Source organism: Phoenix dactylifera, chromosome 4 (assembly GCF_051530095.1).
Source record: "Phoenix dactylifera cultivar Ajwa chromosome 4, Ajwa_hap1_PhDact_Kaust_v1.1, whole genome shotgun sequence".
NCBI lineage: Eukaryota > Viridiplantae > Streptophyta > Magnoliopsida > Arecales > Arecaceae > Phoenix > Phoenix dactylifera.
In genome coordinates this window covers 16,690,303-16,834,481 of record NC_143193.1, presented here as the reverse complement: position 1 = coordinate 16,834,481, position 144,179 = coordinate 16,690,303, and the positions used below count along the sequence as shown (strand labels likewise).

The window sequence follows — 144,179 nt, the reverse complement described above, 5'->3', positions numbered from 1 at the left end:
AATTAGATTGGGCTTGATCCAAATCAATTAGAAGACCTTATTTGATGAGGATTATGAGTCCAAATAATCAGAATTGGATAAGGAGAAGAATCCCTAAATTTTAGGAACCCATCCTTATCTTCTTGGAGAAGAATGATATCTTGATTTATTCCCAATATTTTCCATGCCTTTCCTCCTTATTTTTGGCCAAAAATTGGCATGAGAAGAGAGGAGACGTGGGGCTATATTTCCTATAAAAATGGCACCTTAAATCTTCCTAGAAAGATTTAGATGAATTTCCTAATTTGTAGGGAATGCATGGTGCATGAAATAGGGTGGTCTGCGACTGAACTTTGGATGCATGAACTCCTATCTTTTAGATATCCAAAATGCATAAAATTTGGATATGTTTATCTCCTCTTAGCTGTCAAACCACTAGAATTTTTTGGGGATTTTATCGGCTAAATTAGGTGTGAGGTGTGGGGTGGTCTTTTGGTTATAAATGACCCCCATGCCTTGGGTACAAATATATAATATTTAGATGTTTCAAAAAATTCTTAAAAAAATTCTCTGAGGGCCTCCATCCCTTCTTCTCCTTCTTCCTCACGTCCATCCTCCATATCCTTGAAGAACAATCAAAGGTTGAGTGTTTAGAAGGAGACAGCTTCAGCCATTGCAACATTCCTACGCGAGCGAGCACTCCCGCAGAAGACGATCTACCTAGGGCTTTGTTGCCCAGATAGACAACCCAAGAGGGGGGGTGAATTGGGTTTTAAAATAATTTAGCTATTTAAAACGTTTGTGGATGACTAATTAATGCTTTAGCGTGATGATTGATTCGTTTATATGTGCTGTGAATGAAATGAGAGAAATAGAGAGAGACAATCAATCACAAACACAATGTTTTATAGTGGTTCGGAGCTAACCCTTGCTCCTACGTCTACTCCCCAAGTCTCACTTGGGAATTCACTATAATCCCTTGGATTACAGCCGGTTGTTTTACAAGCTCACAACCAAACTTGTTGTTTTACGAGCTCACAACGAACTCGGTCGGTTTTCCCTGGCTCACCGACTAGAACCACCCCGATTGTTTTCCCGGGATCACAATCGAACCCTTACACACGTTGGTTTTACACTCGGCTCACCAACCAACCTCTATACCCTTGATTCAATCCCCCGATTGAACCAAGCAAAGACAAGATGTAAATAAAAGGGACAAACAGAAAACAAAGCTTCTCAAAAGCAGATAAATAACAATATAAACTGAAGAGAGGTTAGAAGCCCTCAAACACGTTTGAGTTGGAGTTGAGTAGGGCTTCTTGAGCTTCGGGTCTCCTCTTGAATGTCTGGTCGACTTGAATGCAGGAGGAGGCTTCTTTAAATGCTGGGAAGAGGAAGTTGGATGGAGTTAATGCCGCTCTTCCCTCTTTTCGTTGAAAACTAACTTGCAGAGAATGAAAGCTTGATCTCTTTGAATGGAATGGTGCTTCTCTGCCTTGCTACAGTCCTCTGTGGCTATTTAAACCATCCCCCACGGAAACTAGCCATTAGACACCTTTTTCTGCCTGTTCTGCACACTCTGCACAACCTGACAATATGTCCGTTGGGGGGTCGGAGTCGACTCGCGCGATCAGGAGTCGACTCGGCTGTAGCGGGAGTCGACTCATGCTTTTCTGGAGTCGACTCGGCAACTGTTCCGGATTTGAATTAAAGTGGCCTCTTCGACTGGGAGTCGACTCGTCTTGACCCAGAGTCGACTCGCCAACTTCTGGAGCTGACTTGACATTTTCGGAGTCGGCTCATCTCATGAAATCCACGGAGCCAATTTTCAACTTGGCCCACTCGAGTTGACTCGATAATCCTGGGAGTCGACTCGGCGCTCAGAGCCCGAACTCCCGATCTTCTGTCTTTTGGCTCGTCCAGTCTTGGAGTCGACTCGAACTTCTCTGGAGTCGACTCGGCTCTCAGTTTTCGAAATATGGCCTTCTGCCTTTTTGGTGTCGCGCTGTCTCGGAGTCGACTCGTGTATTGCGGGAGTCGACTCGAATCTCAGAGTCCGAAAACTCCTCTCTGACTTTTTCTTTGTGTACCACTGAGAGTCGACTCTCGCTTTCTTTGGAGTCGACCTGCCAACCATCGGAGTCGACTCGCGTTCCACAGGAGTCGACTCGAATCTCAGGGTCGAAATAACGCTCTCTGACTTTTCTGTCTGTAGCTTCTTGGAGTCGACTCATATTACTCCGGAGTCGACTCGGTAAGCATCGGAGTCGACTCGCGCACTTCAGGAGTCGACTCGCTGACAGGTTTTAAGTTGATGCTTTCTGTTCGTCTGTCTGTTCTCAGTCGGAGTCGACTCGTACTGGTCTGGAGTCGACTCGAGCCCGTGCCAGTGATTCTGATACGCTTGGAGTCGACTCGTAATATCCTGGAGTCGACTCGAGTCTCAGACTTTGGTTCAAACTGACTTCATACCTTATCCAAAATATCTTGAACCAAGTCTAGAAACACTTAGACACGATTTTCACTGAAACACTTAATTGAATTCATTAGTAAACATAAGATATACTCAAATGCTTTGAGCTCATCAAAATCAAATAGGGGTTTTAATCAATCACTCCACAATCTCCCCCTTTTTGATGATGACAAAACTTTGAGTATATGTAAAGTGAATTGCTCAATAAACAAGGAGATAAAATCCATAAATGAATTCAAATGTCTGGTAATTTAATATATCCAAGCTTGAAAGGTGTGAAGCAATAAATTTTGGAGTTAAAGCTCCCCCTTTCATTTGGAATTATATAAGCCTTTATATCATGCAATCAATTGTTTGGCTTATATGTATTTAATGAATTAGTTTTCTTAAAAATTCAAATTCTCCCCCTCAACATATACATTCTACTTATGATTTGTTTCTCTGAATTTTCTTTTAATGTATTGAATTTTTTGACTTTAAATTTTTGGTTTTTAGAGGAAAAATCTGTCAATTTGTTCTTGAGTTGGATTCAACTAATCTCCGAATATCCCTTGAATAGATTCTGGAGATTACTCCATTAGGAGCCCCAACAGAGAGATAATGAGCCTCGAGGTACCAAATCCACTAAGAACAAATTATGTTTTAATTTTCATTTTGATTCCTTTTATGTTGATTCCATTTACATATCTATTAAATATTTCTCCCTCTTTTTGTCATCGTATCAAAAAGGAGGTAATCAGAACACACAATCAATCATAGATCAAATGGCACAGAATTGCAGAAAATATGGCTACTCATTGTATTGATTTGTATGTAAATACATTTGAGAATACAATAAGTAAAGCAAAACAATACATGTCAACACAAAAACAGCTAAGGTCTCCTCGAGGATGTATCTCCTCCTCTCGAGGATGTGTCTCCTCCTCTCGAGGATGTGGCTCCTCGAGGCATGCGCTCAGCGAGTGCTTGGACCGCATTGGTGACGTGCTCTAGCTGTCGGATGATGGCCGAGGTGGCCCTGCTATGCATCGTGTCGAGCTCGGTCACCGACTTCTGAAGTGCGTCCAGCTTGTCGATGAGCACATTCGACAAGCGCTCGGCCCCCTGAGTAGTGGTGCTCATGTCCTTCCGGATGTCATCGCGCATCTTCCGAGTGATACCCGTGACCTCACTCATGCTGGAGAACTGAGCCTGGATCAAGCTCCGGACATTGTAGATCTCTTCCCGTACATGGGCCGTCATGTCAGTCACGGCAGTCAAGGAAGGGACCAACTCGGAAGATGTGGGTGCAGGAGTGGGAGCAGGCACTGAACCTCGGAGCTCCCGAAGTAGATCATCCCGCAGGTCTCTGACAATCTCCTGCCGCAACTCCAGGAGCTGCTCAGGAGCGATCCGGACCTCCATGGGTGGTGGAGCTGAGGAGGAGGGTCCGGCTGAGGTGGTAGGAGCAGAAGTGGAGGGAAAGTCAGGATAGTCAGAATCTGGCTCAGGACTAGGGGAATGTCTGGTGGTATGTGTGGAGGTGGAAGACTTCCTAACCCAGGTCTCCTCTACCTTCCGAAACCCCATCCTGTGTAGGGTCCCCGGACGCATGCGATCTGTCCATCGCAATGCGCGAGAGGGTTCCCCCTCTGGAATAGGAATCTCGTACTCCCTAAACAAAAGAGTGAACAACATACCGTAGGGAAGGGTGAGCCTAGGTCTATCTAGTGGCTCACATAGATACCTATAAATGAGTTTAGGAAAGTTGATTGGGGTGTCCTGAAGAATATAAAACATAAGGGCGAGGTCCCTCTCAGAAACAAAATCGAAGCGGCCAGTCTTCGGAAAGATGGACCTAGACAAGATGCTCAGGAGGATCCGCACCTCAACAGGAAGTGAGCTAGCGGACACCTCATCTAAGGGGGACTGAGGTGGGTATCCTAGAATGGCCGTAAGGGCCTCAGTCCTATCCTCGGGATGTGTGGGAGCCACCCCTACTTGTGGAAGGTGGAGGATGTGGGCAATGATATCCTCCAAAATGAACAAAGGGACACCGGCTACCGTGCCCTCTATACCCCCATCTCCCCGATGGACGGTACCGTAAAACTCTCTAACTAATCCAGGGTATGTGGGGAGATCTAACGTAAGGAAATACTCTACGCCCTGGACACGCAATCTCTCACCTATGGTGAAGCCCTTCCGGGAGAGATAGTCGAAATCGATGTATCTCCCGGTGGAGACCGCCTTCCCGGCGCACAGCCTCGCGGGAACCGCCCTCGGCGGGGAACGAGCCGGAGGTTGTGGCCTCACAGGGTCGTTCCGAGCCTTGGAACGCCGCTCGGCACCGGTCGCGGAATGGGGCCTCTTCCGGCTTGAGACAACGGATTTGCGAGGCATGGTTGACCTAGAATGGGATGAAAACCTAATGGGCGATGAAAAATCGACGGGAAAAGGACCTAGGGGCGGCCGGAGACGATCTACGAGTCGACTCTAGGGTTTTGAACAGTGGCGGCGGTGAAAAGAAATGTTTTCTAAGCGATGAAGTTAGGGTTAAAAAGTCGGATCCCGACTGCGAGTCGACTCCACTGAGTCGCGAGTCGACTCGACCTCGAGTCGACTCCAAAATATGCGCGAGTCGACTCTCCTTATGCGCCTGTTGACCTCGAGTCGACTCCCGACTGTATGCGAGTCGACTCCCCCTTACGAGCCGACTCTGAAACTTGCTCGAGTCATCTCGAACTCTGGCACGCACCTAAAAATCATGCTATGTTCGTGCCGAATGAGGAAAAATCACTAAATTATGATCTGATTTGATGATCATTGAAACGAAACTCTATATTAATCACAATCTAATCATCAAAATCAATGAATCTAGTGGATAATACCACTAGGATGGATCAATCACTCCTAATCCCCTCCTAAGCACACTAAATCTCTCTTCACTTAGGGGTTTTGTAAAAATGTCAGCTAATTGATCATTAGTGCAAACAAATTGTAGTGTCACATCACCATTCAGTACATGATCTCTTATGAAGTGATGTCTTATCTCAATATGTTTAGTTCTTGAATGCTGAATTGGATTTTTAGTTAGATTAATGGCACTTGTATTATCACAATTAATGGGTATTTTATCTTGTTTAATGCCATAATCTTCTAGTTGTTGTTTGATCCATAAGATTTGAGCACAACAACTCCCGGCTGCAACATATTCAGCTTCAGCAGTAGATAATGCAACCGAGTTTTGTTTCTTGCTAAACCATGAGATTAGGTTTTCTCCTAGGAATTGACATGACCCGCTGGTGCTTTTTCTATCAAGTTTACATCCAGCAAAGTCTGAATCTGTATATCCTATTAAGTTCAGACTAGATTCTTTAGAATACCATAAACCTATGTTCTTAGTTCCTATTAGGTATTTAAAGATTCTCTTAACTGCAATTAGATGTGATTCCTTAGGATTAGACTGATATCTTGCACACATGCAAACACTAAACATGATATCAGGCCTACTTGCAGTAAGATACAATAAAGATCCTATCATACCTCTATATAGTTTCTGATCTACAGATTTACCTGATTCATCTTGGTCTAATTTACATGATGAGCTCATGGGGGTGCTGATTGACTTGTTTCCCTCCATATCAAACTTCTTGAGCATCTCCTTGATATATTTGGCTTGATTGATGAAGATGCCTCCTTCGGACTGTTTGATTTGAAGCCCGAGGAAGTAGTTCAGCTCTCCCATCATGCTCATCTCAAATTCACTCTGCATCAAATCAGCAAATTCTTCGCAGAGGCGATTGTTAGTAGCACCGAAAATGATATCATCAACATAAATCTGCACTAACAACATATCTTTGTTTTGCTTTTTCAGAAATAGTGTTGTATCTACATTACCCCTAGAGAACTCATGTTCTAATAGGAATTTGCTAAGCCTTTCATACCATGCTCTAGGTGCTTGTTTCAAGCCATAAAGTGCTTTGTTCAATTTATATACGTGATTAGGGTATTGATGATTTCCAAAACCAGGAGGTTGTTCTACATATACCTCCTCATTGATATACCCATTTAAAAATGCACTTTTTACATCCATCTGAAATAGTTTGAAGTCCTTAGAGCATGCATATGCTAATAATAATCTAATAGCTTCAAGTCTAGCTACAGGAGCAAAGGTTTCATCAAAATCTATACCTTCTTCTTGATTATAACCTTTTGCTACTAGTCTAGCCTTATTCCTTATAACTATTCCATTTTCATCAAGTTTATTTTTATAAATCCACTTGGTACCTATAATTGGATATTCAGATGGTCTTTCAACTAGATTCCATACTTTGTTTCTAGTAAATTGGTTTAATTCTTCTTGCATTGCATTTATCCAATTTACATCATTTTCGGCTTCTTCTATGTGTTTGGGCTCAAAATGTGAAACAAAGGCTAGATGATTATTTAAGTTCCTAAGGGATGCTCTAGTCCTAACAGGTTGTGATGGATCATCTAGAATTAATTCCTTAGGATGTCCGTGAGCATACCTCCAAGCCTTAGTTAGCCCATGATCTACTATAGTCTCTTGGCTTGATGATGCATCTTTAATTAATTTTTGATTGTTATCTTGTAATGTCATCTCATCTATCTTTTCTTCAAGAATTTCAGCATCATCATCAAAATTAACTCTCTTGCTAGAAGAAATGTCACTAGAATCATCAAATACAACATATATAGATTCTTCTATAACTAAGGTTCTTTTATTAAAGACCCTATAGGCTTTGCTAGTTGTAGAATATCCTAAGAATATGCCCTCATCAGATTTAGAATCAAATTTACCTAGATTATTTTTTCCATTATTATGAACAAAACACCTACATCCAAAAATATGAAAGTAATTTACCTTTGGTTTTCTGTTTTTCCAAAGTTCATAAGGTGTTTTCTTTATAATGGGTCTCAATAAAACTCTATTTAATATATGACAAGAAGTATTAATGGCTTCTCCCCAAAAGTACTTAGGGAGGTTACCTTCACATAACATAGTTCTAGCCATTTCTTCTAGAGTTCTATTTTTCCTCTCCACAACTCCATTTTGTTGTGGTGTCCTAGGTGCAGAAAAATTGTGTGTTATTCCCTTTTTACTACAAAACTCATCAAATAAATGATTTTCAAATTCGGTACCATGGTCACTTCTAATAGCTATTACTGAGGTATCTCTAGCATTGGTTACTTCTTTATGGAATTTCTTGAAAACAGAAAATGCTTGATCCTTATGAGCTAAGAACATGACCCATGTGTATCTAGAATAATCATCTACAATAACTAGACCATATTTATTTTCACCTAGGCTTGTTGTTCTAGTTGGTCCGAATAGGTCCATGTGTAATAATTCTAGAGGTCTAGAAGTAGAGACACATTTTATGGATTTAAAGGAGTTCCTAGATTGCTTGCCATATTGACAAGCTTCACATATTTTATTCTTTTCAAATCTTAGTTTTGGCAAACCTATCACGGAATCTCTTTTAACTAATTTAGATATTGTGTCCATGCTTGCATGACCTAACTTACGGTGCCATAGCCAACTAGCATCATTGTCCTTAGTTTCATTAACAACTAAGCATGGGTTGTGTTTGGCAAGATCCTCAAGATCTACAACATACACATTTCCACGTCTTATTTCTTTAAAAACTAAACTATTGTCATTTGGGTTTGTTACGATGCATAGTGATGGTTTAAACATAACATCATAACCTTTATCACATAATTGACTAATACTTAATAAATTATGCTTAAGACCGTCAACATACCTAACATTATCAATAAAAGTAGAAGGGGTAATTTGTACTTTACCTATGCCAATGATGTGACCTTGGTTGTTGTCTCCAAAAGTCACAGCATCTCCCTTCTTAGCTTCAAGGGTGAAGAATTGATCCTTGTCACCCGTCATGTGTCTTGAGCAGCCACTATCCAAGTACCAGCAATTTTTGTTGACCTTGGCTGCAAGACACTCCTACACAAGTAGATCATATAATCTTAGTGTTGCTGGTGGTCCAAACCGAGAACGATTGGCACAGCGGCGTGAACGGGGTTCCGTTTGGGTTGCCTTGGTTGGTGTTGATTGCGCTCCACTTTCCATCGGGAAACCTGCAAGCAAGCCTCGCACCACCACTGGGGTAGTGGGGGCCCTCCGACGATCAAGTCAGAGGAGATTGGAGGAGAAGGAAAGATAATAGTAGCAAGTAGGAGAATGCTCTGGAAGTTCTTGCTTACCCCCCCTTCTTCCCCCAGCCGCATATATACCAGGCTGGGGGGTCTTTCAGGGGGGTTCGTCATCGTGGGGCACGATGGAGCTGCCACTGACACGGCCGTTACAGGGCGTCGTGGGGCAGCGCTGGGTACGGCCGTGACAGGGCGTAGTGGAGCTCCGCCTTGTACGGCTGTTACAGGGGATCGTGGAGCAGCGCCAGATACAACCGTTGCAGGGAGTAGTGGAGCAGGAGGCTGCGGCGTGCCTCTGGGGAATAGCCTGTCGTTGTCGAGAGATGTCCGACTCGGGGTCGGGCTGCGGAGGCGAAGATGTCCGACTCGGGGTCGGATTGCTGGATCAAGGGGCAGCCGACTCGGGGTCGGGCTGCGGAGCCGAAGATGTCCGACTCGGGGTCGGATTGCTGGATCAAGGGGCTGCCGTAGTCTTCCTGGGCGCGCGTGCCGGTCACGTGGGGCATGGTGGCTAAGTTCCCCGTAACAGTAGCCCCCCACTTCCGAGCCTGGAACCAGAAGGGGAACGGGTGAAGGGAGTGATGCTTCGTGATTGCCGCCATCCCTCGGAGAGGCGCGCGCGCTTCGAGCTCCCCGCCTTCTTTATGGCGTATGGCGGTTGTTGCTGACCTGGCAGTCTGAGGATTTCGGCGGACATCCCTCCTTAATGGCGTCGATTCGCCTTTGGGGCGCGAGCGACCCTTCGGCAGCCAGGCGTCCTCTGGCGTCACCGAGGCGTCACCCACCTTTCCGCCTATTTAACCGGGGGCCCTCCTCCGTCCGCCTTTCTCTTTACAGACATCTTCGAGTTTCTCCTTTGCGCTGTCGTCATTGCCGTCGGACTGTTCGCTTGCTCCTCCTTTGACGCTCTCGGAGCCGTTCTTCCTTCTCTTCCGGTGAGTTGCCCCATTCTTCAATTTAAGGCTCTCCATACTTTCTCCTTTTGTATTAGGGTACTCCAGTCGTTCCGGTCCTTTCCTCCTTCTTGACCCCGTCCTGACCGTAAATTCACTGGCCATTAGGGATGGGCGAAGTGAGAGCAGACCGCATTAAGTCGGAGCTGGTCGCTGAAGACCTAGATAGGTTCGTGGCTCGATACCACCTTCCCGAGGCCTGCAATGTTACGCTCCCGGGGCCTGAGGAGAGGATGTCCCATCCTCCTCCAGGGAAGGTCGCCATCAATGAGGGCATTCTTCAGGCCGGGTTTCGCTTTCCCCCCTCGAACTTAGTTGTGCAGGTGCTTCGGGGTTTAAGAGTGGCGCCGACGCAACTGGTGCCGAACTCATGGCGCACCCTGACGGCCTTCCAGGTTCTCTGCCGCATGCACGAGGTTCCCGCCACCCTGAATGTCTTTTGGGAATGCTACGGCCTGAGCGGCCACCCCCAGGACAAAGGGTGGTGGTGCTTTGCGGCGCGGCGAGGGTGCGGCCTCGTCAAGGAGGCTCCTTCCTCCATTCACGGCTGGAAGGAGCGTTTCTTTTTCATTGACGTAGATCCCTCTTGGGGAATCAGGGCAACCTAGGAGACGCCGATGAAGTCCCCGATTGGCCTATCGAGGTTGTCGAGGGAGGAATCCGATGGCGTCGCCGTCTTGAAGGGGTTGGTTGCCGAGGGCCGGCTCCCCCCGGTGGCTTGCCTTATTTCCGAGGATACCTTGGTGAACGTTGGTCTGAGCTCGGTCCCCACTGACCGTGAGCCCGCCACAATTTCTTTTTTAGCTCTTTTCTCCTCTTTCGTCTCGTTCTTTCCTTCAGTTTCTCAACCTCCGACCACCTCGTCCTTTTTGCAGAGATCGACGACGTCATGCGGTCGGACAAGGCAACGGCTGTTGGTAGGACGTCCCTACTGGAAGCAGTCCGGAGGAAGAAACGAGCTCCTCCGAGCGGGGCCCCACCGGCGAAGAAGTCCCGCCGGCAGGCGACTCCGACGCCGACAGACGGGTCCGGACCCACCGATCAGGGGGACGCCGCGGGCGCGGACCGGGAGTTGACGCTGTATCAGCCCTCCGATGCCGAGACTACCGTTTCTCCGGAGGCATCACCCGGGCGCGGCCGAGATGGACGGGTCGGACGTGATCGGTCCCCAGCCCAGCCTTTGACTCGGTCGGCTCCGGATGATACGAGGAGGGACACGCCGAGGCCCCGGCCGAGCGGGACCCTGTCAATTCCAGGGGCGGTCCCCGCCCCGAGCATGGTCAGCATGACTCTTCCCCAAGCGATGGGTAAGGGTAAGGCTGCAGAACCACCGTCCGACTCCGGAGAGAAGTCGGGGTCGGCCTTCACTTTCGCCGGCGCCCGAAACCTCATCGAGACGGTACTGCTGGAGAAGGACCGCAGGCAGGTCCGGGAGATGAGGGTCCCTGACGTTGGGGCTGCCAGCTGCGTCTGTCTCATGTCGGTGAGTGTTCTTTCAGTCGCTTTCATCATTTATAGGCTCTGTTGATCCCCGCCTGACGCCCTCGTTTTTCCTATCTCTTAGCTCGCCCAGTACATGATCCGCCTGGAGGAGTGCTACGAGGAACAGGCGAGGCTTCTGGCGAGGGCCGAGAGCCAACTGAAGGCAGTAGAGGAGGGAGGTCAGGCTGCGGCGGGGAGGACGACCAGGGACCTCGAGATGAGGCTCCAGGTGGCCGAAGAGCGGGCACTCGGCTTCGTCACCCTCGAGAAGCAACTGTTGGTGGCTCAGGAGCAACTCAAGGTTGCCTCGGGTCTCGAGGGCGAGATCAAGAAGGCGGAGGAGCGGGCCGAGAAGCAGTCCCGGAAGGCTGCCGACTACCGGGAGAGGTGGGAGAAGGCCCAGCGGTCAGCCGACAACGCCCGCAACCGAACCCGGTCTCTTGAAGCCAAGCTGGGCGAATTGGAGTCGGCCTTGGAGAAGTCCCGCGCGAGCGACCAGGAGCTTCATTCGCGCTTGGAGGAGGCTGAGGCTGCTCGCATTGCTGCCGAGGCGAAGCACAAGGAGGCTCAGGCTGATCTGCTGAGGGTCTCCTCCGAGGTGGACGACCGGATTGTGGCGAAGGTCTTGGAGGCGAAGGCTCAGATTATGGAGCGGGCAGAGGCGGCGCTGGCCGAGAAGAGTGCGGAGATCGGGCGTCAGGCGGTACAGGCTTATCGTCAGTCCGCCGAGTTCACCCGTGATATGTCGGAGGCGGTACAGGCCTATCGTCAGTCTGACGAGTTCGTCCGTGACATGTCGGACGCGGGGTCCGACTCCTTTGTCTTAGGCATTGAGGAAGGCCTGGCAAGGGTGTCGGCTAAGTACCCCGAAATTGACCTGAGTGGGATCTCCCTTCTCGACTCCCCTCCGGCGCCATTGCCTGCTGCTTCTCCAACCGTCTCCCTACCCCCTGCGGACGTGGCCGGCGTTCCCGACCTGGGGGTTCCTCCAAGCTGACCTTCTGTATTTTCGTTCTTTTCTTTGTGTGTTGGCGTTTTGCCAAGTTGTATGGGTCTCGGCCCTGAAACAATGAAAGTTAATGCAAATAGAGTTTCTTCATTTCACTTTCGTCCTTCTTCTTTTTAACTCTTGGTAGCGTCTCGCTGACTCCCGACTCTTGAAATTCTTCTGGCGCTAGGCCAGGTATCCGAGGGTTAGGCCTCAGGGAATTCTTCCGGCGCTAGGCCAGGTATCCGAGGGTTAGGCCTCAGGGAATTCTTCCGGCGCTAAGCCAGGCATCCGAGGGTTTGGCCTCAGGAACTTCTTCCGGCGCTAAGCCAGGCATCCGAGGGTTAGGCCTCAGGAACTTCTTCCGGCGCTAAGCCAGGCATCCGAGGGTTAGGCCTCAGGAACTTCTTCCGGCGCTAAGCCAGGCATCCGAGGGTTAGGCCTCAGGAACTTCTTCCGGCGCTAAGCCAGGCATCCGAGGGTTAGGCCTCAGGAACTTCTTCCGGCGCTAAGCCAGGCATCCGAGGGTTAGGCCTCAGGAACTTCTTCCGGCTCTAAGCCAGTCATCCGAGGGTTAGGCCTCAGGAACTTCTTCCGGCGCTAAGCCAGGCATCCGAGGGTTAGGCCTCAGGAACTTCTTCCGGCGCTAAGCCAGGCATCCGAGGGTTAGGCCTCAGGAAATTCTTCCGGCGCTAGGCCAGGCATCCGAGGGTTAGGCCTCAGGAACTTCTTCCGGCGCTAAGCCAGGCATCCGAGGGTTAGGCCTCAGGAACTTCTTCCGGCGCTAAGCCAGGCATCCGAGGGTTAGGCCTCAGGAACTTCTTCCGGCGCTAAGCCAGGCATCCGAGGGTTAGGCCTCAGGAACTTCTTCCGGCGCTAAGCCAGGCATCCGAGAGTTTGGCCTCAGGAACTTCTTCCGGCGCTAAGCCAGGCATCCGAGGGTTAGGCCTCAGGAAATTTCGCTCGTTGGTCGGCCAAGGCTGGCGCAAGCCGAGGCGACCGGTCGGGGCTTCAGGCTAGTCTGCTCCCGGGATGATCATCGGGTTAGCCTGGCATCCGAGGGCCGAGCCTCGGGAGATTCCGCTCGTTGGTCGGCCAAGGCTGGCGCAAGCCGAGGCGACCGATCGGGGCTTCAGGCTAGTCTGCTCCCGGGATGACCATCGGGTTAGCCTGGCATCCGAGGGCCGAGCCTCGGGAAATTCCGCTCGTTGGTCGGCCAAGGCTGGCGCAAGCCGAGGCGACCGGTCGGGGCTTCAGGCTAGTCTGCTCCCGGGATGATCATCGGGTTAGCCTGGCATCCGAGGGTTGTCAGGCCTCAGGAAATTCCGCTCGTTGGTCGGCCAAGGCTGGCGCAAGCCGAGGCGACCGGTCGGGGCTTCAGGCTAGTCTGCTCCCGGGATGATCATCGGGTTAGCCTGGCATCCGAGGGCCGAGCCTCGGGAAATTCCGCTCGTTGGTCGGCCAAGGCTGGCGCAAGCCGAGGCGACCGGTCGGGGCTTCAGGCTAGTCTGCTCCCGGGATGATCATCGGGTTAGCCTGGCATCCGAGGGCCGAGCCTCGGAAAATTCCGCTCGTTGGTCGGCCAAGGCTGGCGCAATCCGAGGCGACCGGTCGGGGCTTCAGGCTAGTCTGCTCCCGGGATGATCATCGGGTTAGCCTGGCATCCGAGGGCCGAGCCTCGGGAAATTCCGCTCGTTGGTCGGCCAAGGCTGGCGCAAGCCGAGGCGACCGGTCGGGGCTGTTGGAATCCCTCGCACGCCGCAGAAAATTTCAGAAAAATTCTGCGCGCAGCGGAATACATGCGCGAGATTCCGTTCATCGCATGAACATATTTTAAAACCGTCGTTCGTAGATAGATTGGGATTAAATACTTTTACATAATATTAGGAAGATCAGATCTTCACCTTGTGCGGGTAGATATTCACCGCAATCTGATGATCGTGGTATTTGTTGAAAGGTTCACTTGAAGCCGCACACGCGTCCGGCCTCTACGGGTATCCACACGAGGCAGAGAACCAATCCAAACTCTCTAATCTCTCCGGGGTGCTAGCTCCCTTGCAGAGATATGTTTTGATGGCTGAAATCCTCTCTTGATTTATCAACTCTTTGATAGATCTCAAGAGAAAGAAGAAGGACTTGAAAGGGAGGAAGAAGATCCCATCTTGCTGCCTCCTTTTCCTTTTATTCTTGTGGATGGAAGAAGGGTGAAGAGAGAAAGCCATACACCACCCTATTTTTCTTTGATGCTCATGGCTGAAACCCCAAGAGGAAGGAGGCTTGCCCATGGCACAAAAACCAAGAGGGGAGGAAGCACTCTCACGGCACAAAAGAAAAAGAGAGAGGGGAGGAGCTCTCACGGCACAAAAATCCATGATGTGGGCTGCCCCTTTGTTTCCCCTTTTCTTCCCCTTTTTTTTTGTTTGTGTGCGGCTGAAACCATCATTGGATAGGGGGGCTGCCGTATCCTCTTTCTTTTATAAGAAGAGGGGGCCACATGCTCCCCTTTTCCTTTTGTTTGAACCCTAGGCGTGAGCTCCTACAAATTAGGAGCTCACGCCTATCTTTTGGCAAGAGGAGGGGCCCCACTTTAAACAAAGAAGGAGCCTCCTCTAATCCTCTCATGTCCCACGCCCAAGCCTCATCTCATGAGGTGCGTGGGCCCCACTTTCAGCCCCTTTTAATCCCCTCACAATTGAGGTCTAATCTAATTAGATCTCAATCAATTTATGAATCAATTAGGACTTATCCATATGAGTCCTAATCCAATTATGACCCAATTGAATCTTGACTTAATTAAATTCTTCAATCCTAATCCAATTAGGAGTCATCTTAATTTATTAGATCAAAAATAATTAGGACTTTAGGAATCCTAATCCAATTAGGATTTATTTAATTTTAGTCCTAATCCAATTAGGACTCTAGGTATCCTACTCCAAGTAGGACTTTAATTAAATTTGAAGTCCTAATCTAATTAGGACTCTTGGAGTCCTACTCCAAGTAGGACTCTTATTTAATAAGATTAAGCCCAATTAATTAAGTCCAATTGATTCAATTGAATTGCAATCCAATTGCAATTACTCCTTCTTCAACTCACTAACTCTTAGTGGGTTAATTAATTATCAATCAAATTGATAATCATGAACTATTGTGATTCCAAATCACAACTCAACCATCGGATCGGTCAATACCTCTATTGTGTGTGACCCCATAGGTTCTATTCTGTCTGGTAGTGAGATATACTGCGATCTCTATCACAATATCATTGAAAACTCCTTTCAATGGGTTGGAACAATTCCAACTCAACTCACCAGGGATCATCAATCATCAAGATAGTCCCTGTGAGTCTCACCATCCACCAGTGACACCTAGCAGCATGTAGTGGCTACCCAGCAGAATGGAATGATGAACCTCTAGGTGCAGTTATCATATGATACAGTCCTTCTATCATGGATTCCTACAGGACGGAGGTCTTGGATAACTCGTCAAACCCCATTGTCTGTCATATGTCAAGATTTATTCGAGTTAAGTTCGAGAATGGAAAACTCCTTTTCCACTGTACATAGTACCCCGGCCGAGGATTTACGAACTCAATCTCATAAATCACATAGGATCTCTCTTAACCTATCAAGATCGATAGATTCCATCTAGATGCACCCCTACTCCTACAATGAACCTACTGCAGCCAATCTGCACCACAAGAACCCAATTGGCTAGGGCTCATGTTTATGTGCTCGTCAAACTACAGCAACCTCACTGTGAATAGCCGAGGCATCGCAGGTCAAAGAACCAGTCATACAACTGCAGCATCAAGTAAGTCACTGACGAGTGGATAGACATCCAAGTGACTACTTGCTATGGTCACGCTCAGTACCCTTGTTCTCTAACAAGCACTTGCACAATTGCTCCAGTGTCGCCACACTGTGGACTCAAGACTCATCCATCAAAGAAAGCGATCTGTGCACTAATCTCAGCGGATCGATCACCGTCCTCGTGATGATCCATCGATCAGGAGCAATTCAGAAATTAATCACCAATGACACATGCCTCAAATTCTCAACACTTGAGAATATGCGTCATCATCTTATTAATTTCTTGGACGATTCATGGACACATAAGAACATGAATGAAAAGAATGCCCATTCTAATAAATTCATTATTAGGTCAAGTACAAATTTATGTCCCAGAATAAAATAATGCGTCAGCCAAATTGGCTTCTAGGGCATACTTCTAACAATCTCCCACTTGCACTAAAGCCAATCAGCTATAAACCTAAGCCCCATCTTCTCAAGATGCGCTTGAGTTTTCTGCTGACTTATCTGCTTAGTGAATGGGTCCACCACATTTCCTGTGGAGTCTACTCTCTGATCCTTTACTTATTTCTTTTCAAGGTAGTCGCTTATTAGGTTAAACCACTGCTCTATGTGCTTCGGCTTCTGGTGAGACCTTGGCTCTTTAGCTAGTGCTATGGTGCCTTTGTTATCGCAGTAGCGTGTTATGGCATCTGATGACATTACACCTAACTCCGCAATGAACTTCTTAAACCAGAAGGTTTCCACTGCACCCTTAGATACGGCTTAACATTCAGCTTCTAAGGTAGAATCTACAATAATCGGTTGTTTGGAACTCTTCCAATTTACTGAACCATCATTGCATATAATCTGATGTAGACTTTCTATCATCAATATGTGTGCATCCTTCTACCTTCAACTCTGATCTTCTTCCAAAGACCAAGAACATGTCCGTAGTTCTTCTCAAGTACTTAAGACTGTTCTTCACAGCTATCCAGTGCTTCTTGCCTGGATTTGACTGATATATGCTCGTGACACTCACAGCATGTACAATATCAAGTCATGTACATAGCATGGTATACATGAGGCTCCCTATAGCCGAAGTATAAGGGATCTTGCTCATCCACTGAATCTCTTCAGATGTGTTGGGGCACATCTTCTTGAAGAGATTTACCCCATGCCTAAGGGGTAATAATCCCCTTTTAGAGGTTTCCATGCCGAACCTCTTCAACACTCCCTCTATGTAATATTCTGTGACAGGACAAGCATCCTCTTAGATCTATCTCTATAGACCTTAATTCCCAAAATATAGGATGCTTTTCCAAAGTCTATCATGGAGAATTCCTTAGACAACCAAACCTTGACTTAGGATATCATCCACGTATAATACGAGGAATGCAATAGCCCTCCCACTAACCTTCTTATAAACACATGGTTCCTCCTCGTTCTTTGAAGAAATCAAACGATTTGATTATATCGTTGAAACGAGTGTTCCAACTCCGAGATACTTGTTTTTGTCCATAGGTGGACCTTTGCAGCTTACAGACCTTGTGATCACCATCACAATATCATGATATGCTACAACAACAAGCAATATTCGAATGGACTTCAGCATGGCTACAGGTAAAAAAGTATCCTGATAATCAGTGCCTTCGCACTGACTATAACCTTTCGCCATTAGCCTTGCCTTATAGGTCTCTACCTAGCCATCCGAACTTAATTTTCTCTTGTAGATCCATTTACACCCAATAGGTACTATACCTTTCGGTGAATCTACTAAGGTCCAGACTTGGTTGGAATGCATGGAGTCTATCTCTAACTTCATGGCTTCCAGCCATCTCTCGGAATCGATGTCTAACATCGCCTCGTTGTAGGTATTGGGATCCTTACCTTGATCCCTATCTCCCATGAGGAACACTTCCTCTACATCCTCTGTAAGTATACCTAAGTACCTTTCAGGAGGATGGAAGATCCTACTAAATCTACGAGGTGGAGGAGGTACAACATGTACTGGCTCGATATGAATAGGTTCTATAGGCACAATGGCTCGTTGCTCTTTAGAGACTTTCTCTTCGAGCTCAATTTTTCTCCTACTGCCTCTATCAAGGATAAACTATTTTCCATGAAGATAGCATGTCGGCTCACAAACACTTTGTGATTCTCTCGGACATAAAATTGTATCCAAATAACTCTTTAGGATATTCTATAAAACGAGCACTAATTGTCCTATCCTCTAACTTGTCCGCCTGTTGTCATTTGACTTGGGCCGGACATCCCCAAATCTTGAAATAACCAAGACTCAGCTTCTTACCATGTCATATCTCATATAGTGTGGTAGGAACAGACTTAGAGGAAACACTATTCAATATGTAAATAGCTGAAAATAGGGCATCTCTCTAAAGAAACAAGGGTTGATCAGTGAAGCTCATCATGGACCTGACAATATCCAATAGGATCTGATTCCTCCTCTCCGACACTCCGTTAAGCTGAGGTGTACCAGGAGGGATCCATTATGAAACTATACCATTCTCCTTGAGATAATCACGGAACTCTCCACTAAGGTATTCACCTCCTCGATCTAATCGAAGAACCTTAATGAGTTTTTCTGTTTGTTTTTCTACTTCATATCTGAACTCTTTGAACCTTTCAAAAATTTCAGATTTGTGTCTCATACACATATCCATACCGTGAGTAATCATCGGTAAATGAAGTAAAAAATTACAACCCCTAGCCTGCGCATCGAATGGGCCACACACATAAGTGTGTACTAGGGTAAGTATCGCAGTGGACCTCTCCCATGTCCTAAAAAGGATAATTTGGTCATCTTTTCTTGAAGGCAGAATTCACAAATCGGATATGACTTGAAAGTCAATGAGCTCAGAAGCCCATATTTCTTCAATTTGTTTATTCTGTCTTCTCCTATATGACCAAGCCTGAGGTGCCACAAATACTTTAGATTTATCTCATCTCTAGATCCTTTTGGATCCTATGGTACTCACTGTTTGCTTAGATACATTCACAGGTACATCCAAATGTAAGTGATAGAGACGGTCAATCATAAAACCATATGCATCCAATTTATTTCTCAAACAAATTGAACAATAGTCTTATAAAAATCTTTATGTGCTAAACAAGATACAGAAATCAAATTTCTGTTTGCAACAGGTAACAGTCTCTAAGTATCCTTTTAATAATGAGCATATCTGGCATACCTTCTGAAGGTCTGTCACCCTTCTTACTCTTTATGCTTTCCATGTATGTAGGACAGTTCCTCTTCCAATGGCCGTCTTATGATGCAATAGAAACACTTTTCCTTGCAATCGGCCTTTTTCTTGGAACTTCCTTACTTGGCCTTTTCTCGGTCTTCTGCCTTTTCACAGGTTTCTTCTTCTTCCAAGTAGACTCTCTCTTGGAAGTAGAAACCAACTCGACAGCGAGAACGATGCCCTTTGAACTCTTCAAGGTCCCTAAGGTAGTTACCAATTTTATTTAACAATTCTATTTTGGTGCATACAATCTTGTTCATATGGTAATTTACTATAAACTGTTCATATGAAGCTAGAAGGGATTGCGGGATCAAATCCGTTTGCAATTCCTTGTGCATGGTCATGCCGAGCTTCTCAAGCTCCTCTAAGTTCTTTATCATGGTCAAACCATGATCATGGACAGACTGCCCATCACACATCTTGGCCTTGAAGAGCCTCTTGGACACTTCAAAACATGCTGCGTGACTCTGTTCACCATACAACTCTTGTAAGTGATATAATATGTCCCTGGCAATCTTCATGTTCTCATGCTGGCATTGTAATTCATTGGACATGGATGTCATTATGCAGCACCTAACTTTATTGTTATTGTTCGTCCACTTAGCATGCATCTTATGCTGACCAGTAATCGGACGGATTGGTAACACAGGGATTCCATGGTCTAGCATATACCCTAATTTCTCACAATTCAAAACTATTTTGAAATTTGCTGAGCTAGTTTTTATAATTGGGTTTGGTCAAACGGTTGTTCTATAGGATATGAGTTAAGAGTCTAGAAGCTGAATTTCTAATCCTCAGAGAGTAAAGATTCTAATTAGAATTTTGTACTTGATCTCTATTTATTTTAGGGCCTTTTAAAACAAATATACCTCCCACTATTTTCTCGAATCTCTCACACTCCTCTAGTAGAGAAACGGAAACCTTGCGACTCTAGGTTTCAAGTGGGGTGCTACGGTCCCACCAATTTACATGCCACCTCACCTAACAGTTATTGGTGACATATAAATGATGAGTGTACAACTCTTGTACAATGCTTCTCAAGTAAGTTGTAGCGCTATCCGGTCTCTAAGTAATGAAGACCTCACCTAACAGTTATTGGCCCCATTCCTTAGTTAAGTCGGACCCACCGTATAACCGCAGAAGTAAAGCCGTCATTGGGTCCCTCACCTAACAGTTATTGGGCCCAACCCTATCTTTACCCCTACAACATCTCATGCCTAATAGAGAGGTCCAGTCCCCCGATGCAACTTGCCTACTGTATCCAGCCGAGACAAATCAACGCCGGAAAGACCTTAGCAGCTCTACTACGGTGGAAGACCGCTAGACTTAATATTTTCGAGGAGATTTAATTTAGGTCTCTTTCATTTAATTATCTACATCTCATGCAAATAATTATCTACCCGCTATACATAAACATAAACATAAACATCCAGGCATAATAACAAAAATTAAACTGGTGATGATCATGGATCCAGGATGGGGTCATAGTACAAGCACATGCACGTCAATTGGTTAGATCGTCTTCAACTCTTGACTCGATCTTGAGCACCCTTGGTCCAATTGCGATCAACTCCTTGATCCATCTCCAATCAACCCTTGATCTCGATCCGCGCAAATCGTGCTTGTAGAGGCATGCACCGATCAACCATTGACATGCAACACATCACAGATTACATCCCAGATAACTTTAAAAATAAATAAAATTAAATAATAGTTACAACCCTTTTTCATGAGACACGCAGGTCTCTAATACATCAATATAAGATGCACGCAGGCATCTGAAAATCTGATTTACATGCATCACATAACATCACAGAACATCACAGAACATTTCAGCACATGTAAAGGGTCCATCCATGATCATCACCATACGCATCTCATGCATTAAATAAAATTTACAGATCTGAATATTTAACAGATTATGTCATCTTATGAGTTGCTGATCATGCAAGATATGATTCTAAATATTTTTAATCTCATTAACAAATCAATAGAATCATTAATCTAATCGCATAGAAAATCAGCATGCAGAAAAATCAGCAAGCTGAAAATTCTGCATGCAGAAAAATTCAGCAAGCATAATCTTTAAATTTTCAGATCTATTATGCCTTAATCATTTAATCCTAATCTTAATCTACGCAACCATGGCTCTGATACCACTGTTGGAATCCCTCGCATGCCGCAGAAAATTTCAGAAAAATTCTGCGCGCAGCGGAATACATGCGCGAGATTCCGTTCATCGCATGAACATATTTTAAAACCGTCGTTCGTAGATAGATTGGGATTAAATACTTTTACATAATATTAGGAAGATCAGATCTTCACCTTGTGCGGGTAGATATTCACCGCAATCTGATGATCGTGGTATTTGTTGAAAGGTTCACTTGAAGCCGCACACGCGTCCGGCCTCTACGGGTATCCACACGAGGCAGAGAACCAATCCAAACTCTCTAATCTCTCCGGGGTGCTAGCTCCCTTGCAGAGATATGTTTTGATGGCTGAAATCCTCTCTTGATTTATCAACTCTTTGATAGATATCAAGAGAAAGAAGAAGGACTTGAAAGGGAGGAAGAAGATCCCATCTTGCTGCCTCCTTTTTCTTTTATTCTTGTGGATGGAAGAAGGGTGAAGAGAGAAAGCCATACACCACCCTATTTTTCTTTGATGCTCATGGCTGAAACCCCAAGAGGAAGGAGGCTTGCCCATGGCACAAAAACCAAGAGGGGAGGAAGCACTCTCACGGCACAAAAGAAAAAGAGAGAGGGGAGGAGCTCTCACGGCACAAAAATCCATGATGTGGGCTGCCCCTTTGTTTCCCCTTTTCTTCCCCTTTTTTTTTGTTTGTGTGCGGCTGAAACCATCATTGGATAGGGGGGCTGCCGTATCCTCTTTCTTTTATAAGAAGAGGGGGCCACATGCTCCCCTTTTCCTTTTGTTTGAACCCTAGGCGTGAGCTCCTACAAATTAGGAGCTCACGCCTATCTTTTGGCAAGAGGAGGGGCCCCACTTTAAACAAAGAAGGAGCCTCCTCTAATCCTCTCATGTCCCACGCCCAAGCCTCATCTCATGAGGTGCGTGGGCCCCACTTTCAGCCCCTTTTAATCCCCTCACAATTGAGGTCTAATCTAATTAGATCTCAATCAATTTATGAATCAATTAGGACTTATCCATATGAGTCCTAATCCAATTATGACCCAATTGAATCTTGACTTAATTAAATTCTTCAATCCTAATCCAATTAGGAGTCATCTTAATTTATTAGATAAAAAATAATTAGGACTTTAGGAATCCTAATCCAATTAGGATTTATTTAATTTTAGTCCTAATCCAATTAGGACTCTAGGTATCCTACTCCAAGTAGGACTTTAATTAAATTTGAAGTCCTAATCTAATTAGGACTCTTGGAGTCCTACTCCAAGTAGGACTCTTATTTAATAAGATTAAGCCCAATTAATTAAGTCCAATTGATTCAATTGAATTGCAATCCAATTGCAATTACTCCTTCTTCAACTCACTAACTCTTAGTGGGTTAATTAATTATCAATCAAATTGATAATCATGAACTATTGTGATTCCAAATCACAACTCAACCATCGGATCGGTCAATACCTCTATTGTGTGTGACCCCATAGGTTCTATTCTGTCTGGTAGTGAGATATACTGCGATCTCTATCACAATATCATTGAAAACTCCTTTCAATGGGTTGGAACAATTCCAACTCAACTCACCAGGGATCATCAATCATCAAGATAGTCCCTGTGAGTCTCACCATCCACCAGTGACACCTAGCAGCATGTAGTGGCTACCCAGCAGAATGGAATGATGAACCTCTAGGTGCAGTTATCATATGATACAGTCCTTCTATCATGGATCCCTACAGGACGGAGGTCTTGGATAACTCGTCAAACCCCATCGTCTGTCATATGTCAAGATTTATTCGAGTTAAGTTCGAGAATGGAAAACTCCTTTTCCACTGTACATAGTACCCCGGCCGAGGATTTACGAACTCAATCTCATAAATCACATAGGATCTCTCTTAACCTATCAAGATCGATAGATTCCATCTAGATGCACCCCTACTCCTACAATGAACCTACTGCAGCCAATCTGCACCACAAGAACCCAATTGGCTAGGGCTCATGTTTATGTGCTCGTCAAACTACAGCAACCTCACTGTGAATAGCCGAGGCATCGCAGGTCAAAGAACCAGTCATACAACTGCAGCATCAAGTAAGTCACTGACGAGTGGATAGACATCCAAGTGACTACTTGCTATGGTCACGCTCAGTACCCTTGTTCTCTAACAAGCACTTGCACAATTGCTCCAGTGTCGCCACACTGTGGACTCAAGACTCATCCATCAAAGAAAGCGATCTGTGCACTAATCTCAGCGGATCGATCACCGTCCTCGTGATGATCCATCGATCAGGAGCAATTCAGAAATTAATCACCAATGACACATGCCTCAAATTCTCAACACTTGAGAATATGCGTCATCATCTTATTAATTTCTTGGACGATTCATGGACACATAAGAACATGAATGAAAAGAATGCCCATTCTAATAAATTCATTATTAGGTCAAGTACAAATTTATGTCCCAGAATAAAATAATGCGTCAGCCAAATTGGCTTCTAGGGCATACTTCTAACAGGGGCTTCAGGCTAGTCTGCTCCCGAGATGATCATCGGGTTAGCCTGGCATCCGAGGGCCGAGCCTCGGAAAATTCCGCTCGTTGGTCGGCCAAGGCTGGCGCAAGCCGAGGCGACCGGTCGGAGCTTCAGGCTAGTCTGCTCCCGGGATGATCATCGGGTTAGCCTGGCATCCGAGGGCCGAGCCTCGGAAAATTCCGCTCGTTGGTCGGCCAAGGCTGGCGCAAGCCGAGGCGACCGGTCGGGGCTTCAGGCTAGTCTGCTCCCGGGATGATCATCGGGTTAGCCTGGCATCCGAGGGCCGAGCCTCGGAAAATTCCGCTCGCTGGTCGTGCGCCTGTCGCTTGCCGCCCGACGGGATTTCTCCGTGGCCAGCTGCGATCGTGTTTCTCCTCCTCTCCAAGCGTCGCCTGGGGAACACCAGATGGGCATTAAATGCTAATTGAGGGGTTACCTGGAAAATCGGATCGCCCGTTGCTGCTTGCGAGGAGTGTCAGTTAAGCGGCCGCAAAACGCGCGTTCTTCGAGGCGGATGCGGCCTGGGCGCGAGCGGAGATACGTGGACCTAGGGGTACAGGCCACCCGGAGTGTCCTGCACAAAGAATGCGATTAAGGAGAATAACGCTTAGGAAATCGCGGAAAGATACGCCTCGAGAGCCGGATCGGCTCCGGATTCAATGCGCCCGCATTTATTGGAGCCACCCGTAGTGGAACGACCGGGGGGCCGCAGTTTGGCTATAAATATAGGTGCAGGTGCGATGGAGCCTGCCAAGCCGGAGCTGTTCAGGTTGCCATGGATCGTGGGCCTCCTCTCCGGCGCATGGTTGAGAGACCCCTATCGAAGGAACGGGAGGCGCGCCCTTCGCGACTTCCGCCAACTAGCCGTTTCATCTGGGATCACCAAGGAGGTTCTCCCCGGCGGAACTCCGCTCTAGGCGTTTCATCCGGGATCACGTCTCCCCTCCTTGAAGTTCGGCCTCCCGATTGAGCTCCGCACCAGGCGCTTGATCCGGGACCGCGCCTCCATATGCTCTTCTCCCTTGTATTCCTTCTCTCCCCTAACACTGGGGAGGACCGGAATATTCCTTGGAGGTAGCGTTCCCCTGGAGGCAGCGGGAGCTTCGTCTGCGGCGGCTCCTCGTCTTTTTCGTGAGGCGTGGATGGCGCCTCTGGGTAGGAGCAGTGTGGACTTCTCCTTCGTCCACTTCTTCTTCATCCGCGCCGGCTCTTCGTCTTCTTCGTGAGACGCCGATGGCACCTCCGGTTGGAAGCACCCATTTCCGGCGGGATTGCAGCCGCTTCGGATGGAGGTTTCGGGATCCCAGATCTTCAGCTCCTCGGAGTCTCCACCTCTTCTTTACTTTCTTTACACCCTAATTCCCCTCTGGGAATTCCTTGTAATCACACGAGCACGCCATTGTAACCAGAAATTATTGAAATGAAAAGTGTTATACATTTTTGAACTGTCTTTCTGGCATTGTCGTTCTACTGGTAATACATCCGCAGGTTAGCGGAATTCCAGCTCCTTGGAATTTCTCGACCATCTAGGGCCTCCAACTAGTAGGAGCCAGGTCGGTTTACCCAGCGAACCCTATACGGGCCTTCCCAATTTGGCGCTAGCTTCCCACCTTCCGCAGGTTGAGATGCTTTAGCTCGCCTTAGCACCAGATCTCCGATTCTGAAAAGCTTCGGTCGGACCTTGGAGTTGTAATATCGGGCCACCCTCCGCTGATACATCGCCATCCGAACCTGCGCCATTTCCCTCGCTTCTTCCAAGAGATCCAGGTTCCCTCGGAGTTGCTCCGAATTGGCCATGGCGTCATCGTGGGGGGTCTGAACCCCCTTTACATCTTCATCACAAAAAGTGATTACATTACCGACCCTCTGCCTCTTTGCGACGGCTGCCCCTGACGCTTCAGTCGAGCCCCCTGCGTTCCTCTCGGGCCGGGGGCAGCCCCCAGTGATAGTGTGGATCACGCCCGCGACGGGTCGATTCTGCTTCCGAGGCTCCTGAGGGGCCGGGTCGGCCGGACGCGGGTCTGCGGGGGGACGTCGGTCGTTCACATATTGACCGAGACGCCCTCGGCGGATGAGAGCCTCGATCTCGTCCCGAAGCTGGAAGCAGTCTTCGGTGTCGTGGCCGTGGTCCCGGTGGTACTCACAGTACGCCCGAGAGGGCCTGCTCCCAGGAATCTTCTTCATCTGTCTCGGGACCGGGAGGTCCTCCCGCCCCTTGATTTCCATGAGGATCTGGGCCCGGGGAGTCAGGAGAGGAGTGTACCGGTTGAAACGTCGGGGCGGAGAACGAGGGCGTAGGGCGCCATGGTTCCTCGCCGGCGACAGGCTTCTGCGCCGACATTGAGGCGTCGGGCTCCTCCTCTGGCGTGCCTCTTTTCGCCTTTTCTTCCCGGGCTTTGGAAGGATCTCGGCGGCCTCCTTGCTCCGGTGGGCGGACGCCTCCTCGGCGTCCGCATACTGGTTCGCCCGGGACAACAGCTCCGGGAAGCTCCGCGGCAGGCGTTTGTCCAGGGAGAAGGTGAGTCTGCCCTTTCGGAAGCCACGCTTCAGGGCTGAAAGAGCCACCTCCTGGCTCAGGTTCCGGACTTCCAGCGTAGCCTTGTTGAAGCGGGTAAGATAATCCCGCAAGCTTTCTCCCTCGTTTTGCCGGACATCAAAGATGGAGTCGGAGACCAGTCGCCGCCGGCTACTGACGGCGAAATGGGTGATGAAGAGGCGAGTAAACTGGTCGAAGGACTGGATTGAGTTAGCCTCCAAGCCGGCGAACCACGCCCTTGCCGGGCCACGGAGGGTCGCCGGGAAGGCTTTGCAGAGGAGAGGATCTGATGCTCTGTGGAGGAGCATAAGGGTCCTGAAACTCTCGACGTGATCCCGCGGGTCCGCCGCCCCGTCATAGGGCTCGATCGCCGGCATTTTAAACCCCGGCGGATTCAGGGTCCGCAGGATCCTCGAGGCGAGCGCCGGCTGGGAGGAGATCTCCAAGTCGGCGAAGGGATCTTTGGAGTGGCCCTTCAGGACCTGGAGTTGTCGGTGGAGATCGTCCACCCGCCGGTCCAGGGAGCGCGACCGATGGGTGGGAGACAAGGAGCACCGAGAGGGGGACCGACTGGAGTGCGGGTTTCTTGAGGACTGGGGGATCTGGGAACGCGCCCGGGCCCGCCTCTCGTACCCCGCGCAGCTCCGATGGGAAGGTCCCGGCAGAATGGACCGTGCTCGAGAATCTTCCTCGCGCCGGCGCTCCTCCCCATGGGAGAGGAAGGAGCGCAGGTTGAGGAGGACAGGTGAGCGCTCAGGGAGCAGCGGCTCCTGGGCCCGCTGCGGCACCCGAGATATCACACCCTGCAGGTTCTGCACTGCCTCCGCGAGGGTGCGAACCTGCTGGGCTAACTGGTCGAACTGAGCGGCTTCGACCATCTGAATGGGAGGTGGAGCGGTGGAGTGTTGCTGAGAATGTGTTGGAGACGCAGCGGCCTCCCGGCCGGAGGCGCGAGAGGCCCCGCGACCGGAGGCATTGGAAGCTCCACGACCACCTCGCCGTGCCATTACGATCGCTCTGAGATTCGGGCCCTCCTTCTAGCGCCAACTGTTGCTGGTGGTCCAAACCGAGAACGATTGGCACAGCGGCGTGAACGGGGTTCCGTTTGGGTTGCCTTGTTTGGTGTTGATTGCGCTCCACTTTCCACCGGAAAACCTGCAAGCAAGCCTCGCACCACCACTGGGGTAGTGGGGGCCCTCCGACGATCAAGTCAGAGGAGATTGGAGGAGAAGGAAAGATAATAGTAGCAAGTAGGAGAATGCTCTGGAAGTTCTTGCTTACCCCCCCTTCTTCCCCCAGCCGCATATATACCAGGCTGGGGGGTCTTTCAGGGGGGTTCGTCATCGTGGGGCACGACGGAGCTGCCACTGACACGGCCGTTACAGGGCGTCGTGGGGCAGCGCTGGGTACGGCCGTGACAGGGCGTAGTGGAGCTCCGCCTTGTACGGCTGTTACAGGGGATCGTGGAGCAGCGCCAGATACAACCGTTGCAGGGAGTAGTGGAGCAGGAGGCTGCGGCGTGCCTCTGGGGAATAGCCTGTCATTGTCGAGAGATGTCCGACTCGGGGTCGGGCTGCGGAGGCGAAGATGTCCGACTCGGGGTCGGATTGCTGGATCAAGGGGCAGCCGACTCGGGGTCGGGCTGCGGAGCCGAAGATGTCCGACTCGGGGTCGGATTGCTGGATCAAGGGGCTGCCGTAGTCTTCCTGGGCGCGCGTGCCGGTCACGTGGGGCATGGTGGCTAAGTTCCCCCGTAACACTTAGGTACCCAAGTTTTCTTGGGTCCTTCATGGTTAGTCATGTTGGTTCCTTTTGGAACCCATACCCTTTTAATTTTTTTTTTAGTTTTACTTTTTCTATAATCGCACACATTTGCTTTATGTCCTAAGGTTCCACAACAAAAACAGGTTATTTTCTTAGTTTTACTTTCTCCAGCTTTAACAAAGAAGTTACTAAGAAGTTTTTGCTTATTTTTTGGTTTATACCCTAAACCCGCTCTATTAAATACTGCTCGTTGACTATTAAGTATCATATTCAATTTTTCAGAACTATATGTAAACTTTTCAACCAAAGGTTTGTACTTTTCAAGTTCTTTAGTTAGAGTTTGTTTTTCGGTTTTTAGAATGTTTAAATCTTTTATGAGATTCTCGTTTAAGATTTGTTTATTGTTTTTAAGTTCTGAAATTTCCTTAGTTAATTTTTCATTATCTTTACTCAAGGTATTAGTCTTTTGAGTTAAGAGTTGATTGCTTGTCTTAAGTTCTAAATTTTCTTTGGTGATAGAGTCCTTATCCTTAACTAATTTATCATATTTATGTAGGTATGATTGATTAGCTATCTTTAGCTCTTTATTCTTAAGATTTATGGCCTTATATTCAATCATTAGTTCATTAAATGCATCGTACAATTCATCTAATGTAAAATCTAGATGCGATTCGGACGTTACCTCATTTTCATTGGTCATGAAGCAGAAATTGGCCTTTTCTTCTTGTTCATCATCCGATGATGATGATGATGAGTCGGAGTCCGATAGGGTGGTGACGAGAGCTTTCTTCTTCTTGTATTTGCTCCCCTTCTTTAGTAAGGGACACTCAGCTCGGATGTGCCCCGGTTTCTTGCACTCATAACACCCAATCCCCTCATTTTCCCTTTCCTTACCTTTATCCTTCCGATAGGAATTTGAGGGGCCTCTCCTTTGATGATAGGACTTCTTGTTGTTGATGAATTTTCTGAACTTGCGCACGAGGAGAGCCTCATCATCATCTCCCTCATGATCTTCTTCTTCACTGCTGCTACTGCAAGACAGATCATTGTTAGATGATGTAGATTTAAGAGCTATTACCTTTTTCTTATGGGAGGACTCTTCTTCGCTGTGCTGCTTCATTGTTAGCTCGTGAGTCATTAGGGATCCAAGAAGCTCTTCAAGTGGAAGCTTGTTCAAGTCCTTAGCTTCTTGGATTGCCGTCACCTTAGCTTCCCATGACCTTGGTAGACAGCGGAGAATTTTCCTGACAAGATCACTGTTAGTATAATTTTTGCCAAGGCTTTTTAGGCCATTGACAATGTCAGTAAACCTAGTGAACATGCATGTGATTGATTCATTAGAATCCATTTTAAATAGTTCATACTTATGAATCAATATATTTATTTTGGATTCTTTGACTTGATTCGTGCCCTCATGGGTCACTTCAAGTCTATCCCAAATCTCTTTTGCAGAATTGCAAGTAGAGACTCTATTGAATTCATTCCTATCTAGTGAACAATAGAGCACATTCATTGCTTTCGCATTGAGTTGTGCCTTCCTAAAGTCATGGTCATCCCAATCCTTTTCTAGTTTGGGTACATTGACACCCTCTACATAGATGGATGGGATGTATGGTCCATTCTGTTGCCCAGATAGACAACCCAAGAGGGGGGGTGAATTGGGTTTTAAAATAATTTAGATAATTTAAAACGTTATGGATGATTAATTAAAAACTATTGCAAGTTATTTAATTAATTACTATGTGCTGTGAGTAATATGAAATGAGAAGAAGGAGAGACAATCAATCACAAACACAAGTTTTATAGTGGTTCGGAGCTAACCCTTGCTCCTACGTCCACTCTCCAAGTCTCACTTGGGAATTCACTATAATCCCCTTGGATTACAGCCGGTTGTTTTCCAAGCTCACAACCAAACTTGTTGTTTTACGAGCTCACAACGAACTCGGTCGGTTTTCCCAGGCTCACCGACTAGAACCACCCCCGATTGTTTTCCCGGGATCACAATCGAACCCTTACACACGTTGGTTTTAACTCGGCTCACCAACCAACCTCAATCCCCTTGATTCAGTCCCCGATTGAACCAAGTAAATACAAGTTGTAGAAAGAAAACAGAAAATGAGCTTCTCAAAAAGCAGATGAAAACAATATGAACAATAAACGAAGTTAAGAAGCCTCAAACGCTTTTAGATTGGAGATGAGGAATGGCTTCTTAAACTTCTGGTCTCCTCTTGAAAGAGTAGTCGACTTGAATGCAGGAGAAGGAGGCTTTAATTGCTGGGAAGATGTAGTTGGAAGCAGTAAATGCAGATCTTCCTCTTTTTCATTGAAGAGCACGTTGCAGAGCTTGAATGCTTGATTAGTTGGAGTGAAATAGTTGTTCTCTCCCTTGCTACAGTCCTCTGTGGCTATTTAAGCCAACCCCCACGGAAACTAGCCGTTAGAGTGCTTTTTCTGCCCGTTCTGAACACTCTGCGCAGCCTGATAATATGACCGTTGGTGGGTTGGAGTCGACTCGCGCGATCAGGAGTCGACTCGGCTGTAGCGGGAGTCGACTCAAGCTTTTCCGGAGTCGACTCGGCAACTGTTCCAAATTTGAATTAAAGTTGCCTTCACGACTGGGAGTCGACTCGTCTTGACCTGGAGTCGACTCGTCAACTTCTGGAGCTGACTTGGCAATTTTGGAGTCAGCTCATCCACTGAAGTCCGTAGATCCAATTTTGAATTTTGTCCACTCGAGTCGACTCGACTGTCCTGGGAGTCGACTCGAATCTCAGAGCCCGAACTCCCGATCCTCTGTCTTTTGGCTCGTCCAGTCTTGGAGTCGACTCGAACTTCCTTGGAGTCGACTCGGCTCTTAGTTTCCGAAAGATGGTCTTCTGCCTTTTGACATGAAGCTGTCTTGGAGTCGACTCGAGCTGTCTGGGAGTCGACTCGAATCTCAGAGGCAGTAACTTGGTTTTCTGTCTGTCTTGGGGTCGCGGTGTCTTGGAGTCGACTCGCGTATTGCGGGAGTCGACTCGAATCTCAGAGTCCATAAAATGGTCTCTGACTTTCTTTGTGTACCGCTGAGAGTCGACTCTTGCTTTCTTTGGAGTCGACCTGTCAACCATCGGAGTCGACTCGCGTTCCACTGGAGTCGACTCGAATCTCAGACCCGAAAACTGCTCTCTGACTTTTCTGCCTGTGACTGCTTGGAGTCAACTCTTACTTCCCTGGAGTCGACTTGGTGAACATTGGAGTCGACTCGCGCACTTCAGGAGTCGACTCGTTGACAGGTTCTGAGTTGATCCTTTCTGTTCTTCTGTCTGTTCTCAGTCGGAGTCGACTCGTACTCATCTGGAGTCGACTCGAGCTCGTGCCAGTGAACTTGATACGCTTGGAGTCGACTCGTGATACTCGGGAGTCGACTCGAGTCTCAGACATTGGTTCAAACAGACTCCTTAACTTATCCAACAATTATGAACCAAGTCTTGGGACACTTAGACAGGATTTTCACTGAAACACTCAATTGAATTCATTAGTAATTAAAAGATATACTCAAATGCTTTGAGCTCATCAAAATCAAATGGGGTTTTAATCAATCACTCCACAATCTCCCCCTTTTTGATGATGACAAAACATTGAGTATATGTAAAATGAATTGCTCAATAAATAATGAAATAAAATCCATAAATGAATTCAAATGTCTGGTAATTCAATTTATCCAAGCTTGAAAGAAGTGAAACATTAAATTTCGGAGTTAAAGCTCCCCCTTTCATTTGGAATTATATAAGCCTTCATATTATGCAATCAATTGTTTGGCTTATATGTCATTAATGATTTAGTTTGATTAAAATTCAGATTCTCCCCCTCAACATATGCATTCAACTATGTTTTGATTCTCTGAATTTTCTTTTAATGCTTTGAAGTTTTTGAACTGAATTTTTTGGTTTTTAGAGGGAAAATCTGTCAATTTGTTCATGAGTAGGATTCAGCTAATCTCCGAATATCCCTTGAATAGATTCTGGAGATTACTCCATTAGGAGCCCCAAAAGAGAGATAATGAGCCTCGAGGTACCGAATCCACTTAGAACAAATTTGTGTGTGTTTTTAAGAGTTTATCTTTTTATTGATTTCTTTTACATATTTTATCCATGTTTCTCCCCTTTTACATATTTTATACATATTTCTCCCCCTTTTTGTCATCATATCAAAAAGGAGGTAATCACACACAATCAATGGCACAAATGGCACTACCAATCATCAAATGGCACAGAAATGAAGATAAGATGTCTACTCATTGTATTGATATGAATGTGAATACATTTGAGCATACAATAAGTAAAGCAAAACAATACAAAACAAAACAAAAGGAACATCTATGGTCTCCTCGAGGATGAAGATCCCCCCCTCGAGGATGTATCTCCCCCTCTCGATGAGGTGGCTCCTCCTCTCGAGGATGTGGCTCCTCCTCTCGAGGATGGTGCTCCTCCTCTCAATCGGCTCTGCTCCATGAGGAGGGTGACTGCATCTGTAACATGTCCGAGCTGCGTGATAATAGACGTAGTGGCTCTGCTATGTGTAGTGGAGAGCTCAGTCACCGACGTCTGAAGCCCAGTCACTGACGTCTGAAGTGCGTCCAGCTTGTTGATGAGTACATTCGACAAGCGCTCGGCCCCCTCGGTGGTGGTGTGCATGTCACGACCTATGTCCTCTCGCATCTGTCGAGTGGTGCTCGTGACCTCACTCATGCTCTGGAACTGGGCCTGGACCAAACTCCGGACATTGTAGATCTCTTCCCGTACATGAGCCGTCATGTCAGTCACGGCTGTCAAGGAAGGGACCAACTGAGACGATACGGGTGCAGGAGTGGGAGCAGGCACCGCACCTCGGAGCTCCCGAAGCAGCTCATCCCTCACCTCTCTGACTATCTCCTGTCGCAGCTCCCGGAGCTGCTCAGGATCAATCCGGACCGCCATAGAGGGTGGTGTCGAGGAGGAAGGTCCGGCGGAGGTGGTAGGAGCAGGAGGAGTGGATGGAAGGTCTGGATGATCTGGAAGGTCTGGGTAGTCTGAATCGGGCTCAGGACTGGGTGAAGGTCTGGTGGTCTGAGCGGTGAGGGTAGATTTCCTAACCCATACCCCCTCTCTCTTTCGAAACCCCATCCTGTGTAGGGTCCCCGCACGCGTGCGATCAGTCCATCGCAAAGCGCGAAAGGGCTCCCCCTCAGGAATGGAAACCTCGTACTCCCTAAACAGAAGGGTGAATATCATGCCATATGGGAGGGTGAGCCTAGGTCTATCTAGGGGCTCACACATGTATCGATATATGAGTTTAGGGAAGTTGATTGGGGTGTCATGAAGCATATAGAACATAAGAGCTAGGTCCCTCTCATTTACAAAATCAAATCTCCCTGTCTTAGGGAAGATGGACCTAGACAGTATACTCAAGAGGATCCGCATCTCAATCGGTAGTGAGCTGGCGGATACCTCGTCTACGGGTGACTGGGGTGGATGCCCGAGAACGGCCGTAAGGGCCTCAACTCTGTCCTCGGGATGTGTGGGAGCCACCCCTACTAGTGGAAGGTGGAGGATGTGGCCAATAAGATCCTCCGTGACAAACACAGGGACACCGGCTACTGTGCCCTCGATACCCCCATCTCCCCGATGGACGGTACCGTAAAACTCTCTAACGAGCCCTGGATATGTGGGGAGGTCCAATGTAAGGAAGAACTCTAAGCCCTGGACCCTAAGTCTTTCACCTATGGTGAACCCTTCCCGGGAGAGGAAGTCGAAATCGACATACCTCCCAGTGGAGACGACCTTCCCGGCCAATGGCCTCGCGGGAACCGCCCTAGGCGGGGAACGAGCCGGAGGTGGTTGCCTCGCGGGATCGTGCCGCGCCTTGGAGCGCCGGTCGGGACCGGCCTCGGGACGGGACCTCTTCCTAACCACGGTCTTATGTGGCATTTTGACCTAAAATGGAATGAAGAACCTAAAGGACGGAGAAGGGTCGACGGAGGAAGCTTGGGACGGACCGGAGATGACCTAGGAACGGACGAAAACCCTAAGAACCGGTGAAAAATCGACGAAAAAAGGGTTGGAGACGATCGGGGACGACCTAGGAGTCGGCTCTAGGGCTTTTTGAACAGTGGCGGCTTGAGAGAAAAGTGTTTTCGAAATGACAAACCTAGGGTTAAAAAGTCGGATCCCGACTGCGAGTCGACTCCACTGAGTCGCGAGTCGACTCGACCTCGAGTCGACTCCAGAATATGCGCGAGTCGACTCTCCTTATGCGCCTGTAGGCCTCGAGTCGACTCCCGACAATATGCGAGTCGACTCCCCCTCTGCTGCCATCTTTGCGAGTCGACTCCCGCCAATGCGCGAGTCGACTCCCCCTTAGGAGCCGGCTCTGTAACTTACTCGAGTCGTCTCTAACCTTGGCACGCACCTAAAAATCATGCTATAATCGTGCCAAATGAGGGAAAATCACCTAATTAAGATCTGATTTGATGATCATTGAAAAGGAACTCTATTTTAACCACATTGTAATCATCAAAATCAATGAATCTAGTGGAAACTACCACTAGGATGGATCAATCACTCCTAATCCCCTCCTAAGCACACTAAACCTCTCTTCACTTAGGGGTTTTGTAAAAATATCTGCTAATTGATTATCAGTACAAACAAATTGGAGTGTCACATCACCATTCAATACATGATCTCTTATGAAGTGATGTCTTATCTCAATGTGTTTAGTTCTTGAATGTTGAATTGGATTTTTAGTTAGATTTATGGCACTTGTATTATCACAATTAATGGAAATTTTATCTTGTTTAATGCCATAATCTTCTAACTGTTGTTTAATCCATAAGATTTGAGCACAACAACTCACGGCTGCAACATATTCAGCTTCTGCAGTGGATAATGCAACCGAGTTTTGTTTCTTGCTAAACCATGAGATAAGGTTTTCTCCTAGAAATTGACACGACCCGCTGGTACTTTTTCTATCAAGCTTACATCCAGCGAAGTCTGAATCTGTGTATCCTATTAAGTTTAGGCTAGATTCTTTAGAGTACCATAGCCCTATGTTCTTAGTTCCTATTAAGTATTTAAAAATTCTCTTAACTGCAGCTAGGTGTGTTTCTTTAGGATTAGCCTGATATCTAGCACACATGCACACACTAAACATAATATCAGGTCTACTTGCAGTAAGATACAGTAAAGATCCTATCATACCTCTATAAAGTTTTTGATCTACAGATTTACCTGATTCATCTTGGTCTAATTTGCATGATGAGCTCATGGGGGTGCTGATTGATTTGTTTCCCTCCATATCAAACTTCTTGAGCATCTTCTTGATATATTTAGCTTGATTGATGAAGATGCCTCCTTCAGACTGTTTGATTTGAAGCCCGAGGAAGTAGTTCAGCTCTCCCATCATGCTCATCTCAAACTCACTCTGCATCAAATCAGCAAACTCTTCGCAGAGGCGATTGTTAGTAGCACCGAAAATGATATCATCAACATAAATCTGTACTAATAACATATCCTTATTTTACTTTTTCAGAAATAATGTTGTATCTACATTTCCCCTAGAGAATTCATGTTCTAATAGGAATTTGCTAAGCCTCTCATACCATGCTCTAGGTGCTTGTTTTAAACCATAAAGTGCTTTGTTTAGTTTATATACATGATTGGGATATTGATGATTTTCAAAACCAGGAGGTTGTTCTACATATACCTCCTCATTAATATACCCATTTAAAAAAGCACTTTTTACATCCATTTGATATAGTTTGAAGTCCTTAGAGCATGCATATGCTAATAATAATCTAATAGCCTCAAGTCTAGCTACGGGAGCAAAGGTTTCATCAAAATCTATGCCTTCTTCTTGATTATAACCCTTTGCTACTAGTCTAGCCTTATTCCTTATAACAATTCCATTTTCATCTAGCTTATTTTTATATATCCATTTAGTACCTATAATTGGATATTCAGAAGGTCTCTACTAGATTCCACACTTTGTTTCTAGTAAATTGGTTTAGTTCTTCTTGCATTGCATTTATCCAATTTACATCATTTTTGGCTTCTTCTATATGTTTGGGCTCAAAGTGTGAAACAAAAGCTAGATGGTTATTCAAATTCCTAAGGGATGCTCTAGTCCTAACGGGTTGAGATGGATCATCTAGAATTAGTTCCTTAGGATGCCCATGAGCATACCTCCAAGCTTTAGTTAGCCCATGATCCACAATACCCTCTTGGCTTGATGATTCTCCTTCAATCAACTTTTGATTATTATCTTGAAATCCCATCTCATTTATCTTTTCTTCAAGTATTTCAACATCATCATCAAAATTAATCTTCTTACTAGACGAGATGTCACTAGAGTCATCAAAAACAACATGTATAGATTCTTCTATAACTAAGGTTCTTTTATTAAAGACTCTATAGGCTTTACTAGTTGTAGAATAACCTAAGAATATTCCTTCATCCGATTTAGAGTCAAATTTACCTAGATTATCTTTCCCATTATTATGAACAAAACACCTACATCCAAAAACATGAAAGTAATTAACTTTTGGTTTTCTGTTTTTCCAAAGTTCATAAGGTGTTTTCTTTATAATGGGTCTTAACAAAATTCTATTTAATATATGGCAAGAAGTATTAATGGCTTCTCCCCAAAAGTACTTAGGGAGGTTACTTTCACATAACATAGTTCTAGCCATTTCTTCTAGTGTTCTATTTTTCCTTTCCACAACTCCATTTTGTTGTGGTGTCCTAGGAGCTGAAAAATTATGGGTTATCCCCTTTTTACTACAAAACTCCTCAAATGACTGATTTTCGAATTCGGTACCATGGTCACTTCTAATAGCTATTACTGAGTTATCTCTAGCATTGGTTACTTCTTTATGGAATTTCTTAAAGACAGAAAATGCTTGATCCTTATGTGCTAGGAACATGACCCATGTGTACCTAGAATAATCATCTACAATGACTAGACCATATTTATTTCCACCTAGGCTTGTTGTTCTAGTTGGACTGAATAGATCCATGTGTAATAATTCTAGAGGTCTAAACGTAGAGACACATTTTATGGATTTAAATGAGTTCCTAGATTGTTTGCCAAATTGACATGCTTCACATATTTTGTTCTTTTCAAATTTTAATTTTGGCAAACCTATCACGGAGTCTCTTTTAACTAGTTTAGTTATTGTGTCCATGCTTGCATGACCTAACTTACGGTGCCATAACCAACTAGCATCATTTTCTTTAGTTTCATTAACAACTAAACATTGGTTATGTTTTGCAAGATCTTCTAGGTCTACAACATATACATTTCCACGCCTAATCCCTTTAAAAACTAAACTATTATCATTAGGATTTGTTATAATGCATAGTGATGGTTTAAACATAACATCATATCCTTTATCACATAATTGACTAATGCTTAACAAGTTATGCTTAAGACCATCAACATATCTAACATTATCTATAAAAGTAGAAGGGGTGATTTGAACTTTACCAATACCAATGATGTGACCTTGGTTGTTGTCTCCAAAAGTCACAGCACCTTCCTTCTTAGCTTCGAGGGTGAAGAATTGATCTTTATCACCCGTCATGTGCCTTGAGCAGCCACTATCCAAATACCAGCAGTTTTTGTTGACCTTGGCTGCAAGACACTCCTACACAAGCAAATCATGTCATCTTAGGTACCCAAGTTTTCTTGGGTCCTTCATGGTTAGTCAAGTTGGTTCCTTTTGGAACCCATACCCTTTTTATTTTCCTTTTTGTTTTACTTTTCCTATAGTCACATATATTTACCTTATGTCCGATAGTTCCACAACAAAAGTAGGTTATTTTCTTAGTTTTAGTTTCCCCAGCTTTAACAAAGAAGTTACTAAGAAGTTTTTGTTTATTTCTTGGTTTATATCCTAACCCCGCTTTATTAAATACGGCTCGTTGACTATTAAGTATCATGTTTAACTTTTCAGAACTATAGGTAAATTTTTCAACTAAGGGTTTGTATTTGTTAAGTTCTTTAGTTAGTGTTTGATTTTCTGCTTTTAGATCATTAAGTTCTTTTGTGAGATCCTTGTTTAGGATTTGTTTATGGTTTTTGGGTTCTAATGTTTCTTTATTTAGCCTTTCATTTTCTTTAGTTAAGGTATTAGTCTTTTGAGTTAAAAGTTTATTGCTTGTCTTAAGTTCCATATTTTCTTTGGTGATTAAGTCCTTATCCTTAACTAATTTATCGTACTTAAGTATGTATGATTGATTAGCTATTTTTAGTTCTTTATTCTTCAGATTTATTGCCTTATATTCTATCATTAATTCATTAAAAGCATCATAAAGCTCATCAAAAGTAAAATCTAAAGGTGATTCGGATGTTACCTCACTTTCATTGGCCATGAAGCAGAGATTGGCCTTTTCCTCTTGTTCCTCATACGATGAAGAGGATGATGAGTCGGAGTCAGATAGAGTCGTGACAAGAGCCTTCTTCTTTTTGTACTTGCTCCCCTTTTTCAGTAAAGGGCATTCAGCTCTTATGTGACCCGGCTTCTTGCACTCGTAACACCCAATCCCCTCGTTTTCCCTTTCCTAACCTTTGTCCTTGCGGTAGAAATTTGAGGGGCCTCTCCTTTGATGATAGGACTTCTTGTGGTTGATGAATCTCTTGAACTTGCGCACAAGAAGAGCCTCACCATCATCTTCCTCATCCTCTTCTTCGTCACTGCTGCTACTGCAAGATAAGTCCTTGTTAGATGAAGTAGATTTTAGAGCTATTACCTTTTTCTTATGGGAGGACTCTTCCTCGTTGTGTTGCTTCATGGTTAGCTCGTGCGTCATTAGGGATCCAAGAAGCTCCTCTAGTAGTAACTTGTTCAAGTCCTTGGCTTCTTGGATTGCCGTCACTTTAGCTTCCCACGACCTAGGTAGACACCGAAAGATTTTCCTGACAAGATCACTGTTAGTATAGCTCTTGCCAAGGCTTTTTAGGCCATTGACAATGTCTGTAAACCTAGTGAACATGCTAGTGATTGTCTCATTAGAATCCATTCTAAATAGTTCATACTTATGAACCAGTATATTTATTTTGGATTCTTTAACTTGATTTGTGCCCTCATGGGTCACTTCAAGTCTATCCCAAATCTCTTTTGCAGAGTTGCAAGTAGAGACCCTATTGAATTCATTTCTATCTAAGGCACAATAAAACACATTCATAGCTTTAGAGTTTAGTTGTGCCTTCCTCATGTCATGTTCATCCCAATCCATTTCTAGTTTGGGTACCTTGACACCATCTACATATATGGATGGGATGTATGGCCCATTTACTACAATAGTCCACATCTCATAGTCTTGGGCTTGGATGAATATTCTCATCCTAGCCTTCCAATATGAGTAGTCAGACCCATTAAAGAATGGGGGTCTTTGGGTGGACTGACCCTCAATGTGGGAAGATCCAAATGGGGTTGTCATTTCGATCTTTTACTCTTGGGTGGAAGAGTTTAGGCTCTGATACCACTTGTTGCCCAGATAGACAACCCAAGAGGGGGGGTGAATTGGGTTTTAAAATAATTTAGATAATTTAAAACGTTATGGATGATTAATTAAAAACTATTGCAAGTTATTTAATTAATTACTATGTGCTGTGAGTAATATGAAATGAGAAGAAGGAGAGACAATCAATCACAAACACAAGTTTTATAGTGGTTCGGAGCTAACCCTTGCTCCTACGTCCACTCCCCAAGTCTCACTTGGGAATTCACTATAATCCTCTTGGATTACAGCCGGTTGTTTTCCAAGCTCACAACCAAACTTGTTGTTTTACGAGCTCACAACGAACTCGGTCGGTTTTCCCAGGCTCACCGACTAGAACCACCCCCGATTGTTTTTCCGGGATCACAATCGAACCCTTACACACGTTGGTTTTAACTCGGCTCACCAACCAACCTCAATCCCCTTGATTCAGTCCCCGATTGAACCAAGTAAATACAAGTTGTAGAAAGAAAACAGAAAATGAGCTTCTCAAAAAGCAGATGAAAACAATATGAACAATAAATGAAGTTAAGAAGCCTCAAATGCTTTTAGATTGGAGATGAGGAATGGCTTCTTAAACTTCTGGTCTCCTCTTGAAAGAGTAGTCGACTTGAATGCAGGAGAAGGAGGCTTTAATTGCTGGGAAGATGTAGTTGGAAGCAGTAAATGCAGATCTTCCTCTTTTTCATTGAAGAGCACGTTACAGAGCTTGAATGCTTGATTAGTTGGAGTGAAATAGTTGTTCTCTCCCTTGCTACAGTCCTCTGTGGCTATTTAAGCCAACCCCCACGGAAACTAGCCGTTAGAGTGCTTTTTCTGCCCGTTCTGAACACTCTGCGCAGCCTGACAATATGACCGTTGGTGGGTTGGAGTCGACTCGCGCGATCAGGAGTCGACTCGGCTGTAGCGGGAGTCGACTCAAGCTTTTCCGGAGTCGACTCAGCAACTGTTCCAAATTTGAATTAAAGTTGCCTTCACGACTGGGAGTCGACTCGTCTTGACCTGGAGTCGACTCGTCAACTTCTGGAGCTGACTTGGCAATTTTGGAGTCGGCTCATCCACTGAAGTCCGTGGATCCAATTTTGAATTTTGTCCACTCGAGTCGACTCGACTGTCCTGGGAGTCGACTCGAATCTCAGAGCCCGAACTCCCGATCCTCTGTCTTTTGGCTCGTCCAGTCTTGGAGTCGACTCGAACTTCCTTGGAGTCGACTCGGCTCTCAGTTTCCGAAAGATGGTCTTCTGCCTTTTGACGTGAAGCTGTCTTGGAGTCGACTCGAGCTGTCTGGGAGTCGACTCGAATCTCAGAGGCAGTAACTTGGTTTTCTGTCTGTCTTGGGGTCGCGGTGTCTTGGAGTCGACTCGCGTATTGCGGGAGTCGACTCGAATCTCAGAGTCCATAAAATGGTCTCTGACTTTCTTTGTGTACCGCTGAGAGTCGACTCTTGCTTTCTTTGGAGTCGACCTGTCAACCATCGGAGTCGACTCACGTTCCACTGGAGTCGACTCGAATCTCAGACCCGAAAACTGCTCTCTGACTTTTCTGCCTGTGACTGCTTGGAGTCGACTCTTACTTCCCTGGAGTCGACTTGGTGAACATTGGAGTCGACTCGCGCACTTCAGGAGTCGACTCGTTGACAGGTTCTGAGTTGATCCTTTCTGTTCTTCTGTCTGTTCTCAGTCGGAGTCGACTCGTACTCATCTGGAGTCGACTCGAGCTCGTGCCAGTGAACTTGATACGCTTGGAGTCGACTCGTGATACTCGGGAGTCGACTCGAGTCTCAGACATTGGTTCAAACAGACTCCTTAACTTATCCAACAATTATGAACCAAGTCTTGGGACACTTAGACAGGATTTTCACTGAAACACTCAATTGAATTCATTAGTAATTAAAAGATATACTCAAATGCTTTGAGCTCATCAAAATCAAATGGGGTTTTAATCAATCACTCCACACATTCACTATGATGGTCCACATCTCATAATCTTGGGCTTGGATAAATATTCTCATCCTAGCCTTCCAATATGAGTAGTCGGATCCATTAAAGAAAGGGGGTCTTTGGGTGGACTGACCCTCAATGTGGGAAGATCCAAATGGGGTTGTCATTTTGATCTTTTACTCTTAGGGTAGAAGAGTTTAGGCTCTGATACCACTTGTTGCCCAGATAGACAACCCAAGAGGGGGGGTGAATTGGGTTTTAAAATAATTTAGCTATTTAAAATGTTTGTGGATGACTAATTAATGCTTTAGCGTGATGATTGATTCGTTTATATGTGCTGTGAATGAAATGAGAGAAATAGAGAGAGACAATCAATTACAAACACAATGTTTTATAGTGGTTCGGAGCTAACCCTTGCTCCTACGTCCACTCCCCAAGTCTCACTTGGGAATTCACTATAACCCCTTGGATTACAGCCGGTTGTTTTACAAGCTCACAACCAAACTTGTTGTTTTACGAGCTCACAACGAACTCGGTCGGTTTTCCCTGGCTCACCGACTAGAACCACCCTGATTGTTTTTCCGGGATCACAATCGAACCCTTACACACGTTGGTTTTACACTCGGCTCACCAACCAACCTCTATACCCTTGATTCAATCCCCCGATTGAACCAAGCAAAGACAAGATGTAAATAAAAGGGACAAACAGAAAACAAAGCTTCTCAAAAGCAGATAAATAACAATATAAACTGAAGAGAGGTTAGAAGCCCTCAAACACGTTTGAGTTGGAGTTGAGTAGGGCTTCTTGAGCTTCGGGTCTCCTCTTGAATGTCTGGTCGACTTGAATGCAGGAGGAGGCTTCTTTAAATGCTGGGAAGAGGAAGTTGGATAGAGTTAATGCCGCTCTTCCCTCTTTTCGTTGAAAACCAACTTGCAGAGAATGAAAGCTTGATCTCTTTGAATGGAATGGTGCTTCTCTGCCTTGCTACAGTCCTCTGTGGCTATTTAAACCATTCCCCACGGAAACTAGCCGTTAGACACCTTTTTCTGCCCGTTCTGCACATTCTGCACAACCTGACAATATGTCCGTTGGGGGGTCGGAGTCGACTTGCGCGATCAGGAGTCGACTCGGCTGTAGCGGGAGTCGACTCATGCTTTTCTGGAGTCGACTCGGCAACTGTTCCGGATTTGAATTAAAGTGGCCTCTTCGACTGGGAGTCGACTCGTCTTGACCCGGAGTCGACTCGCCAACTTCTGGAGCTGACTTGGCATTTTCGGAGTCGGCTCATCTCATGAAATCCACGGAGCCAATTTTCAACTTGGCCCACTCGAGTTGACTCGATAATCCTGGGAGTCGACTCGGCGCTCAGAGCCCGAACTCCCGATCTTCTGTCTTTTGGCTCGTCCAGTCTTGGAGTCGACTCGAACTTCTCTGGAGTCGACTCGGCTCTCAGTTTCCGAAATATAGCCTTCTGCCTTTTTGGTGTCGCGCTGTCTCGGAGTCGACTCGTGTATTGCGGGAGTCGACTCGAATCTCAGAGTTCGAAAACTCCTCTCTGACTTTTTCTTTGTGTACCACTGAGAGTCGACTCTCGCTTTCTTTGGAGTCGACCTGCCAACCATCGGAGTCGACTCGCGTTCCACAGGAGTCGACTCGAATCTCAGGGTCGAAATAACGCTCTCTGACTTTTCTGTCTGTAGCTTCTTGGAGTCGACTCATATTACTCCGGAGTCGACTCGGTAAGCATCGGAGTCGACTCGCGCACTTCAGGAGTCGACTCGCTGACAGGTTTTAAGTTGATGCTTTCTGTTCGTCTGTCTGTTCTCAGTCGGAGTCGACTCGTACTGGTCTGGAGTCGACTCGAGCCCGTGCCAGTGATTCTGATACGCTTGGAGTCGACTCGTAATATCCTGGAGTCGACTCGAGTCTTAGACTTTGGTTCAAACTGACTTCATACCTTATCCAAAATATCTTGAACCAAGTCTAGAAACACTTAGACACGATTTTCACTGAAACACTTAATTGAATTCATTAGTAAACATAAGATATACTCAAATGCTTTGAGCTCATCAAAATCAAATAGGGATTTTAATCAATCACTCCACAGGCTTCGCATGTACTTCTCATAGTGGCCATTCGTATGCGTGGCTGCGAAGTCAAGGATCAGATCCATAAGTTTCTTCTATCATAAAACGTATTAATCCCACATTAATATTTTATTTTGGAGTCAGAATTTAGGTCTGATTCCCCGAGGTTTTACCCTCCTTTGGGGCTCCTCACGGAGTTATCTCCAGAATCCATTCGATGGATATTCAGAGATTAATTAGAAAAGAGTGTTTACCTTTTAGATCTAATAGTTAATCATGCATGAAAGTTTTAGCATAATTGTTTAAACGATTCCGGCATAATCCTATGTGTTCTTAAGGTGCTGATTTCTAGATTTGATCTTGTAAGCATGCATCAATTAAATTGTTTGATTCGATTTTTTCGCTGCATTTTAAAACTTAAAAAGAACTACGTATGGCTTGATCCCCCTTTTGAAGGGGTACGTAGGCAACCCAATCAGGTTCAGCCATGGTTTAAAAAAAAAAAATTCAGCAAGCTTAATACTGAAGAACCTAAGATTCACTTTCAGTGGTATCAGAGACAGGTTCGTGTTTAAACATTTATGTTTAATTTTTATAATTAAATCTAAAATCATGAACATGTTTAGATTAGATCTAAAGTATTTTTTATGATTGATTTAATTGCTGATTATGCATGAGTAACTAGATCTGAAATTTTGGATGCATATGATGCATGTTTGTATTAGAATTAGTAACATGAATAAATCTGAAATCATAATATTGTCTAGATTAGATCTAAATAAAGTTTATGATTCATATGATCTCTGATTTTAATGAACAAATCAGATCTAAAAATAAAAGTGAAAAAATAAATACATAAGATGTATGTTGTTTGAATTAATTCATGTTATTATGTATATGTGATGCATGACATAAAACATAATGACTTAAACATGAATTAAATCTGATTACATGTGATTAATTACAAAAACTCAGATCTAAAAATATATTTTAAGAACTGAAAGATTGTAATTAATATGTAATTAAAAAGAAATATGCAATGATCAAAACTTTCATAAGTCTAAACTTAATTGAGAATTAAGTGTTATGAAATAGAATTGTAACTCAATTAATTGACATTGCATAATTCTTTGGGCATATGGGTTAGTTTGAATCAAGTTCCTAGGATTGGGTTAGACCTAAGGTTAGAATCATACTGCTACAATTTTTATCTTGTTCTTTTTAAAAGAGAAATTAAAAGTAGGATACCCCAAGTATAGGGTGTAGCGAAGTAATATTCTCGATGAGTCCGAGATCGTATCCACAGGGATTTGACTATGAACAAAAACTAAAGGCTAATTTATATTCAGCTTGGGATAACTAAGGCATCCGGATTCAACTTAGTACTTCTTCATGCATTTCTTTTAATCACCTATTACCTCAGTTAGATCTGAGTGAAGACCTAACTGAAGAATAAAGCGGTGAAAATCATAAATAAATGGATCTTTATGGACAGTATTGCATTAATTTTACTTTAGACTACCGGGATTTCTAAGCATCTGTTATATCCTGGGGGAAATAACAGAACAAACAAATGTATAAGTTTAAAGTAATTCCTAAACATTCACTGCACATAAATGATATTAAAATTTTAATTGATGATTAAAAGAATACATGAAAAAATACTAGGCTATTCCCTAGCCTTAGCTAAGAGAGATTTAGCTATCCATATGAGATGCAAGCATTTTTATAAAAGGAATTAGCATAGAATAAATAAAATAAAGCATAAATCCCCTTTTTTTTCTTTCTTTGGTTCAGAAAATAGGGCACTCTGTTTTCTCTCCGTGGCCTCTTCTCCTCTCTCGCTCGGCTGGGAAAGGTGTGGATGTTGGCTCCCCCTTGCTCCGTGTCCTTCTCCTTTTCCTTCACCGGATGATCCCCAAAAATGGAAGGCCTCCTCCTTCTCTTGCTCGGCTGGGAAAATTGGAAGAGGAGATGCTCCCGGATGGATCCTGCTGGCCGCCTGTCCTCTTCCGTCGGCTGCTTCTCGCCTCCACCCGATGGTTCTCCTCCTCCTCCTTCTTTGCTCCGTCCTCTCTCTCCTCATCCCCCTTGCTCCCGTCCTCCTCCTTCCTTTTATAGCATGTTAAGCCTGTTGAAGGTGTGGCTGGGAATACGGATCGGGGTCGCAGTTGAAACGCATGGATTTGAATGCAGAACCCGTGGCCTCCCTTTGTTTGCTTGAGATGCGGGATGAATGAAGTTGAATCGACTTTGGGAGATCGCAGAAGCTGGAATGCTGCTGAGGCGGGATGCGGATGAGATGCCACGATGCTTGGAAGATCCACGGTCGGTTGGGAAGATGAGATTGGAGCGTTGTCTGTTCGTTGGAAGCCACGGACGATGGGATGAAGGAAACGTGGATGACCGTTGGGAAGCTCCTCACGGCCGCTGGCTCGAACAGATGGAATGTGGCGAAGGTTGGGAAGCTGAGAAGACTCCTCTAATGGCTGGAATTTATTTGCTGTAAAGGAAGTGGAGGGATGTTGAGAAGTTGAAGATTTGGGCAGATGATCGGATGCCGCTTGGAATACGTGGGACGCGGACGGTTTGGGAGCTGTTCAGCTACTGGGATGAACCGAACGGATGCATGGAATACGTGGATGGCCGTTGTGGATGAGCTGGGATCTTCATGATGCGGGCACTAATGCTGGCTGAATCAGCTGGACGCAGTGATATGGATTGCATGATGGATGACGGGCAACGTGAGGCTCAGATGAGACGCTAGGGATTTGTTGAGCACGGGCTGCCAGGCATTGAGCTCAAATCCAACATTATTGGGTCTTTTGAATTACATGCACCCAGACACAATAAAACATTAATTAATCAATTTTATTAATGAAGATTAGCTATAATACTAATTAAGATAATATGAAAATTTCACTTTTGTACTCTCATCACACCCCCCAACTAGCTTATTGCTAGTCTCTAGCAATTTAGTGTGAAAATGATAAAATGAGGGTGCAAAAGTATTGTTTATTTTATTAATATATATAAATATGCATGAATTAAAATAAATACTCACTTTCGTAGAGCATTACGATTGCACTTAGCACGTGCAACAAGCCGTTAAACCCCTAGGTTACCCTAGTGGACGAGTGTTGTCTCGTGAGGGTTTGCAGTGATGTTACCCACAAACATCGTTTTTATGTTTAAAAGATACTTTAAATCATAGCAACCCTTAAGGCAAATGAAAATGTGACGTCTCAGAAAATCTATACCTCCACCACAATTGGGTACCTCTTGAGTTCTAGGTGCACTACTCAAATTCACAAGTGTTAACTACCATTTGTTAGCTCCCGATCCACTAAATTTTTTGAATATCACATGTTATTTGTCCAGAATGGTTCGCATATAAAAATGAAGCTATCAATCCCAACTAGACATCCCAGGAACACAGAGTTCTAAAACAATGGAGTCAAACCAGTCATCCACATGTCACTTGGTTTTAGTTTAACTAACCCACTCTTTTTTTTTTCTTTTTTTTTTTAACAGTGATTACAACAATCTAACTCCATTAGGCTCTAGTAAGGTCCATGTAACAAGCTTTGGGTCAATGACTCTTGATCCAGTTGGCTCAAGGCATTAGGTGAAACACCCCTCAGACTTAATTACTCAAACCAGACTACGCCACGAGGCCAGACTAGTCACTTATTTCAGTCATTTTCACCTTTTTACGCGAACACTCGCTGCTTTATAGGCAAGAGGCCCGGTTACTCAGTGAAGACAAACTGTATTATTTCTCTCTCTCTCTCTCTCTCTCTCTCTTTTTAATTATATATATATATATTAAGATATGACTGTATTGTGACAATAGGTCAACCAAGGTCAGAACATAAAGCACCTAGGTGATCTAGCCGGGAATTTCAAACTCTATCTTTATGAGAAAACCAAATCATGAACTTTAGAACAAGGACACTCGTACTTCTCTTGCGAATAAGATCAACAAACAAATAGGTAACACAAGTGAACTCCTGAGGCTTTCCTATTGTCATTGAATACTTGTGTGGGGATCTAGTAATAGGTCTCTGATAAGTCATAATGTGCTCCTTGCCTTAATAGCTGCACATGTTTAATTCTATGAAAAAAATTATATTTTTATTTTTTATTTATTTATTTATATATATATTTTTATTTTAATTTTTTAATATTTTTTTTTAAGATATGACAATTGGTATAATATATAGAAAAATACAGTAATCTCTCCCCCCAACTTAATTTCAACATTGTCCCCAATGTCGCAACATGAATGCATGAAATATGGCATTAATGATTGTATGAAGGATAATAAGGCTGAAGGTGAGAATTTACCTGATAGAATGACTGCATACTGTTGTTGCTCTCCAATTGTGATATTAACAGAAAATGGAAGAAAGACAAATTATGATACAAACAGAGGATCTCTAGCAGATATAGAGATCAATCCTGATAAACAGGATCTCCCAGATTGGTCGATTCAACCTCTGGGGTAAAGTTTTCCAAAAATAACTTCAAACGTTGCCTATTTACTTTAAAAATATTACCATTGTTTGGATTCTCTATCTCAACAGTTCCATAAGGATAAACAGTTTTAACTATAAACGGGCCGGTCCACCTAGATCTCAATTTTTCTGGAAATAAATGAAGTCTTGAATTATACAATAGAACTTTCTGGGAAGGCTCAAATGTTTTCCTTATAATATTTCTATCATGAAAGACTTTCATTTTGTTCTTATAAATTCGAGCATTCTCATATGCTTCATTCCTGATTTCCTCTAGTTCGTTAAGTTGAAGTTTGCGTAGTGAACTAGCCTTATCCATATCGAAATTAAATCTCTTAATAGCCCAGTAGGCCCTATGCTCCAATTCCACAAGCAAGTGACACGGTTTGCCAAAAATAAAACGGTATGGAGACATACCAATCGGGCTTTTAAAAGCAGTACGATAAGCCCAAAGTGCATCAGTTAAATGCAAAGACCAGTCTTTGCGATTTGGGTTAACCATTTTTTCCAGAATATTCTTAATTGATCGATTGGATACTTCAACTTGTCCACTTGTTTGTGGATGATAAGGGGTGGCAACTTTATGGGTGATCCCATATTTTCGCATTAAAGCCTCAAAAGGCTTATTACAGAAGTGTGAACCCCCATCACTGATGATGGCTCGAGGCGTTCCGAATCTGGAAAGAATGTTTTCTTTTAAAAATTTTAAAACAGTTTTATGGTCATTATGCTTACAAGGAATTGCCTCAATCCATTTGGAGACATAATCTACAGCTACTAAAATGTACAAATTTCCGAATGAAGGAGGAAATGGACCCATAAAATCAATTCCCCAACAATCAAATATTTCGATAATTAAAATTGGGTTGAGGGGCATCATATTCCTATGAGTTATCCCACCTAACTTTTGACAACGCTCACAAGCTTTGCAAAAGTTATGGAAATCTTTGAATAAGGTGGGCCAATAGAAACCGCACTGTAAAATTTTTGCAGCCGTTTTCTTAGCAGAGAAATGACCACCGCAAGCTTTAGAATGACAAAAGGAAATGACACTAATAAATTCGTCATTAGGTACACATCTCCTAATAATTTGGTCTGGGCAGTATTTGAAAAGATAAGGATCATCCCAGAAGAAATTTTTTATTTCGGTCAGAAATTTTCTTTTATCCTGTTCATTCCAATGAATCGGGAGTTCACCCGTGACAAGAAAATTTGCAATGTCTGCAAACCAGGGTGATGACGTGATCCCAAAGAGTTGTTCATCAGGAAAAGTGTCTCTTATGGGTGAATTGTCTATGGAATCTGGAAGAATGAGACGGGACAAGTGATCAGCCACTACATTCTCTACCCCCTTTTTATCTCTTATTTCTAGAAAAAATTCTTGGAGTAGAAGGATCCACCTAAGCAAACGCGCCTTAGCATCCTTTTTTAAAAGAAGGTACTTAAGGGCAGCGTGGTCAGTGTAGATAATGATTTTGGATCCAATCAAGTAAGACCTAAATTTGTCTAATGCAAATACTACGGCGAGTAATTCCTTTTCCGTAGTGGTGTAATTCATTTGTGCACTATTTAAAGTCTTACTTGCATAGTAGATAACATAGGGCTTCCTTTCTTTTCTTTGCCCTAGAACTACCCCAACTGCATATTCACTAGCATCACACATAATTTCAAAAGGAAGCGACCAGTCAGGTGGTTGCATGATGGGAGCAGAGGTCAGCAAGCTTTTAAGTTTATCAAAAGCTCTTTGACATTCTTCAGACCACACAAATTGGGTTTCCTTTTGAAGGAGATTACATAAGGGTTTAGATATTGAGCTAAAATCTTTAATGAATCTCCTATAAAATCCAGCATGACCCAAAAATGAGCGTATATCTTTGATAGTTTTTGGGTTGGGTAAGTTAGCAATTAAGTCAATTTTAGCCTTGTTTACTTCAATCCCTTCAGATGAAATGACATGCCCGAGAACAATTCCCCTAGTTACCATGAAATGGCACTTTTCCCAGTTTAAGATTAGATTCTTCTCCTCACACCGAATTAAGACTAGCCTTAAATGGTCCACACAGTTTTCAAAAGAGGAGCCGAAAACCGAAAAATCATCCATGAAGACTTCCAAAAAACGCTCAACCATGTCAGAGAAAATACTGAGCATGCATCTTTGGAAGGTTGCAGGAGCATTACATAATCCAAAAGGCATTCTCTTGTAAGCAAATGTGCCAAAAGGACATGTAAAAGTGGTCTTTTCCTGATCTTCAGGATCAATTGCAATTTAGTTATAACCGGAATAGCCATCTAGGAAGCAATAAAATTTATGTCCTGCCAACCTTTCTAAGATTTGATCAATAAAAGGTAGAGGAAAGTGATCCTTCCTAGTGACAGAATTAAGTTTTCTATAATCAATGCATACACGCCAACTAGTGGGGACCCTAGTTGGAACTAATTCATTGTTGGCATTTTTGACTACAGTAACACCAGATTTTTTCGGGACCACTTGGGTTGGACTTACCCATTTACTATCTGAAATTGGGTAGATCATACCCGCATCCAGAAGTTTTAGAACTTCTGCCCTAACCACATCCTTCATGTTTGGGTTCAATCGACGTTGAGGTTGACGAGAAGGTTTGGCATCAGCTTCTAGGTGGATTCTATGAGTGCAAATTGAGGGACTAATTCCCTTGATATCAGCAATTGTCCACCCTATTGCTCCCTTATGCTCTTTGAGAATTTCTAATAATTTTAGTTCTTGACTTTGTTCGAGTTGGGATGATATGATCACAGGAAAAGTCTCTTCTTGACCAAGGTATGCGTACTTGAGCTCAGATGGCAAAGGTTTTAGCTCAAGTTTAGGTGCTTGAACACTAGATGGTAGAGGACTATTATTGCGTGGGGGCAATTCTTCGAAACGAGATTTTCACCGATCTGTATCCAACAAAGGAGCTGAATCTAATATAGCACTGATTTCTCTAAAATTTTGGTTTATATCTGTATTTCCGAAATGAGTTAGGCATGTTTCTAAAGGATCAGAAGAAAGAGATTGGACAAGAGCATCTTCTACAATGGAGTCGATCAGATTAACTCCATGAATCTCATCATTTTCGTTGTCATTATCGGGTTGTTTGCAAATGTTAAATATATTAAAATCTATAGTCATATTTCCAAATGATATTTTCATTATTCCATTTCGACAGTTGATCAAAGCATTGGAAGTAGCTAGAAATGGGCGGCCTAGAATGACAGGTATTGGAGTGGTACAATTCATGACAGGCTGGGTATCTAATACTATGAAGTCGACTGAAGAATAGAATTTATCAATTTGGACAAGTACATCCTCGACTACTCCTCTTGGTATCTTTATAGATCGATCGGCAAGTTGGAGAGTAACCTTGGTGGGTTTTAGTTCACCAAGTCCTAATTGTTCATAAACTGAATAGGGCAGTAAGTTAACACTTGCACCTAAATCCAGAAGGGCTCGTTGTATCCTGAAGTTTCCTATGATGCAAGATATGGTAGGACAACCAGGATCTTCATATTTAGGTGGGGTGTTGTGTTTGAGAATAGCACTCACCTGTTCAGTTAGAAAAGCTTTCTTTTGTACGTAAAGCTTTCGCTTTATGGTACAAAGATCTTTTAAAAATTTGGCATAAGATGGGATCTGCTTAATGGCATCTAATAGAGGAATGTTAATCTTTACTTGTTTAAAGATATCCAAAATTTTTTGATCAGGTACTCCTTTTTTAGCCGCAAGCAAGCGCTGAGGGAATGGAGCAAATATTTTATGATGAGGTATTGGATCATCTTGTTCATTATCATCTTCATCCTTCTTCTCAATGGATTTTTCAGGTTTGTCATCCTTCATTGGAATTTCTTTGTTAATTATTTTTCTACTACGAAGGGTTGTGACAGACTTAACTTGTTCAAATTTTGGTTGGGATGAACTTGTTTCATGGACCTCATGTTGACCCTTTGGGTTAGATTGAGGTTGGGCTGGAAATGTCCCTTTTTCCCTAACATTGAGTTGAGCCTCAATTCTACCTACAGAATTTTTAAGTTCTTGGAGTGATTGCATTGTATTCTGATTTATTTGAGTCTGCCCTTGCATGAAGGTTTGCAAAGTATCTTCAAGGGATTTCCTATGTGGTGTCACATAAGGAGTAGGAACAGAATTTCCTTGAGATTCATTGGCAGTGGGTCCATGTCTCCAACTAAAGTTAGGATGGTTTTGCCAATTAGGATTATATGATTCTGGAAATGGTCTTTTATAAGTATTGGTGAAATTTGCTTGATCATCCAATACTTCTTGAAAAGCAGGGATTGTAGGACAATCCTTGGTCACATGTGCATTACTCTCACAAATTCCACATATACTTTCAACAATAGTTTGTGCTTTTCCTATATTGGCCTTGCTTAATTCCATGGCTTCAACCTTCCTAGTCAGATTAGCAATTTTTATATTGACATCATTATCATCTTTAATAAGATATATTCCTCCTTTTGCATTAGGTGCTATTTTAGATTTTTCATTTTTATCTGTTGTATCCCAAGCTTGTGCATTTTCTGCTAAAAGATCAAAATAATCCCAGGCTTCATTTGGTTCCTTACTCATGAATTCACCGTTACACATCATTTCTACAAATTGTCTCATATTGGAGGACAACCCATCATAAAAGAAACTAATGACCCTCCAAATTTCATATCCATGATGTGGGCAAGCAAGCAGAAGGTCCTTAAATCTTTCCCAACACTGAAAAAATGTCTCTCCATCTTTTTGTGCAAAGTTCATGATATTTCTTCTAAGTGTGTTTGTTTTATGTGTTGGGAAGAATTTCTTTAAAAATTCTCTTGTCATTTTTTGCCAGGTAGCTATGGTCCTAGGCCTTAAGGAGTGTAACCATGACTTAGCTTTTTCTTTTAAAGAAAAAGGAAATAACTTAAGTTTAACTACCTCTTCAGTGACATCATTGAAATGAAGTGTTGAACACACTTCATCAAATTCTTTGAGATGCAAATAGGGACTTTCAGAATCAAGTCCGTGAAACTTTGGGAGTAATTGGATTATTCCTGGTTTCATATCAAAAGCTCCCGCAGCAGTAGGAATAACCATACAGGATGGGGTACTAGTCCTAGTGGGTTGTAGATAATCACGAAGTGTTCTAATAGGTAAGTCATCTTGAAATTCATTATCTCCCTGATTACTACCATTATCTTCCATTTGATTATTTGAATTTTGAACAATTAAATTTTTATCTCTTGATTCAACTCGAAATAATCTATTCATTTTATCTCTCTCCCACAACAGCATATACTGAAATTTTATTTTATTTATATATTTTATTATTTTTTTATTTATTATTATTATTATTTTTATTTGGGGTTGGTACAAGTACCACCTAAAGAGATCTAAACAAACACACGAACAAAAATTTAATTAAAATTATGCATTAAAACATCACCCAACAATTTCTAATGTTTTCCTAAATATTCTAGACAGCTCCTAACTGGTTTGAAGAGGACACCTAAGCCTCCAATCCGGTCTAGTAACCTTAGTCGACCAGGTAAGCTCCCAGGTAAGTGGAGGGGTCACGATGCGTGTAACAAAGGTCCCACTTAAAATCCACTTTCCTCGAACAGAAACTGTCTCCCTTCAATCACTTAGAGGGACAAAGCTTGTCTAGACATCGACCAGGGCCATAGAGCGAAATTGGTGCAACTTTCAGTGGTCTTCGTCCTATTGAGCTCGAATATTCTTAGGGGCCAATGTCTAGTTGATTTTAATTAGGCTTAGGATATTTATGCACTGGGATGATTTTTGGGCTAAGGACGAGTGATGAAATCCCGACTTTATCTTTTTAATGGGTTCAACCCTTAGATTATTTTATGCAAATGCTTTATACTATATGCAACAATCAAGAAAAATTTTTAACATTTTATGTCATGACATTATATTGCATTTGAATAGTTGATCAAGCAAACTAGCTTATTTTTTTTTTAATTTTTAATTTTTATTTTTATTTATTTTATTATTATTTTAATTATTAATTTTTTTTTAATTTTTTTAAACAAGAGTAAAATTCTAATCTAGGAAAAATAGGACTAGTATGAACAAAACAGAAAAATTAATTTAAATACTCACGGCCAGAGTTCGTTCACTCCGGAAATCCAAAAATGCGATCTTGATCTTCCTTGTTACTGGTCCCGCTTTGTGTCGTCCTTGAATCTGAAAAGATTTGAAATTTCAACCATGTTAAAAATAAAGAAAAATTGAAGAACTATAAATTAAAAATTGAAATTTTCAGCCTTGTTCTCGTTTGCACGTTGCAAATCCCCGGCAACGGCGCCAAAAACTTGCTACAATTTTTATCTTGTTCTTTTTAAAAGAGAAATTAAAAGTAGGATACCCCAAGTATAGGGTGTAGCGAAGTAATATTCTCGATGAGTCCGAGATCGTATCCACAGGGATTTGACTATAAACAAAAACTAAAGGCTAATTTATATTCAGCTTGGGATAACTAAGGCATCGGGATTCAACTTAGTACTTCTTCATGCATTTCTTTTAATCACCTATTACCTCAGTTAGATCTGAGTGAAGACCTAACTGAAGAATAAAGCGGTGAAAATCATAAATAAATGGATCTTTATGGACAATATTGCATTAATTTTACTTTAGACTGCAGGGATTTCTAAGCATCTGTTATACCCTGGGGGAAATAACAGATCAAACAAATGTATAAGTTTAAAGTAATTCCTAAACATTCACTGCACATAAATGATATTAAAATTTTAATTGATGATTAAAAGAATACATGAAAAAATACTAGGCTATTCCCTAGCCTTAGCTAAGAGAGATTTAGCTATCCATATGAGATGCAAGCATTTTTATAAAAGGAATTAGCATAGAATAAATAAAATAAAGCATAAATCCCCTTTTTTTTTCTTTCTTTGGTTCAGAAAATAGGGCACTCTGTTTTCTCTCCGTGGCCTCTTCTCCTCTCTCGCTCGGCTGGGAAAGGTGTGGATGTTGGCTCCCCCTTGCTCCGTGTCCTTCTCCTTTTCCTTCACCGGATGATCCCCAAAAATGGAAGGCCTCCTCCTTCTCTTGCTCGGCTGGGAAAATTGGAAGAGGAGATGCTCCCGGATGGATCCTGCTGGCCGCCCGTCCTCTTCCGTCGGCTGCTTCTCGCCTCCACCCGATGGTTCTCCTCCTCCTCCTTCTTTGCTCCGTCCTCTCTCTCCTCATCCCCCTTGCTCCCGTCCTCCTCCTTCCTTTTATAGCATGTTAAGCCTGTTGAAGGTGTGGCTGGGAATACGGATCGGGGTCGCAGTTGAAATGCATGGATTTGAATGCAGAACCCGTGGCCTCCCTTTGTTTGCTTGAGATGCGGGATGAATGAAGTTGAATCGACTTTGGGAGATCGCAGAAGCTGGAATGCTGCTGAGGTGGGATGCGGATGAGATGCCACGATGCTTGGAAGATCCACGGTCGGTTGGGAAGATGAGATTGGAGCGTTGTCTGTTCGTTGGAAGCCACGGACGATGGGATGAAGGAAACGTGGATGACCGTTGGGAAGCTCCTCACGGCCGCTGGCTCGAACAGATGGAATGTGGCGACGGTTGGGAAGCTGAGAAGACTCCTCTAATGGCTGGAATTTATTTGCTGTAAAGGAAGTGGAGGGATGTTGAGAAGTTGAAGATTTGGGCAGATGATCGGATGCCGCTTGGAATACGTGGGACGCGGACGTTTTGGGAGCTGTTCAGCTGCTGGGATGAACCGAACGGATGCATGGAATACGTGGATGGCCGTTGTGGATGAGCTGGGATCTTCATGATGCGGGCACTAATGCTGGCTGAATCAGCTGGATGCAGTGATATGGATTGCATGATGGATGACGGGCAACGTGAGGCTCAGATGAGACGCTAGGGATTTGTTGAGCACGGGCTGCCAGGCATTGAGCTCAAATCCAACGTTATTGGATCTTTTGAATTACATGCACCCAGACACAATAAAACATTAATTAATCAATTTTATTAATAAAGATTAGCTATAATACTAATTAAGATAATATGAAAATTTTACTTTTGTACTCTCATCACATACATGGACAAATAGAATTAATTGATCAAATCTAATTAAGTAGTAACTAGATTAGATCAAAAAAATTCTAGGTCAATTTACAATAATTGTAGATGGATCAAGTCCATGTCTTTGATTAGACCAAGATGGAACTTGATTTAGGCTCAGAGGTGTAGCCCAAGTCATTTGAGTAATCAAATCGAAATTGATTAACCAGTCGGTGTCTAAGGTAAGTTTGGCAGTTTTGACCAGTAGTTTTTAATTGGGAGCTACTCGCACTGATTCGTCTTTGTCGAGTTAATGACATATCCCTTCCACCGATCTCACTTACCTGGCCGACATGGTCAATCACATTTTGATTGGATTACTTAATGATTCGAGTTAGCCCATGCCTATAAGAAAAATCAGTTTGACTGATTTAGGTGCCTCCTTAACCGGTTTCAGTCTAATCTGATTTGGTGAAGTCAGTGGGAGAAATTAGACTAACCGGATCTTCTCATCTATCCTAATTATAAAATTCTCTAAAATTATTAGGTCCTTAAAATAAAATAGTTATGCTGATAACTAGGTCATAGCCTCCCATTAAGTTGGGTGATAATGGGTCCAATATTTTGATAATTATTGAAGGCACACGCCTGGTACTTATCAAGCATTGAAATTGTCACTCAATGTATGATGAGTTAAGTGTACCTTTAATAGGCGGTCAGATGAGCCGAGCCACACTCGGGCTTGGTCGTCTATTAGTTGATTAGACTTAACCCTATCATTTAATGGTTGGACCTGACTAGGGTATTCGGTGGAGGCGCCACACGCCTGCCGAAAAACCTAGGGCAAAATCATCACTAGAAGTTGCTTGGTGAAGCAATTGGTTAAGAACCTACCAATAGGTGCATATGGGTTAGCCGAGCCACACTCGGGCCTATATGCGATCTATTGGGTTCTAGTGCCCACTAAAGTATTAAGAGTAATTTTTCGAATTGGAGGTAGAGGCTACCAATTTGTATAAAATAGTGGAAGTACCTTTAGACTAAAGTCCAAGTCTAATGTGTTTAGTCAATTCATATACTAATAGCCAAATTTTCTTTTATACAGAAATGGCCACTAATTTGTCGCTTCGCTCATTATTGGATAATGACAAGTTGACTGGTCCCAACTTCAATAATTGGTATAGAAAACTAAAAGTTGTGCTATTTTCAGCGCACGTATGAAGGATGGGGCTTCGGTGACCGATCATGTATTGTACATGATTGAGTTAATCGAGCGCCTAGGCACTTTTGGATCTCCCCTACATGATCAATTGGGAAAGGATGCTATACTGAATTCTCATCCTAGTTCGTACTGCCCATTTCTTACCAACTTTCGTATGACAAAACTGGTAGTAAATTATCACCAATTGTTGGGTTTACTACAAACTTTTGAGAATGATCACCAACTCCTAAAAGGGTCGGTGAATTTAGTGGGAGGTTCGTCCAGAGGTCGTGATACCTTTAAGAAAGGAAAAAAAAATAAAATCCAAAAGAAATAGGTGCACCATGCTCAGCCTAGTCAGAAAAAGAATAAAAAGGCTGATCAGAGCAAGGCAGAGTGCTTCTTCTGTAAGAAGCAAGGACATTGGAAGAGGAACTGTCCCCTTTACATTGCATCCCTCAATCCGAACCAGCCTAAGAAAAGTGGGCAATCAGTTGCCAATCAAGGTACTTATATGATAACACCTTGCAATTTTTCTATTTGTGATAATTCGACCTGGGTATTGGATACTGGTAGTCCTTTTAATATTTGCAATTCGTTGCAAGGGCTACAAGTCAGTGAGAGGTTTGAATAAGGAGAAAGGTTCCTAAATGTTGGAGATGGAAGATCAGTTCCAATTCTAGCTTTAGGAATTCTTAAACTTGAATTCAGCTCTCATGTAAATGTCCTTAGTGATTATCACTATTGTCCAAGTTTTTTATTGAATGTCATTTCTGTAGGCCTTTTGGCCAAAAATGGTTATGAAATATCAATAAAAAAGGATCATTGCAATATCATTTGGAATGGTGCTTCTGTAATGAATGGAACTCTGAGTAATGGCATTTACATTTTGTCACAGCCCATTCATATAATGTACAAGTCCAATAAGCGCCCTAGAATAGATAATGTCACGGATGTCTACCTTTGGCATCATAGACTAGGTCATATTAACAAGAACAGGATGAACATGTTAAGTAAAGAGGAAATCCTCGATGTTAATGATTGTGAATCATTGACAACCTGTGAATCATGCCTTCTTGGTAAAATGACCAAATCACCTTTTACCGAAAAAGGTGAACGAGCCAGTAACTTATTGACCCTTGTATATTCTGATGTATGTGGGCCAATGAGCACAAATGCTAGAGGTGGATATTCATATTTTATTACGTTTACAGACAACCTTTCTAGGTATGGTTATGTCTATTTAATGAGACATAAATCTGAATCATTTGAAATATTCAAATTATATCGTAATGATGTAGAAAAACAAACTGGAAAGAGTATTAAAACTCTTCGATCAGATCGAGGAGGTGAATACCTCACCAGTGAGTTTTTGATATATCTAGGAGAAAATGGAATTCTCTCGTAATGGACTCCTCCTGGTACATCACAATATAATGGTGTGTCGAAAAGAAAAAATCGAACTCTGTTAGACATGGTTCGATCCATGACGAGGTTTGCTGATCTGCCCATATCCTTTTGGGGATATGCTCTTGAGTCAGTCTGCTATATTCAAAATAAGGTTCCAAGTAAGTCTGTAAATAAAACACCGCATGAGATGTAGACTGGACGTAAGCCGAAGCTCTCTCACCTTAGGGTTTGGGGGTGTCCAGCGTATGTCAAACGTTTGAAGACAGACAAACTTGAATCCAAGTCTGATATATGTTTCTTTGTTGGTTATCCTAAAGAAACTAAAGGATATTACTTCTACTTTGCTGAAGAACAAAAATTGTTCGTAAGCAATAGAGCTATTTTCCTAGAGAAAGAATTTCTTAGTGTAGGAACTAAAAGCTCTAATGTTGAGCTTAGAGAAGTTCAACATGTATAAGACCCGACACCATCCACTGAGCCAATTGAGTCGGAGTTGATTAGATCAGATCCAGAACCCATCTTAGATGCACCATTAAGGCGATCAGGTAGAGTACCATGTCAGCCGGATAGATACTACGGTTTCTTGGTCCGGGATGGAGATCCTATCGAACTTGATGAAAATGATGAGGATCCGATCACATATATGGATGCAATGCAGAGGTATGACTCTGATAAATGGCTTGGAGCCATGCAATCCAAAATAGAATCCATGAAGATCAATGATGTATGGACATTAGTTGACCCACCCGAAGGGATTAAACCCATAGGGTGTAAGTGGATATTCAAAAGAAAACAGGGTGCAGACGGAAAGGTAGAGACCTATAAAGCCCGTCTGGTTACCAAAGGATATCATCGACGTTATGGTATTGACTATGACGGGACATTTTCTCCTGTGGCAATGCTCAAGTCCATTCAGATTGTGCTTGCGATAGCAGCACATTTAAACTATAAAATCTGGCAAATGGATGTAAAGACCACATTTCTAAATGGAGATTTAGAAGAGGAAGTGTATATGATACAACCTGAAGGTTTTACATCTGCAGATGAGTCTAAAGTGTGCAAGCTTCAAAGTGTTAGGTTTCCCAGTGCCCTAGGGCACAGCGGAAGATACGAGATTATAAAATTTTCTTATAAGACCCCTTATATGAAATCTTAATAAGCCAAGATCACCTTAATAGTATAACCAAATAATGTAGAAAATATAATCTTGATATAGATAAAAACCTATCATGCTATATCCAATATGTCTGAAGATGTCCTAAGGCACCCAAATGTTCACCCTCCAATGTTGATCCACACAGAAATGGGTTCAAGACTCTAGCTCCACCAAAACTTGATTCTAGTTGTTCAATCCTTCCAAAGAATTTAATTGGCTGATTTTTCTTCACTTTCTTCTTCCTTTCTACCTCTAAAACATTCACTAGCCTTTTTGTCCTAAAGAAGACCCTCTTGTCTTGGGCTAGGACAAAAGAGAGAGGTTTGTAAGAAAGAAGGGATAAGGGAGAGAGAAGGAGAGGCTTTTTCTTGGATGATCTTTAGAACCCCAGGGCGCCTCCTTATTTATAAGAGATGGAGGGATGCATCATAAAGGGATGCATCCCATCCACACACCTCATCATGATGAGGCATGTGCCAAGAGAGGCATCCCATCATGATCGGGTGCTAAGGAGAAGGGTGTATCAACTTCTTTCTCACGTCTCCCTCTTAAATCCTGATGATCCAAGGGCCCAAATGCAGTGAACCAAAACCAATGGTCCAGATCTAGGCGCCATCTAATAGTCCAGATCAAGGCATCATCATCCAGGGTTCCATCCAATGGTCCAGAAGCAAGATGCCATCACCAATGGTCCAGATTCAGGCGCTGAGCAACGGTCCAGATTTTTCATCCAGAGAGCCATCCAGTGGTCCAAAATAAAGCGCCAACCAGTGGACTAGATCCTTCATCCAGGAAGCCATCCAATGGTCCAGATGAAGGTGCCAACCAGTGGACCAGATCCTTCATCCAGGGAGCGATCCAATGGTCTAGAAGTGAAGGCCCTATCAAACCCAATCCAATTGGGTTTAACCAACTTAAAGAAAATATTAAACCTAATCAAATCAGTTCTAATTAAAGCCAAATAGGTTCCAACTCTTGGCTAACCCATATTAGGTCATGATCTAATCATATTAGATCAACCTAATCTAAGAATCAGATTCGAATTTAATTTGAATCAGGAGCTAGGGTTTGCAACACGTGCTAGCATGTTCATCTTGCAAACATGATCTAATCCAATTAGACCCTTGATCAATTCTCTTGTGTGTGACCCATTGGGTTCCTTATCTTAGCCAGCAGTAGGTGCAGGTGCAAGTTGACCTAACCTGATTAGAGTACCTCTAATCCAATTTAGGTTCAATTTAGTGCTAAACTTGACTTAGCAATTAGAACCTTTCTGATGCTTTGATTTAATCAAACTCTTTGATCCGATCAACCCACAAGACAAGATTGACGTCTAGCAACGTATCATGTCTACCCGAAAGATCAAAAATGTATTGGACAAATCCAAACATACCCTTCAGTGGCAAGTTATCGTGCAATTCAATCTCTCAGTCATACTACATCCTGAATAAGTGCATGAGTATGGATCAATATCAAACTCAATCACTTATTCATGTCTCTCTCAATCTTTTATATTTTAATTCAAACAATGAAACATTAGAAACTCTTTCTAATTTTTATTTTGCTTTGATCAAAGGCTTCTTGAATCATGATAAGATTAGAGTAAGTAGGATGTTACCTTCTCTTACTAGAAGTGACTGATTCCTTGTTGACCTACTCACAACCTTTGTACAAAATCCACCATATCCAGAATACCCCGTACACAATGCAATGTCGTGAATGAGGGTAAACCAAAATATAATGTCCTAATTTATGGGGTTCATCATAACCCTAAAACTAATGTCCTAATTTATGAGGTTCATCATCCAATAATAAAACAGATAAGCAGCCAATGATGAAACACAATGCCTTTATTGATATATATCGAGTGTCAAAGTACATGATTTGGAGGATTACAAAGAGAAACCTATCAAATGATTGGTTTATAGGGCAACTATGTTAGATGTATGCCCTAGAAGCCAATTTTGGCTGACACATTATTAATTCTGGGACATAATTTGTACTTGACTTTATTATTGAATAAATGAAAGGCATCTTTTTCATTCATATTGTTATTGTGTCTATGAATCGTCCAAGGAATTAATAAGATGATGATGCATATTCTCAAGAGTTGAGAATTTGAGCCATGTATCATTAGTGATTAATTTCTAAAACGTTCCTGATCGATGGATCATCACGAGGACGGTGATTGATCCGACGAGATTAGTGCACACATTACTTTTCCTGTGGATGGACGAGACTCAAGTCCACGGTGTAGGGACACTGAAGTAATAGTGCAGGTGCTTGTTAGAGAACAAGGGTACTGAGCGTGACCAAAACAAGAAGTCACTTGGATGTCTATCCACTCGTCAGTGACTTGCTTGATGTTGCAGCAGTATGACTAGTCCTTTGACCTGCAATGCTTCGGCTACTCACAGTGAGGTTATTGTAGTTTGACTGCACATATACATGGTCTCTAGCCATATGGGTCCATGCAGTGTAGATTGGCTACAGTAGGTTCACTGTAGGAGTAGGATATGCACCTATAAGGAATCTATCGACCTTGATAGATAAGGAGAGATCCTATGTGATTTATAAGACTGAGTTCGTAAGACCTCGGTCGGGGCAGTATGCACAGTAGGCCAAATTATAAGCTGCTCTTTCTCGCATTTCTTCCTCGAAATCAAAGCCTATAATGGCTTACCTATACTATTCCGCTATTCGGGGATCAGCGGCAATAGGTCAGGTAAGCAACTTGAAAAGCCAAAACGGCCTATGCACAAAACAAGTCTAACTCTGAGATTTGACTATATCTTTCCAACTACTGAAACTCCTAAAAACAGCTTGAAAGGGGGATATTCTCTAAACTCTGGTGGAGGGGAAGGTCAATAACAACCCACTAACGCGTTCAGTTCGGGCATCATTCCCGACGATGCCCTTCACTTCACTTACCTTACAGAGGAGTTAGTTATATCCCTAGAAAACTCGTCAACTCATAAGGGGGGATTTTATATAACTAGAACGAAGGGAAGAAAGCGATCCTGGATCCTGGAAGAGCTTCCCACTCTCGAACTTAAGTCGAATAAATCTTCACATACGACAGACGATGGGGTTTGACGAGTTGTCCATGACCTCCGTCCTGTAGGGATCCACGATAGTAGGACCGTATCACATATTAACTGCACCTAGAGGTTCATCATTCTATTCTGCTGGATAGCCACTACATGCTGCTAGGTGTCACTGGTGGATGGTGAGACTCATAAGAAATATCTCGATGATCGATAAACCCTAATGAGTTGAGTTGGAATCGTTCCAACCCATTGAAAAGAGTTTCCAATGATATTGAGATAAAGATCGCAATATATCTCACTACCAGTCAGAATAGAACCTATGGGGTCACACGCACTAGAAGTTTTGACCGATCCGATGGTTGAAAAGTGATTATGAATCACAAGTAATCAATTCGATTGATAATAAGTTGAAGAAGAAATGAGAATTGATTAATTGGACTTAAAACATGAATCCTACTTGGAGTGGGATTCCTGGAGTCCTAATTGGATTAGGACTGGGAGTCCTACTTGGAGTAGGACTGGGATTCCTACTTGAAGTAGGATTCCCACAATCCTAATTAGATTAGGATTTTGAATTTATTTTGGATTCCTACTTAGAATAGGATTCCTAGAAATCCTAATTGGATTAGAACTTCGGATTCAAATTAGAGTCCTAATTGGATTAGGACTAAAAATGAATAAATCCTAATTGGATTAGAATTTCTTAAGTCCTAATTAATTATTAATCTAATAAATTAACAAGACTCCTAATTGGATTAGGATTGAAGAGTTCAATTGAGTCAAAATTGATTTGAGTTCTAATTGGATTAGGACTTACCTAGATTAGACCCAAATGGTTCATGATTTGGTTAAAGCCTAAAAAGATTATGACTAAACCAAATAGGGCCCTCCTCCTAGGGCAACACAAGAGGAGGAGCTCACGCCCCTCCTCCTTTTGCTTCTTGGTGCGGCATGAAGAGAGGGGCCGGCGCCCCTCTTGGAAAGGGATCAAGGGCTCCTAATTTGTAGGAGCCCTTCATGCTTTAAAAGGAGACTTGGCGGCACCCTAGGGCATTCAATTGAAGCCCTCTCCCCTCTAAACCGTGGCCTCCCTCTCCTCTCCCTTGGATCAGCCGCAAGCAAGGAGCAAAGAAAAGGTGGTGTTGGCGGCCTCATCTTCTTCCCTTCCTTCATCCAACGCAATGGGGAGAAATAGACTGCAAGGTGCTTTGGTTCTTCTCCAAAGATCCATCTTTCTTCTTCCTCCTCCCAAGCACAATCAAGGGTTGATCAAAAGGGAGAAGATCAGCCATTAAAAGAAGTCTCTGCAAGGGAGCTAGCACCCCGGGGAGACAAGAAAACCTTGATCGGTCCTCTACTTCATATGGATACCCGTAGAGGCCAGACACGTGAACGGCTTCAAGCGAACCTTCATCCTAAACCACGATCATCAGTTTGCGGTGATCATCTACCCGCACAAGGTGAAGATCTGATCTTTCTAATAGTTTAAAAGTTTTTAATCCTTATCTAACTACGAACGGTTTTTGAACAACGTTCATGTGATGAACGGTTGATCCCGCGCATGCCTCTTCTGCGGCAATCTGATTTTTTTTTTTAATTTTCTGCAGCATGGGCGGGTTCTAACAGTGGTATCAGAGCCTAGGCATCGTAGATTAAGGTAAGAATTAATTATCTAAAGGCATCTTAGATCTGAAATTTAAAAGGTTATGCATGCTGAAACTTTTCTGCATGCAGATTTTTCAAGGATGCTGATTTTTGCATGCTGATTTTTATGTGATAAAATGATGATTCTAATTGCATTGTTAATGAGATTACAAGGTTTAGAATCATGATTAGCATGATCAGCAACCTATGTCATAACATAATCAATTAAGTTTCAAATCTGAAAATTATAATTGTTGCATGTGGTGATGATCATTGGATTCAAACCCTTTTGGTATCAATTGTAAAGACCTGCGATGTGATCTGCAATGTCATGTAATTTTTCAGATGCTTGCATACATCTTATTTGATGTTTTGAGAGGCCTGCGTGCCTCCTAAAAGGGGATGTAATTTATTATTATTTTTATTTTATATCTGGTTGAATTTTTGTGTTGTGATGTGCGTCAACGATCAAGTCGAAGAATGTACATGAGATGAACGGCGATCTGAGTGGTTGATGGTGATAGGATCAAGAGTTGATCAAGGATCGAATCAAGGAGGCTTGGAACCAATTCAAGAGTTGAAGACCAGTTGATCGATTGACGTGCATGTGCTTGTAATATGACCTAATTAGAATCCATGATCATCACCTATTTAAAGTTTAGCTTTAATTATTGCTGCGATTATAACTGCCTGCGATGTGCCGTTTGCATGTGATGTGAATGAGAACGGGGTAGATAGGTTTACATGTGATGTTGCAAACCCAATGAGACCTAAACTAAAATCTTCTCAATCAAGTCGAGAGTGAACCAACATGAGCGAGTCATATTAGATTAATTGATCTAATTGGTGTCTAGGAAAGCACGAAAGGTGGTTACATAATTAGGACCTTACTCTCTGAGTAAGAGGAGCCTCCCACCTGCTTACCTGGCCAATTGATCGATTACCTCTTATGAAGAGCTCAAGGTTGCAAACACTAAGACCTGATTAACCGATATTAAGTCCATAGGTCTTCCACCGTAGTAGAGTTGCTAAGGTCTTTCTGATGTTGATTTGTCTCGGCTGGACACAGTGGGCAAGTTGCATCGGGGGGCTGGACCTCTCTATAGACATGAGATGTTGTAGGGTAAAGGTGGGGTTGGGCACCAATAACTGTTAGGTGAGGACCCAATGACGACTTTATTTCTACGGTTATACGGTGGGTCTGACTTAACTAAGGAATGGGACCAATAACTGTTAGGTGAGGTCTTCATGACTTAGAGACCAAGTAGCACTGCAACATGCTTAAGAAGCATTGTACAAAAGTTGTACACTCATCTATTTATGTGTCACCAATAACTGTTAGGTGAGGTGGCATGTAAATCGGTGGGACCGCAATACCCACTAGAAACCCTAGTCATGTAGGATTTCCGTTTTCCTACCAGGGGAGTGTGAGGAATTCGTGAAAATAGTGGAAGGTACATTTGTTCTAAAAGACCCTAGAACAGATTAGGATCAAGTACAAAAGTCTAACTAGAATCTTTACTCTCTGCAGATCATAATGTCAGCCTCAAACCCTTTGACCCGCGTATTCTTGAGACCAACCGATTGACCGGTACCAATTACAGAGACTGGCTTAGAAATCTCAAAATTGTTATGAGTTGCAAAAAAATAGGCTATGTGCTCGACAATGACATCCCGACATTACCAGCAGGTCCGACTACTGATCAGCGTGCGACGCATGAAAGTTGGACAGACGATGACATTAGGGTCAAGTGCTATATCATGGCATCCATGTCCAATGAACTCCAATGCCAGCATGAGAATATGAAGACTGCTAGGGATATACTAGCACACCTGCAAGAGTTGTATGGTGAGCAGAGTCGCACAGCTCGTTTTGAAGTGTCCAAGAGGCTCTTCAAAGCAAAGATGCGCGAGGGGCAGTCTGTCCATGATCACGGTCTGACTATGATCAAGGACCTGGAAGAGCTTGAGAAGCTCGGTATGAACATGCACAAGGAATTGCAAGTAGATCTGATCCTTCAATCCCTACCTGATTCATTTGGACAGTTTATAGTAAACTACCACATGAATAAGATTGAATGCACTAAGACTGAACTGATAAATATGTTGGTAACTGCTGAGGGAGCCTTGAAAGGTTCAAGGGGCAATGTCCTTGCTGTTGAGTTGACTTCTGGTTCCAAGAGAAAGTCTACTTGGAAGAGAAAGAAGCCTGCTAAGAAGCAGAAGAAAGACAAGATGCCAAAGAAGAAAGTTCAAAAGAAAAAGGCTAATGACAAAGAAAAATATTTCCACTGCAATGTCGACGGCCACTGGAAGAGAAACTGTCCTTCATACCTCGAGAGCCTGAAGAACAAGAAAGGTGACACACCTTCAGAAGGTATAGACTTGCTCATAATTGAAACTAATCTAACGGTTTCTTCTACTTCTAGTTAGGTTATAGATTCTGGTTCTAGTGCTCATTTGTGCACTACCATGCAGGATCTAAAGGAAAGTAGAAGGCTGGCGGAAGGTGCGGTAACCCTTCGGGTTGGCAACGGGGCAAAAGTTGATGCTGTGGCTGTGGGCACCTACCATCTGCGACTACCGTCTGGTTTTAGTTTATTACTTAGAGACTGCTATTATGTACCTGTTGCTAGTAGAAATTTGATTTCTGTTTCATGTCTAGCACAGGAAGGTCATGTTTTTACATTTGATAAAGACTGTTGTTCTATTTATTTCAGAAATAAAATAGTCGCACGTGGTTTTATGATTGACAGTCTCTATCATTTGCATATGGATGTATCTATAAATGTGTCTGAGCAAGAAGTGAATGCCAAAGGATCCAAAAGATCCAGAGATGAGATAAACCAAAAATATTTGTGGCACCTCAGGCTTGGCCATATTGGAGAGGACAGAATGAACAAAATGGATAAAGATGGGCTTCTCGGCTCATTGACTTCTGAGTCATATCCAGTTTGTGAGTCCTGTCTTCAAGGAAAAATGGCTAGATTGCCCTTTATAGGACATGAGGAGAGGACCACTGAAAACTTATCCTGGCACACACAGATGTGTGTGGCCCATTCGATGTGCAAGTGTTGGGAACCCGCCCATGCCGCTGATATTTCAACAAAAAAATCAGATGGCAGCGGAAGAGGCATGTGCGGGATCGACGTTCATCGCATGAACGTTGTTTCATGAACCGTTCGTAGTTAGGCAAGAATTAAAAACTTTTAAAATATTAGAAGATCAGATCTTCACCTTGTGCGAGTAGATGATCACCGCAAATCTGAGTTCGTGGTTTAGGAAGAGGGTTCGCTTGAAGCCGTTCAAGTGTCCGGCCTCTACGGGTATCCACACGAAGCAGAGATCCGATCAAAGCTCTCTAGTCTTCCCGGGGTGCTAGCTCCCTTGCAAAGACTTCTTTTGATGGCTGATTTCCTCTCTTTCAATCAACCCTTGATTGTGCTTGAGAGGAGGAAGAAGAAGGAGCAATCAAGGAAGAAGAACACAGCCCCTGCAGCCTCCTTTCTTTTCCCTGCGTTGGAAGGAAGAAGAGAGGAAGAGGATGCCGCCAACACCTTGGAGAAGTTCTTCCTTGCTTGCGGCTGAACCAAGAGGAGAGGAGAGAGGGTGGCTACGGCTGCAAGGAGGGGAGAAGAATCACCTAGGGCGCCGGCCCCTTTGCCCTCCTTTTATAACCATCTAGGGCTCCTACAAGTTAGGAGCCCTTGATGTATTACCAAGAGGGGCGCCGGCCCCTCTTGTTGCCGCACCAAAGGATCAAAGGAGGAGGGGCGTGAGCCCCTCCTTCATGGTTGCCCTAATCCTTATTAAGTAAGGATTGTGATGCCCTAATGTGGTCAAGCCCTAATCCAATTAGGCTTAGCCCAAGGGTGAACCAATTTGGATCCAATCTAGGTAAGTCCTAATCCAATTAGAACTTAAATCAATTTTGACTCAATTGAACTTTTCAATCCTAATCCAATTAGGAGTCTTATTGATTCATTAGATAATTAATTGTGACTTAAGAAACCCTAATCCAAATTAGGACATTTAATTTTAGTCCTAATCTAATTAGGACTCTATTTGAATCCGAAGTCCTAATCCAATTAGGATTTCTAGGAATCCTATTCTAAGTAGGAATCCAAAGATGAATTCAAAATCCTAATCTAATTAGGATTGTAGGAATCCTACTCCAAGTAGGAATCCCAGTCCTACTCCAACTAGGATTTCCAGTCCTAATCCAATTAGGACTCTAGGAATCCTACTCGAAGTAGGACTCTTGTTTCAAGTCCAATTAATTAATTCTCATTGTTCCTTCTTCAACTTATTTATCAATCGAATTGATTACTCGTGATTCATAATCACTTTTCAACCATCGGATCGGTCAATACTTCTAGTGTGTGTGACCCCATAGGTTCTACTCTGACTGGTAGTGAGATATATCATGATCTCTATCAAGATATCATTGAAAACTCCTTTTAATGGATTGGAACAATTCCAACTCTACTCATTAGGGTTTATCGATCATCGAGATAATCCCTATGAGTCCCACCATCCACCAGTGACACCTAGCAGCATGTAGTGGCTACCCAGCAGAATAGAATGGTGAACCTCTAGGTGCAGTTATCGTGTGATACAATTCTACTATCGTGGATCCCTACCGGACAGAGGTCATGGACAACTCGTCAAACCCCATCGTCTATCATATGTGAAGATTTATTCGACTCGAGTTCGAGAGTGGAAAACTCTTTCTCCACTGTGCATAATGCCCCGGCCGAGGTCTTACGAACTCAGTCTTATAAATCACATAGGATCTCTCCTTATCTATCAAGGTCGATAGATTCCTTATAGGTGCATACCCTACTCCTACAGTGAACTTACTGCAGCCAATCTACACTGCATGGACCCATATGGCTAGAGACCATGTATGTGTGCAGTCAAACTACAATAACCTCACTGTGAGTAGCCGAAGCACCGCAGGTCAAAGGACCAGTCACACTACTGCAACATCAAGCAAGTCACTGACGAGTGGATAGACATCCAAGTGACTTCTTGTATTGGTCACGCTCAGTACCCTTGTTCTTAACAAGCACCTGCACTATTACTTCAGTGTCGCCACACTGTGGACTCGAGTCTCGTCCATCCATAAGGAAACTAATATGTGCACTAATCTCATCGGATCGGTCACCGTCCTCGTGATGATCCATCGATCAGGAGCGTTCAGAAATTAATCACTAATGATACATGGCTCAAATTCTCAACTCTTGAGAATATGCATCATCATCTTATTAATTCCTTGGACGATTCATAGACACAATAATAATATGAATGGAAAAGATGCCTTTCATTTATTCAATAATAATAAAGTCAAGTACAAATTATGTCCTAGAATTAATAATGTGTCAGCCAAAATTGGCTTCTAGGGCATACATCTAACAATCTCCCACTTGCACTAAAGCCAATCAGTCATATATCTTAGTCCCATCTTCTCAAGGTGGGCTTCAGTCTTTTGCTGACTTAGCTGTTTAGTGAACGGGTCTGCCACGTTATCCGCGGAGTCTACTCTCTACACTTCGACATACTTCTTCTCAACATAGTCGCGTATGAGATGGAAGCGTCGCTCTATATGCTTGGACTTCTGATGAGACCTTAGCTCCTTAGCAAGAGCTATGGCGCCATTATTATCGCAGTAGAGTGTTATGGCATCTGATGACATTACATCCAATTCCGCAATAAATTTCTTGAACCAGAAGCCTTCCTTAGCAGCTTCAGAGGCGGCGATGTATTCAGCTTCCATAGTAGAATCAGCAATGATCGGTTGTTTAGAACTCTTCCAATTCACCGTACCACTATTGCACAAGAACACATATCCAGATGTTGACTTTCTATCATCGACGTCAGTCATGAAGTCTGAATCTGTGTACCCTTCTACCTTTAACTCTGATGATCCTCCAAAGACCAAGAATAAATCTTTAGTTCTTCTTAAGTACTTAAGAATATTCTTCACAGCTGTCCAGTGTTCTTCACCTGGATTCGACTGATATCTGCTTGTGACACTCACAGCAAGAGCTATATCAGGTCGTGTACATAGCATGGCATACATGAGGCTCCCTATTGCCGATGCATAAGGGATCTTGCTCATGCGTTGAATCTCTTCAGATGTGTTGGGGCACATCTTCTTGGAGAGATGAATTCCATGTCTTAGGGGTAAGAGACCCCTTTTAAAGTTTTCCATGCTGAACCTTTTCAGCACTTCCTCTATGTACATCTTCTGTGATAGGCCAAGCATCCTTTTAGATCTATCTCTATAGACCTTTATTTCCAAAATATAGGATGCTTCCCCAAGGTCTTTCATGGAGAATTCTTTTGACAACCAGACCTTGACCAAGGTTAGCATGGGAATATCATTCCCTATCAGGAGGATGTCGTCCACGTACAGTACGAGAAATACGACAGCGCTCCCACTAACCTTTTTGTAATCACACGGTTCCTCTTCATTTTTGATGAAATCAAACGTTTTGATTGTATCATTGAAACGAGTGTTTCAACTCCGAGATGCTTGTTTTAGTCCATAAATGGACCTTTGCAGCTTGCAGACCTTGTGATCTTCATCACTGGAAGTGAAACCCAGAGGCTGTTCCATATAGATATCTTCATCAAGATATCCATTCAGAAAAGCAGTTTTCACATCTATCTGCCAGATTTCATAATCATGAAATGCTGCAATGGCAAGCAATGTTCGGATGGATTTCAGCATGGCTACAGGTGAAAAGGTCTCCTGATAGTCAATGCCTTCGCGTTGACTATACCCTTTCGCCACAAGCCTTGCCTTATAGGTCTCTACCTTTCCATCCGAACCTATTTTTCTTTTGTAGATCCATTTGCATCCAATAGGTACAATACCTTCTGGTGGATCTACTAAGGTCCAAACTTGGTTGGAGTCGAACTCTGACTTCATGGCTTCCAGCCATTTCTCGGAATCGATATCAGATATCGCCTCGTCGTAGGTTTTGGGATCTTGTGTATGATCCCTATCTCCCACTAGGAACATTTCCTCGGTATCCTCTTCTAGTATACCTAAGTATCTATCGGGAGGATGGGAGACCCTACTTGATCTACGAGGTGGTCGAGGGACATCGTGTACTGGCTCTGTATGAATGGGTTCAATAGGATCCATGACTCGTTGCTTTTCAGAGACTTTCTCTTCAAGCTCAATTTTCCTCCCACTACCTCTATCAAGGATAAACTGGTTTTCCAAGAAGATGGCATGACGGCTCACAAACACATTGTGATCCTCTGAGACGTAAAAATTGTATCCTAATGACTCTTTAGGATATCCTATAAAACGAGCACTTATGGTCCTAGCCTCTAGCTTGTCCACCTGTAGTCTCTTGACGTGGGCCGGACATCCCTAAATCTTGAGATGACCAAGACTTGGTTTCTTACCATGCCATATCTCATACGGTGTGGTAGGAACGGATTTAGAGGGAACTCTATTCAGTAGATATACTGCGGTAAGTAAGGCATCTCCCCAAAGAAACATAGGTAAATCAGTGAAGCTCATCATGGACCTGACCATATCCAATAGGGTCCGATTCCTCCTCTCTGACACCCCGTTGAGTTGAGGTGTACCCAGAGGTGTCCACTATGAGACTATGCCGTTTTCTTTGAGATAGTCCCGAAATTTTCCACTAAGGTATTCTCCTCCTCGATCTGATCGAAGAGCCTTAAGAGCTTTTCCAGTTTGTTTTTCTACTTCATTCTTGAACTCTTTGAACTTTTCAAAAGATTCAGACTTGTGTCTCATAACATACACATACCCATACCGTGAATAATCATCAGTAAAGGTAATGAAGTACGAATAACGTTCCCTGGCTAGCACATCGAATGGGCCACATATATCTGTATGTACTAGGGTAAGTATTTCAGTGGTCCTCTCCCCATGTCCTACAAAGGGCAATCTAGCCATTTTTTCTTGAAGACAGGATTCGCAAACTGGATATGACTCGGAAGTCAATGAGCCGAGAAGCTCATCTTTATCCATTTTGTTCATTCTGTCCTCTCCAATATGGCCAAGCCTGAGGTGCCACAAATATTTTTGGTTTATCTCATCTCTGGATCTTTTGGATCCTTTGGCATTCACTACTTGCTCAGACACATTTATAGATACATCCATATGCAAATGATAGAGACTGTCAATCATAAAACCACGTGCGACTATTTTATTTCTTAAATACATAGAACAGCAGTCTTTGTCAAATGTAAAAACATGACCTTCCTGTGCTAGACATGAAACAGAAATCAAATTTCTGCTAGCAGCAGGTACATAATAGCAGTCTCTAAGTAATAAACTAAAACCAGACGGTAGTCGCAGATAGTAGGTGCCGACGGCCACAGCAGCAACTTTTGCCCCGTTGCCAACCCGAAGGGTTATCGCACCTTCCGCCAGCCTTCTACTTTCTTTTAGACCCTGCATGGTAGTGCACAAATGAGCACTAGAACCAGAATCTATAACCCAACTAGAAGTAGAAGAAACCGTTAGATTAGTTTCAATTATGAGCAAGTCTATACCTTCTGAATGTGTGTCAGTCTTCTTGTTCTTCAGGCTCTCGAGGTATGAAGGACAGTTCCTTTTCCAGTGGCCGTTGACATTGCAGTGGAAACATTTTCCTTTGTCATTAGCCTTTTTCTTTTGAACTTTCTTCTTTGGCTTCTTGTCTTTCTTCTGCTTCTTCGCAAGCTTCTTTTTCTTCCAAGCAGACTTTCTCTTGGAACCAGAAGTCAACTCAGCAGCAAGGACATTGCCCCTTGAACCTTTCAAGGCTCCCTCAGCAGTTACCAACATGTTGATCAGTTCAGTCTTAGTGCATTCAATCTTATTCATGTGGTAGTTTACTATAAACTGACCAAATGAATCAGGAAGTGACTGTAGGATCAAATCCACTTGTAATTCCTTGTGCATGTTCATTCCGAGCTTCTCAAGCTCCTCAAGGTCCTTGATCATAGTCAGACCGTGATCATGGACGGACTGCCCTTCGCGCATCTTGGTCTTGAAGAGCCTCTTGGACACTTCAAAACGAGCTGTGCGACTCTGCTCACCATACAACTCTTGCAGGTGTGCTAGTATGTCCCTAGCAGTCTTGAGATTCTCATGCTGGCATTGGAGTTCATTGGACATGGATGCCATCATATAGCACTTGATTCTAATGTCATCATCCAGCCACTTTTGATGCATCTGTCGCTGAACATCAGTAGGACGTGCTGGTAGTGTGGAGATATCTGAATCGAGTATGTAGCCTATTTTTTCACAGTCCAAAATAATTTTGAGGTTTCTAAGCCAGTCCTTGTAATTGGTTCCGGTCAATCGGTTGGTCTCAAGAATACGGGTCAAAGGGTTTGAAGCTGACATTATGATCTGCAGAGAGTAAAGATTCTAGTTAGACTTTTGTACTTGATTCTAATCTGTTCTAAGGTCTTTTAGAACAAATGTAACTCCCACTATTTTCTCGAATTCCTCACACTCCCCTGGTAGGAAAATAGAAATCCTACACGACTAGGGTTTCTAGTGGGTACTGCGGTTCCACCGATTTACATGCCACCTCACCTAACAGTTATTGGTGACACATAGATTGATGAATGTACAACTCTTGTACAATGCTTCTCAAGCATGTTGCAGTGTAACTTGGTATCTAAGCCATGAAAACCTCACCTAACAGTTATTGGTCCCATTTCTTAGTTAAGTCAGACCCACCGTATAACCGTAGGAATAAAGTCGTCATTGGGTCCTCACCTAACAGTTATTGGTGCCCAACCCCATCTTTACCCTACAACATCTCATGTCTATAGAGAGGTCCAGCCCCCCAATGCAACTTGACCACTGTATCCAGCCGAGACAAATCAACATCAGAAAGGCCTTAGCAACTCTACTACAGTGGAAGACCTATTGACTTAATATTGGTTAATCAGGTCTTAGTGTTTGCAACTTGAGCTCTTCATAAGAGGTAATCGAACAATTGGCCAGGTAAGCAAGTGGGAGGCTCCTCTTACTCAGAGAGTAAGGTCCTAATTAAGTAACCACCTTTCATGCTTTCCTAGACACCAATTAGATCAATTAATCTAATATGACTCGCTCATGTCGGTTCACTCTCGACTTGACTGAGGAGGTTTTAATTTAGGTCTCAATTGGGTTTGCTACATCACATGTAAACCAATCTACCCGACTCTCATTCACATCACATGCAAACGGCACATTGCAGGCAGTTATAATCGCAGCAATAATTAAAGCTAAACTTTAAATAGGTGATGATCATGGATTCTAGTTAGGTTGTATTACAAGCACATGCACGTCAATCGATCAACTGGTCTTCAACTCTTGAATTGGTTCCAAGCCTCCTTGACTCGATCCTTGACCAACTCTTGATCCAATCGCCATCAACCGCTTAGACCCTTGTTCATCTCATGCCTTGTCTTCAACTTGATCGTTGACGTATATCACATCACAGAAATACAACCAGATGTAACATAAAAATAAAAATAAATTACATTCCCTTTTAGGAGGCACGCAGGCCTCTCAAAATATTAAACAAGATGCATGCAAGCATCTGAAAAATTACATGACATTACAGATCACATCGCAGGTCATTATATTTGATACCAAAAGGGTTTGAATCCTATGATCATCACCACATGCAGCAATTATAATTTTCAGATCTGAAAACTAACTGATTATCTCATGACATAGGTTGCTGATCATGCTAATCATGATTCTAAACTTTGTAATCACATTAACAATGCAATTAGAATCATCTTTTTATCACATAAAAATCAGCATGTAAAAATCAGCACCCTAGAAAAAATCTGCATGCATTCAATTTTCAGCATGCATGATCATTCAATTTTCAGATCTAATAAGCCTATTTATAATTAATTCTTACCTTAATCTACGAAGCCTAGGCTCTGATACCACTGTTGGGAACCCGCCCATGCCGCTGATATTTCAACAAAAAAAATCAGATGGCAGCGGAAGAGGCATGTGCGGGATCGACGTTCATCGCATGAACGTTGTTTCATGAACCGTTCGTAGTTAGGCAAGAATTAAAAACTTTTAAAACATTAGAAGATCAGATCTTCACCTTATGCGGGTAGATGATCACCGCAAATCTGAGTTCGTGGTTTAGGAAGAGGGTTCGCTTGAAGCCGTTCAAGTGTCCGGCCTCTACGGGTATCCACACGAAGCAGAGATCCGATCAAAGCTCTCTAGTCTTCCCGGGGTGCTAGCTCCCTTGCAAAGACTTCTTTTGATGGCTGATTTTCTCTCTTTCAATCAACCCTTGATTGTGCTTGAGAGGAGGAAGAAGAAGGAGCAATCAAGGAAGAAGAACACAGCCCCTGCAGCCTCCTTTCTTTTCCCTGCGTTGGAAGGAAGAAGAGAGGAAGAGGATGCCGCCAACACCTTGGAGAAGTTCTTCCTTGCTTGCGGCTGAACCAAGAGGAGAGGAGAGAGGGTGGCTATGGCTGCAAGGAGGGGAGAAGAATCACCTAGGGCGCCGGCCCCTTTGCCCTCCTTTTATAACCATCTAGGGCTCCTACAAGTTAGGAGCCCTTGATGTATTACCAAGAGGGGCGCCGGCCCCTCTTGTTGCCGCACCAAAGGATCAAAGGAGGAGGGGCGTGAGCCCCTCCTTCATGGTTGCCCTAATCCTTATTAAGTAAGAATTGTGATGCCCTAATGTGGTCAAGCCCTAATCCAATTAGGCTTAGCCCAAGGGTGAACCAATTTGGATCCAATCTAGGTAAGTCCTAATCCAATTAGAACTTAAATCAATTTTGACTCAATTGAACTTTTCAATCCTAATCCAATTAGGAGTCTTATTGATTCATTAGATAATTAATTGTGACTTAAGAAACCCTAATCCAAATTAGGACATTTAATTTTAGTCCTAATCCAATTAGGACTCTATTTGAATCCGAAGTCCTAATCCAATTAGGATTTCTAGGAATCCTATTCTAAGTAGGAATCCAAAGATGAATTCAAAATCCTAATCTAATTAGGATTGTAGGAATCCTACTCCAAGTAGGAATCCCAGTCCTACTCCAACTAGGATTCCCAGTCCTAATCCAATTAGGACCCTAGGAATCCTACTCGAAGTAGGACTCTTGTTTCAAGTCCAATTAATTAATTCTCGTTGTTCCTTCTTCAACTTATTTATCAATCGAATTGATTACTCGTGATTCATAATCACTTTTCAACCATCGGATCGGTCAATACTTCTAGTGTGTGTGACCCCATAGGTTCTACTCTGACTGGTAGTGAGATATATCATGATCTCTATCATGATATCATTGAAAACTCCTTTCAATGGATTGGAACAATTCCAACTCTACTCATTAGGGTTTATCGATCATCGAGATAATCCCTGTGAGTCCCACCATCCACCAGTGACACCTAGCAGCATGTAGTGGCTACCCAGCAGAATAGAATGGTGAACCTCTAGGTGCAGTTATCGTGTGATACAATTCTACTATCGTGGATCCCTACCGGATAGAGGTCATGGACAACTCGTCAAACCCCATCGTCTGTCATATGTGAAGATTTATTCGACTCGAGTTCGAGAGTGGAAAACTCTTTCTCCACTGTGCATAATGCCCCGGCCGAGGTCTTACGAACTCAGTCTTATAAATCACATAGGATCTCTCCTTATCTATCAAGGTCGATAGATTCCTTATAGGTGCATACCCTACTCCTACAGTGAACTTACTGCAGCCAATCTACACTGCATGGATCCATATGGCTAGAGACCATGTATGTGTGCAGTCAAACTACAATAACCTCACTGTGAGTAGCCGAAGCACCGCAGGTCAAAGGACCAGTCACACTACTGCAACATCAAGCAAGTCACTGACGAGTGGATAGACATCTAAGTGACTTCTTGTATTGGTCACACTCAGTACCCTTGTTCTTAACAAGCACCTGCACTATTACTTCAGTGTCGCCACACTGTGGACTCGAGTCTCGTCCATCCATAAGGAAAGTAATCTGTGCACTAATCTCATCGGATCGATCACCGTCCTCGTGATGATCCATCGATCAGGAGCGTTCAGAAATTAATCACTAGTGATACATGGCTCAAATTCTCAACTCTTGAGAATATGCATCATCATCTTATTAATTCCTTGGACGATTCATAGACACAATAATAATATGAATGGAAAAGATGCCTTTCATTTATTCAATAATAATAAAGTCAAGTACAAATTATGTCCTAAAATTAATAATGTGTCAGCCAAAATTGGCTTCTAGGGCATACATCTAACAGCAAGCCAGGGGACGTTATTCGTACTTCATTACCTTTACCGATGATTATTCACGGTATGGGTATGTGTATTTTATGAGACACAAATCTGAATCTTTTGAAAAGTTCAAAGAGTTTAGAAATAAAGTAGAAAAACAAACTGGAAAACCCCTTAAGGCTCTTCGATCAGATTGAGGAGGAGAATACCTTAGTGGACAATGGACTTCTCCGGGTACACCTCAACTCAACGGGGTGTCAGAGAGGAGAAATCGGACTCTATTGGATATAGTCCGGTCCATGATGAGCTTCACTAATATACCGATGTTTCTTTGGGAAGATGCCTTACTTACCGCAGTATATCTACTGAATAGAGTTCCCTCTAAATCCGTTCCTACCACACCGTATGAGATATGGCATGGTAAGAAACCAAGTCTTGGTCATCTCAAGATTTGGGGATGTCCGGCCCACGTCAAAAGACTACAGGCGGACAAGCTAGAGGCTAGGACCATAAGTGCTCATTTTATAGGATATCCTAAAGAGTCATTAGGATACAATTTTTACGTCTCAGAGGATCACAATGTGTTTGTGAGCCGTCATGCCATCTTCTTGGCAAACTAGTTTATCCTTGATAGAGGCAGTGGGAGGAAAATTGAGCTTGAAGAGAAAGTCTCTGAAAAGCAACGAGTCATGGATCCTATCGAACCCATTCATACAGAGCCAGTACACGATGTCCCTCAACCACCTCACAGATCTAGTAGGGTCTTCCATCCTCCCGATAGATACTTAGGTATACTAGAAGAGGATACCAAGAAAATGTTCCTAGTGGGAGATAGGGATCACATACAGGATCCCAAAACCTACGACGAGGCAATATCTAATATCGATTTCGAGAAATGGTTGGAAGCAATGAAGTCAGAGTTAGACTCCATGCATTCCAACCAAGTCTGGTCCTTAGTAGATCCACCAGACGGTATTGTACCTATTGGATGCAAATGGATCTACAAAAGGAAGATAGGTTCGGATGGAAAGGTAGAGACCTATAAAGCAAGACTAGTGGCGAAAGGGTATAGTCAACGTGAAGGCATTGACTATCAGGAGACCTTTTTACCTGTAGCCATGCTAAAATCCATCCGAACATTGCTTGCCATTGCAACATTTCATGATTATGAAATCTGGCAGATGGATGTGAAAACTGCTTTCCTGAATGGATATCTTAATGAAGATATCTATATGGAACAGCCTTTGGGTTTCACTTCCAGTGATGGAGATCACAAGGTCTGCAAGCTGCAAAGGTCCATCTATGGACTAAAGCAAGCATCTCGGAGTTGGAACACTCGTTTCGATGACGCAATTAAAATGTTTGATTTCATCAAAAACGAAGAGGAACCGTGTGTTTACAAAAAGGTTAGTGGGAGTGCTGTCGTATTTCTCGTACTGTACGTGGACGACATCCTCCTGATAGGGAATGATATTCCCATGCTAACCTCGGTCAAGGTCTGGTTGTCAAAAGAGTTCTCCATGAAAGACCTTGGGGAAGCATCCTATATTTTGGAAATAAAAGTCTATAGAGATAGATCTAAAAGGATGCTTGGCCTATCACAGAAGATGTACATAAAGGAAGTGTTGAAAAAGTTCAGCATGGAAAGCTCTAAAAGGGGTCTCTTACCCCTAAGGCATGGAATTCATCTCTCCAAGAAGATGTGCCTCAACACATCTGAAGAGATTCAACGCATGAGCAAGATCCCGTATGCATCAGCAATAGGGAGCCTCATGTATGCCATGCTATGTACACGACCTGATATAGCCCTTGCTGTGAGTGTCACAAGCAGATATCAGTCGAATCCAGGTAAAGAACACTGGACAGCTGTGAAGAACTAAAGATTTATTCTTGATTTTTGGAGGATCATCAGAGTTGAAGATAGAAGGGTACACAGATTCAGACTTCATGACTGATGTCGATGATAGGTAGTCAACATCTGGATATGTGTTCTTGTGCAATGGTGGCACGGTGAATTGGAAGAGTTCTAAACAACCGATCATTGCTGACTCTACTATGGAAGCTGAATACATCGCCGCATCTGAAGCTGCTAAGGAATGCTTCTGGTACAAAAAATTCATTGCAGAATTGGATGTGATGACATCAGATGCCATAACACTCTACTGCGATAATAATGGCACCATAGCTCTTGCTAAGGAACCAAGGTCTCATCAGAAGTTCAAGCATATAGAGCGGCACTTCCACCTCGTACGCGACTATGTTGAGAAGAAGTATGTCGAGGTGCAGAGAGTAGACTCCGCGGACAACGTGACAGACCCGTTTACTAAGCAGCTAAGTCAACAAAAGACTAAAGCCCACCTTGAGAAGATGGGACTAAGATATATGACTGATTGGCTTTAGTGCAAGTGGGAGATTGTTAGATGTATGCTCTAGAAGCCAATTTTGGCTGACACATTATTAATTCTGGGACATAATTTGTACTTGACTTTATTATTGAATAAATGAAAGGCATCTTTTTCATTCATATTGTTATTGTGTCTATGAATCGTCCAAGGAATTAATAAGATGATGATGCATATTCTCAAGAGTTGAGAATTTCAGCCATGTATCATTAGTAATTAATTTCTAAAATGCTCCTGACCGATAGATCATCACGAGGACGGTGATTGATCTGACGAGATCAGTGCACACATTACTTTTCCTATGGATGGACGAGACTCAAGTCCACGGTGTAGGGATACTGAAGTAATAGTGCAGGTGCTTGTTAGAAAACAAGGATACTGAGCGTGACCAAAACAAGAAGTCACTTGGATGTCTATCCACTCGTCAGTGACTTGCTTGATGTTGCAGTAGTGTGACTGGTCCTTTGACCTGCGATGCTTCGGCTACTCACAGTGAGGTTATTGTAGTTTGACTGCACATATACATGGTCTCTAGCCATATGGGTCCATGCAGTGTAGATTGGCTACAGTAGGTTCACTGTAGGAGTAGGGTATGCACCTATAAGAAATCTATCGACCTTGATAGATAAGGAGAGATCCTATGTGATTTATAAGACTGAGTTCGTAAGACCTCGGCCGGGACAGTATGCATAGTGGAGAAAGAGTTTTCCACTCTCGAACTTAAGTCGAATAAATCTTCACATACGACAGACGATGGGGTTTGACGAGTTGTCCATGACCTCCATCCTGTAGGGATCCACGATAGTAGGACCGTATCACATATTAACTGCACCTAGAGGTTCATCATTCTATTCTACTGGGTAGCCACTACATGCTGCTAGGTGTCACTGGTGGATGGTGAGACTCACAAGGAATATCTCGATGATCGATAAACCCTAATGAGTTGAGTTGGAATCGTTCCAACCCATTGAAAGGAGTTTTCAATGATATTGAGATAAAGATCGCAATATATCTCACTACCAATCAGAATAGAACCTATGGGGTCACACACTAGAAGTATTGACCGATCCGATGGTTGAAAAGTGATTATGAATCACAAGTAATCAATTCGATTGATAATAAGTTGAAGAAGAAATGGAAATTGATTAATTGGACTTAAAACACGAATCCTACTTGGAGTGGGATTCCTAGAGTCCTAATTGGATTAGGACTGGAAGTCCTACTTGGAGTAGGATTTCCACAATCCTAATTAGATTAGAATTTTGAATTTATTTTGGATTCCAACTTAGAATAGGATTCCTAGAAATCCTAATTGGATTAGGACTTCGAATTCAAATTAGAGTCCTAATTGGGTTAGGACTAAAAATGAATAAATCCTAATTGGATTAGGATTTCTTAAGTCCTAATTAATTATTAATCTAATGAATTAACAAGACTCCTAATTGGATTAGGATTGAAGAGTTCAATTGAGTCAAAATTGATTTGAGTTCTAATTAGATTAGGACTTACCTAGATTAGACCCAAATAGTTCATGATTTGGTTAAAGCCTAAAAAGATTATGACTAAACCAAATAGGGCCCTCCTAATCCTCCTTAGAGGAGGACTAGGGCAACACAAGAGGAGGGGCTCACGCCCTCCTCCTTTTGCTTCTTGGTGCGGCATGAAGAGAGGGGCCGGCGCCCCTCTTGGAAAGGGATAAAGGGCTCCTAATTTGTAGGAGCCCTTCATGCTTTAAAAGGAGACTTGGCGGCACCCTAGGGCATTCAATTGAAGCCCTCTCCCCTCCAAGCCGTGGCCTCCCTCTCCTCTCCCTTGGATCAGCCGCAAGCAAGGAGCAAAGAAAAGGTGGTGTTGGCAGCCTCATCTTCTTCCCTTCCTTCATCCAACGCAAAGGAGAGAAATAGGCTGCAAGGTGCTTTGGTTCTTCTCCAAAGATCCATCTTTCTTCTTCCTCCTCCCAAGCACAATCAAGGGTTGATCAAAAGGAAGGAGATCAGCCATTAAAAGAAGTCACTGCAAGGGAGCTAGCACCCCGGGGAGACAAGGAAACCTTGATCAGTCCTCTACTTCGTGTGGATACCCGTAGAGGCCGGACACGTGAATGGCTTTAAGCGAATCTTCATCCTAAACCATGATCATCAGTTTGCGGTGATCATCTACCCACACAAGGTGAAGATCTGATCTTCCTAATAGTTTAAAAGTTTTTAATCGTTATCTAACTACGAACGGTTTTTGAACAACGTTCATGTGATGAACGGTTGATCCCGCGCATGCCTCTTCCGCTGCAATCTGAATTTTTTTTTAATTTTCTGCGGCATGGGCGGGTTCTAACAACCTACTCTTTCAATCTCCCACTTGCACTAAAACCAATCGCCCTTATATTTTAACCCCATACAATCAAGGTGACGATTGAATTGCTGCTGTGGTAGAGCTTTAGTAAATGGGTCTGCTATATTGTTCTTTGTCTACTTGTTCAATCTTAACGTCTTGTCTTTCGATTATCTCTCGAAAAAGATGAAAGAGTCTCAAAATATGCTTGGATCTATGATGAGACCTTGGTTCCTTAGCCTATGCAACAGCTCCAGTGTTATCGCAATAAACTAGGACTGGTCTGGCAATCTCAGGAACTACACCCAGCTCTGTGATGAACTTCTTCATCCAGACTGCTTCCTTAGCAGCTTCACTAACAGCTATGTACTCTGCCTCAGTAGTTGAGTCAGCTACAATTTGCTGTTTGGAACTCTTCCAACTCACAGCTCCACCATTCAAAGTGAAGATATATCCAGAGATTGACTTGCTATCATCTGGATCAGATTGAAAGCTAGAATCTGAATAGCCTTCTAGTTTCAATTCTGATCCTCCATAAATCAGAAAAACATCTCTAGTTCTTCTCAAGTATATGAGAATGCTTTTCACAATTTTCCAATGATCCTCCCTGGGATCTGCCTAAAATCAACTTACCATACCTAAGGCATAAGCTACATCAGGCGTGGTACATAACATAGCATACATGATCGACCCTACTGTCGAAGCATAGGGAATAGAACTCATTCTATTCCTCTCTTTAGATGTCTTAGGAGACATCTTCCTAGAGAGTTGTATACCATGTCCTATGGGTAAGAAACCTTTCTTACTTCCATCCATGCTGAACCTCTTCAGCACATTATCTATGTACCTAGACTGGGACAAATCTAGCATCCTTTTAGATCTATCTCTATAGATCCTTATACCAAGTATATAGGATGCTTCACCCAAGTCTTTCATGGAAAATCTCTTTGATAGCCAAGTCTTGACCGATTGCATCATTGAAACATCATTTCCAATGACCAATATATCGTCCACATATAATATCAAGAAGACAATAGCACTCCCACTAGTCTTCTTGTACACACAAGGTTCATCTATATTTTTAATGAAGCCAAACTCTTTGACTATCATGTCAAAATGGATGTTCCAACTCCTAGATGCCTACTTTAATCCATAAAGGATTTCTTAAGCCTACATACTTGATTTGCTCTCCCTCTTGAGACAAATTCCTCTAGCTGTGTCATATAAGCCTCTTCCTCAGGTGACCATTAAGGAAGGCGGTTTTGATATCCATCTGCCAGATCTCATAATCATAGTATGCAGCTATAGCAAGCATAATCCGAATAGATTTGAGCATAGCTACTGGCGAAAATGTTTTATCATAATCAATACTTTGTTTTTGCCTGAAACCTTTTGCCACTAGCCTGGCCTTGTAGGTTTCTACTTGGCCATCAGCTCCTATCTTCTTCTTGTATACCCATTTGCACCCTATTGTAATCACTCCCTCAGGTGCATCAACCAAAGTCCACACTTGGTTTGTATACATAGAATCTATCTCGGATTTCATGGCGTCCAGCCATCTGTCAGAGTCCCTACTCTTGACAGCTTCCGAATAGGTCATAGGGTCATTGTTATCAACGATGTGGGCTTCATCATTCTCAATGATAAATCCATACCTCTCAGGTGCATTTCGCATTCTTTCTGACATTCGGAGAGGAGTAGTGTGTAGTGGCTGTACCTTTTTCATGGGTATATCTGGTTGAGGATTATTATGTGTCTCACATTGTAGGTCTTGAACTTCATCAAGTTCAATTCTTCTATCTTTGCTCTTTTCTAAGAAAAACTTTTTTTCCAAGAAAGTGGCATGCCTAGCAACAAATACCTTTTGTTCGGTAGGATCATGAAAGATATATTCTAAACTGTCTTTAGGATAACCTATAAATATACATTTGTCCGATCTAGCACTTAGCTTATGTCCAAAATTTCTTTTGACATAAGCATGACAATCTCATATCTTAAGATACTTAAGATTAGGTTTCTTTCCTTTCCATATCTCATATGGAGTGCTGGATACAGACTTAGATGGTACTCTATTTAATACTAATGCAGCAGTTTCTAGGACATGTTCCCAGAAGAAAATTGGAAGATTTGTGAAATACATCATGAACCGTACCATATCTAATAAGGTACGATTCCACCTTTCAGCTACACCATTTAATTGTGGGGTATATGGAGGTGTCCATTCAGAGAGTATGCCCTTTAATTTAAGATAGTCTAAAAATTCACTAGAAAGGTATTCTCCTCCTCGATCAGATTGAAGGATTTTAATACACTTTCCAGTTTGTTTTTCGACCATACTTTGATACTTTTTAAATTTATCAAAGGCTTCGGATTTATGTTTCATTAGATACACAAAACCGAACCTTGATAAGTCATCAGTAAATATGATGAAGTAAGAGTATCCACCTCTAGCTGGAGTTGACATAGGACCGCACACATCAGTGTGTACGAGTTCTAACAACTCACTTGCCCTTTCTCCATGTTTCGAGAATGGAGACTTGGTCATTTTACCCATAAGATAAAATTCACAAGTTCCTAATGATTTAAAATCATAAGGATCAAAGAATTTATCTTTATACAACTTGTGCAACCTTGTCTCACTAATATGACCTAATCGATAATGCCAGAGGAGGATATTATTAATATTCTCTCTTTTTCTTTATTATCTTTGCCAATATGAAACATAACATTATTAAGACATAATACTAAAAGACTATTTTCCATAGTGCCATGACAATAATACTCATTAGATAAAGAAATAGAGCAACCATTGCTCTTTCCATTTATTTCGAATCCTTTCTTAAGCAACAAAGGAATTGAAATTACATTTCTAATGATTTTTGGTATAAAATAACAGTCTTCTAGCTTCAAGAACTTTCCGGAGGGTAGCTCCAGTATGTAGGTGCCAACAGCTTCAGCCTAGATGGATTCTCCTCCAGCACCATATAGCTCGAAGTCACCTTTCTTCAGACTTCTAATTTTCTGCAGTCCATGCAAAGATTTGCATATGTGAGAACCACAACCGGTATTCAATACCCATGAATTAGAATCAGAAGAACTTAATGTCATATTGGCATGTAATAAATACATACCTTTTGATGCAACACTTGCATTAGGCTTCACACTTACAAGAAAGCTCTTGCAGTTCCTTTTCCAATGCCCCTTCTTGCCGCAGTGGAAACAGGTACCGGGTGCAGAGATTTTCTTTTCCTTCTTCTTTTTGATGCGACTCTTAGGGTTTAGTTTTTTCTTTGAACCCTTGTTGCCCGACTTCTTCTTTGAGCTCTCACCAACAAGAAGGATCGGACCCTTGTCCTTCTTGATGTGAGACTCTGCTATTTTCAGCATATTTAGAAGCTCAGGCAGGAAGGAATTCAGTTTGTTTATGTGATAATGCACGACAAACTGCGAGAATGAGTCGGGTAGTGATTGCAGGATCAAATCCTGACTGAGCTCACTGTCCATAGCAAAGCCAAGTTGACTCAATCGAGTGATCAAGTCCATAACCTTTAAACAGTGGTCTTGCACAGACGATCCCTCGATCATTCTAGCACGGAACAACTGCTTAGATATCTCATATCTAGCAGTTCTGCTCTACTCACCATATAACTCCTTCAAGTTAAGGAGTATGGAGTGAGTATTCATGCTATTATGCTGCCTCTGCAATTCATTATTCATGGAAGCAAGCATGATTCATTTGACAGTCAAACTGTCATTTTTCCACATACGATATGTGGCCAATTCCTCCTCAGTTGCATCTTCCCCTGCTGACCCTAGGTCAGGGGTTTCAAGAAGGTAGGAAAGTTTTTCTTATGTGAGAACAATCTTTAAATTCCTCAACCAGTCCACATAGTTGGGACCAATCAATTTATTTGTATCTAAGATACCCCTAAGTGAGAGTGAAGATGCCATTTATGCAGAATTAATCTATAATTACAAAGAACACTAATATAAGCAGACCAACCATGAGATCCAAATTCCTTATAAAAGACCTTGTGGGAATCACAACAAGCCCTTATAAGTTCAAAGGTAGGAAACTCTTTCCAATTACATCCTATGCAATTTCCAACTTTATCCTGTCCTCTAGCACACACATAGTCTTGTGGGAATCACAACAAACTATTGTGTCTAGTTAAGTCAAACCCTTCATTTTTATACAGTCATATTTGAATAATGTTGCCCTTGTGGGAATCACAACAAGGCAACATATTAAAATATGCCATATGCATCATATGCATCAAGATATTACAATATCAATCCCTAATACTAGCCTTGTGGGAATCACAACAAGCTAGCGTAGATATTGACATAATAATATCTAAGCATGAAGGAAGGACCTTTATAGTGTTATATCAGCAATTAGCTTTTCCATGAAGGTCAATCAAATACTTGGTCAGGTAAGCAGACGGGAGGCTCTCCTTACTTAGTAAGGTCCTAAATAAATAACCACCTGTAGCCTCTTTCCTAGACACCAACTCAGTCAATTGATTCAGAATGGCTCAGCTTAAAGCAATTAACACTACGACTTAATTATGAATTTAGTGAGGGCTTTCAAATAGTAGTATCTTACTAACATTAAGCTCAACCATAAAGGACAATCAAATAATTGGCCAGAAAAGCAGGTGGGAGGTACCCCTCACTTAGGGAGTGAGGTCCTAATTAAGTAACCACCTGTGGCTTCCTTCCTAGACACCAACTGAGTCGATTGTTCAAGAATGGGTCAGTCCAAAGTTTTCATGCTACTATATTGGTCTCATTGCACATTCTATAATTTAGCACTAGCAATTATACTGTGCTACAACATGAATATAACACTATCTCATAGCATAAACTAATCATGCATACATACAACCTAACTATCTCATAGCATCAAGATAATAGTATGTATTATCATTTGGTTAAACTGATTAAGGGTGGCTCTGATACCACTGTTGGGTTTCCCAGTGCCCTAGGGCGCAGCGGAAGATACGAAATTATAAAATTTTCTTATAAAACCCATTATACGAAATCCTAATAAGCCAAGATCACCTTAATAGTATAACCAAATAATGTAGAAAATATAATATTGGTATAGAAGAATACCTGTCACGCTATATCCAATATGTCTGAAGATGTCCTAAGGTGCCCAAATGTTCACCCTCCAATGTTGATCCACACAGGAATGGTTTCAAGACTCTAGCTCCACCAAAACTTGATTCTAGTTGTTCAATCCTTCCAAAGAATTTAATTGGCTGATTTTTCTTCACTTCCTTCTTCCTTTCTACCTCTAAAACATTCACTAGCCTTTTTGTCCTAAAGAAGATCCTCTTGTCTTGGGTTAGGACAAAAGAGAGAGGTTCGTAAGAAAGAAGGGATAAGGGAGAGAGTACGAGAGGCTTTTTCTTGGATGATCTTTAGAACCCAAAGGCGCCTCCTTATTTATAAGAGATGGAGGGATGCATCATAAAGGGATGCATCCCATCCACACACCTCATCATGATGAGGCATGTGCCAAGAGAGGCATCCCATCATGATCGGGTGCTAAGGAGAAGGGTGTATCAACTTCTTTCTCACGTCTTCCTCTTAAATCTTGATGATCCAAGGGCCCAAATGCAGTGAACCAAAGCCAATGGTCCAGATCTAGGCACCATCTAATGGTCCAGATCAAGGCATCATCATCCAGGGTTCCATCCAATGGTCCATAAGCAAGATGCCATCACCGATGGTCCAAATTCAGGCGCTGAGCAACAGTCCAGATCTTTCATCCAGAGAGCCATTCAGTGGTCCAGATTCAGGCGCTGAGCAACGGTCCAGATCTTTCATCCAGAGAGCCATCCAGTGGTCCAGAATAAAGCGCCAACCAGTGGACCAAATCCTTCATCCAGGAAGCCATCCAATGGTCCAGATGAAGGCGCCAACCAGTGGACCAGATCCTTTATCCAGGGAGTGATCCAATGGTCCAGAAGTGAAGGCCCTATCAAACCCAATCTAATTGGGTTTAACCAACTTAAAGGAAACATTAAACCTAATCAAATCAATTCTAATTAAAGCCAAATGGGTTCCAACTCTTGGCTAACCCATATTAGGTCATGATCTAATCATATTAGATCAACCTAATCTAAGAATCAAATTTGAATTTAATTTAGATCAGGAGCTAGAGTTTGCAACACATGCTAGCATGTTCATCTTGCAAATATGATCTAATCCAATTAGATCCTTGATCAATTTCCTTATGTGTGACCCATTGGGTTCCTTATCTTAGTCAGCAGTAGGTGCAGATGCAAGTTGACCTAACCTGATTAGAATACCTCTAATCCAATTTAGGTTCAATTTAGTGCTAAACCTGACTTAGCAATCAGAACCTTTCTGATGCTTTGATCTAATCAAACTCTTTGATCCGATCAACCCACAAGACAAGATTGACGTCTAGCAACGTATCATGTCTACCCGGAAGATGAGAAATGTATTGGACAAATCCAAACATACCCTTCAGTGGCAAATTACCGTGCAATTCAATTCCTCAGTCATACTACATCCTGAATAAGTGCATGAGTATGGATCAATATCAAACTCAATCACTTATTCATGCCTCTCTCAATCTTTTATATGATAATTCAAACAATGAAACATTAGAAACTCTTTCTAATTTTCATTTTGCTTTGATCAAAGACTTCTTGAATCATCATAAGATTAGAGTAAGTAGTACGTTACCTTCTCTTACTAGAAATGACTGATTCCTTATTGACCTACTCACAACCTTCGTACAAAATCCACCATATCCAGAATACCCCGTACACAACGCAATGTCGTGAATGAGGGTAAACCAAAATATAGGTTCAAGTGCACAAGGTACCATGGTGATCTCAGGTCTAAGGATCACTTGCACAACTCTCACTATGAGAACCATCTTTTGACAATTAAGTAAGAATCCATAAGATGTTCTCATGGCTGGTCATTTCAGTGAACTTATTCCTCTAATGAGCACCCACATATTTGTATTAGTGTCTCACACAAGTGATTGTGAGATCAATCACCCTCTACAACGAGCATACATAAGATGTGTCAGTCTTTACAGTAATATTGATCCCCGACTCAATATTCCAATTTGACTGAGAATATTCTAAATTAGAATTTTAGAATTTTAGGTCTCACTGGTATGATCTCATCATAACCCTAAAACCAATGTCCTAATTTATGGGGTTCATCATCCAATAATAAAATAGATAAGCAGCAAATGATGAAACACAATGCCTTTATTGATATATATCGAGTGTCAAAGTACATGATTTGGAGAATTACAAAGAGAAACCCATCAAATGATTGGCTTATAAGGCATCTAATCTTTCACAAAAGTCCATTTATGAATTAAAGCATGCTTCTCGGAGTTGGAACATACGCTTTGATAAGGTAATCAAAACGTATGGCTTCATTAAAAATGAAGAAGAATCCTGCATTTATAAATGGGTCAATGGTCCAGTAATCATATTTCTAGTTTTGTATATGGATGACATTCTTTTAATCGGGAATGACATTCCTGCATTACAAGGAATAAAGGTTTGGCTATCATCTAAATTTGCCATGAAGGATTTGGGAGAAGCATCTTACATCCTAGGGATGAAGATCTATAAAGATAGATCTAAAAGATTGCTTGGATTATCCCAATCCACATACTTTGATACTATACTGAAGAGGTTCAGTATGATTAATTTTAAGAAAGGCTATCTTCCAATGGACCATGGAATTAACCTCTCTAAAAGGGATTGTCCGATAACCCCTCAAGAAAAAGAGAGTATGGATAGAATTTCATATACTTCGGTAGTGGGATCTATAATGTATGCCATGATATGTACTAGACCAGACGTGGCATACTCACTAGGAGTAGTGAGCAGATACCAGTCTGATCCAGGTAGCAACCACTGGAAGGTTGTGAAAACCATTCTTAAGTATTTGAGAAATACTAAAGATCTGTGGCTTGTCTATTGCCCAAGGTGACAAGCCAAGAGGGGGGGGGGGTGAATTGATTTCTCTTAATTTTTACTATCTTACTTATGTCAATTGATGAGTTAGTAAAATATAACAAAGCACAATACAAACACACAAGAAGTATAGTGGTTCGGTGCTCTCCCAAGCATCTACGTCTACTCCCCAAGCGACCCCTTGGAAATTCACTATAATCCCACGGATTACAATTGGATTGTTTTCCGGGCTCACAATCCAAAAACCTTTACACTTTGGTTTTCCGGGATCACCAACGAACCTATGTTGGTTTTACGGGCTCACCAACGAACCTATGTTGGTTTTACGGGCTCACCAACGAACCTTTACAATTGGTTTTACGGGTTCACCAATAAACCTACTCCGTTGGTTTTGCGGGCTCACCAACAAACCTTTACAAGGTGATTAATAAAAGAAGGAAGAAAGTTTAAGCTCCTAGATGAGCAAATATAACATTTATAATCTACAAAGAAGAGTTTAGAGAATAGTTATCGCTTGATGAGACTTCTCACTTCTTTGTCAAGAATGCTTCACTCTTCAAGGGTGGATGGAGCTCTTAATGTCTCTTGGAATCTGCTCAACCACTTTTTTTTCACTCTTGAATGAAGCACTTGGATGAAGAAGATTAGAGCACTTGTCTTTCTTGTGTAATCTTTGATATTTTGCAAAAGGATGTTTTCTCTGATGAATAGTATCACTTTAAATAGTTTCCTTCATCCATTGGACAAGCCCCAATGGTTAGAATTCAAAAACTAGCCGTTACTCACTGTTGGAAGGTCAAAAAGTACTTCTGCAGAACTAGCCGTTATGCTTCTGCCCGTGCTTGGGTCGACTCAACTTTTACTGGGGTCGACCCAACTTTCACTTGGGTCGACTCAACCTTTGCTAGGGTCGACCCTCTCAGAACCACAGAACCTTGCATTTCAACCTTCCTTCACTTGGGTCGACTCAACATCTTTTTGGGTCGACTCAAGGTTCAGTTGGGTCGACTCAACTTCCACTTGGGTCGACCCTCTCAGAATTTTCGGAGAACCTATTTTTGAATGTCATTGCCTTTGGGTCGACTCATGTTAACTTAGGATCGACTCAAGTTTGGGTCGACTCAAGTTTCATTTGGGTCGACCCTCTCAGTGTTTCTAGAGAACTGTTTCTTGAGGCTTGAGAGGCTTGAGGTTTGGGTCGACTCATTCTTTGCTTGGGTCGACCCAACTACTGTTCATCCGTGTCATTTTTGCAGAAGTGTGCCAGATGCTTTCTTGATGTGCCGGGGTCGACTCAATCAACCTTGGGGTCGACTCAATCCACACTTTGCTGCAACTTAAGGTTAGATTCATCCATATAAATAATGAAATGCATCTTTATCTTATTATACTAATGTACTGAGAGTAACAGACTTATAAATCATGTATCGAATTAACTTGTAACATACTCTTGATTATTGTATTAATCATCAAAATACCACTATCATCCTCAATCTCCCCCTTTTTGATGATTACAAAATATAGAGTATGAGCCTATTGATACTTATCTTAAAATTAGTTTTAAAAGGGCTCAAGTTGCTGAATTTCAGCTTTTCAAATTTGAGAGTAAAGTCTCCCCCTATTTCATCCAAATGTTTCCAATTTGACCTTTTGAATTACTCCCCCTTTCTTTTATATTTCATTAAAGATGAAACTTCAAAAGTTTGAGATAAAGCATGAGTTTCAGATTATGTATCGAGGTGTGAAAGGTATGTGCCAAATTCTAAAATTGTATGTGCCAAATTTTGAAATTCGATTTAAATTTTAGACTTTAACATTTTCATTGTTACAAATTGCTCCCCCTTAAATGTATATGCTTTCCTATTATAATTTTCAACTTGTTTGTCAACTTATTTCTCTTTCCTTACTCAACTTATTTCTCTTTCCTTGCTTCTCCCCCTTTTTGTTATCATCAAATAGGTGCATGGGAATAGACATAATAATTAACAAACATTTCAGTTTCATTGATCAAAATGGAACATTGTAGTACAATAATGCCAAAACAAAACAAATACAATGTTCCTCAATCAAAGTTCAAAGTACATGATCAACACAAAATACATATGAGAACTAGATACATATCCTAGGCTCTAATCAGAATGCTAATATCAGCCTAGGGGGTATCTAATGGCTATGATCTAGTCCTCATCCTTCTAGCATAAGTGGCGAGGGGAGGTCGAGCCTGATGGGACTGAGTCTGGCATGGAGCTCGGTGAGCTGGATGACTCTGTGCCGAAATCTCTGACTCAGCTGTCTGTGGCACAGATGGTCCATGAACCTCTCTCTCTCTCCGTAGAGCTCCTATCTGCTCTCTAAGATCACTGATCTCAGCAGTCATAATATCCAGTCTGCTCGTCAGTCCATCAGTGATAGTCCTCACCTAAGCTGACATAAGCTCAGTCATCCTACTCCAAAACTCATCTGTGTCTCCCGCAGGAAAAGATGACGAAGGTCCAGCCTCTGAAGGTGCTGTAGGATGATCCGTAGGCTCCTCATCCTCAGGGATAGGGTCTCCAATCTCTGGTGCATCACCCTGAATCCCCGCTCCAGTACGTACCCACTGCCCGTTCACCTTCTCATAACCCATGCGAATAAGGGTTCGTGCAGTGTATGTGTCAGTGAAAAGTAGATGCCTGGAGATCTCTCCCTCTACAAATATATCATGCTGTCGGAAGATCAGGGTGAGTATCATACCATAAGGCAGGGAGACTCTGGAGTTGCATATAACCTTTCTCATCTGCCTCAGTATCATAGCCGGGAGATTCAGGGGAATGCCCTGAATAATGTGCTCCATAACAACCAGATCTCGCTCAGAAATGAGATCAAATCTCCCGCTCTTCGGAAATAAAATCCGACCAATGAAGTTGTGCAACAACCTCATTTCAGCTGAAAGAAAGCTTGCTATTACATTTTCAGAGTAATCGAAGTCTTCATTCTCAAGAATCAACTGCAAGGCTCTCAATTTGTTTTCGGGCTTTTCTGGAGTTGCTCCTTCGCAGGGGAGATGAAGCAACTCACTCAAACTCTCTTCGGAGACTCTAACCCTTACTCCGCGAACTTCAGATATAAGCCCTCCCATTCCAGTTTTGAGGAAGGCATAGAACTCACGGACTAATCCTGGGTAGATCACCACATCTAGGGAGCAAAGATACTCCCATCCTTGCCTTCGGATCCATTCCCCCAAACGGAACCCTTCTTGATCCAAAAACTCGGAGTGGATCCTTCTCCCCATGGTAACCTGTCTCCCCGCAAATTTTGCAAGTTGGACTGAAGGGGAGGGAGGAGGAGGAGGCTCTACACGTGTCTCACCTTGTGGAGACACTGTAGACGGCTCTGTAGCAGCCCTATCCGCATGGGTGATCCGTGAAACTCTTCCGGATCGCTTGGCTACGGCTCTCTTGGGTCCCATTTCTTCAAGATCTTGATGTAATCTACTGTTTGGAGATGATTGGGGGAGATTTGAGAGTGGGGAATAGGGTTTTCGGAAGAGGACAAAGTGAAAACAGTGCCCTAGATGGCTCACGGGTCCCCCTTTTAACAGTGGGGTCCCATCGTTGGGTCGACCCTAGATTTTTCTTGGGTCGACTCAACGTTGGGTCGACCCTATTCTGGGTTGGGTCGATCCAAGTTCAGAAATTTTTCTTTCTCTTCCTTTTTTCCTTTTAAAAATTTTTCTTTCTTCCAATCCTTACAAACTCTTACTGGGACAATGATACATGAGTAAGGAATCTATAGATGACAAGTTTGACTAATGTTTTATGGGTTTTTAGAAATGGAAGGAGTGTATCATGAGACTGCTTGCTCCCTTTTATATCTCCTCAATAAAAAGGATCACATATGCCTAATTCCCTCCTAAGCGTGCAAAATCTATCTTCACTCAAAGGTTTCGTGAATATGTCAGCTAATTGTTTCTCAGTACATATATGCTCAATACATATGTTTCCATTTTGCACATGATCTCTAATAAAATGATATCTTATTTCAATGTGTTTGGCTTTAGAGTGCTGAACCGGATTTTTAGTAAGGTTGATGGCACTAGTATTATTACACTTTATAGGAATGTTATCTAGTTTAACTCCATAGTCCTCTAGTTGTTGCTTAAACCATAGTACTTGAGCACAACAACTGCCGGCAACTATATATTCAGCTTCAGCCGTCGACAGTGCTACTGAATTCTGCTTTTTGCTAAACTATGATACTAAGTTATTTCCTAAAAATTGACATGTTCCACTAGTGCTCTTCCTATCTAATTTGCATCCAGCAAAATTAGCATCTGAGTAGGCAAGCAAATCTAGACAGGAGTCTCTCGAGTACCATAATCCTATGTTTGTAGTTCCTCTTAAATATCTAAGGATTCTTTTAACAGCACTTAAATGTGACTCCTTAGGATCTGATTGGTATCTAGCACATATTCCTACACTAAACACGATGTCTGGTCTACTAGCAGTAAGGTAGAGCAAGGATCCAATTAATCCTCTATAAAGCTTAATATCAATACTCTTTTCTTTCTCATCTTTGTCTAGCTTACTAGTAGGATTAATTGGAGTGCTTACTCCCTTGTGATTTTCTTTCCCAAACTTCTTTAGTATTTTCTTTGTATACTTAGTTTGATGAATGAAGATACCTTCTTTAGTTTGTTTGATTTGTAATCCTAGAAAGAAACTTAGTTCTCCCATCAAACTCATCTCGAATTCTCTGTGCATTAAATTAGCAAACTCTTTGCAAAGATTATTATTTGTGGCACCAAAGATTATGTCATCTACATATATTTGTACCACTAGCAGATTTTCGTCTTTTCTTTTGAGAAAAAGTGTTTTATCTACATTTTCTCTACTGAAGTCATTATTTAGTAGAAATTTGCTTAATCGATCATACCAAGCCCTAGGTGCTTGCTTCAATCCATATAATGCCTTATGTAGTCTAAACACATGATTTGGCAATTCATGATTCTCAAAACCAGGAGGTTGCTCTACATATACTTCTTCCTCTATAAGACCGTTTAAGAATGCACTTTTTACATCCATTTGATACAATTTGAAATCCATGAAACATGCAAAAGCTAGAAGTAATCTAATAGCCTCCAATCTAGCTACGGGAGCAAATGTTTCATCAAAATCTATTCCTTCTTCTTGATTGTATCCCTTAGCTACAAGTCTAGCTTTATTTCTTATAACTATCTCATTTTCATCTAATTTATTTCTAAAGATCCATTTTGTTCCAATTATAGAGTTATGCTTAGGTCTCTCAGTTAATGTCCATACATTACTTCTTTTGAATTGATTTAATTCTTCTTGCATAGCATTTATCCAATTGGTATCTTTTTCAGCTTCCTCATAAGTCTTAGGTTCTAACTATGAAACAAAAACAACATAATCATTTAAATTTCTAAGAGAGGATCGAGTTCTTACTCCTTGAGATGGATCACCAATGATTAAGTCTTTAGGGTGTCCATATGCATACCTCCATTCCTTTGGCAAGTCTTGAGGTTGTGGTGGCACGCGATCATTTTCCTTATCTTGAATTGGCACGTCATCAAGATTCAATTTTTCAAAGTTAATAATTCCTGCATCATCATCAAGTATATTTTCTTTCCTAGCAGACTCACTATCAGACTCATAAAGAGTAGATGCCCTACAAGCCAATCGCAATATGTATTGCGAAAGATTTTTTCTTTTGATTTGTCCAAATCATGTACATGACATTTAAATATGAATAAAGGCGTTATGTTTTATCATATGCTGTTGATTATATTTATGATAAACTCCTTAGATTAGGGCAATGGTTTTAAGACTATGATGAGATCATACTAGTGAGGCTTAAAATCCTAAAATCCTAATCTTAAATATTCCCAGTCATTGGTACATTGAGTCGGGAATCAATGATTACCGGAAAGACTGGCATGTCTTATGTATGCTCGATGCAGAGGATGATTGATCTCACAATCATTTGTGTGGAGACACTAATACAAAGATGTGGGTGCTCATTAGAGGAATGAGTTCACTGAATTGACCTACAAAGAGAAATCTTATGAAGTCTTACTTACATGTCAAAAAATGATTCTCTTAGTGGGAGTTGTGCAACTGATCCTATGACCTGAGATCACCATGGTATCTTGTGCACATGAACCCATATTTTGGTTTACACTCATTCATGACAATAAGTTATGTACGAGGTCTTCTGAATATGGTGAATTGTGTACGAAGATTATGAGTAGGTCAACAAGGAATTAATCACTTCTAGTAAGAGAAGATAGCATCCTATTTATTCTAATCATATGATAATTCAGGAAGCCTTTGATCAAAGCAGAATGAAAATTAGAAAGAGTTTCTAATGTTTCATTATTTGAATTATCATTAAAAGATTGAGAAAAATATGAATATGAAATTGAGTTTGACATATATTCATACTCATATACATATTTGGGATGCAGTTTGATTAAAGGATTGAATTGCATGGTAACTTGCCATTGAAGGGTATTTTTGGTATTTCCATAAAATTCCATATTTTTCAGGTAGACATGACACGTTGCTAGACGTCAATCTTGTTTTATAGGTTTGATCAAATTAAAGAGTTTAATTCGATCACCAATTAGAAAGGATTCTAATTGTTAAGTTCGGGTTCGCGCAGTTTGGACTTAAATCGATTAGAAGAGTTCTAATCAAGTTGGGTCAACTCGCACTCACACCTATTGCTGGCTAAGTATGGAACCCAATGGGTCACACACAAGAAAACTTATCAAGGGTCTAATTGGATTAGATCATGTTTGCAAGATAAACATCCTAGCAGGTGTTGCAAACCTTAGCTCCTGATTCGAATTGGATTCGAATCTGATTCGAATTGGATTCGAATCTGATTCTTAATTGATCTAATTTGATTAGATCATATTCTAATATGGGTTAGCCAAGAGTTGGCACCTAATTGGCTTGGTTTGAGTCTAATTGGATTAGATTTAATAAATCATTCAATCTAGACCGTTAGATCTTGATCTACCGTTGGATGAAGACATAATGGAGAGTTGGTTTAACCCAATTGGATTGGGTTAGAGGATGGCTACCATAATTGACCATTGGATCTTAATCCCACCATTGGATGAAGACATAATGGGTCAAGTGAATAGCGTCTTGCATTGGAGCCCTTGGATCATCATCATGAAAGATCAAGAGGTGAGGCGTGATGGACATGTGATTAGCATGTGATGTTGACTTGGTCAAAATATGGCACCACATGAAAGGACATATCATTTGATACACCTTCTCACTTGATCTGCACCTCCTCTTATTTGATATGGCCCTTTAGATGATGCCCTTTTATGAGAGGATGTGTGGATGGGATGCATCCCTTGGAGATGCATCCCCACACCTATTATAAATAGGTTAGCACTCCATGGGTTTCATCATTCCAATTCCACCCCACTCCTCTCTTCTTTCTTTCTTACATTAGTTTCTTTCTTTCTAGCATTGCTTCTAGTGTGTCCTAAGCCAAGACAAGGTGGTCTTCTTTAGGACAAAAAGGATTAGAAGTGATTTTAGAAGGCTAAAGGAAAATAGAAAGGAAGGAAAGCAAGCCATTAGAGTTCTTTAGAAGAATTCTGCGTTAAGGATCAAAAGTCTTTGGAGCTAAAGTCTTGATCAAGTTTTCGTGTGGATCACCATTGGAGGGCGGACACTTGGACGCCTCGTGGAGATTGTACACTTTGGATTAGCGTTTGAGGTATTCTACTAATTCTGCATTTATTATATATCATTTGATTGTAATCATTAAGGTGATCTAGGCTTAAAAGGGTTTCATGCATAGGGACTTTATTAAGAAATTTTTAAAATCTCTAGCTTCCGCTGCGCATTATAACATGCTAAAACCCTTCAGTGGTATCAGAGCCATCCTTAATTGGTTCAATCAAATAATTATGTATGATGTATGATTATTAATTTACTATGAGATAGTAATGTCATATGCTTAGAGAAATGCTGAAATGTATGATTAATATATGATATGTTATGTAATAAAATATCATGATATGAAATTTTCCATATGAAAATATGTTGAAGCATGTTAATTAATTGCTTATGATTTATACATGCTATGAGATAGCCATGATGCATAATAGTTTATTTTAGACATGTTAAATGTATGTTACAATTAAAGAATGTGCTAAAGACTAGTAAGCCCTCAATAAAAATTATATTAAGTCATAGTGTTGAAAAACTTTGAGCTAACCCATTCTAGAACAATTAATCTAATTGGTGTCTAAGGAAAGCACTAAAGGTGGTTACTTAATTAGGACCTTACTCTCTGAGTAAGGAGAGCCTCCCACCTGCTTACCTGGCCAATTGTTTGATTGCCTATTATGGATAAGCTTAATATTGATATAACACTATTGATAGCCTTCCTTCATGCCTCGATATTATTATGTCAAGATCCATGCTAGTTTGTTGTGCTAACACAAGACTTGCAATGGGGACTGATGTTATACTGTCTTAGTGCATTAAGATGCTTATGGCATATTTTAATATATTGCCTTGTTGTGCAACCACAAGGGCAATATTATTCGAATATGACTATATGGAAATGAAGGTTTTGACTTAACTAAAATATTATTGTTTGTTGTGCTAACACAAGGCAATAAGTATTTTAAGAGGACAAGATAAAGTTGAGAATTGCATGAGATGCAATTGGAAAGAGTTTCCTACCTTTGAACTCATAAGAGTTTGTTGTGTAAACACAAGGCTTTTTATGATGAATTAGGATCTCAACCCTACTAAGAAAAATTATATTTTCACGTTTATCATAGGAGAGGGCTATGATATTCGATAAAAATAGTAGGAGACAAATTAGATTAAAGTCCTTATCTAGTTGCAAACATGTCATCATGATTGGTCTGTTTATATTAGTTTTGTTCTTGCATATGTAGAATTATTAAATGGCTTCTTCACTTTCACTAAGAGGCATCTTAGATGCCAACAAGTTGACCGGACCAAACTATGTGGACTGGTTGAGGAATTTAAAGATAGTACTCACTCAAGAGAAAATTTTCTATATACTTGAAACTCCTGATCTTGGAGATCTAGGGGAAGATGCTACAGAAGAGGAGGTTGCCACACATAAGATGTGGAAAAATGACAGTGTGACTGTCAAATGTATCATACTTGCCTCTATGAACAATGAATTACAGAGGCAACATGAAGGCATGGACACTCAATCCATACTTCTCAATTTAAAAGAGTTGTATGGAGAACAAAGCAGGACTGCTAGGTATGAGATATCTAAGCAGTTGTTCCGTGCTAGAATGAATGAAGGAACTCCAGTGCAAAACCATGTTCTTATGGTTATAGACTTGATCACCAGATTAAGTCAATTAGGTTTTGCTATGGATAGTGAGCTTAGTCAGGATTTGATCCTGTAATCACTGCCTGATTCATTCTCTCAGTTTGTTGTGAACTTTCACATGAACAAGCTGAACACCTCCCTGCCCGAGCTGTTAAATATGCTCAAAACAGCTGAAGGGAATATTAAGAAGGATAAAGGTCCACTCCTTCTTATAAATAGCACCTCTATGAGGAAATCGGAAAATAAGGGTTCTAAGAAACGATTGAACCCCAAGAGTAGCATCAAAAAGAAAAAAGGAAAGAAAAACTCCGGATCAAGTACCTGTTTTCATTGCGGCAAAGCTGGCCACTGGAAAAGGAATTGCAAGAGTTTTTTTGCAAGTATGAAGACCGATGCAAGAGTTGCATCAAAAGGTATGTTTATGTTACATGCCAACTTATCATTAAGTTCTTCAAATTCAAATTCATGGGTATTGGATACCGGCTGTGGTTTTCACATTTGCAAATCTTTGCATGGACTACAGAAAATTAAAATTTTGAAGAAAGGTGACTTCGAGCTGTATGGCACGGAGGAGAGTCCATCCAGGCTGAAGCTGTTGGAACCTACAACTTGGAATTGCCTTCGGAAAAGCTCCTACAATTAGAAGATTGTTATTATATGCCCAAAATTATTAGAAATGTAATTTCCATTCCTTTGTTGTTAAAGAAAGGTTTTGAAATTAATGGAAAGGGCAATGGTTGCTCTATTTATTTTTCTAATAAGCATCTTTGCAATGGCATTATGGAAAATGGTCTTCTAGTTTTATTACTTAATGACAATGTCTTTCATATTAATAAAAGCAATAAAAGAAAGAGAGAGGAAGTGAATAATACCCTCCTTTGGCATTGCCGACTTGGTCACATAAGTGAATCAAGAATCAACAAGTTATACAAAGAAGAGTTCTTTGATCCTTATGATTATGAATCATTAGGAACTTGTGAATCTTGTCTTATGGGAAAAATGACCAAGTCTCCATTCACTGGACATGGAGAAAGGGCAAGTGAGTTATTAGGACTTATACATACAGATGTATGTGGTCCTATGACAACTCCAGCTAGAGGTGGATACTCTTACTTCATCACATTCATTGATGATTTATCAAGGTTCGGATGTGTATCTTATGAAACATAAATACGAAGCCTTTGATAAGTTTAAAGAGTATCAAAGTATGGTTGAAAAACAAACCGGAAAGTATATTAAAATCCTTTGATCTGATCGAGGAGGTGAATACCTTTCTAGTGAATTTTTAAATCATCTTAAAGAAAAGAGCATTCTCTCTGAATGGACACCTCCGTATACGCCACAACTAAATGGTGTAGCTGAACGGAGGAATCGTACTCTATTAGATATGGTAAGGTCCATGATGTGCTTTACAGATCTTCCTATTTCCTTCTGGGGTTATGCCTTAGAAACTGCTACATATGTGCTAAACAGGATACCTTCAAAATCTGTATCTAGTACTCCATATGAGATATGGAGAGGTAGAAAGCCCAATCTTAAATATTTTAAAATATGGGGCTGCCAAGCATATGTCAAAAGAAATTTTGGACATAAGCTAAGTGCTAGATCAGATAAATGTACATTTATAGGTTATTCCAAAGAAAGTATTGGATATCTCTTCTATCACCCTACTGAACAAAAGGTATTTGTTAGTAGGCATGCCACTTTCTTAGAAAAAGAGTTTATCTTAGAAAAGGGCAGTGAAAGAAGAATTGAACTTAATGAAGTTCAACACCTACAAATAGAAACACAAGAAATTCTTCAACCAGATGTACCCATTGATGAAGTACAACCACAACACACATCTCTTCTCCAAAGGTCAGATAGAGTGCGAAATGCACCTAAGAGGTATGGGTTTATCATTGAGAATGGTGAAGCCCACATCGTCGAAAATGATGATCCTCTGACCTATTCGGAAGCTATCATGAGTAACGACTCTAACAAATGGTTAGAAGCTATGAAATCCGAAATAGACTCTATGTATACCAACCAAGTATGGACTTTGGTTGATGCACCAGAAGGTGTAAACCCTATAGGTTGCAAATGGGTCTATAAGAAGAAGATTGGAGCAGATGGCCAAGTAGAAACCTACAAGGCTAGATTGGTGGCAAAAGGTTTCAGGCAAAAGCAAGGAATTGACTATGATGAAACTTTTTCACCAGTTGCCATGCTTAAATCTATTCGGATTTTGCTTGCAATAGCTGCATACTATGATTATGAAATTTGACAGATGGATGTCAAAACCGCCTTCCTTAATGGTTATCTTGAGGAAGAGATTTACATGACACAGCCAGAAGGATTTGTCTCAAGTGGGAGAGCAAATCAAGTATGCAAGCTTAAGAGATCCATTTATGGATTAAAGCAAGCATCGAGGAGTTGGAACATCCGTTTTGATACAACAGTCAAAGAGTTTGGTTTTATCAAAAATGTGGATGAACCATGTGTGTACAAGAAGACTAGTGGGAGTGCCGTTGTCTTCTTAATATTGTATGTAGATGACATACTAATCATTGGAAATGATATTCCAATGTTACAATCGGTCAAGACTTGGCTATCAAAAAGCTTTTCCATGAAAGACTTGGGAGAAGCATCCTATATACTTGGTATAAAGATCTATAGGGATAGATTTAAAAGGATGCTAGGCTTGTCCCAGTTTAAGTACATAGATCGTGTGCTGAAAAGATTCAGCATGGAAGGAAGTAAAAGAGGTTACTTACCTATGAGTCATGGCATACGTCTCTCTAAGAAGATGTCTTCTAAGACATCTGAAGAGAGGAATAGAATGAATTCTATTCCCTATGCTTCGGCAGTAGGATCAATTATGTATGCTATGCTATGTACTAGGCCTGTTGTTGCTTATGCCTTAGGCATAACAAGCAGATTCCAGGCTGATCCAGGAGAAAATTATTGGATAGCTGTGAAAAATATTCTTAAGTACTTAAGAAGGACTAAAGATATTTTTCTAGTTTATGGAGGATCTGAGTTGAAACTAGAAGGATTTTCTGATTCTAGTTTTCAATCAGATCCAGATGATAGCAAGTCTACTTCAGGGTATGTCTTTACCCTAAATGGTGGTGCAGTGAGCTGGAAGAGTTCCAAGCAGCAAATTGTAGCTGACTCAACTACTGAGGTAGAATACATCGCTGTAAGTGAAGCCGCTAAGGAAGCTGTCTGGATGAAGAAGTTCATCGCTGAGTTGGGAGTAGTTCCTGAGATTGCTGGACCAGTTTCAGTTTATTGTGACAACACTGGAGCTATTGCTCAAGCAAAGGAACCAAGATCTCATCACAAATCCAAGCACATTCTAAGATGCTTCCACCTCGTTCGAGAGATCGTCGAGAGACAAGACATAGTCATTGAACGAGTAGACACAAAGAACAACTTAGCAGACCCGTTCACTAAAGCTCTACCACAACAGCAGTTCGATCGCCACCTCGATTGTATGGGGATAAAATATAAGAGCGATTGGCTTTAGTGCAAGTGGGAGATTGAAAGAGTAGATGCCCTACAAGCCAATCGCAATATGTATTGCGAAAGATTTTTTCTTTTGATTTGTCCAAATCATGTACATGACATTTAAATATGAATAAAGGCGTTATGTTTTATCATATGCTGTTGATTATATTTATGATAAACTCCTTAGATTAGGGCAATGGTTTTAAGACTATGATGAGATCATACTAGTGAGACTTAAAATCCTAAAATTCTAATCTTAAATATTCCCAGTCATTGGTACATTGAGTCGGGGATCAATGATTACCGGAAAGACTAGCATGTCTTATGTATGCTTGATGCAGAGGATGATTGATCTCACAATCATTTGTGTGGAGACACTAATACAAAGATGTGGGTGCTCATTAGAGGAATGAGTTCACTGAATTGACCTACAAAGAGAAATCTTATGAAGTCTTACTTACATGTCAAAAGATGATTCTCTTAGTGGGAGTTGTGCAACTGATCCTATGACCTGAGATCACCATGGTATGTTGTGCACATGAACCCATATTTTGGTTTACACTCATTCATGACAATAAGTTATGTACGAGGTCTTCTGGATATGGTGAATTGTGTACGAAGATTATGAGTAGGTCAACAAGGAATTAATCACTTCTAGTAAGAGAAGATAGCATCCTATTTATTCTAATCATATGATAATTCAGGAAGCCTTTGATCAAAGCAGAATGAAAATTAGAAAGAGTTTCTAATGTTTCATTATTTGAATTATCATTAAAAGATTGAGAAAAATATGAATATGAAATTGAGTTTGACATATATTCATACTCATATACATATTTGGGATGCAGTTTGATTAAAGGATTGAATTGCATGGTAACTTGCCACTGAAGGGTATTTTTGGTATTTCCACCAAATTCCATATTTTTTGGGTAGACATGACACGTTGCTAGACGTCAATCTTGTTTTATAGGTTTGATCAAATTAAAGAGTTTAATTCGATCACCAATTAGAAAGGATTCTAATTGTTAAGTTCGGGTTCGCGCAGTTTGGACTTAAATCGATTAGAAGAGTTCTAACCAAGTTGGGTCAACTCGCACTCACACCTATTGCTGGCTAAGTATGGAACCCAATGGGTCACACACAAGAAAACTTATCAAAGGTCTAATTGGATTAGATCATGTTTGCAAGATAAACATCCTAGCAGGTGTTGCAAACCTTAGCTCCTGATTCGAATTGGATTTGAATCTGATTCGAATTGGATTCGAATCTGATTCTTAATTGATCTAATTTGATTAGATCATATTCTAATATGGGTTAGCCAAGAGTTGGCACCTAATTGGCTTGGTTTGAGTCTAATTGGATTAGAATTAATAAATCATTCAATCTAGACCGTTAGATCTTGATCTACCGTTGGATGAAGACATAATGGAGAGTTGGTTTAACCCAATTGGATTGGGTTAGAGGATGGCTACCATAATTGACCATTGGATCTTAATCCCACCATTGGATGAAGACATAATGGGTCAAGTGAATAGCGCCTTGCATTGGAGCCCTTGGATCATCATCATGAAAGATCAAGAGGTGAGGCGTGATGGACATGTGATTAGCATGTAATGTTGACTTGGTCAAAATATGGCACCACATGAAAGGACATATCATTTGATACACCTTCTCACTTGATCTGCACCTCCTCTTATTTGATATGGCCCTTTAGATGATGCCCTTTTATGAGAGGATGTGTGGATGGGATGCATCCCTTGGAGATGCATCCCCACACCTATTATAAATAGGTTAGCACTCCATGGGTTTCATTATTCCAATTCCACCCCACTCCTCTCTTCTTTCTTTCTTACATTAGTTTCTTTCTTTCTAGCATTGCTTCTAGTGTGTCCTAAGCCAAGACAAGGTGGTCTTCTTTAGGACAAAAAGGATTAGAAGTGATTTTAGAAGGCTAAAGAAAAATAGAAAGGAAGGAAAGCAAGCCATTAGAGTTCTTTAGAAGAATTCTGCAATAAGGATCAAAAGTCTTTGGAGCTAAAGTCTTGATCAAGTTTTCGTGTGGATCACCATTGGAGGGCGGACACATGGACGCCTCGTGGAGATTGTACACTTTGGATTAGTGTTTGAGGTATTCTACTAATTCTGCATTTATTTTATATCATTTGATTGTAATCATTAAGGTGATCTAGGCTTAAAAGGATTTCATGCATAGGGACTTTATTAAGAAATTTTTAAAATCCCTAGCTTCCGCTGCGCATTATAACATGCTAAAATCCTTCAGTACCTTCATCTGACTTGGCATCAAATTTACTTAGATCCTCCTTGCCATTGTTTAAAATGAAACATCTACATACAAATACTCTAAGATATTTAGTGGTTGGTTTCTTATTCTTCCAAAGTTCATAAGGAGTTTTCTTGGTTATAGGTTGTATTAATACCCGATTTAGAATATGGCAAGCAGTGTTTATAGCTTCAGTCCAAAAGTACTTTGGAAGATTTGACTCGCACAACATCGTGCGTGCCATTTCTGCCAAAGTCCTATTTTTTCTTTCAACAACCCCATTTTGTTGAGGCGTTCTAGGTGCTGAAAATTGATGTGAGATACCGTTTTCATTACAAAATTCTTCAAAGTGTTGATTTTCAAATTCAGTTCCATGATCACTTCGAATTGCTATTAAGGTGAGCTTCTTTTCATTTATGATATAATTATAATATTTCAAGAATGCTGAAAATGCTTCATTCTTATGTGCCAAAAATGAAACCCATGTATATCTTGAAAAATTATCTACTATAACTAGTCCATACTTCTTCCCTCCTAGACTCGCAGTTCTAGTGGGTCCAAATAGATCCATATGTATGAGTTCAAAAGGCCTAGTTGTTGATACTATATTCTTTGATTTGAAGGATGATTTTGTTTGTTTTTCTAATGAGCATGGTCCACAAATTTTGTCCTTTTCAAAGATCAATTTTGGCACATCTTTTATTAATTCCTTCTTGACTAGTTTTGATATTAATTCCATACTAGCATGTCCTAGTCTGCGATGCCAAAGCCAACTTGTTTCATTTTTCTTTTCTTCATTAGTAATTAAACATAATCCATTTTTCTTGCCTAATTCATGAAGATCTACCATGTAAATATTTCTTTGCCTTTGCCCTATAAGTACAATGCTATTATCTTTAGGATTTGTGATTATGCATACTGATGCTTCAAATGTGACTTTAAACCCTTTATCACAAAATTGACTTATGCTAAGTAGGTTATGTTTCAAACCATTAACTAATAAGACATTTTCTATGAAGGTAGATGGAGTAATGAAAATTTTAACCTTTCCAATGATATACCCTTTTCCATTGTCTCCATAGGTTACTACTTCACCCTTCTTAGATTCCAAGGTGACAAATTGGTCTACGTCACCGGTCATGTGTCTTGAACAGCCGCTATCTAGATACCATCGTTTATCCACTTTATTAGCTGCAAGACACCCCTGCAATCAAGATCAAGAATGAGCTTTAGGTACCCAAACTATGTTGGGTCCTTTAGGGTTAGTACTTGATGTTCCTTTTGGAACCCAAACTTTCTTGAATTTAAGCTTATAATTATTACTCAATTTGTTTTGGCTGGACTTTCTATAGTTACATTCATATGCTTTATGTCCTAATTTATTGCAACAATGACAAGTAATATTTTCGTTTTTAGCTTTTACAAATATGTTCTTTAAGTATTTTTATTTTCTATTTGTTTTATATCCTAATCCAGCCTTATCATATACAGCTTTTTGACTATCAAGAATCATATTTAATTTGGTTGAGCTAAGAGTAATCTTGTCTACTAAGAATTTATATTTTTCAGCATCTTCTTTTAACTTGACATTTTCAGCAATTAAATTCTTGGTTTCATTTGTGAGTCTCCTACTTAATGTTTTATAGTTATGAGATAGTTTCAGCTTATCTTTGATACGAGATTGATTTTCTTCTTTTAGAACTTTATTTTTATTGATTAGTTTTTTGTGTTCTTCCATGAGTTCTAAAAATGCATCATGTAATTCATCAACAGTAAAATCACATTCAAGTTCAGAATCTACCTCATCGTCATTGGCCATATGACATATTTGGGCCGTCTCTTGATGATCTTCCTCTTCCGAACTTGACTCCTCACTTTCACTCCATTCAGCCATGAAGTTCTTCTTTTTAAGTTTTCTTGCCATCCACTTTAATTCCGGACAATCTATCTTATAATGCCCGGGCTTGTTACACTCATAACAAATAGGTGTTTCCTTTTTCTTTTCTTTGTCCTTACCCTTTTCTTTGCTTGAGCTACCTTTGAAGAAGGGTTTCTTTTTATGAAATCTCTTCTTACCTCTCATAAATTTTCTGAATTTTCTTCCAAGCATAGCCATTCCTTCTTCATCAAATTCATCATCATCATCAGATTCTTCCGATTCAGTTTCTTGTTTTGGAGTGGTAGACTTTAGGGCAATGGTCTTTCTTCTCTTGACCTCATCTTCTGAATTTTGCCTCATGGTCAACTCATGGATCATGAGTGATCCTAGAAGTTCCTCCAATTGCAGTGTATTGAGGTCCTTTGCTTCCTGAATTGTTGTTACCTTGGCCTCCCTAACTCTTGGTAGAGACCTGAGAATTTTTCGCACCATTTCAGAGTTAGTATAAGACTTTCCTAAACTCTTTAGCCCATTTATGATTTCAGTAAAACGAGTAAACATATCAGTTATGGACTCAGTGGATTTCATTTTAAACAATTCATACTTATGTACTAATATGTTTATTTTTGACTCCTTAACTTGATTAGTTCCTTCATGTGTGACCTCAAGTTTATCCCAAATTTCTTTTGCAGAGATGCATGTAGATATCCTATTGAATTCACTTACATCTAGTGAACAGTAAAGTACATTAATCGCTTTAGCATTTAATTGTGCTAGTCTTCTATCACTTTCATTCCAATCCATTTCTGGTTTGGGTATGATAGTGCCCTCTATACTAATTGTGGGTGTGTGAGGTCCTCTAGTTATAATATACCACAGTTCATAGTCTAGAGCTTGAATGAATATCCTCATCCTAGCTTTTCAGTATGTGTAATTTGTGCCATTAAATAGAGGAGGTCTATTTGTGGATTGCCCCTCACTCATAGAACATCCCACTTGGGTTGTCATGATCTTTGACTCTTGATTCTGAGATCAACAAATACTATAGGAGCACCTTGCTCTGATACCACTTGTTGCCCAAGGTGACAAGCCAATAGGGGGGGTGAATTGGTTTCTCTTAATTTTTACTATCTTACTTATGTCAATTGATGAGTTAGTGAAATATAACAAAGCACAATACAAACACATAAGAAGTATAGTGGTTCGGTGCTCTCCCAAGCACCTACGTCCACTCCCCAAGCGACCCCTTGGAAATTCACTATAATCCCGCGGATTACAGTTAGATTGTTTTTCGGGCTCACAATCCAAAAATCTTTACACTTTGATTTTCCGGGATCACCAAAAACCTATGTTGGTTTTACGGGCTCACCAACGAACCTATGTTGGTTTTACGGGCTCACCAACAAACCTTTACAATTGGTTTTACGGGTTCACCAATAAACCTACTCCATTGGTTCATTCACAATCATTGTTAAAATCTGAAAGCTAAATAAAATTGTAGAAAGGAGAAGAGAAGAATATCTCTATTTAGGGAAAATAAATTGATTTTGATCTATCTTTCTACTTGCCTAACTTTGATACATAATGTCCTAATACTTGTTAAAATATCCTTTATTGTGTATCGAAACTCAAAATTAAACACAAAGATTCTGAAAGTGCTTTAATGTTATTGAAATATGTATTTTTCAATCGTAACAATTTAAGATGAGCTACATTGTGAAAGATACATATCTCATATTATGACTTAGAAAGCTTCTATTGAAAATCCTATGTAATTCAGAATCCGATTATGTATAAAAGTTTAAACTCCATATGATTACTAAATAAAATGTTAATGTAAGAAAAACAGAATTTATTTTGATTGCTCCGATACGCATCCGAAACATATCATTTCTTATCTTCAAAGTATACTAATTTTGATTCAAATGATGTGTCTTACGATGATCTTGATTGCAAGTAAATATTTTTAAAATATATGACTTTATTTTAATATTTAAAAAATTTATTGAGCTTCATGTATACATTGCTGAAGAACTGTGATTAAGAAATTGAGTTCTATAAATACACATACCTCAATGATCATCTATATGTTTTTCTCTCCTACATTCTTAGAAACTATCATCAGAATATATATATATAGAGTGAATACTATAAATTTTGAATAATTCTAGATCACTCTACATTCTCGATAACATAGAATTTCAGTTTTATTCACGTTTATTATTAAATTCTGAAATTCAACCAAAGAAAAGAATGATTAAAGAAGAATGCATCTTTTGAGGGGGAGCTTTAGATATTCAGTATCTTATCCTAAAGAAACTTTAATTTGATGCATACCTTGAATTTTATGGATTGATTTTGATGAACCTCCTTATATTGCAAGACATGCTTTAATTACCTTGAGATGAGTTCTATAAAGGCTGTCTTATCTCAAACCTTGAGTCTTATGAAAATGAGCTGAAACTTATAGAAAATATATTTTTGAGATTGACAATTTTATGAACATTATCTTCAAATTCTAAACTCTTAAATGGAATGATCAATAGAGGGGGAGAAAGAAAATTTCAGAAGGAGAGGTCTCACGGAACTTAATTACATAAATCTATAGAAGAGGGAAAGAATACTAAATGAAAAGTGATCCTAATACTCTCCAATATGTATCATCTGAAATTTAAATCTGAAAATCTTTATGATACACCTTGAGGCATGTTATTTGGTTAATATATCTTCTGCACAAATCATGAACCAAATTGCAATTCAAATAGTTGATCTTAAGAGCCTCTAATTTAATGAAAAAAGGGGAGAATAACGTGTTAAATTTTCTTGAGTATCTCGTAGAAAATCTATTTTGGAATTCACTAATGAGTCCTAATTGGCTTGCTCTTTAGAACTTCAATATTGTGCCAATTCATATTTTTATATATGTATCAAATCGTGCTTATTTTCTAAAGGAATAAAAGAAAGTCCTTAAAAGAGCTCTAAGATATATCATAAATTGCATGAATTCATATTTTGGTATTTGTGCCCCAATGCTCTTATTATCATAAAAAGAACTTTGAAGTCATGATCCAACATGATGATATGTTTTTCAAGTATATAAGTTTTGATCTTTTACTCTGAAAATCAATTAAATTGCTCTCATGTTGATAAAATACTTAATAGATTGGGCAAACGTTCTTCAATGAACAAGCTTTCATACTTATTATTAAAGAGAGGTTAGATTTCCACTCATGTTTTTCCTTGAATATCATTTGTGGTACTTCTTGAATTAACCTAAGGAAGATTCCACCTACACTTGATTAGAAAACTATCTGTGGTATCAAATTAGAAAATCTCTTGAATTCACACTCGATGTGTTCTGATCTGATCTTTGTACTTAATGTTTCACTATCTTTTTGATGTTGTCAAAAAGGGGGAGAAATATCTAAGTATATGCTATATACTCAGAATGCTTTATTACTTTGAATTGAATACAAATCAGCTTAAAATTTAAATATGTTGATTGTGTTAAGCTGATTAAATCTAAAGCATTATCATGAAGTATGTTTTTAAATATATATGTTTTTCCACTTCATGCAACTTAGCTATGTATTACTTCTAGAAATACAATATCTTTTATATTGCATATACTCCAAGTTTTGTCATCATCAAAAAGGGGGAGATTGATGACCCAAAGATTGATTCATAGATTGATTTTGATGATCACAAAACCTTGAAGTATAGATACTAATGTTTATGTTGCAAGGAGAAAGATATTTATGTTGCAAGGAACATAGCAAGTTGGAAGAACACAAGAAGGCCTCTAAAAGCACTCAAGAAAAGTTGGAAGAAAGCTACAAGTTATTGGCCCAAGTCTCAAGTTCAAAAGATTCAAATTGGAGGAGCAAATTCAAGGAAAATTTAAAAGAATAGTCTTCGAGTCGACTCCTGAGGAATTCGAGTCGACTCCAATGCTTGGCGAGTCAACTCGAGAGTAGAACGAGTCGACTCCAGGGTGTAAAAGGCAGAAAAGTCAGAGAGGGATTTTCGACCCTGAGATTCGAGTCGACTCCTGAGGAATGCGAGTCGACTCCAATGGTTGTCGGGTCGACTCCAAAGAAAGCGAGAGTCGACTCTCAGTGGTACACAAGGGAAAACTCAGAGAAGCAGTTTTTGGACACTGAGATTCGAGTCGACTCCCACAAAGTCCGAGTCGACTCCAAAGACAGCGCAACCCCAAGACAGAAGACGGTATTTTCGTCTCTGAGAGGCGAGTCGACTCCAAGACAAGTCGAGTCGACTCCAAGGCAGCGCGGCTCCAAAATACAGAGGATCAGTTTTCCGACTCTGAGATTCGAGTCGACTCCCAGACAGCTCGAGTCGACTCCAAGGCAGCACTACACTAAGATGGCAGAAGACCAACTTTCGAAAACTGAGAGCCGAGTCGACTCCAAGGAAGTTCGAGTCGACTCCAAGACTGGACGAGCCAAAAGACAGAGGATCGGGAGTTCGGACTCTGGGATTCGAGTCGACTCCCAGGATAGTCGAGTCGACTCGAGAGGACAAAATTCAAAATTGGATCCACGGACTTCAGTGGATGAGCCGACTCCGAAATTGCCAAGTCAGCTCCAGAAGTTGGCGAGTCGACTCCAGGTTAAGACGAGTCGACTCCCAGTCGAGGCAAGCACATTAATTCAAATTTGGAACAGTGGCCGAGTCGTCTCCGGTAAAACACGAGCCGACTCCTGCAACAGGCGAGCCGACTCCTGATCGCGCGAGTCGACTCCGATCCCAACGGTCATATTGTCAGGAGGTGCAGACTGGTTCCAACGGCTCTATTTTTGTCTCTAACGGCTAGATTCTTGTTTCCACGCCATCTAAAGCTATAAAAACAAGAAGAGAGCTAGGAGAGAACGCATGGAAGTGGGAGAGATCATCTAGGAAAGAGATCTCAAAGAGATTACAAAGGAAATCTCCCATAAGCACAAAAGGGCCATCCAAAACGAAATAGAGAGAAGAAGAGCATCCAAGTGAATCCGAAAGCTTCCTCTCCATCCGTGTGCTGCCTCGGGGATCCTCTACTTCATGCCAAATCAGAGGAGGATCAAGTAAAGAAGAAGCCGAGCTCCTCCATCTTCAAAACTCGTTTGAGGGCTTCTCTTTACTCTATTTGTTTATATTGTCATATCTGCTTGTTTAAGAAGCTTTGATTTGTTCTTATTCTTTGTTTTAATATCTTGTAACTTGATTCAATCAAGGGATTGAATCAAGGGGTTAAAGGTTTGTTGGTGAGCCAAAGGGAAAACCAACGGTGTAAGGTTTGTTGGTGAGCCAAAGGGAAAACCAACGGGATTAAGGTTTGTTGGTGAGCCAAAGGGAAAACCAACGGGGTTTAGGTTTGTTGGTGAGCCGAGGGTAAAACCAACGTGTAAGGGTTCGATTGTGATCCCGGGAAAACAATCGGAGTGGTTCTAGTCGGTGAGCCTGGGAAAACCGACCGAGTTCGTTGTGCGCTCGTAAAACAACAAGTTGGGTTGTGAGCTTGTAAAACAACCGACTGTAATCTGTAGGATTATAGTGAAATTCCCAAGAAGTCTTGGGGAGTGGATGTAGGTGCTGGGGTGCACCGAACCACTATATGTTTGCTGTGTTTGTAATGCTTTTTGTCATTATCTAACTCACACACTTACTCACTTAGATAAATTGCTTGCTTAACTATTATCCGCGAATTCTTTAGTTGCAAGCATACTCAATCAAGTCACATTCTATACATCAAACTGTCGCTAAGTTTAACTTTCACTGCGCATATATACAACTTAGCATAATTAATCAAAAAGTGCTAGAAGTAGCTTAAAAGTTTTAAAAGACCCAATTCACCCCCCCTCTTGGGTTGTATCTACTGGGCAACAAGTGGTATCAGAGCAGGTGCTCAAATATTATTTGTAGTCTTAACCGACTAGAGCCAAAGATCATGACAACTCAAATAGATAGTTTTCTAGGAGAAGGACAATCAATTGATACACCACCACTATTTAATGGCATAAACTATACACATTGGAAAATACGCATGCGCATCTTTATTCAATCACAAAACTATTATTTATGGAAAATCATAATAAATGATCTTCACACACTCTCTCAAACTTTTAATGAAAAGGATTTAGCACAATTGAATGCTGATGCCATGAACCTTTTATATTGTGCATTAGATAGGAATGAGTTTAATTGCATATCTTCTTGCATGACTGCTAAAGAAATATGGAATATGCTTGAAGACAAATATGAATGCACTAACAAATCTGAAACATCATGTGTAGAAGGAGAGCAGTATCATATTGAAAATCCATGCTTGGTGGCACAAGAGGTACATGCTGAAACTGAAAGCAATTTTACATTTGATGAACTCCATGATGCCTTTTCTGATTTGTATTTAGAATATAAGAAACTTATTTGTAAAAACAAAAACTTGAAGATTGAAAATCAAATTCTAATAGATGAAAAACTGAAACTAACCAGTAAAACTGAAATCTTAATTAAAGAAAATCAAGAACTAAATCAAAGAGATCAACTTCTCACTGAAAGTCATGATAAACTTAAGAAAAACAATGAGTTACTTTCAGAAGATAACAAAAGATTAACTAAAGAAGTTGACAGATTAAAACCTGTTGTTGAAAGATTTACCCTCAGCTCTGAAAAATTGAACCTAATGATAAATAATCAAGGAGCTGAATTTGATAAAGTTACATTAGGATATCAACCTTGGTACACCCAAAAACCTTTTAAGAATATGTTTGTTAAAACAGTTTTTAATTACTCTAAAACAGATTCTTATAAACAAAAGCTAAGTAAAATCTCTTCTGTTGTTCCTAAATCTATACATTACAAATTTGATGAACCAAAAAGGGAGAAACAGAAAATTAAAAGTTTTCCTACTACTCATGTTCGATCTAAGTTTGTTAAATTCAACAAGAGGATACAGAAATACATCCCTTGTAATCCTAAAATCTGTAAATTCATGGACAAAATAGCTATTAAGAGAATATGGGTTCCAAAAGGAATAATTATAGCTAACCTACAAGGACCCAAAAGAGCTTGGGTTCCTAAGTTGAAAATATGATTATTCTTTCAGCAAGCATGTCTAGCTATCCAAGGTTCTAATGAAAGATGTTATCTAAACAATGGGTGCTCTAGACATGTGTTAAAGAATTGAATTTAAAATGTAATTAAAAAGAATGATTTAAATGAAAGAAAGGATGAAATAAGTAATTCTTACATCTTCTCGTATTGAAATTACTTTATTAGTTGATTAAAACATAACTTGAAAGTATTAATCATTTTTGTGATATAAGTGATATTTGTCTTTTTGGGTATGAAAAGAAAATATATTCAAATCACTTCATTTTTTTTTGTATGCTCCACTCACTATTGGATAAGTTGCTAAATGATTAATTAATTCATTAAAAATAACTCTATGAACCCTCTATATGCTTGATTAAGAATTTTTATCCATGGCATTATTTTTATTGATCATCAATATGATAATGTGTACTTGGTATGCTTTTGAATATATGCACTATGAATACCAAGATTAAAGAAACCATCCTTGGCACATAGAATCAACTCATGCTAGTATGTACTTAATCTCAAAAGACCTTGCCATAGGCTTGCTTAGATTATCTACTTAAAGGTCAAAGTTTTGCTATGCATGCTAACTAAGGAAACAAACAAAAATCATTTCTAAATCTAAAGATGTTGTTTCCATCTCTAAGTCTTCAAAAGCTTACATTGGACTTGTTCTTGGAGAATAAAACTGAAGTATTTTTCTGTATTTACTAAATCTTGTAGAAGCGTTTCAAATGAAAAAGGTTTCCAAACTGTGAAGATCATGGCACAGTGTTGAAAACCAAAATCCAGATTAAAGTTATACAGAAAATAGTATTAAATTCAATTATTTCAGCCCCATGGACATCATAAGTAAAAAGGGGTTAATAGAATTCTTGAAGAAATGAAAAAGACAATTATGTATGATAGTCATTTTTTAAAAAAGACTATCATCACTGCTTGTCATACATATGATTTCTATTAGATCTATTTCTGATGAAAATTTTGATCTTCTGAAAAAAATGAAAAATGAACCATTGCATATCTTTCATATTTTTCAGTCGTACATGTTATGCTTGATATGCTCTTATGAAAATAATGCCAAATCTGATAGAGATATGTCTATCCTTGGATATCATTCATCAAGCAATGCATATAGAGTATTCAATGAAAAGTTTTTAGTTGCAAAAATATCAAGGTATTTTATTCTTTATGAGACTAATGATTTATTATCAAGATACTAAAATTAAATTATGTATGTATATGGTTAATCTTTTACATATAACAATCTGAAAAACTTGTTAATAATTAGAACCAACTTGGATTTTCAGATATGCTCTTAATGAAGAAAAAGTGATGACTACTAAAAGACTAAATTAAGAAAAGATGAAATAGATCTTGATGAAATTTTTGCATGATTAGAAGTAAAGATCACCATCATCATTTGCTTGCTTTATGAGCTTTATAGTCCATCAAATGAGTGTGTAGAATGGACTCCTATGTGCTTACTTTATTAAAGAAGATATATGTTAAATAACCACCATATTTGAAAACACTCATTACAAATATGATAAAGCAATATATGATTTGATACAAGCATCAAGAGCATGATATAAAAGCTTAAATAACCTTTTTGATAGAAGGTAATAGTGATAATTCTTTGCATCAAAAAATGTGTGACACCTCACTTGCTCAAAGTATACATTAATGACATCATTTCTGGTTCTACTAATGAAGAGTTATATTGCAAGGTGAGTTTGAAATATGTATGATGAATGAATTAACATCTTCTCTCAAACTCCAAATTAAGACAAACAGGAAAGGGGATCTTCATTGACCAATGTTAGTCCACAAGAAAACTCTCATAGAAGATTGGCATGAAGAAGGTATGTCTATGACCCCATCTTGTAGGATTTGAAAAGAATGAGCAAAATAGATCTACTGTTTAAAGCTGTATTGAAGCATGATAGAATAATTATTTTATCATACAGCTAGTAGACCAGGTTGTATGCTCATTATGTGACCTTGTGCAAGACATCAATCTAACTTTAATGAATCATATTTTATTGATAAACAAATAAATCATAATCTGAATTGTGATAGAAATAACTGTTTAAGATAAGTTGATTAAAACTTAGCTAGCGTGCCTTATTGAATAAAATCTAAACTAAATTGATTTTGAAAATAAGAAATTGATTTGACCTTGATAAATCTACCTATTGCCTCACATGCTTGTCCTTGAACCATCTGATTTAATGAAACTATCTCTTTAGTTCAAGTGATATGTGCTTGCTTATATTTAGGGAATCTCTTGAGTAAAGTGACTCAACATGCAACTATTGTCATATCTTATATTGAGTCATCTAGTTAAAAAATATATATGTTGGATGAATGCTTTATATCTTAAAGAAACTAATAACCTTCCTTCAAGAAAGAAAAATGAGAAATTTCAACTTGAAGGATATCTTCATGTAAGATACACTAAACATTCACATGCAAACAAGAGAGAGGATCTTCTTCAGCCAAAAGTTCACACATAAGAAATCTAGTTTGGCTTGAAGAACATACAATGAATAGGTAACTTTAGATACCTTTCTCACAAATTAATTGAGCTAAGTCAATAACTTAAATCCTATTATGGCATGATTAAATTCTTTAATTATTAATTTTTGATATCATGTCTATATGTGTATTGACTGACTTATACTTTTAGAAATTGTTTCATGGTTTGCCCAAACTAAAATATATCTTTGTCTGTGTCATAACCATGAAATACACAAGTATATGCTTAAAATTTTGATGTAAAATAACTTGTGAGAAGTTATGAATCCTTGAGCACAATGAAAATGTTGTTTGCATATTCTTTATTCTGCTCTTTCATGTAAATTACTTGAGAATAACAAAAAGAGAGAGAGATAAAGAAAAGAAAATGGATGTTATTCAAGAGAAGTAAAATCTAAGTAAAGGCAAATACTTCAATCTTAAGGAAAAGCAAAACGAACATAATATATTCGGCACATTTGTGAGACTTGTGTGAGCATTCTTTTGGAAGGGATAAAATCCACAATTAATTACACTTAAACAGGGAGAGTTTGAAGTGAACATTTTAACCTTTCTATATTGCTCATCATAGGGATGGTGCCAATGGGGAGGCTAGTGGTAGTACCCGGCACTATTTGACCCAACTATTCGGTGTAGGGCATATTAGGGACGGCACAAGAGGGAGGCTAGTGGTAGTACCTCGTGCCCCTTCCCAACTCCACCGGATAGGGAGCAAATAGAGTATAAAGCATAAGAAAGTAAAAATGAATGACAAAGTAAATGAAAGTATATAAGAAGAATCAAGTCAAGTTTTAATCACTTGGAAACACACCTTAAGGATGAAATTAGTGGAAGATTATATTTAAATAGGGGGAGTTAATTCGAAAAGAATTGATTTCGATCCTTGACATGCTTGTTCTTAATATTTTAATGTATGACTTAACACACACTATATTTTGCATATAGCATGATATTTTAAATTATGGGTTCTCAATATTTTTTGTAGTTCCCCATACTTGGACAACTTGATTGAATGAAATACTACATAACATCTTTGTTTAGTTTTATTGAAAAGAAATTTCAGATTTGTCATTCACAATCATTGTTAAAATCTGAAAGCTAAATAAAATTGTAGAAAGGAGAAGAGAAGAATATCTCTATTTAGGGAAAATAAATTGATTTTGATCTATCTTTCTACTTGCCTAACTTTGATACATAATGTCCTAATACTTGTTAAAATATCCTTTATTGTGTATCGAAACTCAAAATTAAACACAAAGATTCTGAAAGTGCTTTAATGTTATTGAAATATGTATTTTTCAATCGTAACAATTTAAGATGAGCTACATTGTGAAAGATACATATCTCATATTATGACTTAGAAAGCTTCTATTGAAAATCCTATGTAATTCAGAATCCGATTATGTATAAAAGTTTAAACTCCATATGATTACTAAATAAAATGTTAATGTAAGAAAAACAGAATTTATTTTGATTGCTCCGATACGCATCCGAAACATATCATTTCTTATCTTCAAAGTATACTAATTTTGATTCAAATGATGTGTCTTACGATGATCTTGATTGCAAGTAAATATTTTTAAAATATATGACTTTATTTTAATATTTAAAAAATTTATTGAGCTTCATGTATACATTGCTGAAGAACTGTGATTAAGAAATTGAGTTCTATAAATACACATACCTCAATGATCATCTATATGTTTTTCTCTCCTACATTCTTAGAAACTATCATCAGAATATATATATATAGAGTGAATACTATAAATTTTGAATAATTCTAGATCACTCTACATTCTCGATAACATAGAATTTCAGTTTTATTCACGTTTATTATTAAATTCTGAAATTCAACCAAAGAAAAGAATGATTAAAGAAGAATGCATCTTTTGAGGGGGAGCTTTAGATATTCAGTATCTTATCCTAAAGAAACTTTAATTTGATGCATACCTTGAATTTTATGGATTGATTTTGATGAACCTCCTTATATTGCAAGACATGCTTTAATTACCTTGAGATGAGTTCTATAAAGGCTGTCTTATCTCAAACCTTGAGTCTTATGAAAATGAGCTGAAACTTATAGAAAATATATTTTTGAGATTGACAATTTTATGAACATTATCTTCAAATTCTAAACTCTTAAATGGAATGATCAATAGAGGGGGAGAAAGAAAATTTCAGAAGGAGAGGTCTCACGGAACTTAATTACATAAATCTATAGAAGAGGGAAAGAATACTAAATGAAAAGTGATCCTAATACTCTCCAATATGTATCATCTGAAATTTAAATCTGAAAATCTTTATGATACACCTTGAGGCATGTTATTTGGTTAATATATCTTCTGCACAAATCATGAACCAAATTGCAATTCAAATAGTTGATCTTAAGAGCCTCTAATTTAATGAAAAAAGGGGAGAATAACGTGTTAAATTTTCTTGAGTATCTCGTAGAAAATCTATTTTGGAATTCACTAATGAGTCCTAATTGGCTTGCTCTTTAGAACTTCAATATTGTGCCAATTCATATTTTTATATATGTATCAAATCGTGCTTATTTTCTAAAGGAATAAAAGAAAGTCCTTAAAAGAGCTCTAAGATATATCATAAATTGCATGAATTCATATTTTGGTATTTGTGCCCCAATGCTCTTATTATCATAAAAAGAACTTTGAAGTCATGATCCAACATGATGATATGTTTTTCAAGTATATAAGTTTTGATCTTTTACTCTGAAAATCAATTAAATTGCTCTCATGTTGATAAAATACTTAATAGATTGGGCAAACGTTCTTCAATGAACAAGCTTTCATACTTATTATTAAAGAGAGGTTAGATTTCCACTCATGTTTTTCCTTGAATATCATTTGTGGTACTTCTTGAATTAACCTAAGGAAGATTCCACCTACACTTGATTAGAAAACTATCTGTGGTATCAAATTAGAAAATCTCTTGAATTCACACTCGATGTGTTCTGATCTGATCTTTGTACTTAATGTTTCACTATCTTTTTGATGTTGTCAAAAAGGGGGAGAAATATCTAAGTATATGCTATATACTCAGAATGCTTTATTACTTTGAATTGAATACAAATCAGCTTAAAATTTAAATATGTTGATTGTGTTAAGCTGATTAAATCTAAAGCATTATCATGAAGTATGTTTTTAAATATATATGTTTTTCCACTTCATGCAACTTAGCTATGTATTACTTCTAGAAATACAATATCTTTTATATTGCATATACTCCAAGTTTTGTCATCATCAAAAAGGGGGAGATTGATGACCCAAAGATTGATTCATAGATTGATTTTGATGATCACAAAACCTTGAAGTATAGATACTAATGTTTATGTTGCAAGGAGAAAGATATTTATGTTGCAAGGAACATAGCAAGTTGGAAGAACACAAGAAGGCCTCTAAAAGCACTCAAGAAAAGTTGGAAGAAAGCTACAAGTTATTGGCCCAAGTCTCAAGTTCAAAAGATTCAAATTGGAGGAGCAAATTCAAGGAAAATTTAAAAGAATAGTCTTCGAGTCGACTCCTGAGGAATTCGAGTCGACTCCAATGCTTGGCGAGTCAACTCGAGAGTAGAACGAGTCGACTCCAGGGTGTAAAAGGCAGAAAAGTCAGAGAGGGATTTTCGACCCTGAGATTCGAGTCGACTCCTGAGGAATGCGAGTCGACTCCAATGGTTGTCGGGTCGACTCCAAAGAAAGCGAGAGTCGACTCTCAGTGGTACACAAGGGAAAACTCAGAGAAGCAGTTTTTGGACACTGAGATTCGAGTCGACTCCCACAAAGTCCGAGTCGACTCCAAAGACAGCGCAACCCCAAGACAGAAGACGGTATTTTCGTCTCTGAGAGGCGAGTCGACTCCAAGACAAGTCGAGTCGACTCCAAGGCAGCGCGGCTCCAAAATACAGAGGATCAGTTTTCCGACTCTGAGATTCGAGTCGACTCCCAGACAGCTCGAGTCGACTCCAAGGCAGCACTACACTAAGATGGCAGAAGACCAACTTTCGAAAACTGAGAGCCGAGTCGACTCCAAGGAAGTTCGAGTCGACTCCAAGACTGGACGAGCCAAAAGACAGAGGATCGGGAGTTCGGACTCTGGGATTCGAGTCGACTCCCAGGATAGTCGAGTCGACTCGAGAGGACAAAATTCAAAATTGGATCCACGGACTTCAGTGGATGAGCCGACTCCGAAATTGCCAAGTCAGCTCCAGAAGTTGGCGAGTCGACTCCAGGTTAAGACGAGTCGACTCCCAGTCGAGGCAAGCACATTAATTCAAATTTGGAACAGTGGCCGAGTCGTCTCCGGTAAAACACGAGCCGACTCCTGCAACAGGCGAGCCGACTCCTGATCGCGCGAGTCGACTCCGATCCCAACGGTCATATTGTCAGGAGGTGCAGACTGGTTCCAACGGCTCTATTTTTGTCTCTAACGGCTAGATTCTTGTTTCCACGCCATCTAAAGCTATAAAAACAAGAAGAGAGCTAGGAGAGAACGCATGGAAGTGGGAGAGATCATCTAGGAAAGAGATCTCAAAGAGATTACAAAGGAAATCTCCCATAAGCACAAAAGGGCCATCCAAAACGAAATAGAGAGAAGAAGAGCATCCAAGTGAATCCGAAAGCTTCCTCTCCATCCGTGTGCTGCCTCGGGGATCCTCTACTTCATGCCAAATCAGAGGAGGATCAAGTAAAGAAGAAGCCGAGCTCCTCCATCTTCAAAACTCGTTTGAGGGCTTCTCTTTACTCTATTTGTTTATATTGTCATATCTGCTTGTTTAAGAAGCTTTGATTTGTTCTTATTCTTTGTTTTAATATCTTGTAACTTGATTCAATCAAGGGATTGAATCAAGGGGTTAAAGGTTTGTTGGTGAGCCAAAGGGAAAACCAACGGTGTAAGGTTTGTTGGTGAGCCAAAGGGAAAACCAACGGGATTAAGGTTTGTTGGTGAGCCAAAGGGAAAACCAACGGGGTTTAGGTTTGTTGGTGAGCCGAGGGTAAAACCAACGTGTAAGGGTTCGATTGTGATCCCGGGAAAACAATCGGAGTGGTTCTAGTCGGTGAGCCTGGGAAAACCGACCGAGTTCGTTGTGCGCTCGTAAAACAACAAGTTGGGTTGTGAGCTTGTAAAACAACCGACTGTAATCTGTAGGATTATAGTGAAATTCCCAAGAAGTCTTGGGGAGTGGATGTAGGTGCTGGGGTGCACCGAACCACTATATGTTTGCTGTGTTTGTAATGCTTTTTGTCATTATCTAACTCACACACTTACTCACTTAGATAAATTGCTTGCTTAACTATTATCCGCGAATTCTTTAGTTGCAAGCATACTCAATCAAGTCACATTCTATACATCAAACTGTCGCTAAGTTTAACTTTCACTGCGCATATATACAACTTAGCATAATTAATCAAAAAGTGCTAGAAGTAGCTTAAAAGTTTTAAAAGACCCAATTCACCCCCCCTCTTGGGTTGTATCTACTGGGCAACACCAGTCATTGGTACATTGAGTCGGGGATCAATGATTACCGGAAAGACTAGCATGTCTTATGTATGCTTGATGCAGAGGATGATTGATCTCACAATCATTTGTGTGGAGACACTAATACAAAGATGTGGGTGCTCATTAGAGGAATGAGTTCACTGAATTGACCTACAAAGAGAAATCTTATGAAGTCTTACTTACATGTCAAAAGATGATTCTCTTAGTGGGAGTTGTGCAACTGATCCTATGACCTGAGATCACCATGGTATGTTGTGCACATGAACCCATATTTTGGTTTACACTCATTCATGACAATAAGTTATGTACGAGGTCTTCTGGATATGGTGAATTGTGTACGAAGATTATGAGTAGGTCAACAAGGAATTAATCACTTCTAGTAAGAGAAGATAGCATCCTATTTATTCTAATCATATGATAATTCAGGAAGCCTTTGATCAAAGCAGAATGAAAATTAGAAAGAGTTTCTAATGTTTCATTATTTGAATTATCATTAAAAGATTGAGAAAAATATGAATATGAAATTGAGTTTGACATATATTCATACTCATATACATATTTGGGATGCAGTTTGATTAAAGGATTGAATTGCATGGTAACTTGCCACTGAAGGGTATTTTTGGTATTTCCACCAAATTCCATATTTTTTGGGTAGACATGACACGTTGCTAGACGTCAATCTTGTTTTATAGGTTTGATCAAATTAAAGAGTTTAATTCGATCACCAATTAGAAAGGATTCTAATTGTTAAGTTCGGGTTCGCGCAGTTTGGACTTAAATCGATTAGAAGAGTTCTAACCAAGTTGGGTCAACTCGCACTCACACCTATTGCTGGCTAAGTATGGAACCCAATGGGTCACACACAAGAAAACTTATCAAAGGTCTAATTGGATTAGATCATGTTTGCAAGATAAACATCCTAGCAGGTGTTGCAAACCTTAGCTCCTGATTCGAATTGGATTTGAATCTGATTCGAATTGGATTCGAATCTGATTCTTAATTGATCTAATTTGATTAGATCATATTCTAATATGGGTTAGCCAAGAGTTGGCACCTAATTGGCTTGGTTTGAGTCTAATTGGATTAGAATTAATAAATCATTCAATCTAGACCGTTAGATCTTGATCTACCGTTGGATGAAGACATAATGGAGAGTTGGTTTAACCCAATTGGATTGGGTTAGAGGATGGCTACCATAATTGACCATTGGATCTTAATCCCACCATTGGATGAAGACATAATGGGTCAAGTGAATAGCGCCTTGCATTGGAGCCCTTGGATCATCATCATGAAAGATCAAGAGGTGAGGCGTGATGGACATGTGATTAGCATGTAATGTTGACTTGGTCAAAATATGGCACCACATGAAAGGACATATCATTTGATACACCTTCTCACTTGATCTGCACCTCCTCTTATTTGATATGGCCCTTTAGATGATGCCCTTTTATGAGAGGATGTGTGGATGGGATGCATCCCTTGGAGATGCATCCCCACACCTATTATAAATAGGTTAGCACTCCATGGGTTTCATTATTCCAATTCCACCCCACTCCTCTCTTCTTTCTTTCTTACATTAGTTTCTTTCTTTCTAGCATTGCTTCTAGTGTGTCCTAAGCCAAGACAAGGTGGTCTTCTTTAGGACAAAAAGGATTAGAAGTGATTTTAGAAGGCTAAAGAAAAATAGAAAGGAAGGAAAGCAAGCCATTAGAGTTCTTTAGAAGAATTCTGCAATAAGGATCAAAAGTCTTTGGAGCTAAAGTCTTGATCAAGTTTTCGTGTGGATCACCATTGGAGGGCGGACACATGGACGCCTCGTGGAGATTGTACACTTTGGATTAGTGTTTGAGGTATTCTACTAATTCTGCATTTATTTTATATCATTTGATTGTAATCATTAAGGTGATCTAGGCTTAAAAGGATTTCATGCATAGGGACTTTATTAAGAAATTTTTAAAATCCCTAGCTTCCGCTGCGCATTATAACATGCTAAAATCCTTCAGTACCTTCATCTGACTTGGCATCAAATTTACTTAGATCCTCCTTGCCATTGTTTAAAATGAAACATCTACATACAAATACTCTAAGATATTTAGTGGTTGGTTTCTTATTCTTCCAAAGTTCATAAGGAGTTTTCTTGGTTATAGGTTGTATTAATACCCGATTTAGAATATGGCAAGCAGTGTTTATAGCTTCAGTCCAAAAGTACTTTGGAAGATTTGACTCGCACAACATCGTGCGTGCCATTTCTGCCAAAGTCCTATTTTTTCTTTCAACAACCCCATTTTGTTGAGGCGTTCTAGGTGCTGAAAATTGATGTGAGATACCGTTTTCATTACAAAATTCTTCAAAGTGTTGATTTTCAAATTCAGTTCCATGATCACTTCGAATTGCTATTAAGGTGAGCTTCTTTTCATTTATGATATAATTATAATATTTCAAGAATGCTGAAAATGCTTCATTCTTATGTGCCAAAAATGAAACCCATGTATATCTTGAAAAATTATCTACTATAACTAGTCCATACTTCTTCCCTCCTAGACTCGCAGTTCTAGTGGGTCCAAATAGATCCATATGTATGAGTTCAAAAGGCCTAGTTGTTGATACTATATTCTTTGATTTGAAGGATGATTTTGTTTGTTTTTCTAATGAGCATGGTCCACAAATTTTGTCCTTTTCAAAGATCAATTTTGGCACATCTTTTATTAATTCCTTCTTGACTAGTTTTGATATTAATTCCATACTAGCATGTCCTAGTCTGCGATGCCAAAGCCAACTTGTTTCATTTTTCTTTTCTTCATTAGTAATTAAACATAATCCATTTTTCTTGCCTAATTCATGAAGATCTACCATGTAAATATTTCTTTGCCTTTGCCCTATAAGTACAATGCTATTATCTTTAGGATTTGTGATTATGCATACTGATGCTTCAAATGTGACTTTAAACCCTTTATCACAAAATTGACTTATGCTAAGTAGGTTATGTTTCAAACCATTAACTAATAAGACATTTTCTATGAAGGTAGATGGAGTAATGAAAATTTTAACCTTTCCAATGATATACCCTTTTCCATTGTCTCCATAGGTTACTACTTCACCCTTCTTAGATTCCAAGGTGACAAATTGGTCTACGTCACCGGTCATGTGTCTTGAACAGCCGCTATCTAGATACCATCGTTTATCCACTTTATTAGCTGCAAGACACCCCTGCAATCAAGATCAAGAATGAGCTTTAGGTACCCAAACTATGTTGGGTCCTTTAGGGTTAGTACTTGATGTTCCTTTTGGAACCCAAACTTTCTTGAATTTAAGCTTATAATTATTACTCAATTTGTTTTGGCTGGACTTTCTATAGTTACATTCATATGCTTTATGTCCTAATTTATTGCAACAATGACAAGTAATATTTTCGTTTTTAGCTTTTACAAATATGTTCTTTAAGTATTTTTATTTTCTATTTGTTTTATATCCTAATCCAGCCTTATCATATACAGCTTTTTGACTATCAAGAATCATATTTAATTTGGTTGAGCTAAGAGTAATCTTGTCTACTAAGAATTTATATTTTTCAGCATCTTCTTTTAACTTGACATTTTCAGCAATTAAATTCTTGGTTTCATTTGTGAGTCTCCTACTTAATGTTTTATAGTTATGAGATAGTTTCAGCTTATCTTTGATACGAGATTGATTTTCTTCTTTTAGAACTTTATTTTTATTGATTAGTTTTTTGTGTTCTTCCATGAGTTCTAAAAATGCATCATGTAATTCATCAACAGTAAAATCACATTCAAGTTCAGAATCTACCTCATCGTCATTGGCCATATGACATATTTGGGCCGTCTCTTGATGATCTTCCTCTTCCGAACTTGACTCCTCACTTTCACTCCATTCAGCCATGAAGTTCTTCTTTTTAAGTTTTCTTGCCATCCACTTTAATTCCGGACAATCTATCTTATAATGCCCGGGCTTGTTACACTCATAACAAATAGGTGTTTCCTTTTTCTTTTCTTTGTCCTTACCCTTTTCTTTGCTTGAGCTACCTTTGAAGAAGGGTTTCTTTTTATGAAATCTCTTCTTACCTCTCATAAATTTTCTGAATTTTCTTCCAAGCATAGCCATTCCTTCTTCATCAAATTCATCATCATCATCAGATTCTTCCGATTCAGTTTCTTGTTTTGGAGTGGTAGACTTTAGGGCAATGGTCTTTCTTCTCTTGACCTCATCTTCTGAATTTTGCCTCATGGTCAACTCATGGATCATGAGTGATCCTAGAAGTTCCTCCAATTGCAGTGTATTGAGGTCCTTTGCTTCCTGAATTGTTGTTACCTTGGCCTCCCTAACTCTTGGTAGAGACCTGAGAATTTTTCGCACCATTTCAGAGTTAGTATAAGACTTTCCTAAACTCTTTAGCCCATTTATGATTTCAGTAAAACGAGTAAACATATCAGTTATGGACTCAGTGGATTTCATTTTAAACAATTCATACTTATGTACTAATATGTTTATTTTTGACTCCTTAACTTGATTAGTTCCTTCATGTGTGACCTCAAGTTTATCCCAAATTTCTTTTGCAGAGATGCATGTAGATATCCTATTGAATTCACTTACATCTAGTGAACAGTAAAGTACATTAATCGCTTTAGCATTTAATTGTGCTAGTCTTCTATCACTTTCATTCCAATCCATTTCTGGTTTGGGTATGATAGTGCCCTCTATACTAATTGTGGGTGTGTGAGGTCCTCTAGTTATAATATACCACAGTTCATAGTCTAGAGCTTGAATGAATATCCTCATCCTAGCTTTTCAGTATGTGTAATTTGTGCCATTAAATAGAGGAGGTCTATTTGTGGATTGCCCCTCACTCATAGAACATCCCACTTGGGTTGTCATGATCTTTGACTCTTGATTCTGAGATCAACAAATACTATAGGAGCACCTTGCTCTGATACCACTTGTTGCCCAAGGTGACAAGCCAATAGGGGGGGTGAATTGGTTTCTCTTAATTTTTACTATCTTACTTATGTCAATTGATGAGTTAGTGAAATATAACAAAGCACAATACAAACACATAAGAAGTATAGTGGTTCGGTGCTCTCCCAAGCACCTACGTCCACTCCCCAAGCGACCCCTTGGAAATTCACTATAATCCCGCGGATTACAGTTAGATTGTTTTTCGGGCTCACAATCCAAAAATCTTTACACTTTGATTTTCCGGGATCACCAAAAACCTATGTTGGTTTTACGGGCTCACCAACGAACCTATGTTGGTTTTACGGGCTCACCAACAAACCTTTACAATTGGTTTTACGGGTTCACCAATAAACCTACTCCATTGGTTTTGCGGGCTCACCAACAAACCTTTACAAGGTGATTAATAAAAGAAGGAAGAAAGTTTAAGCTCCTAGATGAGCAAATATAACATTTATAATCTACAAAGAAGAGTTTAGAGAATAGTTATCGCTTGATGAGACTTCTCTCTTCTCTGTCAGGAATGCTTCACTCTTCAAGGGTGGATGGAGCTCTTAATGTCTCTTGGAATCTGCTCAACCACTTTCTTTTCACTCTTCAAATGAAGCACTTGGATGAAGAAGATTAGGGCACTTGTCTTTCTTGTGTAATCTTTGATATTTTGCAAAATGATGTTTTCTCTGATGAATAGTGTCACTTTAAATAGTTTCCTTCATCCATTGGACAAGCCCTAATGGTTAGAATTCAAAAACTAGCCGTTACTCACTGTTGGAAGGTCAAAAAGTACTTCTGCAGAACTAGCCGTTATGCTTCTGCCCGTGCTTGGGTCGACTCAACTTTTACTGGGGTCGACCCAACTTTCACTTGGGTCGACTCAACCTTTGCTAGGGTCGACCCTCTCAGAACCACAGAACCTTGCATTTCAACCTTCCTTCACTTGGGTCGACTCAACATCTTTTTGGGTCGACTCAAGGTTCAGTTGGGTCGACTCAACTTCCACTTGGGTCGACCCTCTCAGGGTTTCCAAAGAACCTATTTTTGAATGTCATTGCCTTTGGGTCGACTCATGTTAACTTAGGGTCGACTCAAGTTTGGGTCGACTCAAGTTTCATTTGGGTCGACCCTCTCAGTGTTTCCAGAGAACTGTTTCTTGAGGCTTGAGAGGCTTGAGGTTTGGGTCGACTCATTCTTTGCTTGGGTCGACCCAACTACTGTTCATCCGTGCCATTTTTGCAGAAGTGTGCCAGATGCTTTCTTGATGTGCCGGGGTCGACTCAATCAACCTTGGGGTCGACTCAATCCACATTTTGCTGCAACTTAAGGTTAGATTCATCCATATAAACAATGAAATTCATCTTTATCTTATTATACTAATGTACTGAGAGTAACAGACTTATAAATGATGTATCGAATTAACTTGTAACATACTCTTGATTATTGTATTAATCATCAAAATACCACTATCATCCTCATTGTCTATGGTGATTCTGATTTAAAACTTGAAGGATATACCGATTCAAGTTTTCGGTCAGATCAAGATGATAGCAAGAGAGTGTTGGGATATATCTTTACTCTTAAGGATGGGGCTATTTGCTGGAAGAGTTCCAAGCAGCATACAGTGGCAAATTCTACATATGAAGCAGAATACATCGCAACATCTGATGCAGCTAAAGAAGCCGTATGGTTGCGCAAGTTCATCACCGAGCTGGGAGTGGCACCTTCCATTGATGGTCCAGTTCCTATATTTTGTGATAACACTGGAGCCATAGCTCAGGTAAAGAAACCTAAAGCACATCAGCGGACCAAGCATATTCTGCGACGCTATCACCTTGTTGCCCAGATATACAACCCAAGAGGGGGGGTGAATTGGGTTTTAAAATAATTATTGCAATTTAAAAGCTTTGTGAGTAACTAATTAAAACTTTTGCAAGTGGATTAATTAGTTGCTATATGTAGTGAATGAAAGGAAAGTAAGAGACAATAAAGCAATCACAAACACAAGAAAATTTATAGTGGTTCGGAGCTAACCCTTGCTCCTACATCCACTCCCCAAGCCTCACTTGGGAATTCACTATAATCCCTCGGATTACAGCTGGTTGTTTTACAAGCTCACAACCTAACTTGTTGTTTTACGAGATCACAATGAACTCGGTCGGTTTTCTCAGGCTCACCGACTAGAACCACCCGATTGTTTTTCCGGGATCACAATCAAACCCTTACACCGTTGGTTTCAACCTAGGCTTACCAACAAACCTTTACACCCTTGATTCAATCCCCTAATTGAATCAAGTAAGGAACAAATGGTTTGAAAAACAAACAGAAAAATAAAGCTTCTTAACAAGCAGATATTCAGCGATATAAATAATAGAGAAGTTAAGAGCCCTCAAACAAATTTATGAAGATGTAGAGGAGGGCTTCTCGAACTCGGGGTCTCCTCTTGAATGTCTCGAAGACTTGATGACTGACGGAGACTTCTTGAATGCTGGAAAGAGTTGGTTGGATGGAGTTTAATGCCCCTCTTCCTTCTTTTCGGTGTATTCCCTTTGAAATCCTTTGGTAGGTAGAGATTTCTTGTTTTCTTTGAAAGGAATGTCACTTCTCTACCTTGCTACAGTTCTCTGTGGCTATTTAAGCCATTATGAAAACTAGCCGTTAGACCCAATATTCTAGCCGTTCTGCACATTCTGCAACTCCTGACAATGTTTTCGTTGGGATCGGAGTCGACTCGCGCGATCTGGAGTCGACTCGCCTGTTGCAAGAGTCGACTCATGCTTTTCTGGAGACGGCTCGGCAACTGTTCTGGATTTGAATTAAAGTGCTGTCTCGACTGGGAGTCGACTCGACTCAACCTGGAGTCGACTCCCCAATGTCCGGAGCTGACCTGGCATTTTTGGAGACGACTCGTTCCAAGGAATCCTGAGATTTATTTTCAAGTTTGCTCACTCGAGTCGACTCGAAAATTCTGGGAGTCGACTCGGCGCTCAGACCCAGAAATCTCGATCTTCTGTCTGTTGACTTGTGCCATCTCGGAGTCGACTCGAACTATCTCGGAGTCGACTCGGCTCTCAATATCCGAAAAACAGTCTTCTGTCTTTTGGGGTCGCGCTGCCTTGGAGTCAACTCGAACTGTCTTGGAGTCGACTCGCCTCTCAGAGACGAAAATACCGTCTTCTGTCTTTGGGGTTGCGCTGTCTTCGAGTCGACTCGGACTTTGCGGGAGTCGACTCGGCTCACAGTGTCCGAAATTTGCTCTCTGACTTTTGCCTTGTTTTTCTCTGGGAGTCGACTCTCGCTTCCTTAGGAGTCGACCTGCCAGCCATCGGAGTCGGCTCAAGTTCTTCAGGAGTCGACTCGGCTCTCAGGGTCCAAAATAGCTTCTCTGTCTTTCTGTCTGTTACTCTCTGGAGTCGACTCGGCAAGCATCGGAGTCGACTCGCGCTCTTCAGGAGTCGACTCGTTGACAGGTTCTGAGATGATTCTTTCTGTCCGTCTGTCTGTTCTCAGTCGGAGTCAACTCGTAATGTACAGGAGTCGACTCGAGCTCGTGCCAGTGCTTCTGATACGCTTGGAGTCGACTCGTAATTTCTCGGAGTTGACTCGAGTCTCAGACTTTGGTTCAAATTGAGTTCTTTACTTATCCAAGATGTATTGCACCAAATCTAGAGACACTTAACCATAAATTTACAAGTATTTGACTGAAACACTAGATTGAATTCATTAGTACAACATAAGATATACTCAAATGCTTTGAGCTCATCAAAATCAAATAGGGTTATAATCAATCACTCCACAATCTCCCCCTTTTTGATGATGACAAAACATTGAGTATATGTAAAGTGAATTGCTCAACAAACAAGGAGATTTATAGTAAAATTTTAAAATAAATTCAAGTGTCTAGTTATTTAATTTATCCAAAACTGAAAGGTGTGAAATAGTAAATTTTGAAGTTAAAGCTCCCCCTTTCATTTAGAATTATATAAGCCTTCATGTCATGCAATCAATTGTTTGGCTTATATATATTTAATGAGTTTGCTTTCTTAAAATTTCAGATTCTCCCCCTCAACACATGCATTCAACTTTGTTTAGATTCTCTGAATTTTCTTTTAGTGTATTGAAGCTTTTGAACTTGGATTTTTGTTTTTAGAGAGAAAATCTGCCAATTTGTTCTTGAGTATGATTCGACTAATCTCCGAATATTCCTTGAATAGATTCTGGAGATTACTCCTTTAGGAGCCCCAACAGAGAGATAATGAGCCTCGAGGTATCAAATCCACTTAGAACAAATTATTTTGTGTTTTAAAAGGTTTCTTTTTATTGATTCCCTTTACATGTCTATTCAATATATTTTCTCCCCCTTTTTGTCATCATAGCAAAAAGGAAGAAAGCACATCACAAAAGCAATTAGAGATCAAATTTGCAACAATTTGAAAGAGAAATGTCTACTCATTGTATTGATGTATATTTAAGTACACTTGTAGATACAACAAAAAGTAAAGCAGTAAGTACATATCTAAAAGAGAAAAACAAGCTACACTAGGATTTCTTTGTGGAGGATGTGGCTCCCTTGCTCAGTTTAGATTGTTGCATAATTAGACTGATCCCGTCTGTAATGTTTCCTAGTTGCCTTATGATCTCCGAGGTGTCCCTACTCTGGATCGAGGTGAGCTCAGTCAGATTCTCCTGAAGGGTATCCAACTTGGAGATCAGTACATTGGCTAGACACTCGGCCCCCTGACTCTGGCTGCCTAGGTCCTGTCGGATGTCATCTCGCTTCTTTCTTGTGTTACTCATGACATCGCTCATATTTGAAAATTGGGCTTGTATAAGGCTTCTGACATTGTAAATCTCTTCCCTCAGATGAGCCGTCATCTCGGTCACGGCTGCCAATGAAGGAACCAGGGCAGTGGAGGGAGCAGCCGCTGGACCTCGGAGCTCCCACAGTAGGTCGTCCCGAAGATCCCTCATGATCTCCTGCCGCAACTCCCGGAGCTGCGCAGGAGAGATCCGGACCTCCTGTGGCTGAGAAGGTGGTGCAGTGGAGGGTCCGGCTGAAGTGGATGGTGCTGAAGTGGAGGGATAGGTGGGAAAATCGGAGTCATGATCAAGGCTGGGGGAGTGACGAGTAGTAGGGTCAATAAGTGTGGAAGAGAATGGTTTCCGGACCCAGACTCCCTCAACCTTATCAAATCTCATCCTGTGAAGAGTTCCCTCACCCATGCGATCTGTGTATCGCAGTGCGCGAGAGGGTTCCCCCTCAGGAATGGGGACCTCTAACTCCCTGAAGATCAATGTGTACAGCATCCCATAGGGAAGAGTAAGCCTTGGTTTGTCTAGAGGCTCACATAGGTATTTATAGATGAGCTTAGGAAAGTTGATTGGGGTATCTTGAAGAATGTAGTACATTAGGGCTAGGTCCCTCTCAGATACAAAGTCAAAACGGCCTGTCTTAGGGAAGAGGGTCCTAGATATAATACTTAAGAGGAGCCGCATTTCAACTGATAGCTGACTTGCAGACACCTCATCTAGGGAGGACTGGGGTGGACTCCCTAGTATGGCCGTAAGGGCCTCAGTCCTATCGGCTGGGTGAGAGGGAAACACCCCTACTTGGGGAAGATGAAGGATTTGTGCAATGAAATCCTCCGAAATAAATAAAGGGACACCCGCTACGGTTCCTTGTATCCCACCATGACCCCTAGCTACTGTCCCGTAAAACTCCCTAACTAGCCCCGGATAAGTAGGGAGATCTAGGGAGCAAAACATCTCTAACCTTGGGCCCTTAACCTATGCCCTATTGTAAAGCCTTCCCGGGAGAGGAAGTCAAAGTTGACATACCTCCCGGTGGAGACCGCCTTTCCGGCGCACGGACACGAGGGAACCGGCCTCGGCGGGGAAGGAACCGGAGGTTGTGGCCTCACGGGTTCATTCCGAGCCTTAGACCGTCGCTCGGCGCCGCTCGCGGATTGGGGCCTCTTCCGGCTCGGGACAACAACTTTTCGAGGCATCCTAGACCGAAGAAGGGGGGAAAGACACGAGGAATCGGGGGGAAACTCGACGGAAATGCCCTAATGGAGGTCGGAGACGACTCTAGGGTTTTTGAACAGTGGAGGCGGTGAATAGAAGTGTCGATTAAACGCTTCGATTGGGGTTAAAATATCGGATTCCCGACCTCGAGTCGACTCCAAAATATTTGCGAGTCGACTCCCCCTATGATGCCATCGACCTCGAGTCGACTCCTATCTATGTGCGAGTCGACTCCCCCTCATGAGCCGACTCTAAAATGTATCCGAGTCGACTCGTAATCTGGCACGTACCTAAAAATCATGTTATTTTCGTGCCAAACAAGGGATAATCACTAAGTTTATGATCTGATTTGATAATCATAGATGAGAAACACTATATTTAACACAAGCTAATCATCAAAATCAATGAACTAGAAGAGAACATCACTAGGATGGATCAATCACTCCTAATCCTCTCCTAAGCACACAAAATCGCTCTTCACTCAAGGGTTTTATGAAGATGTCAGCTAGTTGATCATCAGTGCAAATAAACTAAAGTGTAACATCACCATTCAGTACATGATCTCTTATGAAGTGATGTCTTATTTCAATGTGTTTGGTTCTCGAGTGCTGAATTGGATTCTTAGTTAAGTTAATAGCACTAGTATTGTCACAATTAATGGGAATTTTATCTTGTTTAATTCCATAATCTTCAAGTTGTTGTTTGATCTACATGATTTGAGCACAACAACTCCCAGCAGCAACATATTCGGCTTCAGCAGTAGATAATGCAACCGACTTTTGTTTCTTGCTAAACCATGAGATTAGATTTTCTCCTAAGAATTGACATGACCCGCTGGTGCTTTTTCTATCAAGTTTACAACCAGCAAAATCTGAATCTGTATATCCTATTAAGTTCAGGCTAGATTCTTTAGAATACCATAAACCTATATTTTTTGTTCCTATTAGGTATTTAAAGATTCTCTTAACTGCAATTAAATGTGATTCCTTAGGATTAGATTGATATCTAGCACACATGCATACACTAAACATGATATCAGGTCTACTTGCAGTGAGATATAATAAAGATCCTATCATACCTCTATACATCCTTTGATCTACTGATTTACCTGATTTATCTTGGTCTAGTTTGCATGATGAGCTCATGGGTGTGCTGATTGACTTGTTTTCTTCCATATCAAACTTCTTAAGCATCTCCTTGATGTATTTAGCTTGATTGATGAAGATCCCTTCTTCAGATTGTTTGATTTGGAGCCCGAGAAAATAGTTCAGCTCTCCCATCATGCTCATTTCAAATTCACTCTGCATCAAGTCAGCAAATTCTTCGCAGAGGCGATTGTTAGTAGCACCGAAAATAATATCATCAACATAAATCTGCACTACTAATATTTCTTTATTTTTCTTATTTAAAAACAGTGTTGTATCTACATTTGCCCTAGAGAACTCATGATCTAGTAGAAATTTGCTAAGTCTTTCATACCATGCTCTAGGTGTTTGTTTCAAACCATAAAGTGCTTTGTTTAATTTATACACATGATTGGGGTATTAATGATTTTCAAAACCAGGAGGTTGTTCTACATACACCTCCTCATTAATGTACCCATTCAAAAATGCACTTTTTACATCCATTTGAAATAATTTGAAATCTTTAGAGCATGCAAATGCTAAGTACAATCTAATTGCCTCAAGTCTAGCTACAGGAGCAAAGGTTTCATCAAAGTCTATACCTTCTTCTTGATTATAGCCCTTTGCTACTAGTCTAGCCTTGTTCCTAATTACAATTTCATTTTCATCAAGTTTATTTTTATATATCCATTTGGTACCTATTATTGAATATTCAGAGGGTCGTTCAACAAGGTTCCATACCTTGTTTCTAGTAAATTGGTTTAGTTCTTCTTGCATTGCATTTATCCAATTTACATCCTTTTCAGCTTCTTCTATGTGTTTAGGTTCAAAATGTGAGACAAAAGCTAGATGATTATTCAAGTTTCTAAGAGATGCTCTAGTCCTAACAGGTTGAGATGGATCATCTAAAATTAATTCCTTAGGATGCCCATAAGCATACCTCCAAGCCTTAGTCAGCCCATGATCCACAATTGCCTCTTGGCTTGATGATGCATTTCCAATTAGTTTTTGTTCATCTTCTTGTAATGTCATCTCATCAATCTTTTCTTCAAGAATTTCAACATCATCATCAAGATCAACTCTCTTGCTAGAAGAGATATCACTAGTGTCATCAAAAACAACATGTATAGACTCTTCAATAACAAGGGTTCTTCTATTAAAAACTCTATAGGCTTTACTTGTTGTAGAATACCCCAAAAATATACCCTCATCAGATTTAGAATCAAATTAACCTAGGTTATCCTTCCCATTATTATGAACGAAACACCTACATCCAAAAACATGAAAATAGTTTACTTTGGGCTTTCTATTTTTCCAAAGTTCATAAGGTGTTTTCTTTATAATAGGTCTCAATAAAACTCTATTTAATATATGACATGAGGTATTAATGGCTTCTCCCCAAAAATACTTAGGGAGGTTACTTTCACATAACATGGTCCGATCCATTTTCTCTAAGGTTCTATTCTTTCTTTCCACAACTCCATTTTGTTGTGGTGTCCTAGGTGCAGAAAAATTATGAGTTATCCCCTTTTTACCACAAAATTTATCAAATAGATGATTTTCAAATTCCGTTTCATGGTCACTTCTAATAGCTATGACTGAAGCATCTCTAGCATTAGTTACTTCCTTATGAAATTTCTTAAATACTGAAAATGCTTGTTCTTTATGAGCTAAAAACATGACCCAAGTATATCTAGAAAAATCATCTACAATAACAAGGCCATATTTGTTTCCACCTAGACTTGTGGTTCTAGTTAGTCCAAATAGATCCATGTGTAGTAGTTCTAGAGGTCTAGAGGTAGAGACACAATTTATGGATTTAAAGGAGTTCCTTGATTGTTTGCCATATTGACAAGCTTCACAGATTTTATTTTTCTCAAATTTTAGTTTTGGCAAACCTATCACGGAATCTCTTTTCACTAGTTTTGATATTGTATCCATACTTGCATGACCTAACTTACGGTGCCATAACCAACTTGCATCATTATCCTTAGTTTCATTAACAACTAAACAGGGGTTATGTTTGGCAAGATCCTCAAGGTCTACTACATACACATTGCCACGTCTTATTCCTTTAAAAACTAAACTGTTGTCAATTGAGTTGGTTATGATGCATAAAGATGGTTTGAACAAAACATCAAAACCTCTATCACACAACTAATTAATGCTAAGTAGGTTATGCTTAAGACCATCAATATATCGAACATTATCAATAAAGGTTGAAGGGGTGATTTGTACTTTACCTATACCAATGATGTGACCTTGGTTATTGTCTCCAAATGTCACAGCACCTCCCTTCTTAAGCTCAAGGGTGAAGAATTGGTCTTTGTCATCCGTCATGTGTCTTGAGCAGCCACTATCCAAGTACCAATAGTTTTTGTCGACCTTGGCTACAAGACACTCCTACACAAGCAAATCATACAATTTTAGGTACCCAAGTTTTCTTGGGTCCTTCATGGTTAGTAATGTTGGTTCCTTTTGGAATCCAAATCCTTTTAATTTTTCTTTTAGTTTTTTCTTTTCTATAATCACACACATTAGCTTTATGTCCTATTGTTCCACAGCAAAAACAGGTTATTTTCTTAGTTTTGCTTTTCCCTGCTTTTACAAAAAAATTACTAAGGAGCTTTTGCTTATTTTTTGGTTTATACCCTAAATCAGCTCTATTGAACACAGCTCGTTGACTATTAAGTATCATTTCCAATTTTTCAGAGCTATATGTAAACTTTTCTACAAAAAGTTTGTACTTTTCAAGTTCTAGTGCCAACTTTTGTTTTTCTGTTTTTAGTGCATTTAAGTCTATTGTGAAATTATCTCTATAAGTTTGTTTATCCCTTTTAAGTTCAGAAATTTTCTTGGTTAGTTTTTCGTTATCTTTAATTAAGGTATTAGTTTTTTGAATTAACAGTTGGTTGCTTGTCTTAAGTTCTGAATTTTCTTTACTGATAACATCTTTATCCTTAACTAATGTATCATACTTACGGAAGAGAGATTGGTTAGTTAGTTTCAATTCTTTGTTCTTAAGGTTTATTGTCTTATATTCGTCCATTAATTCATTAAAAGCATCATATAATTCATCGAAGGTAAAGTCTAAATGTGTTTCAGATGTTACCTCATTGTCGTTTGCCATAAAACATAGGTTGGCCTTTTCTTCTTGTTCCTCATCCGACGATGATGATGATGTATCGGAGTCCGATAGGGTGGAGACGAGGACCTTCTTTTTCTTGTACTTGCTGGCCTTCTTGAGCAAAGGACAGTCTGCTCTGAAGTGTCCCGGCTTCTTACATTCGTAACATCCGATTTCCTCATTTTTTCTTTCCTTACCTTTATCCTTGTGATAGGAACTTGAGGGGCCTCTCCTTTGATGAAAGGACTTCTTTCGGTTGATGAATTTTCTGAACTTACGCACGAGAAGAGCCTCATCATCATCTCCCTCATTGTCTTCCTCTTCACTGCTGCTGCTGCAAGATAAATCTTTGTTAGTAGAAACAGATTTGAGGGCTATTACTTTTTTCTTATGGGAGGACTCTTCTTCACTGTGTTGCTTCATTGTTAGTTCATGCGTCATGAGGGATCCAAGAAGCTCCTCGAGTGGCAGCTTGTTTAAGTCATTGGCTTCTTGGATTGTCGTTACCTTGGCTTCCCATGACCTTGGCAAACAGCGAAGAATCTTCCTGACAAGTTCACTTTTAGTATAATTTTTGCCAAGGCTTTTTAGGCCATTGACAATGTCAGTAAATCTAGTAAACATGCAAGTGATTGTTTCATTAAAATCCATCTTAAATAATTCATACTTATGAACTAATATATTTATTTTAGATTCTTTTACTTGATTTGTGCCCTCGTGGGTCACTTCAAGTCTATCCCAAATCTCTTTTGCAGAATTGCAAGTAGAGACTCTATTGAATTTATTTCTATCTAAAGCACAATAAAGCACATTCATTGGTTTGGCATTTAGTTGTGCCTTCCTTATATCATTGTCATCCCAATCCTTTTCAAGTTTGGGTATAGTTACACCCTCTACAAAAATTGATGGGACGTATGGTCCATTAAGTATGGTGGTCCACATCTCATAGTCTTGTGCTTGGATGAATATTCTCATCCTTGCCTTCTAATATGAGTAGTCGGATCCATTAAAGAATGGAGGTCTATGGGTGGACTGGCCCTCAATATGAGAAGATCCAAATGGGGTTGTCATTTTGATCTTTTACTCTTTTGGTAAAAGAGTTCCGGCTCTGATACCACTTGTTGCCCAGATATACAACCCAAGAGGGGGGGGTGAATTGGGTTTTAAAATAATTATTGCAATTTAAAAGCTTTGTGAGTAACTAATTAAAACTTTTGCAAGTGGATTAATTAGTTGCTATATGCAGTGAATGAAAGGAAAGTAAGAGACAATAAAACAATCACAAACACAAGGAAATTTATAGTGGTTCGGAGCTAACCCTTGCTCCTACATCCACTCTCCAAGCCTCACTTGGGAATTCACTATAATCCCTCGGATTACAGCCGGTTGTTTTACAAGCTCACAACCTAACTTGTTGTTTTAATTCTGGATTTGAATTAAAGTGTTGTCTCGACTGGGAGTCGACTCGACTCAACCTGGAGTCGACTTCCCAATGTCCGGAGCTGACCTGGCATTTTTGGAGACGACTCGTTCCAAGGAATCCTGAGATGTATTTTTCAAGTTTGCTCACTCGAGTCGACTCGGAAATTCTGGGAGTCGACTTGGCGCTCAGACCCAGAAATTCCGATCTTCTGTCTGTTGACTTGTGCCGTCTCGGAGTCGACTCGAACTATCTCGGAGTCGACTCGGCTCTTAGTATCCGAAAAACAGTCTTCTGTCTTTTGGGGTCGTGCTGCCTTGGAGTCGACTCGAACTGTCTTGGAGTCGACTCGCCTCTCAGAGACGAAAATACCGTCTTCTGTCTTTGGGGTTGCGCTGTCTTGGAGTCGACTCGGACTTTGCGGGAGTCGACTCGGCTCACAGTGTCCGAAATTTGCTCTCTGACTTTTGCCTTGTTTTCCTCTGGGAGTCGACTCTCGCTTCCTTAGGAGTCGACCTGCCAGCCATTGGAGTCGACTCGAGTTCTTCAGGAGTCGACTCGGCTCTCAGGGTCCAAAATAGCTTCTCTGTCTTTCTGTCTGTTACTCCCTGGAGTCGACTCGTTTTACTCTGGAGTCGACTCGGCAAGCATCGAAGTCGACTCACGCTCTTCAGGAGTCGACTCGTTGACAGGTTCTGAGATGATTCTTTCTGTCCGTCTGTCTGTTCTCAGTCGGAGTCGACTCGTAATGTACAGGAGTCGACTCGAGCTCGTGCCAGTGCTTCTGATACGCTTGGAGTGGACTCGTAATTTCTCGGAGTTGACTCGAGCTCAGACTTTGGTTCAAATTGAGTTCTTTACTTATCCAAAATGTATTGAACCAAATCTAGAGACACTTAACCATAAATTTACAAATATTTGACTGAAACACTAGATTGAATTCATTAGTACAACATAAGATATACTCAAATGCTTTGAGCTCATCAAAATCAAATAGGGTTATAATCAATCACTCCACACACCTGGTTCGAGAGATTATAGAACGAGGTGATATTGATCTTCAGAAGATTGATACAAAAAAAAATCTGGCTGACCCATTTACTAAAGTCCTCGGTATCAAAGAGTTCAACGAACACAAGTCGAAGATGGGTATTAGATACTGTGCCGATTGGCTTTAGGCTAAGTGAGAGTTGTTGGGAATTGTATCCTAAATGTCAATCGTCAGCATATTGATGATTGAATTTTGTAAATGAATTGACAAATTAATAAAGTGTTATTTGGCGTTATTCATCATTTCATCTTCAAATGAACTCTTATATGATGAAGTCCTTAGGACTTATATTATGATAAAGGAGGATTTATCTTTGAGTCCTTAAACTTGTTCGCGACCAAATGATATGTTGTTACTAGGATGACAACATTATCGAGATTAGGTTGTTGTGTGACATATATGTTGGTTGTCCTCTTAACCAAGAAGTGTGGAGACACTGGTATGCCATACAGGTGAAGTGTAGGAGTACATTTCACCGAACGTGACCAATTTCGGAATGCTCTACTATCGAGAGATGTTTCGAGTAGATATGGGTATAAGTTTAGCCCTCTGACCTGAGACCGCAACTTGTGACTAGCAAGCAACTCACTGTACTTTGGTACCAGACTATCTGAATTTCTAATTCAGTGATACAAGGTCACTGGGTGCAGTCAAGTATTTGCATAGTCAGTTGTGAGTCAAGATGGAATTGATCCCTCCTGGAAAGAGGAGATAATGTCTTGTGATTAATTTAGCAAAACCTTGGCCAGGGTAATCCCAGTGAGGAGTCACGGGATATCTAAAGTTAATCACATAATGGATGTACTAATTATAGGGTTGACAGTGAGCTTTAAGTCATCCAGGCATTAGGAGTCAAAGGGATTGAATTATACAGTAACCACAGTCCTGGGTTCCAAAATATTTGCTTCGCATATATTCGGCCTATCCGGACGTCGGGTACCATTGCTAGATGGTCACATCGATTAGTATAGGAAGATGTTCCTATACTATCGGCTTAGGTTCGAACCTATGAGGTCACATGTATAGAAGTTTCTAGGTTGATCAAATGGCTGATAGATGATTAAGAATCATTCAGGGGTAATTTGGTCAATTTGAATGACAAATTATCCTAGGCAAAAGTTGCATTAAAATAATTATTAAATTATTGAAGGATTAATTAGCAATTAGATTGCTAATGAACTCAATTTGATTGAGTAATTGGGCTTAGGTTGAGCCAAATTGAATAGGATTCAATTTGGGCTGCATCAAGGTTTGACCTAATTGGATTGGGTTCAACCCAAGTAGATTGAGCTTGACCAAATTGATAGGACTTGACCCAATTAGATTGGGCTTGATCCAAATCAATTATAAGACCTTATTTGATGAGGATTATGAGTCCAAATAATCAAAATTGGATAAGGAGAAGAATTCCTAAATTTTAGGAACCCATCCTTATCTTCTTGGAGAAGAATGACATCTTGATTTATCCCCAATATTTTCCATGCCTATCCTCCTTATTTTTGGCCAAAAATTGGCATGAAAGAGAGAAGGTGTGGGACTATATTTTCTATAAAAATGGCATCTTAAATCTTCCTAGAAAGATTTAGATGAATTTTCTAATTTGTAGGGATTGCATGGTGCATGAAGTAGGATGGTATGTGGCTGAACTTTGGATGCATGAATTTCTATCTTTTAGAAATCCAAAATGTACAAAATTTGGATATGTTTATCTCCTCTTAGCTGCCAAACCACCAAAATTTTTTGGGGATTTTATCGGCTAAATTAGTTGGCTAAATTAGGTGTGAGGCGTGGGGTGGTCTTTTGGTTATAAAAGACCCCCATGCCTTGGGTTCAAAATATATAATATTTAGAAGTTTCAAAAAATTTTGAAAAAAATTCTCTGAGGGCCTCCATCCCTTCTTCTCCTTCTTCCTCACATCCATCCTCCATATTCTTGAAGAACAATCAAAGGCTGTGTCTTTAGAAGGAGACAGCTTCAGCCATTGCAACGTTCCTGCGCGAGCTAGCACTCCCGCGGGAGACGATCTACCTAGGACTTCGCATGTACTTCTCATAGAGGCCATTCGTGTGCATGGCTGCGAAGTCAAGGATCATATCCATAAGTTTCTTTTATCATAAAAGGTATTAATCCCACATCAATATTTTATTTTGGAGTCAGGGTCTAGGTATGATTTCTCGAGGTTTTACCCTCCTTTGGGACTCCTCATGGAGTTATCTCCAGAATCCATTCGATGGATATTCGGAGATTAATCGGAATAGAGTGTTTACCTTTCAGATCTGATAGTTAATCATTGTGGAGTGATTGATTAAAACCTGTTGCCCAGATAGACAACCCAAGAGGGGGGGGTGAATTGGGTTTTAAAAGAATTTAGCTATTTAAAATGTTGTGGATGACTAATTAATGCTTTACCCAGATGATTAATTAATTGCTATGTGCTGTGAATGAAATGAGAGTAAAGGAAAGAGACAAACAATCACAAACACAAGGATTTTATAGTGGTTCGGAGCTAACTCTTGCTCCTACGTCCACTCCCCAAGTCTCACTTGGGAATTCACTATAACCCCTTAGATTACAGCCGGTTGTTTTACAAGCTCACAACCAAACTTGTTGTTTTACGAGCTCACAACGAACTCGGTCGGTTTTCCAGGCTCACCGACTAGAACCACCCCGATTGTTTTTCCGGGATCACAATCGAACCCTTACACACGTTGGTTTTACACTCGGCTCACCAACCAACCTCAAGACTCTTGATTCAATTCCCCGATTGAATCAAGCAAAGACAAGTTGTAAATAAAAGGGACAAACAGAAAACAAAGCTTCTCAAAAGCAGATAAGCAACAATATAAACAGAAGAGAAGTTAGAAGCCCTCAAACACGTTTGAGTTGGAGTTGAGTAGGGCTTCTCGAACTTCGGGTCTCCTCTTGAATGTGTGATCGACTTGAATGCAGGAGGAGGCTTCCTTAAATGCTGGGAAGAGGAAGTTGGATGGAGTTAATGTCGCTCTTCCCTCTTTTCCGTTGAAGAACAGGTTGCATAGATTGAATGCTTGATTTCTTTGAGTGGAATAGTTGTTCTCTGCCTTGCTACAGTCCTCTGAGGCTATTTAAGCCATCCCCCACGGAAACTAGCCGTTAGAGACCTTTTTCTGCCCGTTCTGCACACTCTGCACAACCTGACAATATGTCCGTTGGTGGGTCGGAGTCGACTCGTGCGATCAGGAGTCGACTCGGCTGTAGCAGGAGTCGACTCAAGCTTTTCTGAAGTCGACTCGGCAACTGTTTCGGATTTGAATTAAAGTAGCCTCTTCGACTGGGAGTCGACTCGACTTGTCCCGGAGTCGACTCGCCAACTTCTGGAGCTGACTTGGCTTTTTCGGAGTCGGCTCATCCCATGAAGTCCGTGGATCTATTAGTGAATTTGGTCCACTCGAGTCGACTCGACAATCCTGGGAGTCGACTCGGCGCTCAGAGCCCGAACTCCCGATCTACTGTCTTTTGGCTCGTCCAGTCTTGGAGTCGACTCGAACTGTTCCGGAGTCGACTCGGCTCTCAGTTTCTGAAACTTAGTCTTCTGTGTTTTTAGTGAAGCGCTGCCTTGGAGTCGACTCGAGCTGTCTGGGAGTCGACTCGAATCTCAG

At 40.8% G+C, this 144,179-nt stretch overlaps 1 protein-coding gene, 1 long non-coding RNA gene and 1 other non-coding gene across 3 annotated transcripts; 1 reads left to right on the top strand and 2 right to left on the bottom strand.

Moving 5' to 3' along the window:
- Positions 1 to 19,911: 19,911 nt before the first annotated feature.
- Positions 19,912 to 22,343, bottom strand: LOC149753690 (uncharacterized). The gene is made up of 2 exons (XR_016400217.1): positions 21,435 to 22,343; positions 19,912 to 21,012 (listed from the first exon to the last, which is right to left on the bottom strand). It is a non-coding gene; the product is annotated as an uncharacterized LOC149753690 (long non-coding RNA).
- Positions 22,344 to 52,835: 30,492 nt separating this feature from the next.
- Positions 52,836 to 52,942, top strand: LOC149753689 (small nucleolar RNA R71). The gene has a single exon (XR_016409310.1). It is a non-coding gene; the product is annotated as a small nucleolar RNA R71 (small nucleolar RNA).
- A 1,385-nt stretch (positions 52,943 to 54,327) lies between these two features.
- On the bottom strand, positions 54,328 to 127,203 carry LOC149753688 (uncharacterized). Its single transcript, XM_089930366.1, has 5 exons — positions 126,634 to 127,203; positions 125,039 to 126,036; positions 107,597 to 108,146; positions 106,002 to 106,999; positions 54,328 to 54,358 (listed from the first exon to the last, which is right to left on the bottom strand). Exons 1-5 carry the CDS (start codon positions 127,201 to 127,203, stop codon positions 54,328 to 54,330), a joined length of 3,147 nt encoding a protein of 1,048 aa, XP_089786492.1.
- Positions 127,204 to 144,179: the final 16,976 nt, after the last annotated feature.

Excerpts from the sequence above, each read along its gene's own strand:
- LOC149753688 (XM_089930366.1), bottom strand. The coding sequence starts at position 127,203 with ATGGTGCGAAAAATTCTCAGGTCTCTACCAAGAGTTAGGGAGGCCAAG. Across the intron at positions 126,037-126,633 it reads ATATGGCCAATGACGATGAG|GGGTGTCTTGCAGCTAATAA; the intron begins GTAGATTCTGAA and ends TCTTGATTGCAG. Across the intron at positions 107,000-107,596 it reads ATATGGCCAATGACGATGAG|GGGTGTCTTGCAGCTAATAA; the intron begins GTAGATTCTGAA and ends TCTTGATTGCAG.